The sequence below is a fragment of the Clarias gariepinus genome, chromosome 14 (assembly GCF_024256425.1).
Source record: "Clarias gariepinus isolate MV-2021 ecotype Netherlands chromosome 14, CGAR_prim_01v2, whole genome shotgun sequence".
NCBI classification, from domain to species: domain Eukaryota; kingdom Metazoa; phylum Chordata; class Actinopteri; order Siluriformes; family Clariidae; genus Clarias; species Clarias gariepinus.
This window is the reverse complement of record NC_071113.1, coordinates 25013623-25157801: the sequence shown is the minus strand read 5'-3', so window position 1 is coordinate 25157801 and position 144179 is coordinate 25013623. Positions and strand designations below refer to the sequence as shown.

The window sequence follows — 144179 nt, the reverse complement described above, 5'->3', positions numbered from 1 at the left end:
TATAGATTAGTTACAGTAAAACCTGTAAATCACGGTATTATTTTAAACATTAGTGGCACCAAAATCTAAGGGTTATATTAGGATACTATTTTGGGTAGTTAGAAAAGCTTGGACTTGTTCTATGTTCAATTACATTGATTTACAGATCGGCTATATATTCACTGGCATTTGTGTCAGTGCAAATTAATACAAAGTGCTTTTGATTGGTTTCTAATGATGAAACATTTCTTTCTTGATGGGTGTGTTTTCTTTCAGAATGACTCCACTCCCATCAACATGGCACAAGTGCTCACTGAATGGCTTAATGAAGGAAAAAAATGATGTAAATCAAATGATTTGGCCTTCATACTCTTTAGATCTTAACCCATCTGGACACTTATGGGAGATTTGGGATTGACGTGTTAGACAGTGTTCTCCACCACCGTCATCAAAACATGAATGACTTTGATAAATTGCTTTCAGATGTATAAACAGAACACAGTTATGAAAGTAAAACTCTAATTACTTCTCCATATAATCCCCTCCTACACTAATGTATTTATCTCAGCATTTCACTAGTGCTTGGATACCATCGAGGTAGAAAGCTTTTTCAGTAAGCTCACCGGAGTCATGGTCAGATCACCTGCTTCATGCCCCCAGGAGCCCCTTTAATGCCCAAACATTAAAATGGCTTAAAACAAGGTCAGGTTTGTGCTTGGAATATGAAAATACTGCTGTAATGTGCAAGTGTTGTTTATCAATGATTGTTTTTACAGTTCTCATAGACAGATGCATATCTTGAATAAGTTGGGGACAAGTTATCTGTCGATATTCATGGATCAGGCACTACAATCACTGAAGTGTCATTTATAGATATATGTTTGCACCATTTAAATGTTCTACTGCATCTATGAATGACAATTGTAGACAAAAATACTACAAAAAGTGATTGTAGTGCATTGATTTGGCTTCATTCGTGAGAAACGTCCAACCTGAAAATCCACTGTATGCATTATCATTGAATTAATTTACAAAAAAATATTAAAAGACAGTTAAGTAATCCATTTATCCCATTGTTTGATTATTTGAACTTGACCAGTATTTAGTAAAATGCTGATTGTTAAACACCAACAGTGAAGATAACAAATATGCTGCAGATAAGGTTTTATGGTTTCTACAGCTCATATATTTATTGTGTTAAATATAATTTAAATGAGGCTTCATGCCCTAAGCCCCCTGGGATAGGCTCCAGGACCCTAAGACCCTGAATACAGGATAAAGCGGTATAAAAAATGAGTGAGTAAGAATTTAAATGAGTTGCTGTTGTGCAATGTTTAATTATTTTATTATCAACTTATTTGCATCTCTTTATATTTTATGAGGAAATAAAACATATATAATAATACAAAAAATACTATTACTACTACTGCTATTACTACTACTACTATCACTACTACTATTACTACTACTACTGATAATAATAATGACAACAACAACAACAACAACAATAATAATAATAATAATAATAATAATAATAATAATACACTTGGACATTTGGTAAAGTTGGTAACTGATGGACATTTGGTAATGTTGCATGTAACTTTACCAAATGGCCCACACTTGCATCATTTAAACTCATACTTGCATCATTTGACACTTATGTAGTGTACATTATTAATGTCATTTCAAAGTGGTGGTGCTTAATGAAGCATGATGTGAAAGCGTCTGTAAAATCTTTTTTTTATGTATAAGACACAGTACTGCTTTCTGTGTATTCTAACAATATTAAGAGTGTTCATTGTATCCAAACAACAAATAAACACTAAATAAACTAAATAAAAAATAAACCTTTATAAATCTGATTAATTTTGAATATCTGTGTGCTTGTTCACTCTAGTTTCTTCTTTCCTGATTTGTAAATTGCTAGTTTTTTTTTTCTTTTTTTTGGTATTTTAACATTTTCAGTGTTTTCATGCCAAGGCCTTAATGATTTGAGATTGCTACAGGAACTGAAAATACAGTTGCTATAGGAACTGAAAATACTCTACCTAATTTTCCTTCAATATATATTTTTGATCACTTTGCTTGTTTCACCAGCAGCTGATGTCTGGAAAGTCTTGTGTGCTTGGGAACACAAACCATTTGCATTTTTGACAAAAAAAATGTTGTTTATTTTTCTTTTAAGCATGATTTTTACATGCTGAATTGTTTTCTTTTCCTGATGATGTCAGGATCAGTTTCATCCATTTTCACTTCTTATCTCTGTCTGTTTGTGTCATTGCTCCCCTGTGAAACTTCACGGCCGGATGTTCTTTCAGCTCCGAACTGTCGTCTGTGTTTGTCATTCAGGCCTTGTTAGTGAGAGGGGGAGAAAACCCACCTGATTTCTTGCATCCCTCTGCTGAGAATTCCCTGTGGTAAAATTATTCCATTTAGAGGCAAAGTTTTTTTTGTCACTCCACTGTCTAAATTGGCATATCTGGCTCTTTCACAGAAACCAGTAAACTGTGAACCTGGATGCAGCTGCCAATCAAGCGCAGTGTCTCTTCAGCATGCCAGATGACATCCGGAGCAGAGAGAGGGGAAAAAAAAAAGAAAAGACAAAACAGACGCAGATTGAGATTGGTTAAGCGGATTGGTTTTCATCAGAGGCGCATTACAAAAAGGCACCTGCCACTGTCAGGGCTCTTCAATATTATGTATATAGATTTGCATTAAAAAAAATACATGTGTACATACAAAACATGTTAGCTTAATAACAAATGAAAACGTATTCATACATGCAACATTACTAACACACTTTAATTTTCAGTTTCTAAAACTTTAATTTCAATAATAGTTTAAAACCCCAACCATGCATAATTGTTGTTTAACATTAATCTGTGAGGATGAGATCCAAATTCTTTTTTCTGAGAGTAATTGTTGCCACATCTTTATCTCCCGTGCAATGTGCACTTAAGGACTGCCACAAAATAATTCCTGATTGTAACATTACTTACAGATTGCGCTCTAGGAAAAGTCAGATTGTGGTACTTGTACACCTGGGCAAATATAAACTTCATAAAGAGTATAGAACTGAATTTATTATTAATTTTGATGTTTGTGCTAGATAATGTCTATGAAGGCGATATCAGAAGGCCAAAATTTACATTATGAAACACATTTTCCCATAAGAATAATGTAAATGAAAATGCTTTGAATGCCGAGGCAAATTTCTTGCAAAATTTTAGTTCTTGAGGTGAAAATTTGCAAGGTCACCGTGCATGGATAATTCCATGTAAAGGTCAACCTTAATACTGGATAAAAACGCACAGGCGATGTAATTCACAGGTTGTTACAAAACAAAATGATAGATACCGATAATAAATCATCCTAAATACTAAATCATACTACATCCTAACTTACGTGCAAATTTAACAGTAAAGTTTAAAGAAACAGGGCTGGGAGGGGTCGGATGACTGCAACTGCAAGATCCTGCCACTCTGTCGCTGCCAAGACTCACCAGCCGAGTGGCCGTCTGACAGCTGGGCACTGCCTCTGGTCCCACATATGCACACCCTCACGTCTTTCCTCTCTCCCTCTTTAAAAGCCCCCCAAAGATTTTACAATAGCTGTGTTTCAAATGTTTAATGTTACAATTCACCATTCAATCATGTTTTATATATTTGTAGAGAATTGATTCAGACATATCACATCCATAATTTGAAAATATAATATTCATAATGGCAGTTTATGCTCATTTATTCCATATATTTCAATCTAATCTCTTTTATGTGTACTGTTTTTTGCAGTTGACTTTAAAATTTCGAGGTTGTAGAAATCCTGTACTCTCTCATAAAACATCACATCCATAACCCTGCTAAAAATTCTAGATATTTTCAAAATGTAAATAATTATATAAGGATTTATTTGGTTTTAGCTAAAGGGTTTATGGAAACTACTTCACTGATACTAAGCTTGTCCATGTGCTGAGGCTTTTTGTTTACCAATATCCAAAATAATATCCACCAAGTCTAAATGTCACATCCATAATGCTGTAACCACCCGCAAACATTTATTGCACTGTTTTACTATTGTAAGAGCATAGCTTAAGTTTATTATGTGACTTGCAACCCAGGTGAACATAACTGATATTAAACATTTTGTCACAGTTTTAATTGGGAAACAAGTGTTGCAAATCTTTATACACTTTAAACTTTATACACATTTAAAAAAAGGGGTTCTTTATTTTTTTTTAAGTTCTTAAGATGCTTATTGGAAACAAATGATGGGAAATAATATACAGTTTGACAGCAAAATTAGATATTTATTGCAGTAAAAAAAAGCTGTAACATTATTTCTCAGTTTTGTTAAAATGTATAAATCAGCCTGTGAATTTCATGTTTCTTGTACACAAATTGTTTGGTTAAGCATATCATGGTGTTTAAACAACATCGAAATCCCAAAATGTCCTATTTTACAGAATTAATTGTAGGCGTTAAGTGATGCTGTAACTTAACCTGTTATTTATTCTTGTTGGGGTTTATTGCAACAGATGTAGAAATGTGTAAACATCCTTTTCTTGGCTTAAACATTCTCCAAAACCCTTTAAACTCATTCAAACAGCTTACACACTTTACTTAAAACTTGAACAGTCCAAAATAAATTTATATATCAGTTTTTAAATTAAACATTTTTTAATAGACAATCTTGTGTGACAGAGAATAATAATTTGTCCCAAAATGGTGTTTATTGCATTGTGCTGTCAAACTATTCATATGTAATATGATGTCTGTATACCATTTGTTGCATGAATGAAAAAGATTTTGCTGCTTGTTTCTAAACCTTAAATGAAAGTGGCAGAGCGGCAGAGCAACAGGCCTGGTGTAAAACAACTGTCGTTCTTTCAACATTAAAACCCTATCATACTACAAACCCATCTGATTTTCACAGCCCACTGCACAAATGAATAAGCGTTTAACTGCCTCCTATCTGTGACTAGTTTAAAACAAGGCCATGTTATGCCACATCTTCAGTTTGTCTTATCAGTTCATCTTCACCACTAATCCTCGGGATGATCTCATTTACCATGGCACCATGATGGGAATGGAGGAATCAGATGTGCATTTCACGTCTTCATATCAGAAAGAGCCCTGTGACATTACCCAACAGCAAATCTCTTTACTGCTTTATGTTCTGCATTTAATTGGATTTGGCAATAAATTATGGCAGTCTTGGGGATCCATCATGTCCTACCTCAGTCCTGTGAGGCAGCCGAGCAGCCCAGCTTGTTATGTTTCCTGAGCAGCAATTATGGGTGATTTTTGACCAGAGCCAACAGAGTTGCACAGGAGACACTGTTTGCACAATCATGATATCCTAAAATTGATGGATTAAACATTAAACAATAAAATAAATACACTCTTATTGTGGAGAAGAGTGTGCCTATTAAAAAAAAAAAAACGAATAAAAAAAAATAAATAAATGGTGCTTGATTTACCTTTCTGTTTTCTGTATGCTAAGTCAAGACACCAAAAACATGACAAAGTTAATGTTTTATATTGTCCTTTATGATATTCTAATTGTACTAGATGTGCATGTAAATGTCTTTTTTAATTTGCTCAGAGTGATTTATGCACATCAAAGAGGCTAAATAAATAAATAAATAAATAAATAAAATGACTGAGAGCGAAAATTGTGCCAATGTTATGGCCAGTCCTATTAGAGCCAAATATCATTTTCCATCACTGTTAGCTAATCACTTCTAATGGCTATTGTGTGATACATGATGCAATTAAAAGCTAATGCTTAGTGCAAATGTGATTATATTGGGCAATCTGATTGGCATTTGGGGATTCGTGTTTCAACTCCACGTTGCTTTAAGCCTGTCCACACTATCAGAGGAGCTTGGGTTGCTTCCAAAATGTGTCAGGACACAATCCTGTGTGCATTACACTGATCATCGTAAAATACATGATATTATTGGAGAGAGAGAGAGAGAGAGAGAGAGAGAGCAAGAACGAAAGAGAGAGAGAGAGAGTAGCCTTCTATAACCCTCTTTACTCGGCCCCTCTCTCCTCTCGACCCTCCCCCACTCCTGCCCTGTCACTGTCAGGCTAAACTCATGATGAATTGCCCTGTCAACAGAATTCATTCAGGGACCAATTAATCCTGTAGAAATGAACTACAGCCATCAGATGCTGGAAAACTCATGAAAGAGTTGAAACAGTGGTTTATATGCAACAGAGGAAGCTCAAGATGGAAGCAAGAATGTAATCAAGAAAAATTGAGGGAGTTGAGAAGTCAAAATATACGATATAAAATATACAAAAGTAGGAGTGTTTCATGCAGAGTAAAAATGACTTGAATAAAGAAAAGTTATGCTCAGCTATTTCTGCTTGCCAGCTAAATGTTTAGTTCAGGAGCCATTATTGTGGAGTTCAATTCAGGAAATCTAATTTCTTTCAAATTTGCATTTGAGGTTATTTATTTAAGTACAAGATACAAGGTTTTTATAGCTTCGTCATAAAAATTTAATGGAGAAAAGCCAACATCGTTATTTTATCTCTATTTCTGAACTTTATTATTTTTTCAGTTATTTATTTTATTTATTACTGCATTTGAAAGGTTAAGAATAAGAATGGGTTTGACTACTTTTTGTGCAGGATTTTACATTTTAGCCACTCAAAACACATTACATAGGTCATACAAAAATTACATTGCAGAATCTAAATACTACAATAAGCATGAACAAATTCATTAATTAATTACAATAATAATAATAATAATAACTGTTTTTTTTTAACAATTTGACAGGGGGAAAATGTTCCCATTATTAATCTTATATATAATTTCACTCTCTCTCTCTCTCTCTTTATATATAAAGAGAGAAATCTTCAAATAAAGCATGGGCAAAAGAGAAAACAGCAAGAAAACTGAAATAAGAAATGAGCGAAGAATAAGATTTTTATAGGAAGTGGATGGGATATAGTAAGTATTGTGTGTGCATTAAAGAAGTGAGAGCTAGAAATTGTGCAAACAAAAGTGCTCCAGAGAAGTGCCTGTGTCTAGGGACTGCACTGAAAGTTAGCCTGACAGGACTTGGTCATTTAATGCTTTAGTGCTCTGAAGACAGGTCCTGTCATAGCGGCCAGTGCTACAGAAATCCCCTGGTAGTCCGTTTATTAATTATACTGAAGAGTGAGGGGGCATCCCACTGTCTCGCTCCAGTCCCTGTCAACCCCATCAGCTGTCATTCAGCCCTCTATAAACACTTCCTATAGCATCACTCAGCAGTTAACACAATAGAACCCAGACCTCCAATGCAAATAAATGCACAGCTTTTCTTCTAAAAGCTGCCATGGCTTTTCATTTAAAGAGCTTCATGAGCCTCAAGAGACTATAGTGTTATGTCTGACCTCATACATACTGTAGAGTGACAGGTGGATGATACAGCAAGATTTGAATGGAATGAAAGACTGCATTTCTCTTAGAGCTGCAGTGAAAACAGATATTCGCTTTTCATATGGCTTTGTGAAAAAGAGTTCTGGGACCAGAAGACCAACAAAAATTAACTTTGATGCAGTAAAAAGTATTTAAAAAAACAAGTATTAGGTATACAGTACACATTAAAAGGTTCTTGACAATATAGCCTTGTCAGTATGTTTGAGTTTGCAACTACTAAAGCAAAAAGAAAAAAGAAAAAAATTACTCAGTGTTATACAATTCAATCAAGTGTACTATGCAAATAGTATCTAAAATTTTATGCATTCACAAATATAAAATTAGTTTTTATATTTCAAATATAATGTAAAATAGCCCTTATTTGACAAAGTTGCTTCACAGTTATATGTGACTAAAGTCATCTGTCTCTATACAAATTCACACATATATTTATTTTTTTCTCAAGTGACAAGAAAATGACTAGAAAACACAAATGCAGTTTTGCTTAAAATTATGCAGAGTTTAGTTTTTAAGGTCTTAAGTCAGGCTTACAGTACATCGTGCATGAAGAGAAATCTTGTCATGTAACTGCTGCTGGAACATTTTAGACCATCACCAAAAATTGTCTACATATCTACAGCAGTCAAGCAGTTTTTTTTTTGTTGAAAAAAAGTCTTGTAGACCATTATATTGGGCAGACCTGACACACCCTTTTAAAATTGCTCAACACCAGGAAGTATAATTAAGTAGAGGATCTTGAGAATACACAAACCATTATGCTCTCATAGTGAATGAGTGAGTGTGTGAAAGAGTGGAGTCACATGGCTTATATGCTCTTAAACTAATTAGGAACAGGTGAATCAGCTGTCAAGGCTGGTGGTTTAACAAGCCAGAGATCTAAGGAAACTGGCCAGCTTGAGATGTGACATGTAAACACAAGCATCCCTGACAATGGTACCAATATAAAATAGGAATCTTCAATCTTGCCTACCAGTAGCAGGTGTGGCAGCAGAGGGTATTTTCAGAGGGTCTTGGTATGTCAAAGCCACTCCCTTGAATTTCTCATGTGACTAAACTAAATGTGTTTTCAGAAAGAGCATCGGTCTTACCCGCAGTATGGAGATTATAGAGCAGTTGAATATCTAATTACACTTTGCATAAGTATGGGTAATGCAAAACAAATCTATATATTACAAAATATTAACCCTATGGGAGCCTTGGGTGGTTTTATTATATTATATTCCTCATGTATTTTGAATCATATTTGGCCTTTGAACTGGATTATGGCCTCAAAGCACTAACCAGGTCACAGTGGTGTGTGTATACACGTTCCATATGGCCAGTGTCAACATGTAGGACACACAATACAGCTGCACACCACAATGCTGCCAAAAGTTACTCTAGATCAAGCCCATTGTGCCAGAGTTGATCAGAAGGTGAATATTTCATAGGTTCTTTTCTCTGCATGTGAATTGACACTGCAGTCAGAGCAGAGGCCCGGCAGCTGCGAGGCAAAGGCTACAGGCAGGTATTCCCTTACCTAGACTGGAGGATGTGGCCAAACACATCTACCTTCACACCTACACACACACATGTATAAACTTTATCCAGTTTAGGAAACAAGGAGAGCATGATAATATGAGCATACAGTATTTTACAAATTGCTCAACAGAGCATTATCAGACTAACAGATTCCAGTTCCAATTTCAATCTCTCTAACCTTCAGCAACATTCACTTCAACCATGAACATTATCATAAAATATGTTTATTTTATTTTCTGAGCAAAATAAAAATAATTGTGAAAGAAAAAAAATATCATGTCACTTGCTAATTACACCTTGCTGCAAATTGTACTTGGTGTATAACTACAGCACAACGCTGTGTATTTTTCTCCCCCCACATTTTGTGACATGAAGAATTATGTGGCACAAAGTGAGACAGATCCTCTCAGGATAAGAAGCAAGAAGAATCCAAATACTCTAAGGATGTTGTGCTGGTGAATATAATTAATTAAACAAGTCTAATTAGGAATGAGAGAGCAGGTGCAGCCTGTGGTGTGATGATGCTGACAGGGAGACAGTGATGAGAGAGAGAGCGAAAGAAAGAGACAGAGAGAGAGAGAAACCATCCGACTAAAGACTTACAGCCTGACATGAGGAGGAACAAAAAGACATACCAACTTTCTGCATTTTGTGATGTGATCCCTCAGAGGAATACAGAGGTACACTAAGGAGACCAAAACACAGTAGGGGTCACTCCTCTCCAACAAACACATACATACATACACACACACACACACACACACATACACACAAAGAAACACACACACACACACACACACACACACTTACACACACACACACACACACACACACACACACACACACACTCCTGTTAAATCAAATGCTAAGTTTACAGCAGTGAAGCGAGAAGCCCCTGTCCTCCTCAATCCTCATCTTGTTCTCATTTATGATCCATTCTATATTAACAAGCACCAACAGAAACATATACTCATTTGACTTTTTGTGCTATCTAAATATTTGTGATAAAACAATCACAATCTCAGAGAATTTTTTTTCAGTTCAATATTCCATGTAAAAATTCTGTTTTTTAAAAGTTTTTAAAAGTGTTTGGAAGTTTTGAATGCTAACTACACTATTAATCAATAAAAAAAAGTATATATATATATATATATATATATATATATATATATATATATATATATAATACATTGTTAATATTAATGGCCGAGGTGTATTTGGTTGAGTTTGAGGTAAGATATAGATTTTTTTTTCATTGCAATCAGCCCATGGAAAGAGGAGATATGCAAATTTGAAATTTAAATGGAAAATGTCCTTAAATCATGTAAAAAATCGACCTTGGAAAAATCATTAATTTTGAAAATTCAACAGATGGCGCTGTAGAATTTTGAAATCCATGCTTATAAGCGTGAAATTTAAATCGACTTATAAAAACGCGAAGTTCATTTCGGGAACTTTTACAGGAACACGTAAAAATGTTTGTTTATTCCAAAATTTAACAGATGGCCTTGTACATTTTTAAAAACACGAACAAAGTTGTAGGCACATCTAGTTTACAAGGAAGCCATTGAAATATCTAAAAATCAGCTATAAATGTAAACTTAAAGCCATTCCTTATAAACAATAAAGATTTTTACCTGGGAAACACATTAGTAAAAGTTTAAATAAAGCTGTGCTTATTAATTCATGTAAATCAGGTTTTCTCTTTCTTGTATTCTTTATTCTATTTTTGTAATATTCAGGCATCTCTTTCTTTAATTTGAGCTAGGCTGCATGTGCTGGTAATGTATCCCACATAATTTCTAAATAACTTACATTGACAAATTCATTAAAGCAATCTACAAAAATCCATGGCCTCAAAGCAGTAGAAGTTTAGATTTAATAAAAATCTTCCTACGAGCAAAAACACTTTGATCAATTGCTTGTTGAACATGTACAAAATACCTTATATTGTGTCTCTTTAGCTTAAGGCATATAATTGTGCTTATGCCACATGATTCAAAAGGCAAACCCGATGGTGTCAACTATTGCCTAAGAATCATATTAGAGCCAAGGAATGTGGCACCAAACAATTTTACCTTATGTGTAAAACACTGAACACATGCTATCCTTGACTTTTCAGGATGATGAAATGGGTTATGCATTATGAGTGAAAAATCTCTGGGGCCAAAAACACAATAAAAAAAAGAGGTGATCATGTTAAATAAGGCCACTTGGCACATGCGAGTGTGTGTAGCAGAGAGTCCACATTGTTTAAGTGCACTCTGAAGAGGGGCGATTGGCCCATTTTATCACAATTTGCTCCCTAACAGGTTACAAATGTGGCATGTGATGACAATAACGAGGCTTGATGTCACTTAGTCTGCTAGAGGTGTGCGTGTGGAATAGTAAATCAGTGTGTGGGGAGAGTTGGGAGGGTGATTCTGTTGCTGTCCTCAAGCTTTCTACTTGCAAGGTGACAGGCTCCTTGGTCACAGAAAGCTTTAAGCACCCAAAATCATAATAAATTACAGTACATCCAATTTGTGTCAAAAAAATGTCAAGCAAGAGCGAGAAAAATCCAGCAGGGACTTTATTATCCCTTTAGTTCATTCACTTAAATAGGATTCATGGAGAAGTGTTGAGGTGTGGAGAAATACAGTGGCATGTACAATACTAAAAATCCAACAAGTTTTTATTGACTTAGGCCCTTAATTTTTAAGAATAGAAGATAAAAAGATAAAAGCAGCAATACATTTAAATTTTGATCTCTTTCGTAATATACTGTAAATCCATATTTATTTTGACCAAACTTAAGATGCTTGTGAAAAAAGTGCCACATTTGACTGAAGGAGAAGGTGTGGACATACCTTCTGTGGAAGCTGATAGTCAGAAATCAGAAGGTGGAGCCATGACACGTACTTATAGAATCGCTCAGTTCAGAGGTGTATGTAGGTAACATTGAGCAGATGTAGGTCCCAATTATCCCTGGGGAACTTGGACCAAGATGATGATGTTCAAGGCAAAAAGTCAAGAGGCAGGGTGATTAGATGGGGAATTGTAAACAGCAAGCTGCAGATGCAGAGAGAAGCCATTCCATCTGTAGAGAAGAATTCAGTTAAATGCTTTGCAAAATGCTGTTGGAACTCTTTAAAATCCCACTAAGTTAGTGGAGCGATAGAAGAAAATCAACAAGAACCTCCAAAAGTGGCTGGGAATCCAACGCTGTTTCTATTCAGTTTAATTGTACTGTACATAAGATCTAGTTCTTATTTTTTTTTATCAGTGGTTTAAGATAGCAACATGCAAATTCATAATGATTACAGAAGACCTATTGATGATCAAGTCAGAGAAGCATGCATGATAACAAGCTGGTTAATTGTCCAAGAATTACAATGCCCCTATAAACAAAGCAAGGTCCATAAAGACATGATTATCCAGGATTGCTGTGGAGGAACTTGAGTGACCTGCACAGAGCCCTGACCTCAACCCCAATGAACTTCTGAGATGAATTGAAACACCAACTGTGTGCCCTCCTTGTCTGGCCTCACAAATGCTCATGTGGTTGAATGGGCACAAATCCCCAGAGCCAAAATCCATTGGAAAGCCAGAATCTATTCCCAGAAGCGTGGAGGCTGTAAAGGTGGACCAACTCCAAATGAATTACAATCATTCTCTTTATAATGGGATGTTCAATAGACATATAGGGGTATAATCATCAGGTATCAACCAGTGTGGGCCATATACAGTAGTGTACACTGACATTGACTTCATTAGTACTGTTGATGTACTCTATTGCAAGACCACAAAGATTTAACACATATCAAAATAGCACATATCAAAGTGCCCTACAGAATATAAAGAAACCATCAATTGTTCTATTATGTAACTTTGTTTTAGAAGTATTTGGGCTCATTAGAATTAATTATTAAATAAATAAATTGCAGGCATACATGTATTTAATGATGTCTACACTATGGCATTAGCTCTATCTGATGGATAATAAAAGATGGTTAAAAACACAATAAGGATGTGAAATGTTAATTTCAAATTGTTAATTTGAAAAAAACATATAATATAGATGGGGAAAATAAGAAGGATAGTAGAGCTTTTCTTGTCAGTTTTATTGACATTCTGGTCCATGTTCAGTTGTGTGCTATCACCTACTGCACATATATCCTAAATAACTAAGTAAGATGTATTTTTTTCAGGAGGGATAGATCCATCAGGAATTACAGAAAAATGTATTAAGAAACCTTCGCCACGTTACTAAAACCTAGAAAGATAGGAATAAACTGTCAACTTTGTTAAAGAAATGTGGTACAGAAAAAAAATCATGAATGGAAATCACTTAAACACTTGGTGAAGTTGCATGGTAAAAAAAAAAAAAAAACCTAAGAGCCCAAAAAGTCACCACCTGGATTTAATTAAGCAAATAGGTATGAGCATTCCTTTGAATAATTACTCCAGTGATTAATATGTTTGAGCTGGGAACATGTTATTTCAGCCTAACTGATGCAGTGAGTAGTTTTTCCTTTCTTAAACAACAATTTCAGAAAACATATTCTGTGAAACCAAGAAAAGAAATCAACTAAGGAGACTGTTAAAAGAACTAATAGTGGGTTAAGAACTGAAAAGTGCATTATTAAAACCTAGAAGGATTGTGGTGAGCCATCATCTCAGAGAAAGAAATTAAGTCAGAAAAACATTCTGAATGAGTGTAATAGGAGATCATTTAAACGCTTAGAGAAATCAACTCGTAAACAAAAAGGCCAAAAAAAAAGTGAAACCCACAGCTGTTTAATAGGGAAATAAAGAACATTTCCACACACACAATGCAAAAAAAACTCAAGGGATTGGGACTAAAGAGTTGTGCAGTCTTAAGGAAACCACTTATTAGTGAGGCTTATCAGAAAAAAAGGCTTCTATTTGCTAGGGAGCATAAAGATTAGACTGTGAAGCATTGTAAAAAGGTTGTGTGATGATTCCAGATTTACCCTGTACCAGAGGGCATATGATGGGCATATCAGGATAAGAAAGGAAGCGAATGAAGTGATTTACCCATCATGGCTACAGTACTGTATATAAGCCAGTGGGAGCAGTGTTATGATCTGGGGTTGCTTCTGTTAGTCAGGTCTAGGTCCTCAACATTATGTGCCCCAAAAAATTAGGTCAGCTGACTATTCAAATATACTGAATGCCCAGGTTGTTTTATCAACAGATTTTTAATTTCCTGATGACACAGGAATATACTAAGATGATGATGATGCCAGGATTCATTCGGGATAACAAGAGTGGTTCAGAGAGCATGAGACATTTTCACACATTGATTTGCCACTGCTGAGTCCAGACCTTAACCCCATTAAGAATCTTTTGGATGTGCTAGAGAAGACATTACGTGGTCCGGCTCTCACATTAGGAATACAAGGCCTTGGAGAGAGATGAATGTGACACTGGACAGAAATATATATATAATATCTACAGAAATATATATATAGCATCTCACGCCACTACAGATTTCTTAATGAATGACTGTCGGAACACAGTTTTACCACTTGCATAACCACACCAGACTGAACAGATGTAAAAATGCTAAATTTACATCCTAAGAGAGTTAAAAAGACATATTTAAAAATTTAAATCCCCAACAGGGGTACAGTCTCAAAAAGTTTTTAAAAAAGACTGCAAATTTCATATGTATGCTCCTCCACTATAGTCTTGATGACAGACAGCTCTATATTTTCTCAGCATGGGAATCTATTAATTGCAGCATGGATGTGGACAAAAATGAGTGAAAGTTTTTTTTATTATCGAGGAGACAGTTAAGCTTCTGCATCATCACTTGCCAGAAAATAAATTATTAGTGGTGAGTGGCCATGTCTGAACTAAATACCACAACAGCAGGAGAAAGGGGTAACCAAAAGATCCACTTCTTTCTTAAATCATTTATTTTCATCATAAGAAAAGCTGAGCTGTGGAAGAAATGAATCAGCCTCACCGTTTTCAATTTATTTCAATTTTAGAAAATCATCAACAATACAGTGTGCACAGTCCAATACAGTTCTGAGACAAAATGACATCCGTTTAAGCGCGTAGTACAGTAAGCACCATGTAGCTTTGTTCTCCCCCAATGTCTTTTTGGGTTTCATTTAAATGAGGTGAACTGATCCAGCTATGTATTTGGAGTCACAGTCTTGCAAGAGTATACACGAGGAACCAAAACACCAAACCAGTGTTAGTTTTTTTAGGTATATTAGACTCACTTTGTCAGACCGAGGAACAAACCCGACTTACGAATGTGCTCCAGAATGTAACCCGGTCATAAGTCTGGGACTTACTCTATTTAAAAATGTGATAATTGTCCTGATATGACATGTACAAGATCTGATCTTAAATTACCCATTATGGAGTCTATTTTTCATTACATTTCTTTTAATAAAGCATTTAAATAGACTTATCATATTATAAAGAGTCCATTAACTAATGATCTGTTTTCATTTTTAGAGAGTAAGGAATAGGGCAGAGAACAAGTGAAAGCTACTATAAAAGAGCAGTCGGATTAGGATGAGAATTTTTTAAAAAGGTAACAAAAGGGAGTTCATTAAAATACGGGTAATTGTCTCTTGGGCTTCAACTGCCCCTTTTTGTGGGTAAACCATCACAGTGCTATAATTGTCTTATCACTTGCCTTCAAGGTTTTCAAGAAGTGGGATTACTTTACTTAATTTAAATGCCACAAGATGGGGAGGAACTTGATGTCGTCCCCACGTTCCCCCTCCCCCACAGATGCCAACGTTTGCATGTGCATGCAGGCACACACACACACACACACACACACACACACACACACACACACACACACACACACACACACAGTCTCATTGTAGCATGGAAAAAAACATATTTAAAGAAACACATTTAATACTACATTTTAAATTAAAAAGTCAACAGCACTTCAGTCCAATTCTAAGATGTTTTATTCTTCATCTTTTTATACCTGTACCTTTTTTATGTCACATTGTTCTCATTCTGACCTCAATACTTAAAAGAGCCCAGGGATTTACAGGCAATCGCTGTGTTTGTGATCAATCAACAATTTCTATAATGAGAGGGCAAAGGGCACAGGCATTTTTAAATGCATAATCAGGTTTATAAGATATTTATTAATTAGAGGCGTGTTACTTCATTACAGGAAAAGAAACAGCTTTTGTGGCACTGAGGTTTGTTTAACACAATGTATTCTGTAGGGAAATGCTGCAGTGTTGATTATAATTAATTTTACTTCATGCAGAAGCTTGTGTTAATACAATACACTTTGGATGTGGGTCCTTAAAAGAATAAAATCCTGAAGGTAAACCAACTGTCTGACATTCAACTTGATGAACTGTAAAAATGTGAGAGCTATTAAATAATATACACATATACGCATTTGCACACAATATCAATTAATATAAAAAAGAACAAACTTAAAATAATGATATGATATGATTTCATCATGAGCAATGTGTATTAAAGATGTGTTTTTCTTTCCATGATGCTTATGAAGCAGTTTAGACAATAAGAAAAACTACTTGAGAAATTATTTTACTCAATAATATTGAATATTTCCACAATGATGAAAATAATCTGCAAATGTTCTATATATGAGAAATGCTCATATATAGAAAAGTGCATCACTTCCTCAGTTATCAGTATGTACAGTAATAACTAATAAAGATCACAAAACTCACAGAACTGGTAGTTCCTAGAATATAAAAATCTACAAAAAAAAAAAAGGTAGAGCATTTTCATATTTAGCTCCTAATCTTTGGAATAGCCTTCCAGACAGTGTTCAGGCTGAGACACAGTCTACAAGTTTAAAAGAGGACTCAAGACGCATCTCTTTAACTTGGCATACACATAATTCATCCCATAACCTCGTACATCTAAATGCACACTCTCATTTAGTGCTGCTAATACCCTGAACAGAAAGTTAGCTAATTCTTTCCACCTGTTCTTTATTTTTCTACCCATCCCAAGGTATCTGGAGATTGTGCCAGCTCCAGTAGACAAAGTCCAGCCCTGCGAGGATCCTAAGGCATCCAGAGAAGGACCAGCTTCAGCTTGATTCTGCTTAATGATGGTTTGAAGCTGCTTCTCCTGAGCTCCCAGTGATCCAGACCCCCCTCTGCCCTCAGCACCTGCTGACTCATTCCTGTGCTAACCTGGACTTCAAGTTAACTTAGACAACTTTTGTTATATTAAACTTCCAGCAGCCTTACACACATAATGTCATTATATAATTCCTGTTATCCATTATCACCCAAATGAGAATGGGTTCCCTTTTGAGTCTGTTTCCTTTTAAAGTTTCTTCCTATTGCCATCTCAGGGAGTTTTTACCTTGCTACCATCGCCAACACCCTTGGTTTGCTCATCAGGGACCAGGGATCTTAGTATTATCTAAACACATTTTTTCTTACTCATACACACTTTCATAAAATTTCTAAATATAAAAAGTAAATATTAGTTGGTTAGCTAACTGACAATTGTTACTGGAATTTTAGTAGTTTGTCCCCAAGTAGCTTAGGGGCATGACTCTACAAGACTTCTGGAGTGAGCTGGTGGTGTTTGGGATGAGGATGTTAGTGGTGCATGGGTTGTGGGGTGTGGTCTCCATGGATCAGATTTGTTTGCCCAGTGTATTCCATGGGCACTTGGTCAGACTGAGATCTTGGGAATTTGGAGGCTGGATTAACAACCTTGAACTCTTATGCCTGATAAGGTAGTTAAGCTCCATACCTGGCAGGCTGTGATGCATCTGGCCTTCTGATACCTTTCTATCATGGCCAGCACTGACTTTGTTCAGCAATTTGTGCTGCATTAGCTTTTCTGTGGGATGAGACTGGAGGAGGTGGCCATGAACCTTGAGTGGTTATATTCCTGTCTTTAGTTTACTAGTACAGTGAATCCTTAAATTATGAACATAATTTGTTCTGGAAGCGGGGTTCGTATTTCAAAACACTCGTAAATCAAATTTTCCCATAAGAAATAATGAAAACTCAAATTATTCGTTCCACAGCCCCCAAAAATAAATACATAAAAATAATTAATACAAAATATAAAGTACAAATAAAACATATTAACCTACACTTTACCTTAAAAAAAAGTGCAAAAAAAAATCCCAACAGATAAGCGTTTCTGTTTATGCGCGCAGGCGCTGTGTGTGTGTGTTTGTTAGAGCAGAGAAGGAATCAGCCCCACCCCCACTCATCTTACACAGTAAATCTTTCTCCTCTCTTATTTGAGTTTCACACACACACACACACACACACACACACACACACACGCACACAGACACACACATTAACAAAAAGACTGTTTTATCTAAAACTCACATGAGCGCATACTAATGGAATCACTGGTTTGAATTAACCTGCACTTTACTTTTAAAAAGAATAGAGACAGAGCCGTGTTTCTGTGTAGAGCAAAGAGTGTGTGTGTGTGTGTGAGTGTGTGTGTGTGTGTGTGTGTGTGTGTACCATTGAGAGATAAGCATTAAGAGCAGGCGAGACGATTACCCTCAATTCTGCAGCGCAAGAGAGAGAAAATACATTTACATTTAATTGTGATCACGTGACGCTTGGCATCAAAACAAGAAGTGCATGTGTGCTACATAATACTTGGTACTGGTAAACTAAGACTTGCTCGTTTTTCAAGTCAAAATTTTTTTCAAGACTGACAGTGTGGATGATGATGATGATGATGAGCGTATAGCCTCCAGCACTACTTGATATTGTCCAGATATTGTAGCAAACAATTCATAGTGGCATCTTAAATCTAATTTAATTCAACACATTCATACTTTAAAATATCAAAGAATTTGGCAAGATAAGCTAGCTCACTCAACTAGCTCCTTTATGTTATCACAATTTGGACATTAAGCTTCTGATATTTACAGGCTTTGGCTCCCATAATGTGCAGGTTATCATCAATCACACTTTTAAAGTGGTAAAAACAGTTATACCTATTAAATTGGCACAGGGATGTCTCAGATGTTGCTGGTGCTACTAAGCATTTGATGCCTGAAGCTGCTTTATCTTTTACTTACTCTCACTTATCATCATACCGCTTTATCTTGTATATAAGGTCACAGGGGGCCTGAAGCCTTTCCCAGGAGACTTAGGGCATGGGTATCCATTGCAGGGCACACACACACTCATTTGAACATGGCAATTTGGGAATGCCAATTAACCTAATATGCATGTCTTTGGACTGTGGGAGAAACATGCAAACTCCATGTACACAGACTATGAGGCGGAAATCAAACCAGACCCTTGAGATGCAAGGCAACAATGTCAACCACTTATCCACTGTGCCACCCTGAAGCTGCTTTATTTTTTATAAAACTTTAAAAGCTTTAAATTTGCACATTAAGTATATAAATAAATAGATTTATTCATCTTTTAAAATCTTGCTGTTACAGTAAACATATACTCAAAAAATGTTTACTGTAATTTTTTACTTTTTATCTATGATTACCAAAGTAATCTTTGCATGAATCTGCAACTGTGAGAGAGTAAGTCGCTCTATGTGGAATAGAAAATTGATCTCCCACTTAAATATTTTATTTTGATTAAGGTATCTTAATTAAGGCGCTTTGTCTTGACATTAAATAGAAAGATCACAGCCTGACTACCTACCATGTACACACTTTAAGTGAATATTTAAGAAGTCTTCCTCTCTGCGTTAATTTAAATCCAGAGAGGAATACTAATTTAAATCCAGAACTTTTGACAGTGCATTTTTTGAGGTGTTGGTAAGGCTTTTGTTCAGTGTTTGGATCAAATACTGATTTATGTCCTGTGTTGAGCAGTTATCATTTTTGTCCTGCCTCATTACTCAAAGTGGAAAATGAAAAATGAATCTGTTGCTAAATAAGAGTCAGCTCTTAGGATAAGGAAATGCAAAAAAATATCCAGAAATGACTAGAGAATAGGAAAACTGTGAACATAGTTACATACACTTCAATGTGATATGTTCGTTAGCTTTTTATGTTGAAGCTTCATCATGTTACATTTATTTTGTGTTTAACAAGGATACACCAAACTCTTGCTTACACTTACAAATCGCGAATTAAATGGTTAATTGTTCTGTGGATAGTGTAAAGGGTGAAAGGGTTAATTTGCACTTTCAGTGCAGAGGTTAAAGGCAAATGAAAGGCAGAGCAAATGCCCTGTGTAGAGGGCAAATTAGCTTGAAGACAAGCCAGCTGTGTTTATCACTTATTCCTAAACACAATAGGATCACGATAATGCAATTTATTTAGCACTAAAAGGGACTACACTGTGTATGGCAGTATAGATTCTGCTATAATGGTTTAATTATGTATTGTTAAACACTTAAAGTAGTACATTTAATTGATATACTGTAGGTTGTACAATTTTGAAACAAAAGTGAAAGTGAAAGTTTTAGCTTAATGATAATGAACATTATCCATTGGATTGATACAGCGAAAAAGTCATACTGCAGTTTATTTATAATTTTAGCCCCATTGCAATGAAATAGGACTTGCATGTTATTACCTCTAGGCATAAGGTGGAATGCTAAATTTATTTTATACAACGTATGGTTTATATTCAAATAGTTGCATTTTCTGAATATGAAAATGACATAGTACACCCTATATTCTTGATCACCCACACAATATGTGACAGGCATTTATGTTCAACTTCAGCTAGGGTTGCTTTCTGCTCATCACTGACCCTGACCCTCACCATTATTTGGGTGTTCTTAACACTGTGCATCCGAAACACACCAAATTCAGTTCCTTAATGTTCTCTATACGAATTATTATTCAGTAGCATCCTACTATCAGTATCAGTAGTAGGCATCAGTAGAGTCCTGATTCGTGTTCTAATCTCATTATGGGTTTAACTTTGTGGCGTGTACTTACAGTAGTTTTATGCTGGCAACTTACTTTTGACGATACACGTCAAAATTTGTAAGCTTTATATTGGGCAGGATTTGCTGTAATCAGCTCTATAATCAAATCTATGTTCGATGACTCTGATAATGTCTTAAATTATTTTTAAGCTTCATGTTTAAGTTATTATTTGACTAGGAGTCAATTAGTTTTTTTAAATAGGGCTAATTGGTGTTAAATAACTTTATTCATTTAATAAGCAATGAAGTATTATTCTATTTAATAATATACATTTTTTTAAGAAATCTACAGAACAGACAAAAACAGAGACTGTTTATCCTTTACTAGAACAAAGCCACCGAACAAAGCAATTAATGAAGTTTATTAATGAAGTGTAAACTTAAACAATAAACAATAATCATGTTGGCATATAACTAATTAGTGACTCAAATAAATATTTCAGTTTAAAGCAGTGTACAACAGTATTATTTTTATATATCTTGGTGGAGTTAAATTACCTGGCTACTTTTAACTACTAAATTACAAAATTTTACCAGTGAGTCATTTATGAAACTCATGTAAGATTTTAATCAGTCTGGTATTACTAGAATGCATGATTTAATCACTAAGTTTAAATTGCATTCACTTATGGGGTTAACATTAATAAAACTTTAGCATACTCTGGTTTATTTAACATAATATTCTGTTAAACAAATGTTATGTTGCAAAACGTCTCCTTGTTGAAATCATGCTATATGCAGTATAGCACAGTAACACATTCAAATCTAAATGTTTGTGTATCCTTAGTACAAAATAACATTAATAACTTTTTAAATTACAGAAACGATACATTTTGTGTATTTTTCAAATATCTTCTTTCATTATCAGAAACAACAAAATGGTCAAGTTATGTATGCTAATGAAAAGTGCAATAAAATATTCTGTTAGTCAAATAAATCAGACATTATTTCAAGTAGTGGATAATTGTGAATATATTTTACTCCCATTTATACTTCCAATTTTTGAATTTTACAAGTTGAACAACATCATGATATGAATTATAAATATATGCTGCTAAACAAGATAAAAGTAAAAAGAAACTGCTTATATTTATAACATTTTACAAACATTCATTAACCTTTCATTTAAAATTTCCACTTTAAATTTTAAAGAAACAATTAGCATACTCTAAGGAGGCTTACTGCTAAGCATGCAAGCATCAAATCAGTGTTTAGGTGATATGAAAACATTGACATACTGCATGTGGTTAATTTTAGTCAATCATTTTTTTTTTTTTTTTAAAGAAATTAGGATGTAAAGCTGCTGCTTTGTAAAAGAAATTGCCATACATATTTACATGGCATACATGTAAATATGCATACATTAAATAAATGATTGCAGCTTTCCATGTTGAAATATTTTAACATTACAGTATGTATTCTTGTGTGTCACTGCGACACTCGCTGAGGCAGCTATTACTAGTGATAGACATCCTCCCTGTGCTGGAAATGAGCAATTGACCCTGCCTGATTCTCCAAAACTGGCGTCGCATCATAACCTGAGGGAACGTGTTGTCATGCGAATGAGATAAGTTTATTTTCTACAATCCAGCATTTGTTCTGACAGGCAGGGAGTCTGCACGGCAGCAAAGAGGACCAGCGGGGATTCTGTCCTCGACGCACGGCGAGGAACGAGTGACGGGTGCACAGCGTTTGGCCATCACCCAAATCTCTGCCTCCACCTTCTGTGCAGGCCTCCAGCATGGGAGAGAAGCAGGAGGCGGCAATATTGTGGAACAAATTTCCCCTAATGTGAACCTGCTGGGCTGGGACTCGAAAAGGTAAGGTAGGCTCTGTATTCTACACACACACACACACACACACAAATACGACTGCACTTCTTTGTAGCATGGTCACTTGACAGAGAGGATATGGAAGCCTTTAAGCAGATCAGGGTCAAGGCTTCTGTGTTCCATCGTTTCAGAAAGGTTGCCAAACCCTCACTCATGACAGATCTCGAATTAAATCACTACACTACCTACAGCTGCAGTCAAACCCCTACTGTGTAAGCAACATGTTGGGCCTTAACTGTCCAAAAGAATGTCATGACGACCTTCTCTACCCTTGAGTTCAGTAACTATTTAAACTCTGAATAACAAGCAAACTAACATAATTCCCCATGCAATTTGTTATTTGCTGAGACTGAACACTAGCTAGTGTTTTGGAGCTCAAATCGCTTAAAATACCTTGACAATCTTAGGATGTGTGTGCACAAATCAAAGTCATGATAATTTGACATAAAATACTACATATAAAAAGTTATATACATATATATATATATATAAATACCTGTGTTGATAATGATGTAGGTAGAACCTTTTGTTAAATCTGTTATTGCTTTTATAAGATACATTAAATGTTACATTTTACTGTGACAAGCTTTTGCTTCCTTTCCTGTTAATTTATAATGTATTAAGTTCACACACACCAGAAAATAAAAAATAAAAGGCACTGTCATTAAAGTTTTGAAATTCTGAATATTTTTTTTTTTTCATAAACTTTTTTGACTACAAAACAAGCAAAATTATCCTATGCACAGGGCTTAAAAAGTAAGGGACTATGAGTTTAGTGTTTCACATCCACAAATGAGCCGTCTGTGTTATTTTCACAGTGTAGGCTCAAAGGCTGGATGGGGTGGCAGTGGTGGTGGTGGTGGTGGAGGAGATGATTTCTATTGCAGCAGCAGGGTCCCCAGCTGTCCCATTTGAGCATAGATAGGTGGCATGAGCTCAGGGACCACTTAACCTCAGCAGCATTTCAACTCAGGAAGTTCAGCAGCTGTTGAAATTCTGTGCCTCAACCCCACTTAAAATGCAAACTGTACACCCAGGGGGGACAACCAGCCATGCTCCCGAATTAACTGAGGAGTACAGGCTCTGCATAGCGGCTCCTTAGACGTAAATAAGCATCAATATCCGACGGGTCAGAAAATGAATTTTGGGTAAAATAAAGAATTTGTTTAATCAACATCATCTGATTAACATTATTCCACTTTTAATTTGAGTTCATTTCTTTTTGTCAAGAAAGAGAAAATTTGCTTGAAATGTAACTGATGAACTTTTTATTCTGGCATATTAAATTCATTTGGAAAAAGATGACCAGCACACTTAGTTTTTTGTTTTTTTTGTGACGACTAATAGACAATGTAATAACGTACTTTAGGAATATCAGACACTTTAAATTCCCCAATAATTATTATTATTTTTTTAAAACAGAGCAGTTTTGCATGAGCTAGAAGACAGCAACCTCACTTGAAAAACACATGCTTCAGTTTGAGATACATTATTTCTGACAGCTCGGACAAAAAGCCGCTGTTTTTGAAAGGGAGAACAACGCATTGTCCTCTCTGGAACCCTTCTGGACGGGAAGGGTCGTCTAATCAAGCGGCCGTCTTTCACTGTGAACAGAGGGAGGGAACTCAACCCAACCTCTACCCCAGGGACCCTTCAGTCGGCTTTAGGGGCCAAATGAGGTGTAAGTCTATTAAAAGGGAGTTTGTGTCCCAATCACAGACCCACTGGGAGCCTCTGTCTTGTCATTCAGGTTCGGCTAATTTTCCTTATGGTTCATGCAGCCTGATGCGAGGCCTCAACGGAGAAGGCTGAAAAGAGATCAGACATTAACAAATGATTATAGAGATTTTAAAAATGGCAGAAAATTAACCCTTTCAGTTGGTGCAAACATACTACAGCTATTTATTTATTTTTTAACCATTTAAAAAACATTATGTATGTTACTAGAAATTTAAATCTAAATAGTCTTACTTTCTTTAAACAATTTTGGCTTGGTTAACATAATTTTATAAAATGATTATGGGTTATAAGTGAATAAATAAATTAATTATTTAATCAATCTTGGATTATATATTTAGTGTGAGTAAACATAAATATGGAGATTCCTATAGGTCTATTCAAGCTTCAAATTATATGGAAAAAACTACATGCTTAGTATGTAGTAATTTTCAATTAACTTCCTAAACTTCATCTAACGTAAGTTTGCTAATAAAGCTTTACGGAATTTATCCTAAATCTTTCTATGGACAGTTTTACTCATCATTACTCATAATACTCATTGTTTTATGTGCACACTCAACAATCTGGTGTTGTTTTTTGAGCAAAGCTAACCAGAAAAACTAAGAAAAAAATGTTTAGGGCATCATTCTCTAGCAAACTGTCGGAGGTCAAGCTTTAAATAATGATAATAAACAACTATCATAAAAAAAGATAAAATGTACTATAAAATAAAACAAACAAGGGCAATGTAGTTTTAATTTTCTTTAACCCTCAACGTTATGTATACAGCACATTTAAAACATAGGATTGAACCAAGGATTAAAAACTGAACAAACAAATGAAAGCTTTAATATGATGAACAACTAATCATAAAACATAAACCTTGATCTAACTTTTAAAACTTTCTATCTGAACTTTGTGGTTTTGCATGGGTAAGGCCACCCCAGGAAGCATGGCCCATTTTTGATTTATTGAGGAATATAATGTGTAATGTGATTGACTACTTTAAAGTTCTTTCACTCCTCAGTGCATAAGGAAGGTGCTACCATATATAAGAAATTTTTATAATAGGATCTCATACACAAAGTGTAAAAAAGAGATTATGAATGAAGGCAAAAGAGGGAGGCAGAATCAGAATCATTCCATCATTATGAAAGGAGAGAAAAATTATTAGGCCCAAAAAAAAGTCCTCCCCAGACATCATTCAATCATCACACCGAAATGGGATCTGTACTTTATCAAAAATGAAAAAGAAAAAAAAATGGGAAAGTAACAATTGCATTCAGAAACTACCATACTAAAAGAGCTAATTAAAAGGAAAGCAATTTCACTATTGCACATTCAAACTCTCTAATTGAAAAGAAAATAAATACCAGCAGGAGAAAAGGGCCTGAAAGATTGAGGGAGGGAGCCGACATTCGGTCACTGAGGCAGATGGCAACAAATAGCTGAAAATTGTAAAGTCAATGGCAGCTCCCAGAACGACACTCACATTGTGTTCATTGATGACTTAAGGACCAATTCCATATGGTATCAAAAAGCTAATTGAAGCTGTTTTTTAACTGAAGTTCCAATCTGGTACGAGTTCAATTTAAAAGTTTTCAATTTTTAGAGTAATTCTGAATTTAATTTGCATATATAGACTCTCACAGAAAGATTCAGGGAAAGTTGTAATGTGCTGTGCATTTAGAAAATCCATGCTGTTGCGACTTCTTTTATCCGGCCTCATTCTTGACTTTGTAATTGTTTGATCGTTCAACTCGGAGGTCTAATTTACCCCCTGCTAGGCGGACTGTGTGTTACACCATTTTGTGAAACATTTAGCTGAATTTGAAATGAGCCACTGGCAGAAAAAAGGTCTGTGTTCCATGTGCGCTCACCTATTTATAGTCAAGTCTATGTGCATTTCATCAACATTAACCCTTTGGGCGGTGGCCACCCATATGCTTCTACCCCTGAGGTCAAATTGGGAGAATTATAGTCCTGCTGTACTTTTATCACCTTTGTATTATGTTTTTCTTATGACTGATTTATGTTTCCTGTATATAGATTATGCCAAATATGTAGTGCTAATATGACCTTAAATTTTATTGATGCTTCAATGCAACTTATGCAAAGCCTTTTTTAGTTGAAATGGTGTCTGATTTTAAGAATTCTAAATTTAACCGTGACATTTCACACCATAAACTATCCATTTTAGAGACTTGTGTCTCATATGTGTTGGACTGGAGTCTTCTGCTGTTGCAATTTTGCTGTTCTGTCAAATAAAATCATAGAATTATTAGCCATAGGCTTCTTCTATATTTGATCCACAAGACCTGCGAAAGGTTCTATACAGGATACTTAGCCGGTCACATTGCTCCCATTTTCTGTTCTGGTGTGAGATCAGAACCACATGCAGTGGCTGGGTTGTATCGGGCGTAAGGAAAAGGGTCTTGCCCATGGACCCAACAGGGGTGAATCGATTGTGGCAGGGCCCGAACCCCTGACCCTCCAGTCAGCAACCTAGATCCTCAACCACCTGAGCCACCACTGTCCTCACCTTCTTTGCAAGCTATAAAAAGGGATATATATTAAACAGAGTTGGATAGAAAAAGTCTATAATAATGAATATATACTGGTACAGTATAACAGAGTTGGAAGACTCTCTGCATAGTCCATATTGGTGATTCATGACAGACATGTATAGTGCTTACACCTGATCAGGTGGTCCCTGGTTCAAGCCCCAACACTGCTGGGCTGCCACTTGGTGTTGAACTGGCAACCTGACTCTGTAAGTTACTGCCACAGAAATGACAGATATATCCCAGTGTGGGGAGTATTCATCATTGTGTGTGTATTTGTCACTGTACCCTAAGCACTGAAAAAATATTTTACAGAAAACACAAGTTCTCAGAAGTTTGGGTGTTTTTTTTTTTTTTTTTTGCATGCACAATGCAATTGTTGCTGTGTACAGGACTGTCAAAGAAGTGTGTGTGTGTGTGTGTGTGTGTGTGTGTGTGTGTTATTAGTGACAATATTATCAGCAAAAAGTGGGCAGATAAATGCCTTTAGTTGTGTAGCTGTAGCCAGATGGGTAAGTGTACTCAACCACAGTAGCAGCTGTCACATTTTGGGTACTGCTAAGTGCTTCAGTAGTCAAGATTTCAGCTCTCCAAGTCTGTGAGCAGCTCGCAAACCAAAACATACACACACACACACACACACACACACACACACACACACACACACACACACACACACACACACACATTTACATAGGCACACATACAGTAACTGCAGTACACACCCAACCCATCCAAATACATGCGCTAAGGACACATAAAAAAGTGCTTTTTTGTGAGGTTTGCTGACATTTAATCCTGGAACTCAAAGGGTGATGTGTTTTCGAAAAACAGCAGTACTCTGGAGCCAATAGAAGACCTGAAATAAAACACATTCCCAAGTGCCTCCTCCAAAACTGCTCTTTCTTTCTCATCCAATTTGAACCGGAATGAATTCCCAATAAGACTGAGAGAGCCAGGAAGCTGCAATTTGTAGGATGAGCACACAGGGAATAGGTATACGCACAACTCTCATACACCCGTTTAGCGTAAAAGAAATTGAATATATGTGTTACCCTGTTCTTTATCAAGTTCATCATGGGTGCTTAAATGCTAATTTTGTGTGCAAATTTACCCAGGAGGGAATACTCTGCAAGCAAGAGTGAAAGCAGAGGCCGAACAGAAACTAACACAAACAAAAGCCATTGTAATTCCCCGTCTTTCATTATCTTTAAATACTGTAGCGTGCTCCCCTGTAGATTAACTGAGGTCTGAATAAAAGAATATGGCTTCTGCAGAGGTGTCCCACTGTTTGTTATTCAGGCAGATCTCAGAACGGAGATGCTAAATCGTGTGTGTGGCTGTTAGGTTGCCTCTATTACCATATGTGTGTCATTTCTAGAGACATGGAAAGGGTTGGGGCTCAACTGGGGACTATTGATCCTACAGTACTCCATTTCAAGTTAATTGTGCTTGAAATGAGGTGTATACAACTGTGCATTCACACACACACACACACACACACACACACGCTCGCACGCAAACACACACACACACACACACACACACATACAGGGCTATCAACATGGGCTGTAAAAAATATTTATTTATTTTCTTTTTTTTTCCCCATTCATTCATCCATTTATATTTGTAAGTCAAAATTTCACTTTTTTTTTTGCTAAGACGCGCAATAAAATGTGCAATCTCTAATTTAAATGTACTCCTAAATAACTTTTAATATACAACAGAAGAAACAGAAGAATCTGATTGGACAAGAGGCATTCAATGAGTGTTGATATCAGTGTGGTCCACAGAACTGAAAAGAGGGGAGAGCAGCTGCCTGCCAAAACCATTTTCAAACCAGTCATGGAAGCACTTTCAGCAAGAAAACCTTTTTCTCATTAGTAATGGCGTCATTCCTAATTGCCCTTCAACTGTCCGTGTTGTTTTGTTTATGACTAACAACTACAAAGCTACTGTAACTAGCAAGGCTCAATTTCTCACTTCTGATCAAGGGCACTACAAAGGGTGAGTGGAAGAACGGATTGTGTGCAAACTAGCTTTTCATTCAACGCTCTTTGGCATTCAACTATGGATTCCCAGAAATTAGCTGATTTCTAAAGATGAATAAGTGGAAATACAAAAAAAATCTCGTAAGTTTTTCATGACTGTCCAAAACCTCCACCTCATTCTCCTGATCTTTTGACTACATAGTGCCAGTAAGAATTTTAAACTATTTCACCCCCGTTAATGCAATAATTATTATTTCCCTGACCCATTTGACCCAAGTATATGACCAAAAATTTCATGTGAGGTCCTTTGATGAAAGGAAAAACACTCAAAAAAATGCATTAAATATCTGTAATAAATATTTACTTTAAGCGGATGTCGTGAGAATTGATTATTACATATGAGTATGGTAGGGCAGGAGTTTACAGAAAAGCAGTTTTGTTTCAACAGATGGTAATGTTAATTATGCACTTACACAGTGACACATTTCAAATCTTTCATCCGGAGTACTCAGCTAATGAAAAAGCTGTCGCGATTTTTCCTGAAGTGTATTTTAAAAATAATGGTTTTTGGAGTGTTTGAACAATTTCTTTTGTTGCATAAGAAAACATGTCAGTGGTTCACTGGTTAGAACTAGGGTGATCTGTGTCCTCTTTAAATTTCTAGTTTGTCATTCTACAGGTCATAACTTTTTTTTTATTAATTCCAAATAATGCTAGACTTGTATGAAACCATTTTAGAAGGTGAGAACTCTTCATCATTAAAATTCAGTGTCATTCAACACTTTTTGTCTAGTTATATAAAACATTAGCTTCTTGAGATTATATATTTTGACAGAAGAAGGACAGCATTAATAAACCTACCGTACTCTGCACTTATATTTTTCCCTTTTTCTGAGAACATATTTCATGCTTAAATCCAATTACTGTGTACAACATCATGTATATGTCTAAAGCTTTAACATGCATATACTATATCTGATACACACAACAGAATCATAAACAAGCACACACACCCCACACGCACGCACAGTCCACATGCGCGCACGTACAAACACAAACACACACACATACACACACACACGCGCGCACACATACACACACACACACACACACACCTAGAAACAAAAGAACACCAGCTTGTGTGGTCATGATGCAGTGTCACAGAGCATGGCCTCTCATTGACCCTCATTCCATCCAGCACCATCAGAGTCTGAGCCACACTAACCAGCTACAGCTGCACTGACAGCAGTGTGACTAGGAAGGACCTCACACACACACAAACACCCACACACATACACATACTTACATGCACACATAGACTCACTGGGATAAACTGGACAATCTGTGCTTCTTTTGCACACATGCTTTATATAAGAGATAAAACAGCTCCATTCACTTTCTTTCACTTCTTAAGTCCTTAAATCTTGTCACTGTATTATGTACTGAACTCTCGTTTTATATACACACTAATAACACCTATGTTAATAACACCTGCCTACAATCACATGCTCTTTTTTACAACACTTTTGTGAATGCAAAATCTTACATAAAGGTTTAAGGTACCATGAACATGCTTTTTTTATATTTAAAACCTTATTTTAAATCCTCTTTATGTCTCTCTTGATGCTCATTAACAATGCTAGTGATCTTTGTACAGTATAAGCATAAATATGCAATTTGTGACATGAGGTGCTGCTCAACCAGATACCATACTTATTTGTTGGGTGACTTAGTTAAACACAACTCCTCTCTAAGAGCATGACTTGATTATCACGCGTTAGATGGTTAACTTCTTGATGTAGATTTTAGGCAAGCAATGAAGGTTTGTACAAGCAATAAAAAATTAAGTATTTTAGCTAACCTGCAAGCTAAGTCTCACAAATGCTTAATTAACATTTCATCTTCATAAATATGATATTTAGCTACTTAATGGAAATTTAATAAGCACTGCTAAGACTAAGCCCCTTAATAATTTGTAACCACATGCGTGATCTGTTTGCTTGGAAAGATGTCAAAAATAATGTCATGCAGTAAAATAAAATGTGTCCCTAACACCCAAAACACAATGCATTATACCAGAAAACAAATTGTCGATTGCTCTTAAAATTAAGTCCGCTATATACGAACATTCGAGTGGTGAACTTTCTAAGATTGTTTACATGTTTACACATATTCAATCCCAGAAGTTAGATCACATGTTTAGCATACATTGTCACGTGAGTGCACCGTGCATTCTCTTTTCATTTTTTCAACATGAATTTTTTAACCACTGGCATGATTTTAAAGAAAAATCTACTCTAATATAATGTGTTAGTATCCTAGTACCTAGGCAATGTTCGTTCGACTTATGAACAAATTGGACTTACGAACAAGCTCTCAGAATGAAACTCATTCATATTATGGGGACATACTGAAGTGCTGGCTGACCCATGAGTTTAGAGTGTGTCACCCAAGAGTCTATGATCTATAAAATCATATAGAGTCTATAAATAAGGCTGAAGCTAGATGAAAATAATAACACATAATGTTTTCCCTTCATGTTTCCCCAGAGAGACAGTTCTATGGCATGATCCATCCATTTTTTTTTTCATCCAGTGTAAGGTCACGGGTGGGCCTGAAGCCTGTCTGAAGGACTATCAGGCTATCAGGCTATACTGCATGTCTTTAACATGCAGGAGGAATCTGGAGAGGGTCGAAGGCGACGAGCGGCAAGGAAAAACTCTCTGAGATGGTAATAGGAAGAAACCTTAAGAGGAACCAGACTCAACAGGGAACCCATCCACATTTGAGGGAAATGGATAGCAGGGATTTATTTGCATAATATGGTGTAAGACTGAAAGTTTAATATAACAGGAGAGGTGTTTAAGTTAAAATTAAGTCCAGTTCGTTATTGGAGGCTTAAGTAGACTGTAGGATTTTCAGTCCTGAACTATCGAGCTACTAAAGTCACAAGTCCTCAGAGAACAACTGTACCATCCCCAGTCACCACATGCATCCCAGGCAGACCACACGGGGCATCCATGCAACGAGATCTCCAACCAGAAGCAGGACGAGTCAGACAGCTCCAGGGGGCAGAGGGGGGCTGGATCACTGGGAGCTCAGGAGCGACATGTATAGCTCAACAGAGAGACAGGTAGAGGGAAAGAGAGAGAGGGAGAGAGAGAGGAGAAGGGAGAGAAGAGGAGAAAGCAGAAGAGAAGGAGAAATGGCAGATAGGTATGGTCACAGTCAAACAATGTATAATGTGAATGTATATTTATTGCTAAGTGCAAGCAGGGACTAACTATGACAGCATAACTAAAAGGGCGAGCCAGAAGGAAACACAGACATGAGGTCTCCCTGAGATGTAAAGCGACCAATCACTTGACCGTCAACAAACCTGAATGATCAGTGAGAGTGGGGAAGACAGCATTTAAACATACCAGTTCACCGTAATACGCTACATTCATGAGTCCCCCAGATCTAAAACAAATCCAATTACAAAAATGCTTGGCTAAATAAATAGGTTTTTAGCCTAGACTTAAACACAGAGACTGTGTCTGAGTCCCAAGCATTAATTGGAAAACTATTCCATACCTTTGGGGCTTTGTAAGAAAAAGCTCTGCCCACTGCTGTAGTTTTCATAATATGTGGTACTGACAAGCAGCCTGCATCCTTTGATCGAGGTAGGCATGGCGAATCGTCAGACACAAGCAGGTTACTCAAATACTGCAGCCCGAGACCATTTAATGCTTTCGTCAATACATCAATAGTATTATTTTAAAATCTATGCAAAATTATACTACACAGTAATCCCCAAATCAAGTGCCTTGCTATAATAGAAATTAAAATATATAATAAAATATAAGTTCACTATATATACTCATCGAGTAATCAAATATGGCGAGGTATATAAACTGCAGGTCTGAGTTTTATAGCAGAGGCTCACTTGCACAGCAGTGAGTGACATAACTCAGAGCAATGTAATACACGGTTTTTAGTGTTGGACACATACTAAGACCAACCCCCCCCCCACCCCAACCTCCAAACACTCACTATTGAAGCAAACACACACACACATGCACGCACACGCTTATGTGCACACACACACACACACACACACACACACACACACACACATAGAGGGGTAAGATTTAATTTGCATGGGAGATTAGTGGTCTATAGGTGGACCCAGTGCCTTGGGGTGTCCTCTTTATTAATAGGATCTGCTCCCTTAAAATCCATTAGGACAATTGAGCAAACCCACACATAACCTCATTTCAAATCCAGCATGAAAATGTTTAACTGGTAACCCACTGTGTCCCAAGAGATCCCCCCCAGCCAAAAAAACACACCACACACTTAAACCAATCTCTCTCTCTCTCTCTCTCTCTCCCTCACACACACACACACACACACACACACACAAACACTCTGACACGCACAAACACACACACACACACACAAACACTCTGACACGCACACACACACACACACACACACACACACATATTTAATGTTAATGTTACACAGGACCACGCTATATCTACATCAACATATATACACCATGTGTATGAGAGAGAGAGAGAGAGAGAGAGAGAGAGAGAAGGAGAAAGAGAGAGAAAAAGAGCTTGCGTGCAGGTGTGTATTCGTACAATATCCAGAATTTAATCATATTAAATCAAAATTATTAGATATTCATATAAAATTTATTTTACTACAGTAGTTGTATAACATTTAATTCAAAGGCCACATGACTATATTATCTCCTCTATTCTTACTATAAAATAAATAAATAAATAAATACAATTACTCTTTGTCACAATGAAATCAGAAAATGGTACACCATGTATCTTGTTTGTTTATGTTTTTTTGTTATCCGTTAATCATGATAATTTAATACACTATAATTGGTAGTCCAAAAGCGCTACAGTACCATGTCAGGTCAGTTTAACGCTCTGTCAATTCTAAACCTTTTAATGAGGCAGACAGCAAAATATCAGTCTGTTTCATTACGACTGTGAACTTGTAATATTTCCATTCTGCAAATCACCATGACATCATTTCCATAACACTCCAGAGCATGAAAAGGCCAGCATGTCTCCCAGCATGCCGAATGCGCATGAAACCTGTAGTGTGAAAATCAAACATTCATGAAAATGCTCTCACCTCTCATACACACTAATTAGATGATCACAGGTGTGTGTGTGTGTGTGTGTGTGCGCGCATGCGTGTGTGTGTGTGTGTGTGTGTGTGTGTGTGCCATACTTTACAAAGAGGCAGTTCAGAGTGCAACACAAGTTAACCCTCTTAGATATTCCTATTCTTTTGAGGAGGATTTGGGCCCCACTAAATTATAAACACACACACATGGGATAAAAGGAACACTGGTATGCAAGCACAATGCACAAAGCAACACAGAAAAATAAATTGACATCGGTAAATTGTTGAGAAAATACAATTTTCTGCTTAAAGTAAAAAATGTGGTGGAATGATAATGACTCTGATCTGTGGACTATCACTTTTTCTGACCAGTATGATTTAGAAATTATTTTAAGTTTTTGGTTGTTGTTGTTGTTGTTGCTGTTTTGTATACACACTCTATGAAATCTTATTTCAATCATATTCTATCCTATTTCATTAATGTTTGGTTAGAAATTAGCTAAAGTTAAATTACATGAAATTGGCAGGAATATCTTGTTAAAGTATGTAATATAAAACACAACTTACACTCAAGAAAATCATTCAGGTTATACTATACTTTAGCTGTGATAAAATTATCAAAAGAGAAAAAAAGAGAGAGTAGACTTTCATTAATAACCAGCTAAATGGAACATTGGGCACAAATACTGTATTTGAGTAAAAGTAAAAATTCCCAAAGGTAAAAGGCTTCCTTGGGTACCTGAGTAAAAGTACAGAAGCACTTGCCTTTGAAGTTTCCTTCAGTATTTCAAAGTATTGGGCTTGCAGTAACCTATTTCTAATAGTAAAAAAATCTCTCTCTCTCTCTCGCTCTCTCTCTATCTCTCTCTGCATTAAAATTACAAACAGCTGTTTTGTCACTGTCCGCAACCTGTTACGTTTTTGGGAGTAAAGAAAAGGTCACACAATTATACATAATAGTATCAAGTACCACACCACTGTCGTTACGCAACACAGTGGAAATGCAAGGATGCAGTTAAGTAAAAGTGCAGATATTTGGTGTAATTTTAAGCAGAGCAAAGTAAAATGTATCCTCTAGTATATACAGACATCTATTTACATGTATGTAACCGGACTATAACAAAAACATATGATTATGAGTTTTGTTGCACAAATTTTTTAAAAATCTGTTTCTCTATTTATTTCAATTATTTTTACTGATGTATATCTAGACACAAAGAGACAAAAGGCAAGAGAAAGAGAGAGAGAGAGAGAGAGAGAGAGAAAGAGAGAGAGAATGTGTGGTCAGTGATTTCGAATCAGAAATTATGCCCAAATGCCACACACACACCCGCATACACACATATAAACCCACACACACACAGACACAAACAATGACACACTGGTCTCTCACAGCGGCTGGCGGCAATTGAATTTGTAAAAACCTCTTTCTACAGAAGCTTCACAGCAGGAGGTAATTAACAAAATTTTCTTTGGCAAAATGCGCCAGGCTTTCTCTCTCTCTCTCTCTCTCTCTCACTCAAGATTTTTTACCACCAAATTAAGAGGCCCTCCTGCCTTTCAAAACACACACCAGAGCAGAAAAGAGAAAAATTAAACCCTCCTTAGAGGATTAAGCCACTTATATAACTATCCAATTAGCACAAGGTTTCTGAGAGGCCTCAAAAAGTAGCCCATGTTTACATGACTCAGATAGCTGGCACTGAGCAAAGGATAACGCCAGTGCGCTTACATGACTGCCACACACACACACACACACACACACACAGAAAGAGAGAGAGAGAGAGCTCAACAGCTTTGTGGCTCAATGAGTCAGTCATTACAGGCAGTTCAATAAAGTGACAACTTTTAAGAGGAGTATCTATAATAATGCCAGAGAGACAGGCAGAGCAGAGATAATGAGAGAATCTAAGAGAGTAAAACACTAAGAGAAGGTAAAAGAGGCAAGGAAGGCAAGAATGTTACATTTATTTCATGTGATCATTTTATTATTGACCTACTGAAGAAATTAAAGGGAGTTGTTCAGGCAGTAAGGAAATTGAAACTTTGGTTGAAAGTTCTTATAATTGTGTAGCTGTAGACTTTTAACAGATTTTAACTCCAGATTGCAGACTACTACTTTATTTAACTTTATAATGTATTTTGAAGTTTTTGAAATGATTTTGCTAGACATGAAAGAAGTTAATAGAAACTCATAGTTACATTTTTGAACAAGTAAGGTTTAGCCTTTAATACAGTATTAATGCATCATTTACTTTATTTATCAGCTTTAAGAGCAACAACTCAAATAGGAATAGAATGAGAGCATTGTTCTTTACAGATTTTTATAAAGCACAAGTATGTCTTTTAGATGGCCCTGGTTAACCAGGTCATTACTTTCTTGATGATTTACCCTCTTCTTTGAAAATAACTTTTTTTAATTTTATTTTAATTCAATTAAGGGCAGAAAAAGATATTCCTAGCTATTTGTCTCTGGGACAGACCAATCTCAGAATGACCAACAATTTGGCTTCTTTAAAAAAGAGAATTATTTGTTTTGTTTTGATATTTTCACTCACTCACTCATTGTCTGTACTGCTTCATCTTGTATTTGGGAGGTCTGGAGCCTATCCCAGGAGACTTAGGGCACTAGGCAAGGTACACTCTGGATGGGGTGCCAATCCAGAGGGCACACACATAGAACAGGCAATTTAAGAATGCCTATTAGCCTTATCTGCATGTCTTTGATCTGTGGGTGGAAACCTACCAAACACGGGGAGAACATGCTAACTACATGCACACAGACCCGAGGCACACAACTCCAACCCTGGAAGTGCAAGACCACATAGCTAACCACTAAGCCACCTTGGTATCTTCACTTCATGTTTAAAGTTGGGTAAATTCTAAAATGTGGAATTTTTTACTTTTTTTTTTTTTTTTTTTAATTATCTTGTAGTCCCAATAATGCATATAACTAATAATCCTACTTGCATATCTATTTTGTACAAGGAGCAATCAAATCAAACCGGGAATTGTGATAAAAAAAAATTTCCATCGTCATTTGTGTGAAAATTGTGGAAAGTGGAATGCCTAATCCTTTAAAATTAACAGATAACTTGTCACCAACTTGTGAAAGGGATGTATCTGTCTGTGCGGACCAAAGACACATTCATTTACACCACATGCACATTACAAGAGGGCGGCTGTTATTGCCACATCCCCTGTACAGTCCTGACCTTGTTTCAAGCTATTTCTACATGTTTGGGCCATTAAAGGAGTTCCTGAGAGACCAGCATTTCAGACATGAACCAGGTAGTCCGATCATGGCCCCAGAAACTGAGAAACTTTCCACCTTGATGGTGTCTAAATGCTAGTAAAACACTGGGATAAATGTACAGTACCTACAGATAGTTTAGCAGGGGATTATAAGGAGAAATAAAGGGAGTTCTTACTCTTTTATTCTGCACATTTAAAAGTCCTGACTTGAACCCCCCTTGTCTGTTTTGTTTATTTATTCTGCATCAGTGTGTAAATAGAAAAAAGCAAATTTACATTCCAAATAATTATTTTTAAAAACCTAAACGTGAAAGCCTACCTGGTCTAGATAAGTATTTTCTATGCAACTTAAGACAAAAACTTAAATATACACTTTTCAGGATATATTACTATACAGTATATGAATACCCGTGTCGTATATGTATATTATGAAAGCCAGGCAGAGGTTTGATGAGCTCCGATACTGTATACTGTCTATAATCACTGTAGTTTCACTGAAAAGTGCTTCATCTCTCTTTCTTTCTCAAAGGGAATTTGTCCTGCCTTTAAGGATGAAGTGTTATAGGGTCAAACACAGTACTGTGCAAACGCATGCAATAACTGCTGTAGAGTAAGATGTTTAAAAAAAATTCAACAATATAATATAGCGGTAAACAGTAATTGATGAAAAAAAATCAATAATTAATGTAATGATCCTTTGTTTAAAATATTGTTTTAGGTACAATTTGGGCAGTTTTATAAGGAAATTAACTGCTTATCTTCACTGAACATTCTGCAGAACCACACGTAGTCCTTCTGCTTCTTTTTTCATGCCTTCAAAACCCAGAAGCTTTGTGTGTGTTTGTGCGTATGTGAGTGAGTGAGAGAGAGAGAGAGAGAGAGAGAGAAGACAGAGAAAAAGTGTTCTTTTACATGATATGCTGCTTTCTTTTCAGGATGTCTTTGGCGCAGTACTGTAGATTTTTTAACAATCTACTATTTACTAATTCCACCCATTACCACCCACTAATTACCACCCATATTTGCATTTTATTCATTGATCCTTCGTGTGTGTTAGGGTTTGTCTGTCTAACTACTTGTCTACCCTTCTGCTGTAACTACAGACAGATACATCTCATGTTCACAGTCAACATTCAAGTTAGCTTGTTATACCTAAAGGTTACCTATGTCTTTCTTCATGTTAGTGCATGTGTGTATGTCACCATGCCATTCCTTTCTACATTTGAGTAGTCTCAAAAGGGCGAATTCACACACTCCCTAGTTCTCTGCATAACTTTACTAACCCCATCCCAGCCAAAGCTTGGGTATTTTCATTACCTTTTAAACCTCTAGTAATGGCTATAGACCCCCTAACACACACGCATACACACACAGATACACACACACTCTTCCTTATTCTCTCTATAGTGACCATATAACATTGAGGAGAGACTCTAAAGCACTAGAGGAAGGCTTTTGAAGAGTATTTGCCTCCAGTAGTTCTCTGCAAAATGTCTGAACACAAAATAAATAAAGTTAATCACTGATGCTGTGGTAGAATTATGAACATTAGTACATTATCTATAATAAACAGACAGTGTTACAGACACAAATAGAAGGAGCATTAATAGAAAGAAAGCTTGCCAGAAAGGTTCATGGGGCATCTGGTCGAGGGTAGAGGTGTGCATCAGGACTGAGATCCCACAAGGTGTTTTGGGAAAGGTAAAACATCTGGTTTATTTCTTCCCTGCTTCAGGTGTACATCTGAATACAGATGAGGATATTTGAAGCGCTAAATATACAGATAGTATGTGTACATATGGTATATGCTGTACACAAAAATATCAATAAAAAACGTAAGAACACAGTGATTATACTGCGTGACAGACATGACAGACTACAGAGTGTCAGTCATGGTTTTACTGCTATTATTGTCACATCACAATCCGGGGAACTAACAAAACCTGAAATGTGAGTACATCACACAGTACAATGAGATACTGAATAAATTTAAAATGGAGTAAAAAACAATAAACTACAGTTTTGTTTTATGTATCTAACCTAAAACAATGATCAAGCCACACCTTTCATTTAACAGTTACATGAAGGCTTTTTAAATATCATGTCAACTATGACATCAGATTTAGGTTGTTACAGGATTATAGTTACATATTTAATAAACATAGCTGATGTAGTATCTCGGTTCATTAAATGTATACAGTGGGTATGGAAAGCATTCAGACCCCCTTAAATTTTTGACTCTTTGTTATATTGTAGCCATTTAATAAAATGAGTTAAATTTACAATAAAAAAATAAAATTATCATTTTATTTACAATAAAAAATATCACATGGTCCTAAGTAGAGAGGTAAAGAAGAACCCAAAGATCACTGTGGCTGAGCTCCGACCCTTTGCTCAATATTTAGTAGAAGCACCCTTTTGATCTACAGTATTACAACCATGAGTCTTTTTGGAAAAGATGCAACAAGTTTTTCACACCTCGATTTGGGGATCTTCTGCCATCCCTCCTTGCAGATCTTTTTTAGTTTTGTCAAGTTGAATGGTAAACGTTGGTAGACAGCCATTTTTAGGTCTCTTCGGAGATGCTTAATTGGGTTTAAGTCTGGAGTTGTTGTAAAGCCACTCCTTCGTTATTTTAGCTGTGTGCTTAAGGTCATTGTCTTGTTGAAAGGTAAACCTCTGGCCCAGTCTGAGGTCCTGAGCACTCTGGAGAAGGTTTTCGTCCAGGATATCCCTGTACTTGGCCGCATTCATCTTTCCCTCGATTGCATCCAGTCGTCCTGTCCCTGCAGCTGAAAAACACCCCAACAGCATGATGCTGGCACCACCATGCTTCACTGTTGGGACTGTATTGGATAGGTGATGAGTAGTACCTGGTTTTCTCCACACATACCGCTTAGAATTAAGTCTAAATAATCATCTGGCCAGCGAATCTTATTTCTCACCATCTTGGAGTCCTTCAGGTGTTTTTTATAGCAAACTTCATGCAGGCTTTGCATCTTGCACTGAGGAGAGGCTTCCGTCGGGCCACTCTTCCATAAAGCCCTGACTGGTGGAGGGCTGCAGTGATGGTAACTTTCTAACACTTTCTCCCAACCACCGACAGCATGTCTGGAGCTCAGCCACAGTGATTTTTGTGTTCTTCTTTACCTCTCTCACCAAGACTCTTCTCCCCGATAGCTCAGTTTGGTCGGACGGCAGATCTAGGAAGGGTTCTGGTCATCCCAAACATCTTTTATTTAAGGATTGTGGAGGCCACTGTGCTCTTAGGGATCTTAAGTGCAGCAGAATTTTTTTTTGTAACCTTGGCCAGATCTCTGCCTTGCCATAATTCTGTATCCAAGCTCTTCAGGCAGTTCCTTTGACCTCATGATTCTCATTTGCTCTGACATGCATTGTGAGCTGTAAGGTCTTATATAGACAGGTGTGTGGCTTTTCTAATCAAGTCCAATCAGTATAATCAAACACAGCTGGATTCAAATGAAGGTGTAGAACCATCTCAAGGATAATCAAAAGAAATGGACAGCACCTGAGTTAAAGACAGTATATGAGTTTCACAGCAAAAGGGTGCTGTGTGTACATTAATGAGGAAAAAAATAACCTTAAATGATTTTAGGAAATGGCTGCAATATAACAAAGAGTAAAAACATTTAAGGGAGTCTGAATACTTTCTGTACACACTGTATATTAACCTTAAAAACAACAATGCAGAGCAGTAGTTCTTCCAGTGGTACAAAAGTTTTAAATGTCTGTAAGAAATGCATCAGCTCCATGTCAATCTTAAAAGAAATATTTTAACAGTCATAATTAATTACCATATTTGTTCTTGTTTGTTTTTTTATGTGTTTAGATGCATCTTAAGTGACACTTTTCTTTTTGGCTATGTAGTTCAATAAGCAATGCTTTTTAACCTGCGTGCAAAGCCTGAAGTATTCTGTAGGAAGATTTCCTCTCAAAATAAGGACAACCTGCCTCCTACTGGTCACAAACAATAATGCACGCCTGATCCTTTCTACCTTATCTCAGCATTACTCATCCAAGCACCCCAGAAGACCTCAAAGAAAGTTTTTAGTAAAATATACTTAATAATTAGGAACAATTCATTTAATACTAAATGCATTGCATTGCTTTACGACAATATTTTTGGTGTAATAAAAAGAGAATCACTTTCTTATTGCTAGCGCAAAAAATTACATTTACAATAGCATAGTAGAAAACAATGTTAAAGGTTATAGGAGCTAGCCAAAATAAAATAAAAATTGTAATTAAAAATGTTTTTAATATTGTAACTGAATTATTTCATGTAAGATTTCATGCCGTAAATCTTTTCAGATCAAAGATAAATATTAAAGGTCTAAACAATTAAATACTATGAAGTTATAGTGGTATCACAAATAAATATGGAGTGTCATTAAAAGATTTCAGTGATTAACCAACAGCTTTTCAATTTACAGAAATTATATTTTGAATAAACATTTGAAACAGAAATCTTCTAATTCATATTTTTCTAACAAATAACTAAATAAGTTTAGTATTTAAACAAATGACTGATGATTTATACAGAACAGGGAAGCCAAAGGCCTGCACTCAGCTGGGACCCTCTACAGCCATATGGCACACTCACACCAGCTTTCTGTGTGTGTGTGTGTGTGTGTGTGTGTGTGTGCAAGAGGAGGCCTAAATCTCTCTCTCTCTCTCTCTCTCTCTCTCTCTCTCTATCTCTCTCTCTCTTTCTCTCTCTCTCTCTCTCTCTCTCTCTGTCCCATCAAAGGGCTTTCTGTGTGTGATAAGACAGTTTAAAAGCCTCTTTAGATGAGGGTCCTTAGTGTGCAAGGCTGAGGGAATACACCACTCACCCAGCTCAGACCAGCCACATGTTTAAGACCTACGTAACAAGTGCCTGTTAATGGCACTAATTGAGTAATAAAACATACAAAGCGTTTGTGTATTGGATTATATAACTCCAAGATCCAAGCCAAAAAAGATCCAAAATAGGAGATAATAAAAACAATAAACTACGCTTATCGCAGTTGGGGTTAAAGACTACAGTAGAACACTGTACTGTATTAAATGTATTCTAATCCTATGACTATTTTTTGTCAAAAATAAGCATGCCATTAAAACTCAATCATTTGGAATATTAATATATAATATGATAATATTATATATTTACCTTTGCTGTTTTATTTTCCTTATATTGCCAGAATTAAGTGTTTTCAGCTCAAATATTTGAAACAGTTTACAGGAGGTTTTGTTGACTCTCAATGTTTAGTGACACGATGTTCACAGGACATTTTAGTGCCAATCTGGGGCTCTAGGTCAATTACAAACACTGCTAAAGTCTTCTAATTTTTAAAGTCAACCTGTTAAGTAAACTATTTAGGTTTTAGGCAGCGAAAACCATCAGGGGAAAAAATAATGTAAAAGAATTTACTGTATCTAAACCTTATTTATGACCATAAATCATGCAGGCTCTACACTAAAAACAGAATACATTTTTGTTGTTGTTGAGATGTTGTAGTTGTTGTTGTTGTTGTTGTTGTTATTGTTGTTGGTTTTAAGCATTCTAAGATATTCTAATTTATACACATCATTTGTATATGACAGCAGAAAAGTTGTTGCTGCTAACTAACTTAGTATATATTAATATGCTCTTTTTACAGTTTATTATTATTATTATTATTATTATTATTATTATATGTTGTTGTTATTGTTGTAGTAAAACCTCATTCATGGGGGGTTTTGTACAGCACATACTTCACATAATCGAAGACTATTAAAAAAAGATTGTTGTTATATAAAAAAAATCAATTATATAATCCTTGCATAATTTGCATATTTATTTTTTGTATATTAAATTATGCTAAGGCTTCTTTCCTTTCATTCCTATGCCATAAAAAGGGATGCCTTAATAAGTAAATAATAATAATAAATATTATTTTAATTTATATTAATAGTTAATAAAATATTAAAAATTATTTGTTAAAGTGTTCATTATGAGCTCCCAAGTGGCATAAGTATGCCATCACAAGTTAACAAATCCACTCAGTGTCAAGAATAGGGTTGAAGATTTTCTTAATTGACTGTTGAACATGTTAACAATGTTAATAATTGATTAATCAATAATTATAAATAATAATGCACTGTTCTTCTCAGTTCATGTTTTATTTAAACAATTCTAGCCACATAATTCCTTCAATAATAATAATAATAATAATTTTATGTTAGTCAAATGTTAAACAAATAGTTGAAAATTAAAACAAACAACAACAACAACAACAAAAAAGACTGTTGAAAGAAAAAGGTTAATCTTTCTGTCCTTAATCAAAAATATGAAGCTGCTTTAAATAAATTGTCAGATTTTTAGCATTGCACAAACTGCGTGCAACTTAATGGACATACAAGCTATGGAGAAAAACAAACATTATCATTATCATTAATATATTTTATTTTGGTTAAATTCTTAAAGGCAATTAAGGTAAAAATTAATAATGATCAACATCACAGTAACATAATAATAATTCTGAGCCTTTGTAAATTCATGGATGCAGAAAAATGGAAATAGCACAAGGATGTTATGCTGACCCAGAATGCAGCATGGGCAGCAGTTTAAAAGGTGTGAAAACTTTTGGGAAAATATTCATTCCAAGCTTTCTTTAACTTTCAGTTACTTCCGGATGTATTTTTCTCATTTGCTCATTTTTGTACTGATTAATAATAGCTATGTCATCACACAGGGGACATAATCACATTCATATACTATATGCTTATAATGTAAATAATGTTCAGACATTACATTATTATAAAATTACTTAAACTTTAAGTCTCCTGCACCTATTTTTTTCCTTTGTAAAAATGCATATATTTTCCATACACTCATAGCAAATGAACAGTTAAAGTATGGTCCAAAGGCATTTAATCATTCACACTCAGTAACACACAGCAACATGCACACACACACACACACACACACACACACACACACACACACGCACACACACACTTTATGCACACTGTACAAGAGAGGACAGATGCTGTATCATTTGCTGACAGAATTCATTTCTGTCTTCATGATTACTGAAGTATCACACTCATCACGCACCGCTGTGTAACAGTAAACCTCAGCGCCACGCAGCAGAACAGGTCGCTGTCACTCGTCTGCATAACTGTGTGTGTGTGTGTGTGTGTGTGTGTGTTTGCAGTAACTTACATACCTTACACCCTGTACCCTGTGTATGAGGACAGGACTAATGGCTGTCCTTTTATATACTATACAATGACACACTGTGATTGCCTAAAATAAAATACCAACAATCACAAACTGGATTATTACATTACAGACTGGTTCCTCATTACAGATTGTCTTTATCAATGACCAGCGGATTGCAATTCTGCTTATGCAAATAGGGGGAAAATAATTACAAATAAATTTTTGATTAGGTTTCACCGGACTGCTGGACGGCTGGACCTAATTAAACTAGCATTAGTATGTCATTAACCTGAAGACCATAAGCAAGCATGTGGCAGCTATTTACAGTTCACACACACATACATACACCCACACAAACACACACCCACACACACACACAAACACACACACACACACACACACAATGTTAAAATAGTCACAGCTTGTAATAATAATAGTCAATGAAATACTGTCCAAATTGGAATGAAAATAAAATTATCATCATTACCCTGGTTGTACACAATCTTTTGTGAAATTGCAGATGTCCAGAAAAGAGAAAAATGGTAAAAAGTGGTTTTAATAAGCATATTTTATGAACTTAATGGCTTCTGTTCTCCAAAGTTAAGCTTAAAACACCTGATACTGGAGATTTATACACAGTGTCTTCTTTCACATTAAGCCTTCACGAAATAAATCTTCAGTTTCAAATTTTAAATAAAAGCTGCATGTGTTGCCCGGGCTAATTTTTAGACAGGGCAAGGCTCCATTGCTACATTTACCAGCTATAGCAAATGTGGCCAAATCTAATAAACTGATTTATTTTATTTGCATGTCTTTTAATGGTTACTATTAAACAACACTAAATCTTACAAAACAGATTTTTTTGCAATTTAATCTTGAAACTTTGAAATTCATTCATGAAGTACATTCATTATGGCCACTAATGAACCAAGAGTTAATAATTTAAAACAGCAATAAGCAATTACGTTTTTATTTTCAGAATCATTGAATTTTCCAAACCTGTAGTTTTTTGTTGTGCTGTTTCTATACTTTAAGAATGATTTTTTTTTTAATTGCTATGTGGAGTGCTGATCACACCACCAAGCTGCCCATGTTTTGCCCATGACCCAGCTACTAAAATAATGGATACCTCTCCAGGGATAGGGAGTATTCATTGCCCAATGTGCCGAATAGTATGTGGATAGACCCTTACCTTTGCCTTCTTAACCGCTCTGTAGTAAAAAATTTCAAAGCATGGGTTCCTAGCTCTAACACTTGCCAACCATGTTACTATGTTTTATGATCTGAATGATCCAGCTGGATCATTACTAACATTCTACTAACAAAGAGAAAGAAATGACAGAGCAATGTTGTTTTTAATACTGTAACAGTACTTAATAGTTGTAAATGATCCTGTTAGCCAAAAAAAAAAAAAAAAAAGAATTTAGGATTCGGTATGATACAGTATGACCTGTTTTTGTGTGTCAGCAGTGTGAACTTCTAAAAGCTTGTGAGTGTGAGCTCACTGATCCATGAGTATACTCCAACTACATGAGTTTACAATCCAGATGCTTAACACTAAACCACCAAGAGCAAGTAAAGATAAGCCAGACAAGTGGCGTTTACCTCTCGTTCCCGAAGAAACAGGCAGAGAGAGAGAGAGAGAGAGAGAGAGAGAGAGAGAAAGAGATTTTTAGGACAACAATAATCTTTTCACAGCAACAGCGGTGACTTTAAAATTAGAAAAGAAAAAAGTGTACACAACAAAAGTGTACACAAAATGTTTATTAATTTCATACCACTGCAATTTGGCAATTACAATTTTAATTAATCAAAGAACTACTATTTAAAAGCCATTTACTATTTTGTTTAAGTATGTGGAACTTCCTCAAAATAAGTTTGCACTTGTTGTGATGTAAACTTTCATTCTTTAATGTTGTTTTTTTGTTACAAGGCAACTACAAAACACAAGCTCTTCTCTCCCAAAATCTGTTCTGTAAAGTATGGACAAGATGAACAGAATTGAATATAATAATTATTTTCTGCTAAAATAAAGAGATTTTACAAGGAACAGCTTAACCTTTTACTTCGTGTCGCGTGGACCTGGAGCCTATCCCAGGAGACTTACAGTAGGGCACGAGGCAGGGTACACCCTGGACAGGGTGCCAATTCATCAGAGGGCACACACATACAGTACACACACTCACACACCCATTCACACACTTCGGGCAATTTGGGAACGCCAATTAGTCTTACCTGCATATCTTTTGACTGTGGAAGGAAACCAGAGTACTCGAAGGAAACCCACCAAGAACAGGGAGGACATGCAAACTCCATGCACACAGAGACGGGAATCGAGCTTGGCCGGGAATTACACCCGGACCCTGAAGGTGCAAGGTGACAGTGCTACAGTACAGACTCTAAAAATTTAATAAATATTACATGAAATCCCTTTACCAAAATCTTTACAATAGAAGTCAGTTATACAGACTTAAACCGTGTTACATGTTACTGTAAAAGTTGTTACTGTGTAAAATTGCAATGAATTAGAAGAAGCAACTTAATTTTAACCTGGCTTAACTTATAAAACATATTTTGATTATGTGTCATTGCATAAGAAGAACTATTTAAAATATATGCTAAAGAAAATGCTAGAAAACATTAAGCACACCTTAAAAAGGATGAATATAATGTAGGGTCCACATTACAAAAAAAATACCCATTTGGTCTTTTTTGTTTTAGCAAAAAAGGTTTTTAAACTTCTTTCTTATTCTTTCTAAACAGAAAAAAGAGAAAAAATACATCACATGTTCATTCATGCATATGATGAAATTCGAGATTATTTCTTGCTTGGTTAATCCATATCTGTTGGCCCCACACACAAAGCTGGACTAATGTCATCATTAGTTCTGCCTCTGTGGTGACCAGAAGTTTGGTCCAATCCCGTCAATCCCTGACTGAATGGTGCTCAGAGATAAAACACATCGAATCAGTGCAGAAGAGGAGCCAGTCTATCCTCCCAACACGCTAGAGGAAGCCGCTTAATTAGAAATATGAAAATGAAACAAGAATCTGGAGCATCAGTTGTAGCTCTTTTTTCCCAGTACATTTGTGAAGTCCTAACATTTATTTTTTCCTTCTTGCACACATCACCGATTAGCACAATTACTGTAGATTGATTGAAGAGCATGGACAGGATAAACAATAAAACAATGTTAAATTGCATTTAAATTCTTGATTTTATCATTAAAATTTAAGCAGGTTGCTTTTTGTTGTTTTTAATGAGGTGATTTATATATATAAGTATATACAAGTATTTGATCACCCTGTGATTTTGCAAGTTCTCTTACTTAGAAATCATGCAGAGGTCTACAATTTTCAGCATAGGTGCATTTTCACTGTGAGAGACAGAATCTAAATACAGTATATATATATATATATATATATATATATATATATATTCACAAATTTACAAATGCATGAAACTGACTTACGTTAGATGGCACCGTGCTGTACTGGTTAGCAGTGGGGCCTCACACCTATTTGGGGGTGTGTGCCTGGAGTTTGTATGTTATGGTGGGTTTCCTCCACGGTACAGTACTCTGGTTACTCCAAAGACATGCAGAGTAGGTTAATTTCCAAATTGCCCAATTGCCAATTGTGAGTGTGTACGTGCTTGTGCCCTGCTCTGGATTGGCACACAGGGAAATTGGATTGGTACACTGGGAAAGGCTGCAGGCCATCCCATGACCCTCTACAGAATAAGCAGAGTATTGAGAATGAGTAAGAGCTTGCCTGGGATCTATAGTGAGTACATATTGTAAAGAAGACATTACTACCAGCCCAGCATTTAAACTAATTAATTTATTTATTTATTCATTCATTTATTTGGTCTGTTTTATATGATCACCCACATGGGTGCCTTTGGGTTTTCCATTTTTCTTCCATCTAGCAAAGCATGTTAGTAGGTTGGCTTTATGCTTAATACATAAATGAATGAGCTGAAATGAATGAATAAATTTCCAGTTTTGTAGCAATTGGTCAGTTTTCTGCAATATAAATAATTTAATTAATATTTAGGATAAGAAGGTTTGTACTGTAAAAGCTTTAGTGGCAAGATAATCTTTAACTTGTGCTGGACTTTCACTGCTGTTGCTGTACCTGTCGAGGGGTTGCCACAGCAGACCATCCGATCCACACACACTCCTTGGCATAGGGGTTACACCGGATGCCTCCTCTGACGCAGCCCTTCTATTATATCCGAGCTTGGGACTAGCACTGCATCCATTGGCTGGTGTTAAGGCATTAAGTATGATTTAAACCCGGCTCTTCCACAAGGCAGCTGAGAAACCTACCACTGATCCACCGATGCCCACTGCTGGATGCAGTCTGGATGCAAACTGTACTAAAATGAGGACTAGATCTTAACCCATAACAGGAATGACTTAAGTTTGATTGCACTTGCAAAAAAAATAATAGTAGTAGTTTAAAATGATCATTAATGATCTCATATGAATAAAATAATAAGAAGTTTAAACAATTAAAAAAATTCTACAAAAAAAGAGAAAAGCCGCAAAAGTTTTGCTTTTTAAAAGTTATATATTACAATTAGATTAATAGATCTATTAATAACATGATACTATAAAATCTTAAACATGGGCTATTTTTCCATTTTTTGCTATTACAAAAACATAGCTTCAAACTACTGAGTAAACAAAGCTATTAAAAGAATTTGTGCAATACTGATCACACCCTTAAAGTCAAAACTGCAATGTAGTTATTTACAATAATGAAGTTTCCAAGTTACAACTACAGGTCAAACAATGACACTGTAGTTATCACAATGTTTACTACAACAATAATTCATCACAAAATGACTCCAGTCCATTTCATAGTGACTAAACTGGGAGGCCAGTGCTGTAATAGAGCCATCCAAGAGCGATCAGACTGAACTGCAGCACTTGTTTTGGGCGTTTATTTACAGGCAGAGACGTAACATTATTTATAGCTAGCCTGAAGTGAAGCTGACGCATGGCCTCTCTGGTTGAGACGGGAGACTAATGTTTTGTGTAGATGAAAAATTGCGGGCCAATTCAAGCAGACAGAAGATAAATAGTGCATGGGCTGGACTCAGCAGAGACAGAAAGGCCCTCCAGGTTTAAGAAGCACCACCCCGAGCCGATACTCATCTCACGCAGTAGACTGCAGACCCTGTGTATTTGGTTTAAAAATCATTGTTTCTATAAGTCATATAATTTAAATTGTCATAAAAAACATTGTTACATTTGTGCAGTTCCTCTCATGTCATATATTTTTACTCCACACATGGACTTGTTAAATTTGTAATACTGAATAATGTTTAATGTTCAAGTTACTAACTTTGCTAATAGAATGGCAAATTTGTGGATTAGATTCTGCTGATTATCTGAAACTGTATATTTCATCACACATGAGCATTATAGAAGCTACTATGCATCTATTATTTCAAAAAATTGTTATATTACTAAAAAAAAAAAGCAAGGTGACCCCATTAAGAGTCTTTATAGAAAGGCCCTTAAATGGGCAAAAGTCTTGACTAGGTATTTTTTAATATACCTGTATTCGCATTGATATTTTTCACTAATTTGTGCTAAATTAGCTTTTTTGATTGGACTGACAGGCTTGCCTTTGGTTCCCACAGGCATAGATGAGCCTTGGGTGCTCATGATCCTGTCACCAGTTTATAATGTCCTTCAGATACCCTGTTATGTTGTGGCTGATCATCATGTATATAATTTTATCTCAAGCAATAATTGAGCTTAGAATTGTTTTAGTAATCAGAAATGTTGTTGAATTGTTTTTGTGTGCCTGACAACTATTTTACAAGAAAAAGAAATCTCAAATCAAATTTAACCTGTCAGACAGCAGGTGTGGTGTTTTTTTTGTTTTTTTTTTTCCGGGGTGGCAATTACTGATAATGAAATCTACACTGTAAATCCGAATAAAAACTCAAAAAAATTGGGGTAATCAGTTACATTAAATGTTTAAGTAATGATGTTTCCAGTTTTAAGTAAACAGAACTATGAGTTTTTGTACTCATTTATATTAATCGTTCTTTATTTGTATTATTGAGTAGCCTAACTCATACTATTTAATAGCAATTATCTTTTTTTTTAGTTGTTGCAAATCAAATAAATTGTTGTTGGTATTTCGGCTCCTGGCAATGGGTCGCTACAGCAGACAACCCGGTCCGCACACAAGCTTGGCACAGGTTTAACGCCAGATGCCCTTCCTGACACAACCCTCTCATTTTATCTGGGCTTGGGACAGGCACTTTATCCAGTTGTTGGTAATCGAACCCGGGCCTTTTGCATGGCAGGCGAAACACCTACCACTGAGCCTACCACTAAACACCTACCACTATTGCCCTTATGACATCACACACTAACTTGCTAGTCTGAAAGATTTTAAGTTGGTGGAACTTTAAGGTAACAGTTACTGTTACTTAAGTCCTTACAGATACTTAAAATATCAAATTTGTTCAGTTAACTTGAAAAGTGTAATTTCTACAAACTCATAAATACCAAAAAGTTCTAAATACGCATTAAGGTCTAGTATTTTTAACTAATTGTAATTATTTAAGTTAACAGTACTCAATATGTTTAATTACTTTAAGCATTAGGGTTTACAGGGTAAGTAATGTGTCCTTTAAAAGGACAACCAATAAATCAGGTTCCTCTCATGGTTTCTTCCCATATCATCTCAGTATATCTTTTCACTAGCTCTGTTTTGGTCATTGTGACAATGTCTATTGTTATACTGTATAAGTAAAACTGCTAATTAAATTGAGAGTTGCCTTTTCTCCAGTGATGTTGCAGGGGGTTGGGGAAAAAATGGCAATGGCATTATTTTCTTTCATTTGTTTTGTTCTGATTAAACCATTTAATAACCATGTATGTAAAATTAATAAGAACATCATGTGCAGGTTGGAATAAACATTCATACATGTAGGAACATCAACAACTCAATCATGTTGATACAAAATTAAGCAATTGACTAAAAAAGTGAAACACGATTAATCAAATCTGCTTTCTTTGCATTTTCTCATGAGGGTTACTTTATTATCTCCTCCTAACAGGTAAAGTGGAAATAACGACAGCTATAGACAGATCTCTGTACAAGGAGCTCTAAACAATCCCTCTCGGCCGAGAGCTGATGGAGCCAGAAGAGCAGCAGATGTTGCGTTTTCCCCTGACGGGACTTGCTTTGCTGCTCTTCTCTGCCGCAGTTGCACACATGAGCGACACAGGAAAGCCCAAAGAAAATTAAACATCAGGAAATTAAACCATTAAATATGATCTAGCCTGTAGTTTTCGGAGGTCTAATTCTGTGGGTTCTGTGAAAAGAGTACAATTATAAATATATATAAAATGAGGAAAAAGCCACTAGCATGGAAAACAAGTTTAGTGATAATGCTTGTGGCAGAGAACCAACTTCATAATGGCACAGTGTAAAAGGATCAGCAGGTATTGATCCATAACCTGGACAAGTGCCATGTTATCGACAGGAAGACAGAATAGGCCACAGTGAGTGTGTCTAAGGAGATCTGGCTGTGTACTCAATCACTGGAGCAAAACCGACTTGTGGGGATAAAACAAAAAAGGCATGTTATTCTTATTGTCCATGTAGATCAATGGTAATGCGAAAGGTTGCTGGAGATGATTGATGAGTCTGGCTGCATACATTTAACCCCCATAAGTGCCAAACCAACACAGATCACCTTCAACTGCTAAATACAGGTGTGGATTATGTTATAAATATGAATATAATCTACATTATAGCTTTATAAATTCATTACATGATAAGCATATAATAACTGTATAAAATTATCTAGTTTTAATGTTATGTAAACTTTTATTGTGTGAAATGTAACAGATTTTTTTGTCATGTTCTGTTCTATTTTTTTAGAATTATTATTATTATTATTATTATTATTATTATTTTGACATACAGTTATGTTATTCTATTGTAGATTAATTAGTTAATTTATGTTGTTAATTATCATTTTTGTTAACCAAGTTTTCTGAATCCAGAACACTATTCATATACATACATTAATAATTTAGTTATGAATATGAGCAGTTTTTTAAGACCTTTTTTTAAGAACCTTACTAAATCTGGGTATGTCAGTTCACAAAATGAATTTCTCATATTGTATTAAATATTAAAGCATCTAAGAACACATGTGCAGACAAATAAATTGAATCCAACATATGGATTTTACACAATGGTTTATTTTGGAGTAATCAAAAATTACTCAGAAAAAGCTTCCTCGTTTGACAGTACAGAACTGCGAGCTAATGACCTATGAAAATGAGTACAGTTTTTAATTAGACTATACACACAAAAACGATGCAAGCGAACTGGCAGGATGCCTGTGTCATAAATAATAAATGATTCATTTTTTCATTCTTCTCTCTCGTTAGCTGTGTTCACAAATGGATCTATAGTGGCCACTTTAATATGGTGCTGCTCTGTAGTACTGAATCGGTATAAAATGCAGGAATTAATCAACAATAGTAATAAGGTCAAAATCATTTATTATTTTATGCATTTGTCTTGATCTGTTATATATTAAATTATACTAAAAGATTTACTGTTTGGAGAAGCAAGCTATTTACATGAATGAGTAAGTTAAACATACTGTATAGAATGTACAATGATCTAGCAAGGAGGAAAACAAACAAACAAACAAACAAAAAAAACAGTATATAGCCTATGAAAGATTTGAACTGCAACTGCTAAGGAATTTTAGCATGCAATCTATGAAAAACTATTGAAGCCTTCTGGCAAACACATAAATCACTTCACTCCACTGGATGATTAATTATTTATCTTCATTTCTCTTAGCTATAGCTGTAATGTTTTCTCTTTTGCCACCACTCAAATAATCCTTAATATTTAATATAATAGTAAATATATTTAATATCATATTTAACACATAGTGCTGCTCTTAATAATTTTGTAGTATTACAATCCCATAGTAAAAAAAATATTTATCATAATTGTAAAATACATGAATTTCAGTTATCCTGTGAATAAAGTGGCACAGTGGAACAGAGGGTTTTTAATGCTTAAAACCAAGACAGTTTATTTTGTATAAACATTTGTACAGCACAGCTTCAGTTTATACTGTATATATTTTTGCTATAATGCATAATTTGGAATGTCTTTTCCTAAATATTTTCAAATAACAATCAAATTGACTTTAAGTAACAGAGCTACTGCATTAAGTGCTACCATCAGCCTTGAGGTCCAAAGAAAAATGTATAATATTACATTTTCAGTAATCTAAAGTTCCTTAGCTAAAAGTGAGATAATTTAGCCATCATATAGCCTGTTTGGAAGCTTTCGACTTATGCAATTGCATATAATATGGTATAAAGTTATAGCTCGTACTTACTTTGTCCTGAGTTGCATGTCAAACAGTGATTCATTTAAGATAATCGAATAAAGAGATGTATAACATGCCAGCAGTAAATTAAACCATGTTAGGTTGGGGGGGGGGGGGGGGGGGGGGGGGGGGGTATGATGAAACTACATGTGTGATTTGAAATTAACAGATTCTATTTTAGTTCATTATGAAACACTGACACCTAGTGACATCTTTGTGTTCACAAGGATTGATAAACATTCACTCTCTTTTGTTCCTCTCTACAAAGATCCTCAACCCATAATTTTATCCTGTCCCAGACAGTGGAGGTATATGTGTATGGTTTAAGCAAACTTTACACTTATACAATTACTTTAAAAGATCAAATATTATTTATGCTGAAAAAATGTAGTTTTTGGGAAGTAATTCTTTATATGTTTATAGATTTGATATCCCGAATACTTTTAATTAATTTTTGTAAATACATACAAACACTAAAGTAAATTTATGACACCATATGTGGTAAATAAATATCTTATCTTAAATATAATATATTTATTAATATCTTAAATTTTTTATTTATTTATTTAAATTATTTTACTATTTTTACTAAACCTCTGATCAGTAAGCCTGCATGCTTGTGTGTGTCCAGCCACAGTGACGGTGCTGGTTGGAGATTTTTCTCTGAGTGAACACACTGAAGCTCAGAGTCTCTCCCCTGCCCTATCAAACCCAGCTCAGCTGCACAATTGCTTTTACTGAGGGGTCATCACACTGCCCCACCACTACTCTGCACACACACACACACACACACACACACACACACACACACACACACACAACTGAGATTTGTGATAAAATTCTTTTGAATTAAGTCTTTAAACTGTTTTTAAATGTACAGTCATGTTTGGGCAATTAAAGGAGTTCCTGGGAGGCCAGCATTTCAGACGTGAAAGAGGCAGTCCAATCATTTTTCCGGCATACTAAGAAAACTTGAAAAAAATCTTGATGGTATACTTTACACTAGTTAAGTGAGATAAGTGCATTAGTGTAGCATGAGATTTAATAGAGAAATAAAGGGAGTTTTTACTCTCAGAACTGTTTTCTGTTACTCTGCATCAAAAGTCCAGGTCTAACTTGAACATCCCTCATAATTGTAATATGCATTAGTGTAGAAAAAAAGCTAATGATGTGTTCTGAGCTTTGGCAAGTGTCTTTTTACATTTAAGAAAACCCTTCACTGTTTATCTTTATAAGGTCAGTTGTGACATAAAAGAACAAGATTTACAGGAGTGCAGCTATGTCTCTCTCCACATCTTCAAAAGGGTGATTAGGATCATAGCTGTCCAAGAAACAAATAAGCAGGATATTCAGAAAAGAAAAAAAAAATATCATTAGTATAACATTTCTTATAAATCTGGTAAAATAATATTGATCAAGAAATAATAATTGTAGATTAGCTCCCTAAAAATCAATAGAAAATTAAAATGGCATTTAATCACTCAAACTATTAAAGCTCATAAGTGTAAGAATAAATAAAACCTGCAAATGGATTTGCATATTGTTACTTAAATTAACTAAAAACTTATACAAAATGACTAAAAATAGTGCAAATATCTTGAAAATAGGCAGACGTATCAAAATTTTGTTCTTTTATAGATTGGGATCCGGCAAATCTAAGCTTAATGACATTTCTAATTCCATATTTGAAAAGCAATATTTTCTTGGCATATCATAGATCATATTTGTTTTATTATTATTATTATTATTATTATTATTATTATTATATAAATACATTATAATTTTGATTAATTGATTTTTTGCAGTAATGCTTCTCTTACCCTTAAATCACCAAATGGTCATCACATGAAAAACTCTACTTACTTAATATTAAATCACAAGCTTATTAAAGTAGGTTGTTAGCCAACTGCTTTTACCGTTTGCTTGGCAACCCTTCTACTGTGATAAGAAACTTCTCAAAGTTCCACCGGATGTCACTTATTTTAATTGGAGACCAACAGAGTTTCTTGATATCTCCAATAACAGGATTCACAGAAGGCAGTGTCTCCTGCAACCAATTCAGAGGTGAAGATGGCTTTTAATAACTAGTCAAAAACTTCTCTGCTTAGTTTACTGTTGTTTATGTATTTAGCCACCACAAATTATGCTTGTAAGTAGATGGGCTGTGAAAAAGAAGGTGTAAAAGAGTGTGTGAATGTGTGTGTGCATGGTGTTCTACAAGAGACTTGCATCCCATCCAGGTGTTTATTCTACCTTTGTGTTCATTATTCACAAACTACATAAATATTCACATATCTAAGTTGACCCAGGCTAGGATATAGTAAGAAGATGGATGGATGGATGGATGGATGGATAGATAGATGGATAGATGGATAGATAGATAGATAGATAGATAAATAGATCACCAATTTAAGTCTTTAGCCTGAGTTGTACTCTAGAGCATGCTAATCATCTAGGAGTCATCTTTAGTATCCTTTAATTAAACTCTAGGTTCCATGCACTATTTGTTTCAAGGTAAAACACACAGACGCCTGTTGTCTTCAGAATATTAATAACTTGCCTTTAGGAAGGTGTACAGAGGTGCCTCACTCAGCCCATTAACCTCGATTTTACTGAACAAGGGGAACTTTGGAATGAAACCGCCTCCAGGTCTGACACACCGCAGGACGTCCAGAGTCTCGTGATTGTCCTCTGAGAAAGAGAAAGAATGACTGTAACTCAACTACAGGGCTTTTAACTGCTGTGTTATTCATCAAACAATAGTTACACTGCCTGTCAAAGGCACCTTATGTTTTATTATCATTTATTCACCACTGACAGATAAGACATTACAGGATATGTAAGAATGAAGTTTGTAAAAAACGCCATCTCAACATGGCTCTAGGTCAGTTATCCCTTAGGAGCATGCATATCAGAGTATTGGCACCTGCAGCTTGTTTCCTGTTCACTGTGCAGCATTACTGTACATCATACACCAATCACCCACAACACTAAGCCCACTGACAAACTGGTAAACTGGTTAAAGGATTATAGGCACCAAATGCTCATCTATGTCTATGGGGACTAAAGAAAAGCCAATGTAGAACAAATTGCTGAAAAAAGTCAAATACATAAGGATCAGAACACCCAATGCATGACATACAGGGCTTAGAATACAAAGCGCTAATGTTTGTTGATCTCCAGATCTCAATCTGACTTAACATCCATGGAATGTGCTGGACAAATAAGTCAGACCCATGGAGGGGCAATCCCACAACCCATAGCACCCAAAGGATCCACTGGTAATATCCCAGTGTTAGACACTACAAAACACCCCAAGAGGTCTTGTGGCGTCATGGCCCAAAGGGTCAGAGATGCCCCAGCAGCACAAGGGGAATCTACACAAATTTGTATAATAATTTTAATGCTGTGGATAATAATGTGTTTTTCTTGTTACCCAGGTGACCCCAGCTAGATTGATTGTTTAAACAAATAATATCTTTAAAAGTCTACTCTTGCTTTGAGCTCTGGGTTTATTCAGAAAAGTCGGCATTTGTTGTTAAAAGGATAAACCAATGTAAAGACCAAAGAGATGTCTATGGAAGAAAAACAGCAGAAATATACAGGCCATGCCACAATATGCAAACCACTCATCAGCAGTAAGAACTGAAAGGCCTTTGCAAAGATATGCAAAGAAACATATAAGTTCTGAAATCAATATTACCTACATGCATCAATTACAACTAGCATGGTGGAAGGAGTGTCACAGCTTAGGCCTGTGTGGCTGCTTCTGAAGTGTGTTTACTATCATTAGCATTATCTTTAGTAATAATGGAGCTTGATGCTAAAGATCTACAGAAACATTGGCCAGTGTTTGACAACTTACAGAGAAACGCAATCAAATTTAGAGGAACTTGGGGTGCAACAAAACATCATACAACAAAACAATGACCCAAAACACACTGCCAGCAATGGATTTCGTAAGGAGAAATAATGTGTAAGGTTTTAAAATGGCCAAGTCAAGCACCAGATCCCTTCTAAAGGAAGAAAGAAACAGATAAAAACCAACAGCATTTAAATAAAACCGCACTAAAAGAAAAAAGCTTTAACACAGAAAAATTAGAGCCTTTAACGCCTTATTAGAGGACATTGTCAATGGTCGAATCCGAAGGGAACGCGTTTTTAGGGATCACTGTGATTTTCTGGCCCACGGTGATGACTGGATTATTAGCCGTTTCAGATTTCCAAGAGCTATCCTCTTGGAGCTCAAATTTGGAAAGAGAGACAGCGAGGAGCCACGCATTACCCGTTCCCTTACAGGTGCTGACAACGCTTGGTTTCCTGGCAACTGGTTCTGTCCAAAGAGAACTGGCAGACCGCTCGGGCTTAAGCCAGTCGTCTTTGAGCCGTGCAATGCCAGCTGTATGGGACGGGATCATCCGCATGTCTAGCAGGTATATAAGGTTTCCATACCATGCAGTTGACCAGCCAAACATTAAAGCGCAATTTGCAGCGATCGCCGGTTTTCCTAATGTAATCAGCTTTGTCAGTTTTGTCCGTACGCAATGTTTTTGTATGAATTCAATGCAAGTCTTTGTACATGAGGCCGTTGGTGATTTAAGGGTTTGGTTTAAAATCACGCAGCTACAGATTCAATAAAATTTTATTTCTATAGAACATTTACCAATGGTCATTGTGGCAAAGCAGCTTTATAGAAAAAAAGGAAATACATTTTTGAAACATTTTAATGAATAATTTTAACATGTTAAATTACAATTACCAGTTTTGAGGTTAAGAGCATCAGTTAATGTTTATATCAGTTTGACCATGGCATGATTGTTTATGGCAGGCAGTTTGGAATGAGAATTTCAGGAACTGAAGCATTTTTGGCATTAATCTAACTGTCGTTAGATTTTGCACAGAATGGAAAGTGTAAGTTAAAGAGAAGCAACATGATGAGATGACTAAAAGAACAACCAAAAACCAACCAAATACAAAAGGGATCTGGTTCATCCTAAAACCAGATGTTTCAACAATGTTTTCTGATATTACAAAATTAATTATAAAAAGTAAAGCATACAAAAAGACACCATATTATGCAGCTTGCATTATTTAATCTCTGGTTTGTTTACAGTAAAGGTTGTTTTCTCTTACCTGGTGCCTGCAGTCCAAACTGATTGCATGAGAATCCCAGAATGGTGAAGTTCTCACCATGAAATCTGTCCATGAGTGCATTCAGCCTGAGGTACTAAAATCCCAGGAACACACATTGCTATTATTGAAGTTTAATGTAAAGAATACCTTACCATCAAACTTTTTTTTTATAATTGCTGATCTACAGTTACACAGTTTAAGTATCTTCTCTCTGTAAACCACTTTAATGAGTTTGAACAAAGCAATCATGGACATGGACATAGAGTTTCCTTCTCTGAGCTAATTAGCCAGGTATTTACTGGACCTTTAGTCAGTTGCAGTTGCATCCACTTGTTAGTGGGTTTTCCTGCCATCAGCTGTGCCTTCAATAAGTGAAAATCAGTTGGTTTGAGGTCAGGTGCATAACTCATTTCTTTGCCTTGGGTTGCTTTCGCAGAACATTTTGGGTTGTTATCGAACTGTAATGTGAGACACTGTCCTATCTGTTTAAGAATGTTTGGATGAATTAGCAGAAAGTGTTCCTCTATATTTCAGATTTCTTCTGATTACTTCTGTTATCACCACATCACCACTGCTTTCCCCTCTCCTTACGGACATTCTGGGCTCTGATTGAGCACTGTACTACTGTACACTATTGCACTGTACAGTAAGCACACAGCAGCACAACTGTAACAATCCCAAGCAGACATGTCAGCTATTTCCGCGATTTGTTAACGTCTAAAAATGTTTGTAATGCGAGGTCCATTCGTATAGTATGTGAAAGTTCAGAACTCGAATGTTTGTAAGTCGGGGATTTACTGTACTCGTAGCAGAAGAGGGCAGCTATTTATAAAGTTGAGAATGATGCACCTGCCTTCTTCTTTGGTTAGATGTTGTCACAGTTTTTTCTTTATCAACGAATGTATGCTTAGATCATCCACTTTAGATGTCTTCTATGGCCATCAAGTTATTTTGATGTTCCTAAACTTGTCATTATTTTAGGAATGTACTACATTGTTGATTTGGCCATTACCAAATATCTGTAGTCTCTATACTTTTTTTTTTTTTTCAGTGAAATTAATGCCGGACTATTTATATCATTAGTTTGTCAAAAAATAAGTTAAGAACAGGCCACAACTAGGCTTTAATCAGATTATAGGTATGCTGTTAAATTAGTTTTTAGCCAGTGACAATGGAACACCTTTGTAAAAAATGGCTGTAATTCCTAAACTGGAAATGTATCATTTTTCTTAAGCGACTTGAATTAAAACTAAAAGTTCATACTTCAATCGCCTCTTACATTAAGGCACTTGGCAGACACCCTAAAAAGAGCAACTTTTTATTTTATTTTTATCTAATTATACATCTGAACAGTTAAGGGGTTAAGGGCCTTGATCAAGGGCCCAACAGTGGCAACTTAGTGGTCATGGGGTTTGAACCAGGAACCTTCCAAACCATAGTCCAATATCTTAACCACTGAGCAAACCCCTCAACAATAAAAAAGAAACAAAGACATGTACAGATCAACTAGCATTTTGACAAATGATTGACATCGTCCTTCATTCATTTAACGACACAATACCTGCACAGCCCTTCCATAAACCTACCTATAATTTGCATTAAATATATTTCCCACCAGATTGAGTTTTCATTTATAATCTAGGATTCTGTAGTATATTCGTGAGATTCAGATACCTCCTTGACAGTGGAGTCTCAGAAAGTGGCCACATTGATGATAAGAAGAACTTTCCCCTCGTAAACCCTGAGCGAAATAGGTTTCCCTTCCAACGTGACCATGGTGAAGTTGTGAACCGAATTGACTGCCATGTCTTCTGTATGTGGATCCAGTCTCCTGGTTAGCTTTAAAGTTACCTTCTGTAAAGCCAGCAGTCCAGCTTCATTCACAATCCTACAAACTTATGGCTCAGCAGTTGTTCCACTCGGGTGCCTCCATTGTAATTTAACCCTGTCTGTGGATTGACATGCTGATATTGTTTGCTTTGTTGGTTTTGTGTTGGGTTCTGTGTGTGTTTGTGTGTGTGTGGGTGGTCTGTGTTTGCAGAGGTATGCAGAAACTGCCCATGATGCAAGTATTTATCATGTGTATTGTTACTTAACAACTTCCCAGGTTCTAGAACCTAGCGTACATACGGTTAACATTCTTCCAGTCTTTTGTGTGACGTGTTGACATTTGGTTACGATACGTTTCGACCTGACACAGCAGGACAGGCTGCTCTAGACTAATCTAAAAATGACGCTCATTGTTGCGAAACTGATTTACCCTCGATAATTATAAATTGATACAAAGCACATGGTGTTCAAATAAAAAAATTGCATTCATTGACAAATCTCCGTAGTATAAGAGGAATAAAACCCTTAAGTGCAGGCAGTTTTAGGTTAAGAATAACCTATAAGACAGAAACATTAACTCTGCACTGGGACAGATTACAACAGCATGCCTTAATTGTATTTTTTATGCAGATATACTGTAAAAGCATGCTTAGTCAAAACTTAAAAAAATACATTGCTAATTTTTTTTGGTCATCTCTCTTGTGTACAGGGTCTCTGGGGCCTGATGCTTATCCCAGAAGACTTAGGGCAAGGTGGGGTACACCCTGAACGGGGTGCCAATCCACCGTAGGTCACACACACACACCAACAACAGACAATATGGGAACAACAATTAACCCAGCCTACATGTCTTTGCAATGAGGGACAAACCCCACCAAGCATGGGGTGAACATGCAAACTCCACACACACACAAGGAGGAATCGAACCCTTTACCCTGGAGGTACGAGGCCACAGTACTAACCACTATGCTACCATGCTGCCTTAACAATATTTTTAATAATTATTTTAACATAATTCATTTTCTAATTGTAATAGTTATTTTTTATTATTATTATTTTATTAAATGAATAAATGTTAAAATTATTATTTATTTTATTATTACTTTTTATAATACTTTTTTAATTATATATAGATATATTGTTTAAAATAATAATTATTTTATTTTTTATTTCAAATTTGTGTAATAAGATTACATTTAAAACACATAAGTACTTTTTGTTAGGTGAAATATTATTGTTTTTTTAACATACCTTTTCAAAATACTTAAAACTTATACTGTTTAGAGTTAGATTGTTATTAATTTAATAAATTAACTGTTTTAATGTTCCACAAAATACGAAATTGGCATGAATTTTACTGGTGTAAATTGTCTGAAGGCGATTTCTTGTCCCGCACACTAGATGGCAGTATAAAACCGAACGAGCTGTACACCAAGTACGTGACCGGAGAAGAGGAAAGTGGTGTGCTGTCTTATTTTGTTGTTTGGACATTTGTGTACTACGGTGGCCCTAAAGTGCAAAACAAAGTAACAAAACTGAAAACAATAATAAAAAAAAAATCCAAAAATAAATTATCAAATCCGATATTGATATTTTGGGGGGATTTTGTTGTTTTGTTTTTTTATATCGTTTTTTTTGTTTGTTTTGTCAGTTTTGTTAATTTGTTTTGCACTTCATGGCCACCGTAGTGTACCCCTTGATTTCGTGTCGTAAAGTGTGGATAAATCCAAATCGAGTCGCCTGTGAATAAACGAGTAACCAGAAGGTGGCAGTAATGCATCATAGTGGGTATCAGCCTCCGTTAAACGCCAAAGAACAAATTATTTAGCAGGATAATAAAGTGCCTGATGCTGACTTGCCTCTAAGTGTGATTTTGTTTAAATAAAATTTAAAATTGAGAAAGAAAAAACAAACAAACATATATTTGCCAGCTAAAATAGATAAATAATTTCAGGTTATTCTTACTGAATTCAAACGATGAATTATATATCGCTTGAATTGTAATACTTATTCATGTTTGTGTTTCTGGGAAAACATTTTAATTAAAATATGTTTTAAAAATGAACTGCGTCTGAGTTTGTATGTTTTTAAATCAGGCGGACACGAGAGCTACCAAGAGGTCCTGAGGGTGCAGGTTGTGTTGAGGGACGTATGTTGACGTATCACTTCAGTCAACGGCACTAAACATGACCGACAGCAGTCGCAGCTCAGCTGGGGATTACACTGCAGTGCAGGCAAAGCCGAAGGAACAACCCAGGTGCTCCAAGTACAGAGATGTTTTTAATATTAAAAACATGCCTCAGAATTATGATAATGCGAACATTGCTTTAATTATTGCATGCAGGCCTTTTGAGTGTGTAGATGTCATGTTGCTCTGCTGAGATTTAATCTTCTTTCTGCCATTTCATGCATGTTTTACGAGGTTGTATCAAAAAGTTTCGAGACTAGTTTTGTAACACGCCAGCAGATGGCAGCACAAGGCAGCACGCACAGTCAGGAGGAGCACTGACCTTCATAAGTCAGTGTATCAAAATACATCATCCTGTGTACTGTACATCGGAAGCTGTGCAACTGGTCTGACCACGCAGGTTACCACGTGTGCTATTTTATCATGGACAGCAAGTTAGAACAAAGAGCGAACATAAAATTTGAAACTGGGCAAATCTGCCACAGACAGGTTTGACATGATTCAGCAGGTTTACGGCGATGCTGCCAAGTTCGTCTCCAGGCTGCTGTCCCAGGAGCAGAAGGAACATTGCGTCAAAGTTTGCTAAGCACTCTGTCAGCGTGCCGTGGATGACCCATCCTTCAGGTTAATGATCATTACTGGTGACGAAGTTGAGTGGATGTGCACGAACCTGAGACTAAGCAACAGTCTTCACAGTGAAAGATCCCATCATGTCCACATCAATAATTCGTCCCCAGGGGCCAGACCGTCTATAGCGAATTCTACTGCCAGGATTTAAGGCGTCTGAGGGAGGACGTAAAGTAATCAGACCTGTGGTGCACAAATCTCAAAACTTTTTGATACCAGCTTGTATTTTATTATTTTCCCTGTTGTTTTAGAAGTTAACAGTTATAAGGGAAATTGCTGTAAGATGCTAGAATAGAGATGAAAGTAATACAAAAGGTTTTTATACTCCTGACTATCACATCCATATTGTAGTTGTTACTTATCCTATTTGAGATTTTGCTCCTCGTTTACTGTTATAATAATATGCACTCTTTGGGGAAGGCTTCCCACTAGACTTTGGATTGTGACTGATTGACATTGTGCTCATTCAGAAAGAGTGGCATGAGTGAGGAGATCTGGGGTGCATTTAGTGCTTAAAGGTACTCGAAACAGTTGTGTGCTGAAAACTTTGCATTCAAACGCAACAGTTTGGGAAAGAACCGTGTGTGTGTGTTCACTTACTATTGGCACTGTGTACTGCAAATCACCATAATTGAAGAAAATTTCATGATACAAGATCTGCATCACCAAAAAGCAGTGACATAAAAAGGTCCCGTGTTTTACTATTTATTTTTAACAAGTTAACGAGCCCTCAGAGCTCCATCACGTTGGGTATGTTAATGCTCCATCTGAAATACTGCTCAATGAAATATGTTTTATTTTGTAGTATTCCCATTGGTAGGCAGCACAGCGTCCTGTGGTACATGTGAATTTTTTTAATAAGTTTGTTTCGAATTGTAAAGAAATCTGAAAAAAAATATGTTTTTCTTGGAACCTTGGCATTGCAAGGGATTGCCCTCCCTTATGACTTTTTGCAAGAAATTAGCGTTGGCATAAGAATAATTTTCAAAATACGAATGAACAAACTGAACCGAGTGCTGGCTAAGATGCAGATGCGTCCAGGGGCTGTTCAGAATTTTTTTTGCATCAGTGGAAAACCAAGCAAAGTGAGTTTACGAATTTTATGATTTTGTTTTCAGTTAACGAAAGCTGTTTCAAAAGAGCATCAAAATTTATGTGATTTTTCACACTTTTTTTGTAATATTGTTTTGGGTGGCTGGAATTATCTGCATTTACATAATTTCTAATGAGAAAATCTTTATTGAAATATAAATTTTAAGAACTCGACTCTAGAACAAATTAAATACATATACTGAGGTTTCACTGAACCTACAAAATAACAATATAAATCGAATCTTATTTGGGGGTGACCCTGGTGACTCCCATCTCTAGGGTAGAGTATCTTCTTATATGAGATCACAAAAGGTCAAAAATTTTAATTAGCTTGTTTAATTTATTCCTGGCCAATACAAAAATAGTGTTTTGTTGTTTTGTTTGTAGACACATTGGAGACATGTCTGAATGTCAAAATATGACTGAAAAGTGAATTTTGCATAACGGGTCCCCTTTAAGCTGTTATACAAAACAACGATACAATTAATTTTAATGTCCACCAGCTACAGGGTACTTTATTTTACGAAACAGCAGAGCCACCCAGTGTTATATAAATAATGACAATAACCACAGGACTATTAAAAAATATTCAGACACAATATATTTTGTATCCATATTATATCATTAGTTTACATCTGGCAACTTCTTGATGGCTAACACTTGCATATCCATGCATACACCCTTTTTCCATACTGTCTACAAAAGTCTTTGATAAATAATGGCACCGGGCACACCCTCAGACCACAAAAGACGAATCGCTGCTAGCTGATCTTCACAAGCAGAGCATTCATTTTTTGCTCTTGTCACAGTAACAAATGAATGGACATAACACATTCACACCTGTACAGCAGTCACTGGACATATCATTAACAAGAAAACGATACTAATAAATAGGTTAAAAATAACACATGTAATTAAATAGCATAATTAAAAGACTCAGTGCTCCATAATCTAATTTAGAAGTAGCAGAGATTGTCCCTAGTTGTCTAAAATCAAAAGTGTATTTATTTTTAGTTCTGCATAGAACCTGCATAATCATTCGTGTTTGTAAGTTTCGAGCATGTTGTTGCAGGTATCAGCTGTTAGACCTGCCCTGGGAGGACGTCCTTGTGACACACGTGCTGTGCTACTTGCCTTTAAGACTCCTTGTCAGTCTGCAGCGAGTGAGCAAGGGCTTCCGCTCTCTAATTCAGCTTTATCTGGCCAACTGCCGCTCGTTCGACCCTGCACAGGTGAGCTGCATTTATTCTCTCTTCTGAACATGCTTGATGTCCTGCTTGATCGATTCACGTGGTTGTTGGGAAGGTGTCTTTAATTGCTTTAAATTGGACCATTTCGTTGCTTCTGTTCTACATTTTTTTTTGCTGTATAGATTTTTTCTTCTCAGCATAAAGAGTCAAGCTCAAAATGATTAGCACTGTTCAAGAATATGGCTGATAACTTTTATAAAAAAAATCACAAATAACTTGTTAATTTACAATTCTGGTATCATTTAAAGAAATTGGATGTTGGATGTGAATATTTTGGTAAATATGCAATATTAAAGTAAAGCAATGCAGTGTCTCACTGCTTCTATTTCTGCTCTAAATGCACTTATTTCGTAAGATGAATTATTTTTTGGATTCATTTTATCCCACTTTCATTAAGAGTGCCAATAATTCTGCTTGTGATGTTAAACACAGGCACATATTCTAAGATACTTCAAGCACTATCTACTCTCTTTCTCTGCTCTTAGACAGGTCCTCGAATTCCTAAGGAAGCTTTTTGTTTCATGCTGTGTGATAATAAAGTCCTCCAGAGCCTCTCTGTACACTGCTGCTGTGACTGGATCACTGATAAGGAGCTGCTTCCTGTGATTGGTCAGAACCAGCAGCTGCAGCGCGTGGACCTGCACGGCTGCGTTCATCTCACTCGCCACGCTCTGGTGGCTGTGGCACTTGGCTGCCCCCGCTTGCAGCACCTGGGCCTGGCTCACTGCGAGTGGGTGGATAACCTGGCATTGCACAGCTTGGCGGATCACTGCTCTGAGCTGCGTACACTGGACCTCACCGCCTGCAGGCAGCTGAGAGACGAGGCTGTGTGTTACGGGGCGGCGCACTGGCCCACACTGCGTTCGCTCTCTGTGGCCATCAACGCCAATATCACCGACACGACTGTGGAGGAGGTGGCCAAGCGCTGCAGGGAGCTCGAGCATCTTGACTTGACCGGCTGTCTGAGGGTTTGCAACGAGGCCATCAGGTGAGCCAGGGGGAATGTTTGAGTAAGCGTGTGTATGACTGAATGGATGACAACGTGCAAAAAAGTTTGATTCCTGTTCTGTATTGCCCATAGTAATATAAAAACCATAATTTTCTTCTTCTTTTTTTTTTTTTGTAATTATTGTGTGAACTACTTCCACTATAACAATTACAGCCAGGGCCAAAAGTCTTCTGCTTCAGTGTTTTTAGATCTTTTTGTCGGATTACTATGGTATACTGAAGGATAATTGCAAGCATTTTATAAGTTCCAAAGGCTTTTATTAACAATTACATTAAGTTTATGCAAAGAGTTAATATGTTCAGTGTTAAACCCTCTTTTTTTTAAGACCTTTGCAATTCACCCTGGCGTGCTGTCAATCAACTTCTGGCCCACATCCTGACTGATGGCAGCCCATTCTTGTGGAATTAGTGCTTTGAGTTTGTCAGAATTTGTGTGTTTTTGTTTACCCACCCGCGTCTTGAGGATTGACCACAAGTTCTCAATGGGATTAAGGTCTAATGAGTTTCCCGGCCAGGGACCTGAAATTACAAGTTTTGTCCCCCGTGACACTTAATCATCACTTTTGACTTATGGCCCACTCCCTTTACTGAGAAGCAACCCCACACATGAACAGTCTCAGGATTCTTTACTGTTGGAATGACAAAGGACTGATGGTGGCGCTTACCCATATATATTTTTAAGAAGACCTGCAAAGAAGCTACTTCTCCTCAGGAAAAACATTAGTTTCTGATGAATCCTTTCTGATTGTTTTGGGCATCTGGAAAAAAAGCTTGTCCGGAGAAGAGAAGGTGATCGCCGCCATCAGTCCTCTGTTAAAACAAACAAAATTTGAACCGATACTCTAATAAAATCATTACTGGTGACGAGTCATGGATTCAGCACTATGATGGAATGCAAACATCCTCAATCGCCAACCAAGAAAAAGTCACCCATCTGTTAGAAAATTGATGCTTACGGTTTTTTAGGATTATAGGAAGTGCCAGTACTAAAACATTATCCGAGAACAAAGGTTCAACAATCAACAGTGCTCGTTACAGTGAAAAGCTTATTAAAGAGCTAAAGCCTAAACCTGGACAGCTATCCGAGGAAATTGTGATCTTGCATGACGATGCATATCCGCACATTTCTGCCCTCACTGTCGACACTGTGCAAAAACGAGGACAAAGAAGTGAAGACAGTGGTGCATTCCTGGCTTGCAGCTCAGTCTAAAATATTTGTATTAGATTATGAAAGCTTGCTGTCAGATTCTACAACCATCCTCGTACTAAACAAAAAAAAATGTATTACTTATTTTACTGTCAATTTAATTTGTAAGGATTTTTTTCCTTGCTGCTTTCATGCACGACTGGTATCTCTCTCTCTCTCTCTCTCTCTCTCCTGCTCTGTGCACTTGTTTATGCATGCGTGTGTGCCTGTGTGTAGGACGGTGGCTGAATACTGCCCTAAACTGCAGTCTCTGAAGGTGAATCACTGTCATAACGTTAGCGAGTCCAGTCTGGGTGTGCTAAGAAGGCGCAACGTAGAGATAGATGTGGAACCTCCCCTCCAGAGGGCGCTGGTGCTGCTCCAGAACGTGGTGGGCTTCGCTCCTTTCATCAACCTACAGATATAAAAGTACATGAACACCTGGGTCCATGTGTATCACACATCTCAGAACTAATGTGCTGACCTGCAGTCAGCTGTCTGTCATAAATTAGGTGTGGTTTTCTGAGAGGTGTGCTACATACGACCCTAATACCAGCCTAGCTGAAATCAGGTGAGTCGCCCAGGTCAAACCAGAGAGTAGTGCATATACCTGTTTTTTTTTCTTTCTTTCTTTCTTTTTTTTTTTTTAAACAATTCCAATCAAACTGTACTTAGCTTCCTAAGGGGTTCTTTGTGAAACACTCATGGATAAGAAAACAGTCCTGTACAGTAAAAGTCTTCATATTAAATTAAAGTAAATGTTAATGTAACAACCTCAGCAGCAACCTTATTTCGCCTCTCAACTGTTCCTGTTTTTATGCTTGAATTATTCATAGTTCATGATTCAAAATTTTCCTCTAAAACTGCTCAGGTACAGAGACTGAACTGAGAATAAGTCTTGCCAAAAATGAGAACCCAAAAAGTCCTTCAGGAATCCTGGAGTACATTAAAAATACAAGAAAGTCTGGCTCTTTTGTAGGTAAAAACTGAAGAAATGATGGCTGGCTCAATAGTTTTGCACAATACTTTATGTATAATATTATTCACTGAAAAGTTGTAAAACCATACACAAATCCAGGATTTCATGCTAGAATGCTGCTTGTTGTGAAAATATGCAACAATAAAGGAGTAGAATGATTTTTAGTTCGCTCTATTACTTGAAGAAAAGTGTTGCAACTGAAAAACGCTTTATATCCTCCAGCGATATCAATGCTACAGCCATATGCTCTGGGTGGGCGTGATGGGGCATTGGTGGGGGCGTTAGTTACAGCACCACTAGCCAGTCTTGGAAAAGAGCAGATTTGGCTTTCACTCCGAGTGTGTTACACCACCTGTGATGCAGCATGAGAAGCAGTTGGAAAAGATGCTATAGGCTGGCTTCATGCATCTCCGAGGAAGCACGTGTTAACCTTTGTCCTTCCCAACTGGAAGATGTCGTGTGACAAAATTGGATTGAGCGTGTTTACTTATCAGAGAGGGTTCTTAATGGAGTAAAGATTGCTTTCTAAAACAATAAAGAATAATTAATACTGTATTGCAGGGACTGGGTTATAAACATTTTGTGCCTAGGTCCTTTTTTTTTTATTCAATTAATTCAGAAATACATGCAACATGAATACATGACCAGAAAATACATGTAACTTGTATTAATAAGGTTAGCCTGCTTTTACGTGTAACTGATGGCAAGAAAGGCATTTTGATATACTGTTTATCTTTCAGGACTTTCTTCATCCATGAATTATTTGGACTGTGCTGGCATAGTGCAATACCTTGGAACATGGACTTGTATGAAATATCTATTTCAGCTCCACTATCCCGGTTTCAAGTCATGATGATTATCTATAAATTGAGTCAGATGCACACAACACAACAAACTCTCAACAAGCTGCTGTTGCCATGCAGGACTGACCAGGGTCACGGTTATTTTAAGAGAAGTTTACCTCTTAAAAAGAAAAAAGTGTGTCCTACTTATTGACTCTGTCATACTTGAAATTTGCATGTGTAAATGCAATGTCTTTAGAAATACTGTGTTATATTCATGGTTCTGCATTGAGCATTCCTTTTAATTTCAAATAAATTAAATGAGCGTAAACATACTTACATAGGTAATTGTTAAAAACGTACTGTTTCATTTTGTTTTTATTCAGAATTATTTTATACAGTAAACAAAAGCTTTGTATGATTTCGCATGTAAGAAAAGAATGAAGGAAACAAGTTGCACCTTTCTAAGTATCTGTTTAGAGATCTGCTGATTGATGATAAAATGTACTGGAATGTTAGACGGATTTTTTTCACCTTAGTGTTCTATGGTTTCTGCAGGTATCACTTGAAACATAAATCTTACAACATCTACATACCAGATTAGCTTTAACCAGAATAAATGTGTTTGTTGTGACTTAACCCATTCTAGAGATAATGATATTTTATTATAATACCTTAGATTTATGGTGTACAATGCAATTTTTAAAAATGCATCACGATTGGATTGCTCATTAATGCTGAAGTCATTTTGCAGTCGACAATAATTTTAGTTATTCCAGTAATATGTTTTTGATTTATTATTTTTTTATTTAAAAAAATGTCAGCACTACAATTATTGTAATACAATACAAAATATCTGGGATTTAAAAAAATATATATATATTTTTATGCTTGTGTATGGAAAGTGTGGCACTGGAAACGTGTAATCTGTCACAGCAAATCTGATTTAACTCAGTCTATAGGATTGTGTTTTACAAGCTCTACAATTGACATTACTTTAATGTTTTGTTCTGTTTATTGCTTATTTGATACAATTTTGTTTGAATGTTATAAATGAATGGTTCTAGCCAATAATATGCAATGTCGACAAGGTTTTGGAAACATTTACAGTATATCATTTTTAACATATTTTAAAATGTTTACAGACTTTCTAAAGCCCGGATAATCAGCTTTTTGTCTGCACTGAAATCATTCAGTTGGAATTAACGTTGCACAAAAATGTTTGCAAGAATTTATTTTCTTCCTTTAATAATAAACAAATAAATAGCATTTTAAAACCTTTTAATATTTGTGAATATTGCATGTACACATTCTTTCGCTACTCCTGGTAAATCAGTGTACAATTCTAGAGCTAGAGGTAGTGTACAGTCATGTGAAAAAATTAGGACACCCTTTGAAAGCATGTGGTTTTTTGTAACATTTTTAATAAATGGTTATTTCATCTCCGTTTCAACAATACAGAGAGATTAAAGTAATCCAACTAAACAAAGAAAACTGAAGAAAAGTCTTTTCAAGATCTTCTGTAAATGTCATTCTACAAAAATGCCTATTCTAACTGAGGAAAAAGATAGGACACCCTCACATGTATTCCCTCTTAAATTGGCTCAGATCTCACACAGGTATATCACACCAGGTGCACATAATTAGTAGATCGTTACTCTGCATGTTGAATGAGGCTTGCCCTATTTAAACCTCAGACATTTAGTTTGGTGTGCTCCTGACTGTTGAAGTGAGAGTGAGCACCATGGTGAGAACAAAAGAGCTGTCAGAGGACTTCAGAAAAAAGATTGTAGCAGCCTATGAGTCTGGGAAGGGATTTAAAAAGATCTCAAAAGATTTTGAAATCAGCCATTCCACTGTCCGGAAGATAGTCTACAAGTGGAGGGCTTTCAAAACAACTGCCAACATGCCCAGGACTGGTCGCCCCAGCAAGTTCACCCCAAGAGCAGACCGCAAGATGCTAAAAGAGGTCTCCAAAAACCCTAAAGTGTCATCTCGAGAACTACAGCAGGCTCTGACTACTGTTGATGTAGAAGTACATGCCTCTACAATCAGAAAGAGACTGTACAAGTTTAACTTGCATGGGAGGTGTGCAAGGAGGAAACCTTTGCTTTCCAAGAGAAACATCGAGGCCAGACTGACATTTGCCAGAGATAAAGTTGACAAAGACCAGGACTTCTGGAATAATGTTCTTTGGACAGATGAGTCCAAAATTGAATTATTTGGACACAACAGCAGAGGACATGTTTGGCGTAAACCAAACACAGCATTCCAAGAAAAGAACCTCATACCAACTGTGAAGCATGGAGGTGGAAGTGTCATGGTTTGGGGCTGCTTTGCTGCAGCAGGACCTGGTCAGCTCACCATCATAGAATCCACGATGAATTCTACTGTGTATCAGAAGGTGCTTGAAGAACATGTGAGACCATCAGTTAGAAAATTAAAGCTGAAGCGGAACTGGACCATGCAACATGACAATGACCCAAAACATACTAGTAAATCAACCAAAGATTGGCTGAAAAAGAAGAAATGGAGAGTCCTGGAATGGCCAAGTCAAAGTCCAGATTTGAATCCCATTGAGATGCTGTGGGGTGACTTGAAAAGGGCTGTACGCGCAAGAAACCCCTCAAACATCTCACAGCTGAAAAAGTTCTGCATTGAGGAGTGGGGTAAAATTTCCTCAGACCGATGTCGAAGACTGGTAGATGGCTACAAGAACCGTCTCACTGCAGTTATTTCAGCCAAAGGAGGTAACACTCGCTATTAGGGGCAAGGGTGTCCTATCTTTTTCCTCAGTTAGAATAGGCATTTTTGTAGAATGACATTTACAGAAGATCTTGAAAAGACTTTTCTTCAGTTTTCTTTGTTTAGTTGGATTACTTTAATCTATCTGTATTGTTGAAACGGAGATGAAATAACCATTTATTAAAAATGTTACAAAAAACCACATGCTTTCAAAGGGTGTCCTAATTTTTTCACATGACTGTATGTATGTGTTTCACATGGCCCCCAACCCAAACTCCCAGTTGCAGATGAACTTCATACTAAAAACTAGTCTAAATGATTAACGTTCTTGAAGGAATGTAAAACTCAGTATAACATGCGACCACTAGAGGTCAGTAGAGCTGTTGTTACTGTAGTTACTCCTGCATTAGTTCTATTTTTGTCCCTTTTTCTGCTGATCAGCAGTTCAGCATTACATTAGGTTCAATGGGGTGCCATTTGGAACTCAGCCCAGCTCTCTCTCTCTCTCTCAAGATATGTTTGTCTGTTTAAGCTGCTTGGGGCTGCTTTGACTGCTTCATTGCAGTTGTACCAAAATACCACTGTCATGTGAAAATTATCACAGCAGATCAATTCCCTGGACAGGATATTTTGCACCATTCAGAACTGAAAATAAGCTGATCTCAAAACTATTTCTGACCATAACATTTCATATTTTTTAATGATAGTGTTACTTAACCATTGTGTTAGTGCTGTGATTTTCCTTCATAAACAATCATGTATTTGCAAAAAATATTTGGCTCAATCTGGAGTAACCCATGAGCAGCATTATAATTTAACCGGCCTTATCTATAATCTCTTTAAATGATTGAAATTTGTGTCGGTTAGGAGTACATCTGAACTGTACTCATTTTAGTTTGCATTAAACACCAATGGCAAACTGCCAAAGGCAGGGTTAGGCAAGAAAGTGATATAGCAACTGTTATAGCACACCCGATCCAAATAATCAAGCTTTTTATAGGATCTTCATGGACTGGATCAGATGTTGGCTTGGGTCTGATACTTATTATTACTCTTTAGTAATAGATTAGAGTCCATTCCGTCTGTGATGAGGGTATAAGAATTATGTTTTTTTTTTTACATAATGTGCATTTTATTTATGCTTCTACTGACTAAAATAATTTTTAAAATTACAGAAACTTTGTTGTTAATAGGATGCTGTTTTTCTTTTACCCATTTTTTTTAAATAAATGATAAATTTCTGGATTGCAGTTGAACCGACTAATCAGGCTTTATTAAACTTGTCCTTTAAATAAAAATATATATAATTAGGGCAATAAAAATGTCAACTGAGATTGCTAGAGAATCACTGACATGCTGTAAACTTAATGTGGTAATATGATCTATCTGTAATATTGCTTGATGAGTCATTCCTGCCTCATACCCCCAGGGTCCCTAACTCAATTATGAGACTGGGTTACTGTCTGTGTGCAGTTTCACATGTTCTTTTCATGTGCTCATGGGTTTTTCTCCAAATTTTACCCCTCAAGAATATACCAGGAGGTGAATTAGCTGCTACAGTAATTGCCATTAGGTGTGAATAAGTGAATGAATGGGAGTGAATGTGTGCATAGTGCCCTGTGATGGACCGGTGTCTTATTAAGGGTCTGCCTTTACCTTGTGCTTGGATGCATCATGACCCTGACTCTGACCAGGATCAAGCAGTTCCTGAAGATAAATGAGTCAACTTTGCCCATCCCTAACAGGACTCTGTTTAATACTAATTAAAGGATCAATGCTTTATGTGTTACAGCTCAGTAGTCCATTAGAGGCGACTATGTTGGAAGTAAAGCCTACAGGGTGGTGGAGCTTAAGCAATAGGGTTGGGCAGGATGCCCTACAGGAACTTTCTGACACATCACCTGAAAAACTTGTCCCACCTGCAGACGTTTCCAGTTAATCCCGGAGAGTGCACTGCGCATGCTCCGGGATCCACAGGCCGGGTAGGGCGAGTGTGTGTGTGTTTGCGGCGTGGTGTATCTAGTTGTCTGGAGTGGCTGAGTTATCCAGGAAGCTTCATTTCCTCCGGTTTTTCCCGGTAGAATTAAAATAAATAAATAAAAAAAATCAAGCATGCAGCTGCGCCGAATCAGCACTGCAGGTCCCGGCGACACTGTGCATGGAATTCAGATATAACGGAGGAGAGAGAGAGAGAGAGAGAGAGAGAGCGAGTCAGCTACCTGCCTGCCTGCGAGGATACACTCATACACACAGAGAAACCGAGAGAGATAGAAGCAGGAACCTGGCCGACCGATGCGGACTGCAGTGGCGTTTCCCGGCTTTACGCATTCCCGCATTCCACACACGCACTCCTGACAAGGACGCGCGCTTCACACGCGCCCTATAACTCCATCCGCCGGTAAGAAACTCAATCTCGTGCACGCGCCGTGCTGATCTGCGCTGTGTGTTCTTAGCATGAGCGTCTCAAAAGCTGCGTGCATTTGAAATGAATGCTGTTTGTTAACGAAAATCAATCATATTAACTGCAACGATTTACACCAATGCATAAATGCGGGGTTACTTCTCATCCAGTTTGGTTCTAGAGATGAGGCATTCATGTGCTGTTTGTAAAGGTCATAAAATACAACATCTGTTTAGACCTGCTTGAAGGGTCCTTATGGTCATCAGTCAAAATATGATGGTAAAATTATTGCCTGACAAGTTTTATGGCATGCATTTATGTGTCCCACCAGTTGAATGAGACATTGAGGTCGTGTCTGCTGCATTCCCTCAGTGGCATCTTTCATCTGCACATCAGCACCCTTGACAGGAAATTTGACATCTTGACTTGTGCAGCCTACAAGTTGATAATGACATCTTTAGTAACACAGAACTGATACAGGTACTGTATGTGTGCTTCTCAACTTGTTGAGAAACTAATGTTAAGACTAGCTGGGGAAAAAGAAAATGTCTCATCAGTGCTACATAGCCATGGAAGGTCAGTTCAGCATAATGTAGACTGCAATCCTTGAGGCAGATTTTGGCCTAAAAAAGTGACACCGCAAAGTGACTTTGCTAAAGCAGTTACAGAATCTGTGACACCTGTGCAACGATCAGGCAAATACACCAATCAGAGACAGCATTGAAATTACCAGTTTAGGTTTCTGGTGCTGTGGTACAGTACCTGGCACCATGATGCGTCTTTAGTTCCTGTAGGATGGATAAGCATTGATCAGGCTTGTTTTTCTAGCACAGATGTTATACACCTTGACCTCTTTGTCCTGTTTTTTAAACCGTAAATTAACAATTTTTGCAATGCATCAGACTACATTATCCTGCTGAAAGAGGACACCTCAATCGGGGAATACAACTGCCACAAAAGGGGTGTACTTTGTAACCGTGTCTAGTTAGGTTATCCGTGTCACCGTAACGTCCACATGAATGACAAAATGCCAGTAATAGGCATTTTTGGTCATGGATGGGTGTCTGACTGGTCTGTGAATGTGCAGCCCCATACTGTGTGTTTTGATATCTTTATATCAGTAGAATTTCTGTGCAATTGAACCAGACAGGTTCACCTTTGCTCCCAGTAAATATCAATGAAGCCCGGTTTCTGGTTGAAGTTGTTATTCCTTGGAACACTTTTGGTTGGTTCTAACTGCTACATATAGGTAACACCTGCTATTTTTAAGATGCTTAGCTTGCTCATCTAGAAATCACAATTTGGCTCTTGCCAAAGATGATTAGATCCTTAAACTTGACTTTTTTTTTTTTAAGTAAACTGACTGTTCACTTGCTTCCTAACAAATTTAATCAGTTGACAGGTGCTGAGAGTAACAAGATAATCAATTTTATTTACTTAATAGTGATTATTATATATTACTGTGATATTAAATGTTAATGGCTGTTTACAAATTTGCACACAGTAATACTGACAAACATGTGACTTGGATTCTTTGAATTAATGGTATAAATAAATAAGTGACTTCAAATGTTGGTAAACAAAAGGTTGCATTTGTCTTTTGTAGACATTAGGAATTGTCCATAAACATAAATCTTTTTTTTTTTTTTTTTTGGAAGTGCCCCACACAAATGATAATTTATGTAGTTTGATCCCGACATGATCCCCAAGAGGTCGAGGCCATACTGACGTTATTGTATATAAATTCCTAGGTCTCTAGGTCACAGATCCTCAGAGACACACTGACATCCTTTTGGTAGGAAGTGATTTTAATTTTTAATTATATGGATTTTAAATTACTGCTTCTTTTATTTTTTTTACTTTTTAAAGTTTTTTTTGTTTTTAATTAGCATGCTTGTCACTTATTATCATGCTTGTCACTACTTTTAGTTTTTAAAACGTCTTTAATCATATTTTTGTCAATTTGCTCACTCCAACTAGCAGTTGTTTAAACTCATTGCCTTATTCACAAGAATGTGGGAGACCCACATCTCTACTTTTGTGCTATAGTGAACCTTGTTTCTGTGTTGAGACTGCTTGTTTATTTTCTTGCAGTCTCTGTTCCCTGGATGTTATTCCCTAGGCAGGTGATAAATTGCATCTACTGGTAGCCTGGACAGGATACAAGGTACGATGTCATCGGAAACGCACACTGCAGGGTGATATTTGTTTCAGAATGAACAGAAGCAGACAGAAGAAGGAAGGAAGAAGCTGATAGAAAGACATAGGGTTAGTTGAGGGGTAAAAGTGAGGGGAGGGGATAAGTGTCTGTGGTTCATGGCTGCAGAATAGGAAGAGACTTTTGTCTCCATTACTTAAATGGCCCTAAGGATTCAGCCAGCTCCTTGCTGATAGGCACTAAGGCTACAGACGTTTGTTCTTTCTCTCTTTCTCTCTCACTCACTTCCTGCCCTTCATTCTCTGTGCTCTTCTGCTTGCCTTTGCACTTTCTGCCCTATACCGTTGGATCACTGCAGTAATCAGCAGGAGCTCTTGGTCTTGTATGCATCTGTCTAATTGAAAACCAAACAACTGATTGAAGTATTAACCCAGCTGAACCTGTTGGCTTAGAGGGTTAATTTATTCCATTGCTGTGTGAGCCTGATGTATAGTATCTGCTGCTTTCTTGGACATTAAGCTATATCTGAATGTTTAGTGACTGCCGTCCAGCAGTGTGTTGTGGTTTGCTTTGTAGCTCGTCACTATGAACAGCATTTGTAATGAAATTAGATTCAGCAGTGTTGAGTGGTTGGCCATTACTACTTACTTCATTTAGCTCTGCTAAGCAAAACTCTCTTTCAGAGCATTGTAGTGTACAAGGTAGTTATTACTATGAAAATGCCGACTTTTGGTATACTTGATAATGATTGGTTCCTATTCTTTTTTTGTTTTATATACACACATTAAAATTTCACAAAGGTAAGAGCAGAGGTTAGAGTTACCATACTGACTGAATCCATGAAGTGGATAAACAGAAAATTTTGAGGAGAATAAGCAATCAGCCACAAAAAAGTGTATTGTATTGTGGTTTGATTGGAATAAAGTTGTAGGCATGTCAATAACACCTGATATCAGATGGGGACCTATTAGGCAAAATGTACGTTTTAGTCATGATAGATATTTAGATGCATCTCCAGTGTGCGTGCAAACAAGAAACATGAGAAAAGAATATTCCCTGCTTTTTGCCTTTTTATCCATTTTTCTTATTGGGCTTAAACAAGCTGATTAGATTTTTCACCTCATATAAGAAGATACTTTTTTCAGCTTGTTGCTTAGCTCTGCTGTCATTTATTATTATATAAAAGCTTATATGACAATCTCTTGAGCCCAGAATCAATATAAAAAATTCAAAAAGTCTGGGCACCTAAAAAGTCCTATTGTTTGTTAGCTAGAAGCTTTGTGTTTATGACCCCTAGCTAGATAAATCCATGTCATTTGCAGAACATGGTCATCATCTCGTGTGTAACCGTGTGACTAAATTTCTGTACTGTTTTTAGAATTGTACATTATGTCCAGTAGACCAGAACTGGTTCAGGTTTGTTATTTGCTTTTTAAAAAATGTTTTCCCTTATATGGTTTTCCGAAAATTCTTACTAAACAGCAGTATGGAGATAAATATGCATGACAGGCGCAGCCCATCTGGAGTCCAGCTGAACAAGGGGAAGAGGAAGAGGAGGAGAAAAGGGGGGACAGAGGGATGGATAGAGGACAAGGATGAGACAGATTAATGAGCTGTGGGAGCAGTGTGTTATTTTGCTGTGGTGTGGCGTCTGAGCGTGTGTAAGAGGAATAGTAATGGAGTGAAAAAAACGCAACTTTTCCACTTTGGTGTCAATTTGGAATAACCTTTAAGAAAAAAAAAAGTGTGAGAGAGATTGCATAACACAAAGGTGTGTGTTTTCTTCTTTTTTTTTCTCCTAAAGTTCAAGGTAGAATCTGTACAGTCAAAGGAAGGTCCTTATGTATTGTATAAAGAATGATGAAAAGGTCAAGAAAAACATGTGTGTGTTGTATTTCTGTATTGTATTCTTTTCATAAAGTCTGGTAATCTATCATTTTCATGTTGATCTTTATTTCTTTTTTTTGGGTCATCGAGAATGAGAGGCAAGTCATTACATGTACACTCCCAACTGATATACTGTAGGAACCAGTTTGCTACACCCCCTCTGTGTAAATGTGTTTGGGTTTTTTTTGTTGTTGTTTTTTATGTTAAGATTCTGTACAGTTCAGTGTTTGCTCTCTGTGTAGTGAGAGAGTTCATGTAATTTAGCTAAATTTTGCTATTTTTTTATTCAATTTAAATTAAATTCAGTATTTGGTTATTGGTAAGTTTTTGGTGGTTCACAGTTTTGTTTTTCTCACATCTACAGTGCCTGGGTGCAACAGATATCAGATATTTACTGACAGCTGCTGTAATGTTGGGATAACCTGTGGTACATGAATATATCCTGACATATACAATACCAACAAAATGAACTGTCTCTGTATAGCTGTACAAACTGCATGACTCCACTCAAAGCTCTGAACACAAACTTGAGAATATACACCCCCCTCCCCCTAATCAAGCAACACCATGAAAGGGTGTGATATTTAAGGGATATATTTAAGGTGTCGTGACTGATATATTTTGCCAACATTTTGGTTTATTAAGGAACGATTTATTTTTTCAAGTGCAATGTTTTTCATTTCTAGTTACATATAATAACAAGGAACATAACATCAACAAGTTCCTGTAATTGGTTATATTATTGCAGCATGCAAAGGGAGGGATTTGTAAAACTAGCATAACTGTCAATCACTGTACAATGACTGTCTATAGAATTACTTCAATACAGTTACAGTTAGATATTAATTGTATAATGTTGTCAGTTACTGTAATCGATTAAATAGGTTAAATAGCTTTCCACCCAGCACCAATGTTCACGTCTTGGGTATTTTTATAGCATTTCATTTAATCTGTATGCAAATGCTTTTTATTAGAAATAACCAGACCTCACATGAGCTTATGTACATCTATTACTCTAGATCAGTGTATAAATAACTTTGTTGCATTCAGTATATCATTTAAGACCTAGCATATTGCTAAACAAAATGTACATTTGGAAAGGCCTACGTTGCATTTATGGTGGCATAATTTCTCATGTCTTAGGTGTCAGTGGGAACATTGAAAGAATGATGAGACCCGTATCAAATTCCATATCCTGTGCTCTTGTTGAGTGAACTACAGTAGTGACATTAGTAGACGGGATGCCATTGCAAAACTTCTGGTTTAGCATGTTAAATGGGTAAAAGAATGTGTAACTGCATAAAGCAGTAGTGTACAAGTTAGAGCCTGAACTCACACAGGTGCTTGTCTGGTAACTGCACACACTTAAATTCTTTAAAGTAAGGTGCTCACTGTTTGATAGATACTTGCTGCAAACACAAAGTGTGTGCTGTTTTGGTTTATCAGTCAGCCAGAGAGCTATTAGGAGGTGTGTGTATGTGTGAGAAGCATGCAGGCTTTAGTCCATGACTGTTGCATTCAGAGAACAGCTTTGCCACGTAATGCTTGTCTCTATGACAACAATTCTAAGCTCCTGTCATCAGCCTCCAAGGAACTGAAGTCTCATAAAATGCAGTACCTTTCAGATACGACGTCCAACTCTTGCCTGTGGGTCATGTTGCTCTGTTAAACGAACACATCAATCTTTTGAGACTATAGCCCTGTGGGATGTGTAAAAATAAAATCACTTTCTCTTTGTATGATGGCATTAACCTGAAGTGAAATGATGAAGTAATCCCACAATTAATAAGTTTCAACCATGTTCGTTTTCTGTGAATATAATTTAAACGGAAAATTATAGACCAATATTTTACTACATGCATAAAAAAATGATCCTGAAAACAAGAAAAGACCTTGAAGGCAACACAAAACAGCTAAACTGAACAATCACAGTATTCGTTCCATGGTGCTATACTTTCTGTGCAGATTCAGTCAAATGCTGCAAAACTGATTGGACAGCACTTTACAGTACAGAAGGATAATAACCCAAAACCTCCCATGGAAGCAGCCAAAAAGCAAGGAAATTAAATGTTATTAGTAGGCTGATTTAGTCACCTGCCTGACCTTAACCTAGGTAAGCATGTTTTTCACTTACTCAGCAATGATTATGTTCCAGACTTTAGGCAGTCATTGACTGCAATTTGTTTGCATCCAAGAATTAAAAATATTCCTAATATTTTTAGTTTAGTTTGTCCAGTTAGGTTTCCCCCTTTGAAAATGAAGGGGGGAATCTACAGTATGAAATTTCTAAATCCAAATCCATTTTTTTTATAATGGTGATTGGCCCTCTGTGCCTGTCTTTGAGATTTCAGATTTGCTGTCTTTGTTATAGTAAAACATAGCTGATTGGACGTTACGTCTTTGTATATATCAGAAGAACGCCATAATTTATGACTAGTGTGTGTGATGCCCACGTGTGTGTTTCAAAAACTTAAAACGCGCATAAAACTTGCTTAAAACTTTTCTGGCCTCCTGTCCACTCCTGTTTTAATAGAAATACTCCTTGTGATAAACCTACAATATGACCGTAGCCAAAAATCTACCTCTTAATGATTATGCAGCTCAGTAATCGATTTTTATGAACATTGTGAAATTATTTATTGATGGGATTAAATTTTGCCACCTCTTTAGGAAGGAATATATTTCATGAATTGCTGTGGGCTCTACTCCTTAATGTGAATTATCTTATGGTAAATGCACACGTGATTGATCTTTTTCACTTCAGGGGCTGTATTTATTTATTTTTTTTCACTGTTCTCCCTTTTGCCATTGATTAAAAGAGAGGCTTCAGCGCAAGCTGTCCTAATGGCATATCTTAAAGGGTCATATGTATCTATCATGAGTCTCCTTGGTATATTCCCTTTAAGAGTTAAAAATTTGACTACTTTTTCTGCTGAAAGTCTCTCTCTCTCAGTAGTCAGGACTTGCAAATTTGGAATACTAGGCGGCTCTTCTGGCTTCATTTGATGGCCATGGGGCTAATTTTAGAAATAAGCGTGATGCTAGCTTCATTAGCCACTGCTCCTCAAGAACCTCAGACAGCTGCAGGCTGATATGTGATATTACAGAATATTAACTGGACATACTCTATAATTATTTCCTCTGTGACCTTTAATTTTAAAATGCATGCGCGTAGACCTTGTTTAAGCACATTTTCTTTGTTATTGCAAACTTAAAACTTGAAGCAGTTTGTAAAATGTACTTTATAATGGTACATCCTGAGTGCTTTTCTGATCCAGATAGTTAGCAATTGTCAGATTGCTATTTGTAATTGCAGCATTGTAATCCCTGATTAGTGTAGAAATACACCCTATTAATTGTACTACTACTCATTTATCATTTTTCATACTTTTATCACTTTATTTGCTGTCAATTTTCCAGACCAAAATCAATTTCTGTACACCACTGTCCACTAAATTATTTAAGAGCAGTCACTATTGTGTGTGTACCTTAAATGCCACGCTTGATGAGAATGTTCTTTTACCTAAATACCTTATTATACTGTCATTTAATACAGAGTGAGGAGATACTCTTTTCCATGTTTTTATTTAATTATTATGTAATATGCATTTATTGTTTGTTTAATTTAATTATTTTAACAATGGGGTTGGTCTTTTTATTATTTCATTACTAGTTTATTTGGATTTATTTTCTTATTTTTGTCTGTTTTATAGTCTGTTTCTATGTCCGCTGCTATTTTAGGATTGCACAGCATTTTGGTCAGTTGTGTTGTGTTAAATGTGCTTTAAAAATAAATTTGACTTTGACTTGACATATGTTGGATGCTACAAGGGAGGAATGGGGGATATTTTCCTTTTCTCTATACAGTGAAATCTCAGATTGCGGAACGCTCGCAAACTGCGTTACTCGCAAACAGAGCGAATATTTTTTACAATTTTGACTTGGTTTACGAGTACCGAGTATGATGTATCACGCATGCGTTTCTTGTTTTTTGCATAAAGCAAAAGCAAGTCTCATGATGGAGGTTAAAAATCCATTTTCTCTCCTTGCTCAAGGCTCAGCCTGCTCTTTGTGTCTGTGTGCGCGTGCATCATTGGACATCGTGCCACAAAGACACACAGACCCCTTCTACTTTCCCCTTCACAGACACACATACACTTTGTCTGTGCTCTACACAGAAACACTGCTCTGTCGCAATTCTTTTCAATTAAGGTAAAGTGCAGGTTAATTTGTTTTATTTTTACTTTACAGTAGTGATTCCATAAGTGCGTAGCTTAATCTAAAAGTGTGATTAGAGAGAATTCTTGTTTATTTTTCCTATGCGCGCATGGTGTGTGAAAAGAGTGGAGAAAGGGTAACTGTTAAAGGGTTAGCTAGTTAGTCTTTGTTTAATTATGTTGTTTTATCTCTGCTAGCCAGCTAACTAGGCCTCTTAGTTAGCTAGTTTTAGCTCCTGTTAATTTATGTTGTAAATTTATGTTGCATGTAGCACCTTGGTCCTGGAGGAACGTTGTTTCGTTTCACTGTGTACTAACTGTATATGGTTGAAGTGACAATAAAGCCTACGTGAACTTGTGTAAGATGAGGAGGGGGAGGGGCTCCCTACTTTAGCTACACACACGCATACACAGCGCCTGCGCGCACAAACCGAAACACTTATCAGTCAGGATTTATTTTTACTTATTTTTAAATATAAAGTGCAGGTTAATTTGTTTTATTTTTACATTTTTATGTTTATATTTTGTATTTATTTTTATATATTTATTTTTTGGGGATGTGAAATGCATAATTTGAGTTTCCATTATTTCTCATGGTAAGATTTGCTTTGATTTATGAGTGTTTGGAATACGAGCCCGCTTCTGGAACGAATTATGCTCATAATTCAAGGTTCCACTGTATATATATGTGTGTGTGTGTATATGTATATGTATGTATATAATTAGGGATGCACCGAAATTTCGGCCGCCGAAAATTTTCGGCCGAAATAGCATTATCGGTTTCGGCCGAAACGTAAGAAAGCGCCGAAAATAAAAGCCGAAATTGTCGCCACGCCTCTCCCATCCCCCGTCTCGTTCGCGCTGTCATTACGCATCAAACACGGAGTATGTCAACGGTTTGGAAGCACTTGGAAGCAAGTTTTGTTATTGTTAAACAGCCTTATTACTGTTATTTATTAGCAATAAAAGTTTGATTGCTTAATTAATTTGTAGTTTTTTTTAATACAAACAAAAAGAAAATATTTTAAACATGTTTTTTAATGAAGCCATTTTCGGTTTCGTTATCGGTTTTCGGCCAAGTGCATCCAAAAATTTCGGTTTCGTTTTCGGCCCAGAATTTTCATTTCGGTGCATCCCTATATATAATATATTATAATTGTGTGCGTATGTTTAAAAAGAAATCCTACACAACTTGCATTAAGAAACTATAAATCTAAGTAATGTAGGTGAAGTTAGGGAAATGTCAGGAAACGTCAATTCACAGGCCATTCTAATAGTGTTGACATTTTTACCTAAGAGACCCCCCCCCCCCTTCTTGTTTTTTTCCTGCACCCAGTCAAGATCTCAAAGAACCACCAAGTTTTTATTTTAGAAAATGAGAACTTAAGGCTACTGCAGGCCATCTTTCCCAAATAAGGCAGAGTAAGTTAAAATTATTCCAAACAAAGTGGGGTCAGGCAGACCAACACGCATCAGATCAGCTTAATGGGATGTAGCCTCTTAATACACTGATTACATTTTATAATTGGCAGCAAAATGTAAAACTTGGTCACATACTCGGCATATTCAGTGGTATGGCGTGTTCTAAGATGCCTAATCATGTTAGTGGTGTTAAAATGCCATTGCTTGATTCTACCTCGAGGGATTTTGTCACGACATACATTTGCAAACGGCTAACTTTACGTCTTCATTGGACACTTTAAAAAACTGCCAGATGGGAGAACGCATGTTGCCACTGGTAAGCTCCGCTCTGCTGTTGTTTACCTGTGCGCCGTGCATGCACGTGTGAAAAAGTCGCGCGAGTAATTTCCGTCAAGTGATCGGCTTTTGGAGTTCGCCGATCAAGCTATTTTTGGCCAACATCGGCCGATCAATCGACACATCACTACATTACAAAATTACTGTCTTTAAAAATAATCTGTTACATTACAGCATTACTTTATGATAAAAGTACTTTTGCATTGCAGAAAATGAAAACTCCTTTGTGATTCCTCATGCATGTTGTTTTAGTCAAGACCTTTATAATTATTCTACCATCACTTAGCGAAGTTTGGCACACACACACACACACTAAGGGATTGGGAATGACTGCTGTCTGGCTCACGGATTACATAAATTGTCTAAATAAGGGATTACATTTTTGAAAAAAAAACTGAGTACTTAAATAGTGTCATTCATTACATTTAAAATGATTATGTAAAATCCAATAGATAGCATGTAAAGAAACAACATTCTTACCCAGTTTGTGAATCGTATTTATGTGGTTGTTTTCTGAATTATGGAAGCTTCTTACAGCTTCCTGTAACGTTGAATTAAACACGCATTAAAACATAATTTTTTTTAACAACATTGTATAAACACCTACAACAGTGCAAGTAACAAAAAGTAGTTGTGTAGCCAAGTACTTAGGCTACCTTGGAAAGGTATAATTTGCTACTATATTGTCCGCTAACAAGGTCAACTTAACGCAGTGCCCACGTTATGCGCCCTCTTAGCTCTTTTATGCACATAGCTTGACTCTTTCTGCTCATCAAACTTGCAATTAAGTGCATTAAGACGCTGGATAACCTCTTTGTGAAAAGCAGTGTGTGAAGCTTGCCTCTCCTTCAAACCCCTCAAGCTGAAGAGACAAAGGCACACCAAGGCCACCTGGCTGGTGTGCCTTGGCATAATCCCCGCCACCTGGCTATGATAATAAGGACAGCACTACTTTCTGCTGGTCATTAACATACAAAAGGCCCTTTACCGCCATTACCTCTTATTGCTAGCTGTGAGGATTCCTAGAAACATTCATCGATTCCCATACTGTATATATCCACATACATGAGGTATCTGGTTGTTTCACAGAATTTCCTTTCGCATGCTACCTTTCCAAGCACTCTGCCTCATACTGTACATCTGGCAAACGTAAAGTTTAGCGGGGATTTCCCATACTCATATTTGTCTGGATACAGCTCTTTTCTTGCAGGGTAGGAGTCATATTTAATCAAAACTAGCTAAATGAAAAGCTCTCCTGATTTATGCCACACCTAATCCATGCTTGAATTCAAATATAGATATAGATATTGATATTTGTAGCACTAAACAATGATTAATAGTCATTAGTTTGTGCATACATGGTGTATTTCACACGTGTAACAAAAAATAATTTAATAATCTTGTGCACTGCTTCTCTTTCAGAAACTGGATGAATTCAGTATGTTTATAATATGGAGTTGATTCAAAATTGTACACAAATGGCCTAAAAGAAGTGGGAAGAAAACAATAGATGCCCTGTATGTCCAACACCATGCCGTGAAGTCAATGTAAATCTGCCTCACTGCATGATGGCTCCTAAAATGACCAAGACTTACCTGTCGAGACTTTGACCAGGAGGTAGCATTGGATCTCAGTTCTGAGACCTGAACCATGCAGAAGTGCTTCACATCCACTCCTTCACCCAGAGCCTTCCAACCACAGCCCGCACATAATCATCAACTATCCCCACGATCCACACCTACCCACAATCTCCCTCCAGAGCAGCTAAAACAGTGTGTGAGCACTGCTCTGAGTCATAGCATGGATAGTAAAAATGTTAAACACCGCTGCTCATCCTTTTCCTCAGTACCAGTCTCTGGCCCAGGAACTCCTTCTCGAGGCTCCCGGCAACCTCGTACTTCCACTCGGCCAGTAGAACTTGGTCAAACATCTGTAGTTACCTTTAGCTATATTGAGAAGGGGAATGTCAAGCAACTGGAGAGTCCACGCAACTTCAAGAGGGTGCAACAAGAGGCCACTCGGGCACATAAGATTGATAGGGCCTTGTCTGTTCCCTCAGGCTCCAGCAGCAATAATAGTTCTTTTCACCAGCAGGTGGATTCACCCGCCCACAACCAAGTGACTGTGGATTGTGGAGTCTCCGTGGGTCGGGCAGCCACTCAAAGAGCCCTGCAGGACTTTGGGTCACCCCAGTTAAGGTCTAAATTTTCCCAGGGGTCAGACTTGAGTACAGAAGGGGCACACAACCAGCAAATGCAATGTCGGTCATGGGCAGGCTCTCCTGCTCATGACACTAATTCACACAACTATGATGCAGACAGGCCAAGGGCTCCATATCACCCATTAAGTATCCCTGCTTCACACTGTTTGTCATCCCACACAGGAGAACCCAACCTCCCCTTAGAACTAAACTCCAGCCCCAGGGTCCAGCAAGACCCAAACGTTCACCAGCTAAACCATGAAGTCGCATCGACGGGAGTGAATGGCAGTCCTCTCTCAGGTCAGAAGGGCAATTTGTTTATCACTAATGCACATTCTGAAGGTTTAAACCAGCTCAGTGGCAGCAATACATCTTCAGCAATGAACAGTCCAGAAGTAGCACGTAGGCTTGCAGAGGAAGCCACCAAAATCTCAGTTATTTTTGATGATCTCCGAAAGTCCCCTGCCCACAATGCTTTTGTTCAGAGTGATCTAGGCAGCCCCAAACAATCTCAAAACTGCCCCTCCCAACACCGAAGTCCACCTATGAAAATGAACATTCCTTTACATGGAGTGCATTCTGATCTCACTGTAACAAATGCGCCTGCTCCTTGTTCACATGCAACAGAGTCTTTAACTGATTATATTCCTGAAAGGATTGAGCAAACCAATTACTTCTTTAGCCCATTACTTTTGGGACAGCCCCCTGACTCTCCAGCTCTCCCCTCTCCCGCAGTGAGTCCGTGGTTGTCTAAAGGGGGCACAGACTCACCTTTACGGGATCCTCGTGTACTTTGGGGTGACATGTCAAGCACAGACAGTCCCACCCTGCACAGGAGAAGACTTCCACAGTATACAGGTGAGGCCTGGTACCATCATGATGCCTGGGATCTGTCCCCACAAGGGCATGATGATATCATGGATGAGCCTTTGACTGACAGTGTGGAAATCTCCAGAAGGCTTCTTATTGGGCAGCATATTGAAGAAGCACCAGTCAGCTGGACTTTTATGCAAGGGTGGCAGGAGCACAGTGGGGATGAAATGGGGACGCTTAACCCAGTTCATCTATCAGGAGAAAATGAGACCAGAGCAGTGGATCACCAAGGTGTAGCTGTGGGCGCAGACCTGCCAAAGGGGCAGGATACCGTCACCTTGACGCAGGAACAGAAGCAGGCAGAATGGAAACGCAGACAGGCTTTGCTTCTGGGCCCTGTTATACTTGATGAAGAGAATGACGAAAGGGTCGAGGGGGAGCAAAACCTTCAGCCAACTTCATCTCCAAGCTCCAGTGGGGTCACAGGCAGTCTTGGAGATCGTGAGTGTCTCTCACCTGAGTCCAGCAGTAACAGTAACCAGACTGATCATCCCACCTCAGATATACAGGTGAGACAAGTCCATGATGTTTACACATTATAACAGCCTAAGGAACACCTTTGGAATTGGAAAAAATGGGTCAGTGGGGTTCAGCTGCTTCATTAGAATACATGTTTGTGTGATGTTTTTGAATAGTTGTAATTTCATATTAAAATGGTTACCATTTCTGCCGGACTGCTTTATAAAAGTTTGTCCAGCTTTAGTTCTAAGTTTATTTAGTATGTGCAGTGGAAAAGCTCTGTACCATGCTACTACTAATGTGTGCGTAAATGTTGACTGGAGGTCCTACCATAGTTATAAAAATAGGATTAAGTACAATGTCACCACTGGACTCCTTTGTCCCTAGTTGGACTATGGAGGTTCCTAGATGGAGGAATGTACTGATGTTTTTTCTACTAGTAGGAAATATCTGAAAATGACACTATTTGTTTTAAGTAAAAGTGTGAATCATTTAGTTCATGCTTAGAAAAAAAAACAGGGTACATAAACATAAACATGTGTGTCACAGTGTGATAGTGGCTCAACTGTACTGGGACCATCTTTGCACTCCCAGAAGATTGCTCGTGCCAAGTGGGAGTTCTTGTTTGGCACCACAACAGACACGGTCTCCAGGGAACAAGACAAGAGTGAGTGAGCTGTCCATCTTATTTTACCTACTGGTTACTTCATCCACCTTCATTCAAGTCATTACATATAAAATACAATGGAGGGTTGCTACCAAGATGAAGAATGAGAAAGTGTGCGTTGTAAATGTTATGGACTATTTATTGCCATCCATATAATTAACTAGGTATGTCTCTGTAATTTCAGTGTTACGGTAAACATTATAGTACACTTATGCATGAATACTTTGTCCAGAATCTAATATTGTTTAAATTCAGCTTGATAGATGACCTAAGTTAAAATTTACCACTTCTTATGCCAGCTGATTTGGTTTAACAGAAATAATAAGAAGAAACTAGCTTGTTTGTCTTGGTGTACTAAAAGTGCTTGTGAAATATGTCACACCCAAACAATCCTACCAAAGAGAAATGTATAGACTATACAATAGCATTTTCCCTTATTATGCTAAAGAAACAACAGTTGTTGTTTTACCAAAAATGCATTATACAATGCTACCACTAATGTGTAAATGTTGACTGGAGGTCCTACCACAGTCATAAAAATGGGAATAAATACAATGGTCACCATTGGACTCCACGGTCCCTTGTTGGACAACAGAGGTTGTGGCAATATACATTTGCATCAGTCATCTGCTGAAATAATCTGTGAGGTCTTCACTATCACCATTGGTGGGATAATCTATCCACAGCATAATAAATTAATTTACCTGGTGTATTTAAGTACGTTAAAATAAACAAAATACTCTGGATGTACTCATCATTAGGGTGCTGGGTTTCTTTACATGTATTGACGCCATTTATTTTTATTTTTTTTACCTGCATATCCCAGATGTGTGCACTGCACCGATTGGCTGCCACTCCACCCCAACTCCACCCAATTATCTACCCCTAGAAGAAGTGGTTCTCCGAGCCAACCATGACGTGCAGCGTGTCGAAGTGGAGCTTGTGACCCCTCCGCCTGCTGCTCCAGGCACTTCCCCAAAAACAGGCATAATTCGTTGTACTCTGAAATACTCTGAGACTGATCTCGACGCAGTTCCATTGCGGTGCTACTGGGAGACTGACATTGACGAGGTGCTGCTGGCTGACAAGGACGACTCTGACTCAGCTTTTGGGAGCAACCGTAGCGTGATGGGCACCTCCGGTACAGGGAGCAGCCCACTGGGAGAAACGGCATACAAGAGAACAGATGGAGAGGAGGATGAGGAAGAGGATGTGGCCAGCTGGGCAAGTGTTCGCACCCAGTGCGATATGAGAAGGCAGCAGGCCAGTCAAGAGCAAAAAGAAGAGGAGATATTTACCATGTTGTTCAAGAGGTGTCATGAAATTTTTATCTATTATTTGAGCTTGTGTGAACATATAAAAACAGTCCTGACAGCAAAATGTACCATAATCAAAATAATACAATATGATTGCTTTCTTTTCTTTTCAGGCCTTTTTTAAATAACAGCCATCCAGCCCTGAAATCACCGGTTCTAGTGCGGGGTCCACCCCAAACTTCCCGAGACATTATGGATACATTTAGTCACCATTTTGAGAGTATCCTGGAGTCCCAGCGAGCTAAAGGCACCTCTTACAACAGCCTGGACAGCCTGGAGCTTCTGACATCCAGCTCTCAGACCATGCTAACATTTGACCTCCCAACGCTGACCCCCCAGGTAAAGCCTCAGATGTATCACAGTGCACGGCAGATTGTGGAACTTAGCTTTGCTCCACTTGCACATGCTGAGATGCCCAGTGTATCTGAGTCAGCTTTGACCATTACGGGGGACACAGATGCCACGAGGGCACCATCCAGCGAACGCCTCAGCAGTGGCTCAGATGATAGATCAGCTGTACATAGCTGGATCAGTGACAATGTCTTCACAGTGCCCAGGTAAGAGAAATGCACACAAAGCCATGCTGACAATGTGTTCGTAATGCCTATGTCGGTGAGATGCGCACACAAATCTATTAATCTTAGGTTAACATAGATTTTATATACACCTTTAGATGCTTGTATAAGTTCCCAATACAGTGGTACCTCAGCATATGAATTTGATCAGTTCCGACGGCGAGTTCCTAACTAAAGTGTTACATCACAGTGGTGCAGGTTGAGTGCTTGCCAACTGGTACAAAATGAAAATGAGGTCAGGTCAGTAAGGCAGGCTTCTTTTTTTTTTTTTTGGTGTGTGTGTGTGTTTCGTGCCCAGGTTTGTATGAAGGTTAATGTGCTTTGCTGATACTCTGATAAATGTCTAGTCTACAGGTCATATATAGCAACTACATATAATTGTGTACTAAATGCTTAATCAGAAACACTATTCTCTGTTCATTCTGTGATTTATTATTATTAAAAAAAAATATATTGGATAAATATTTAAATATTCTTTAAAAGACTGTAAGATGAATGCTTGCTGTCAAAGACTTATTTAATAAACTACTACAAGGCCCAGGTTCCTTTAGAGCTGAGACATGAGAGAAATTTCCTAGTCACATACAGTAAATAGTGTTACATGCTATAGTTTAGAGGAGTCACAAGGGGGCAGCAAAGTGCATCTATTGCATCTTTTTTCTTTTTTTAGACTTGATGCAGTACTTGGAGCATTTAGTGAGTAAGGAAATTATGTAGTTATGTTAAAAAAAGTAAGAAGGCATTCTAACTACTATAGTTATCCTGATATGACATACATAGTAAAACTAGTGTTTAGACTTAATGAGTAAAAATAAATTAAAGGTCATTTTCTTGGTCTGTTAGCAAATTGATGTATGTGACTGATTTCTAAAGTACTGAGACATGACTAGACATGTCTTAAACATGTTTATCAGTGAAAATGGGTTACTGTGACAGATTTAGAGTGGAATTCACTGTGTGAGGGTGTCAGGTTAACAAGAGTGATTGGTGGGCAGTTATTGAGGTTCTAACCAGTCTGGCTCATTTTTTTCTTGTGACATTAAGCCCTTATGATTTGTATTTTAATCACCTCTGTTTGGAGTAAATATCACAGAGCCTTTAAGCACCATATTTAATAAGGTTAGCAAACCAAACCCCATGTAGCATCACTGGGGTCACAAGGGGATGTAAAAGGCTCAACAGTCCCCCCCCTCCCCTTTATTTTTTTATTTTATTATTTTATTAATTAATATTATGCATGTTTTATTATGAAGATTATAAAACATTTATTATGTTATTATGTATTTGTTATGAATATTATAAAATAGTACTGGGAGTCATATTTGTTACAGCCACATTTAAATTAATAGTGTATGTGCTATTCTAGTTTTTTTTTTTTTTTTTTTTTTTTTTTTGCACAACCCTGACATGCTGCACAAGCGTAGGAGTTTAGCAATAACAATTTATCAGTCCATCTGCCTCCGCTAATTCTGACATCAAGTGACTCTGACTGAGTGCAATAACAGAACATAAGAAAACAAACAAAAATATGCCGCAAAACATTCATTGAATTTAAATTTGCTAATGAATAATAAATCTGAAATAAAACATCCTGGCTTGTGGTTGCAAAAAATTTCATAATGTCCATTTGTGGCAACCAATATGGTACAGTAGACTTTTGCCCAGTCCTGCATGCAAAGCACTTTATGCTTCGGTATGTACACTTTTCTCTAGATCAACTGTGAAAAAAATTAGGTACTATATGTTAATTTTACAATGAAAGAAGATAAAAATTATAAAGAATATTTTTTTTAAAATACCTTTTTTTATGAATAATATTTAAAAGTACCAGTGTTGGACATAGTATTATGAGATCATGAGTGTTGGGTGCAGTGTATCAGTGCACTCAGGTTAGCAATTCAAGAGCAGGATTTATAATGAAACATTAAAAATATTGCTTCAATGCATAAACAGCATCATACTGCCAAAATTTGAAACAATAGCACCAATAGCACTCTGTTAGTCTCTCACAAAACCTGATTTTATGTAAGGGGTTATACACTCCTACAGTGTGCCATTGTTTAGGTTATTAATTAATCTATTTTATTGAGCAAGAATTAGGTTCTGTAGTATTATATATGTTTACCTCTATTTACTGTAGGTCAGATAATCAACAAACAAACAAAAAAAACATGTTTAATATTGAGAGATTTCTGGCAAAGAGAGGGAGACTAGGTTTTGATGCCACTATTTCTATCGCCCTTGTTTGTTCCTGATTTTAAGAGTGCTGCAAAAGTTTACTAAGGGAGGGCAAAGGAGTGAAGGGGAGAGAGTCAGTGTAACTGCTGAAAGAAATAGCTGCCAAATACCCGAGCAAACAGTCAGTAACAGAAGAGAGATGGAAACATGGCAAGCATGTAGAGGAGGTCGACAAAAGAGGTAGAGATAGAAAAGAGCACACAGTAAGTACTCGGACAGTGCAGGAGAAATGTGTGGCTCTGTTACACCACACATGACATGCTTTACAGGTGCTAGTTAGTGTTTCTGCGACAGTTCCCAGACCACAAATGGTTGTGATGGGTGTAAGTCGGGGTAAAAGTGTTGCTGGGTCTCGAAGAAGAGAAGTTATTCGAGCGGTGTCTGTTAACCAAAACAGCAAAAAGTACCAGAGGAAAAACTCCCACCCAGTTTTATGCTGGCATTTTGACGTTTCAGAGGATCAATACATCCCAGCACGCCGGCATTCTTCATGGAGGTAAGATTTCGAGGTGTAGGTAGTTGAACAAAAGCAGACATTTAGACAGACTGTTTGAAAAAGGCACTTTACAGTGAACAGAGAGAGTATTTCTGTCGATTAATAACAGCAAGCATTTAGTAAATAATCAGGATAATAATATGTATATAACAACAGAATGACTAATAACTGAACACATGAAATTTTACTGAAAGACCAAAAATGCTTTGACTTGTTTCTTTAATGTGGATACTGAGAGATGTATTAAAAAATGTATATATCTTGAGTCTATGAGCCCAAGTTTGGGCCATAAATTGCAGCTTTTTATTAGGATCTATTTATGATTGTTTTTACTGTACTAATGACCTTTTATATTCTTCGTTGCTGTTCAAACTCATGAACTTGCTATTCTTTTTCTGATACGTTTCGAGGTGTAGTTTGCTTTCTGTTGCTTTCTGTTTCTGGCTTACTGTTTTTGAGTCGGTCCATATCTTTAGCTGTGATGTTTGTTTTGCTCTGTGGATTTAAGGTGTGACTCATTGATAAAAGCAGCTACATTTAAAAAGCACTGCTGCGTGACAAAGCACTCGAGTGTGTTTGTCTAGAGCACTGGAGCATACCTGCCCATGTCCAATGGTCAGAATCCTACAGTGCTTTGGAGAAGTTAGTGCTGACCTTTTAATGAAATATATAGTAGGTTGTCTGATGTAACATGTACACTTACTTTTCACTGCGTTTTAATAAATTAAATTATTATTATTATTATTATTATGAAGATAATTTATTTCATTCATTAAAGGTTGTGGTTACGGTAGGTGCCTTATCTTGCACAGGCCATGTTTGTTAAGGATGTATACAGCTTTTTTCCTTGATCTGTGAGCAGTGACTCTACAACTGTATGAACATCATCTGATTGTTTTAACCTTATGAAAAGTTTGGCCAATTTTTTACATGATTAAACCAGAAAAATCAAAAGGTCAGTCTTTAATTTAGTTTTAGACATAAGACTAATTACCTGCACTAATAATTGTATATGTGTATAGGGAGAAACCTTCACGGCTGGCTACAGATGCAGTTGTGGATCAGGCGCTGAATGAACGTTTGGGATTGGGAAGCAATGACACACTAACCGGGAGTAACCGTGCTGATCTAGAGGCTGCTAAGCGATTGGCTAAACGGCTGTACAACCTCGATGGGTTCAGGAAGTGTGATGTCGCTCGCCACTTAAGCAAGAAGTGAGTAAATTTCAGACATGACGAACAATGCTGCTCATGTGTGAGCTGCATTTGAGATTAAAATATCTAAAGACACACAAACGCGTAACACTATATATGCTGTGAATTGAACTGTATCTGTTGCTTCACAGTGGGTATAGAAACGAATGACAACTGAATTCAAGATAGACACAGATGCAGTTTTTCTTTAATCAAGCTGTATTTACTTAGTCCAACTTTTACCATCAAAGTGAAAGCTGTAACACCAACTTGTTAGTGTCTCTACTAACATCTAGACTTTGCAATATTTGCCCACTTTGCAGAACTGCTCAAGTTGAGTTAAATTTGATGGTGACCATTTGTGAACTGCAGTCTTTAAGTTATTTCACAGATTTTTAATGGGGTTTAAGTCTTGGCTCTGACTACACCATGCAAGGACATTGACCTTTTTCTCCTTCAACCACTGTGAGGTCAGTTTTGCTGTTTGCTTTTGACCATTGTCGTGTTGGAAGGTAAACCTTCATCTGATTGAGATCTTTCTGACAGGGGGCAGAAGTTTTCCCTCAAAAATGTTATGGTATTTTGCCCCAAATGGGGTATTTTGCCCCATTTTTCCTTCTATCCTGACCAGTACACCAGTCCCTGCTGCAGAGAAACACCCAATGACAGGATATTACACAGGATATTATGCTTTACTGTAAGAATAATGTTATTTGGATGGTGAGGTGTCTTGGATTTCTACCAGACACATTGTTTGGTATTGTGGAAATAATTACATTTGTCTTATCCCAAAACACCTTTTCCTATGTGGCCTCAGAACCTTCACGGTACATTTTTCCAAAGCTTAGTAACTCAGGCTTTTTTTTTTCTGGCAACCTTCCCATACAAACCACCTTCATGGTAAATTTGTAATATTGTTGTCGCAGGCACACAATGACAATTCATTGTCAAAAATTCCTTTAACTGCTTCAGAGTTGCTGTAGACTACTTGGTAGCCTCTCTGGCCAGATTGGAGCGACGTTCTGTTCCAAGGAGGCTCTGTGTTGTACCAGATACCCTTGATATATACAAATTGTTGTACAAATAAATTATATTTCAGAGATGTTTTGATAGTGTCTTGTGACTTGTAAACGATTGTTTGCCTCAGTTGCACTACTAGGGACTGACATGCTCCAGCTTCTATGCTCAACTAATCAAAATTATCACAGCTAATCAGTTTTATCACAGCTAATCAGAAAGTCAGATGGCGTTGTGTGCCATTGAGAAGGTGATTACTTCACCTGCTGGAGTTTACCAGTCTTTTTAGGAGTGGGTGAGCTTTTTCCAAATCAGTGATTCTGTTTTTAATCTTTTTAATTATTAATATTTTTATTGGCATGTTGGTGTTATAACTCACTTGGATATTAAAAGGTTTACTGAGTAAATACAGGTGCATAAAACAAAAACTGTCTGTCTTGCAACAAAATGTGATTATATTAAAGGGGGGGGGGGGGTAAATGGCACAATCTTTAAGTAGGTTGCAAGATTATGCCAGATATGTAATGTTTTACAGGAATTTTATTTTTCTTATCTTTAGTAACTCTGTTGTTTAATGTCATACATGGTGTTTCAGAACTACTATATATTTTAAAACAATGTAATTTCTTTTGTGGGTGAAGTTTTGAGCAATAAAGATTTTATATCGATATTATAAATACTTTTGACACTACTTACTTTGCTACTGGGTTCTGTTGAATTTTAGTCATAAAATGAATGATTAAGTTCATAAATAAAAGTAGTGGCAAAAAAGAGAGAAACCATGAGTTAACGGACTGCACTGTGTGACTCGGATGATGCACTCCTGCAATAAAATAACATTAATGTATTTAGTAAAAGTTACCAAAAAATATGTTGCATTAATGACTGTAGAAGTCATGTGCCTCCCATGAGCACATATACAGTTTTATTTGCCTCAGTTAAGTGAGGATTGTGCATATATCCAATAGGACTTATATACTCTAAGAAAAACTTCCAAAGCAATGGACTTTTACTGGACAGTTTGATATGACAGCAGGCTTCTGTTAGTCTCCAGACTTTTTCTGCTATATCTGTCACTCTCTGTATCTATGAATCCCTGATGGGAGGCTTGTGTGTTCTCACGGATCAGCTTTTTGGAAAGCCAATGTTATTCAGTCTTTGTGTGTTCAGGGATGCTTTCATATGTGACAGATGCACCACGGGAACAGCAAAGCTCCTCACCATGCTTGTCTGACAAACTTTTATGGAAGAGCTTAATCTGGCATTGGACAGTTATTTGATTATGTTCTCAGTCTTTCTTTTTGGTTTCTATTTTTCTGTAGTAATGACTTCAGCAGGATGGTTGCAGAGGAGTACCTGAATTACTTTAATTTTACAGGACAGACACTGGATCAGGCACTGAGGTTAGTGTGCTCAATAGGTTTTTATTTGTAAATATATAAATAATAGAAATGGCTTATGTGTGTCTGAAATTATACTCTATAGCGCAATATATTCAAAAGAATGTACAGCATGTATCCCATAAGGCATTGGATTTAAAATATCTGGATGAACTTCTTTTACACTTTAAGTTGATCATGTCTTCTATTATTATGCAGGCACATTTAACTTGATATGCAGGTCACATTTCAAAATGGTTAGATTTTAGATTATTATAATTAGTTAGACTGTTCATTGCTAAAATGAATTTAAAGATGTTTTTAAATAATGTTTGCATTGAGCATGTGTGCTTACCTGCTTTTTTTTGTTTCATTTATTATTTTTGGGTAACCCCAGGACGTTTCTACATGAATTTGTGCTAAAGGGAGAAACGCAGGAGCGAGAACGAGTCTTGGCTCACTTCTCACACCGATACCTGCAGTGTAACCCTATCCTCGTATTCTCTGAAGGTGAAAAAATGGTCAAACTATAAATGCCTTGTTCAGAATTCCAGCTGAAGACTGTTGAGTGTTGTAACTCAAAGAATGTTAAACTGTTGGATATGTTTTATTACACTTTAATAAACTTATTTTAAAACTTAATTTCACAATCTTAATTACTCTTAATGAGTGTTTTATTGTAGGAAGGAACACTTGAAGGGTAATCCTGATGAAGCTATAGATAAGACTAATAGACACCAATCTGTTTAAATATTATACAATATTTAAACAGATGATATTAATGTTATGACTGATGTTGTGTGCGCGTGTTGTGTGCGCTATGGATTTCTAACATACGTTTTTTCTAGGAATTCATTGGTGTTTCTCATAGTAATGGGTGACAGTAATTTTGTAACCTGTTATCCTTAAGAGAAGAAAGGATTTATTATTAGGGCCAGTTTCCATTGATGTAATGCAGTTTATTAAAGCTATAAATTCATATTGCATTTGTACTGATCTGTCTGTATAACTGTGTGTTTGTGCTTACAGACAGCGTGCACACACTGACCTGCTCACTGATGCTACTCAACACAGACCTGTATGGCCAGGTATATTGGGGTTGAGGAGCCATTGATTTTAATTGTTTATTTTCTGAAGGATACATGTACAACTTTATTTGTGAATTTCTCTATCGGGCCAAAACATTTTTGGACACCTGATGATCACACCCATATGTGTGCTCTTAGAGAGAAACATTAATTCAAATGAATATTCTGATTGATCATCTTTTATTCTATGTTGAAAATCTTGCTGTGCATGGTCTTTTTTAGGGTGACCCTGCCCCCAAACACAGGGCATGGGGCTCAATGAATAGTTCAGGGAGAATTAATATGACCAGGGGCCTCATGTACAAAGACTTGCGTTGAATTCATACTAAAACATTGCGTACGGATAAAGCTGTAAATGTGCGTACGCAGTAAAAAAAATCTGATGTATGAAAAACTGCGTACGCGGAATCCCACGCATATTCTCTTTGTACATCCGAATTAACGTAAAATTGAGCGCGCGAGCGCAAAACCCCTCCCTGCCTTCTCCCCCGTATAAATATGGTAATAGCTCAAAAAAAAATAAATGGCAAAAGCATGCAGGAAGAGAAACTTCACAGAATGTAAATTGGAGGTGCTCCTATTGGAGGTAAACCGGAGAGAAAAAAAAAAGTCTTATTTGCAAATTTGTCCTCCGGAATTAATAACAAAAGAAAAAAAATAGAGTGGAAGAGTTTAGCTGACGCGGTTAACGCAGTGGGGTCTGAACAAAGGTGCAGGGTAAAGAGAGAACAGCGGCGCACCGTCAAAGTGTGGACCGAACAGGCGGAGGAACAGGGGATGCTGAATTAACACCCTTTGAGGAGAGAGTTGCCTCAATTGTGGGTGACACTTTACTGTCTGGAGTAGTATCTCCGGCATTTCAGCTGCCCAATCGCCCGCTCTACAACTGATGGAGTGCGAGAACGGGCATCATTGTATTTGCGCTCTTTTTGCGCTCAGTTTGTGGGTTGTTGAGGGGGGTTAACAGCCACGTCTTTAATGGATAACCGCGATCTCCTGAAATGCAGTTACATAATTACGCTCAATAAAATAAAATAAAATAAAAACTTAGCTGGAATAATATCTTTAAATACATCACTTACCAAAAAGACACCCATCGCGCACCCTGCCACCCTGGAGCCTCATCCCAACCATGCTGTTTGTGAGGATGAATGAATCAGGGGTTGACCCAGACCACCTTGCCACAATATGTGATAGGCGCATTTGAGCATCACATATTATTTGCACGTTTATTGATTGGAAATGTTTCTGATTCACGTATGCAAATTCGTCTTCAGATGGCGCCTTTATAGCAATGTGTGTGCAGTCAATCGCTCCGATTACATTAGGAAAACCGGCGATCGCTGCAAATTCCGCTTTAATGTTTGTCTGGTCAACTGGATGGTATGGAAACCTTATATACCGGATGCGGATGATCCCGTCCCATAAAGCTGGCATTGCACGGCTCAAAGACGACTGGCTTAACCCCGAGCGGTCTGCCAGTTCCCTTTGGAAAGAACCAGTTGCCAGGAAACCAAGCATTGTCAGCACCTGTAAGGGAACGGGTAATGCGTGGCTCCTCGCTGTCTTTCCTTCCAAATTTGGACCCAACTCAGCACAGAGCTTCAAGAGGATAGCTCTGAAACGGCTAATAAGCCAGTCATCATCCTGGGCCAGAAAATCACAGTGATCCCTAAAACTCGTTCCCTTCGGATTCGGCCACTGACAATGTCCTCTAATAAGGCCAACACTGCCATTGCCATAGACCAAGGGTTGTATACATTTGCAAATGCTTGTATATGTTTTAAATCACATAATTGGTAAAAAAAATATTGTCAATTAACCCACTTTATCAATTATAAATTAATAGCAATGTTTTTCACCTGTGTTGGTGCGATACTTTGTAGTGCGCAATTTAACATAATTGCCTCTAGGAGTCGCCAACGCAAATAAAACAAACACACACAAGAAATACACGTACGCCAGACATGAAGTTGGCGTGGAAGAACGCACATTCTCCCGTTAATTTCACTATTAGTAAATCCAACCATCCAACATTATCCTAAGCACCAGCTTTAAAAATATGTTTTAACTTAACAGTGTTCATTACTGCAGTATCGTTCCTGAGACTTGTTTAGTCTGTTTCAAGGCACAATAAACCTGTTCTGAGTGGTTGTGATGGGCCATCACCTTGATAGAACACCACATGTGATTTTTCTTGAATCCGTGACCCATCTAAATACAGTCAGCTATATTATTATTAGTGAAATAAACTGATATGCATCTCTTAATCTCGTTTATGTTAACAGAATATTGGCAAGCGGATGTCCTGCACTCAGTTTGTTGGAAATCTGGAGGGACTGAACAATGGCCAAGATTTCCCTAAAGAACTCCTTAAGGTAAATTACCAAAGCTAATAAAATGGAGCTCACTGACGTGCTAAACAACTGACCTGACAACTTTATACCAGTGTTCTATGAAATGCATTGGCCTGGTGAAGGAGTCACATGTCTATACTTTAGGAATATTGTTGAACTGCACTGCCATTCTCTGTGTGATATACAAGAAATAGATTGTCTTGTTGGATTTATCTGATCATTAGGCTGTTTTTCATTAGATTTCTTTATTAAATTATTGCCGTGGTGTCATAGATAGAATTCCCAGTCGTTCCTTTCATTAAGCCTACAGACACATTGCAAAGTCAATCAGAGAGTCTCTGGACTTACTAATGAATGATAACAAGGTTTGCGTCATTATGGCTGTTGATGACTGGGGTCATAGATTTATTTTTCAGTGAAGTAGATGTTTTAATCTGAATCAGTCACTGAGTTCGATTCCTGTAAATATGTAACTTACCTTTGTTATTATTATATTAGTATGATAATACACTTGAGCAGTTAATTATAATTTGTAGTAAGGCAGAATTACAAATTACAAAATGCAATAATAGAAATTTTACAAGCCCTGAGAATTGAGCCAATATTAAAAACATTATAATAAATACATAAAAAAAAATCGAGTGACGAGTTAAAAATATGTTTCTCGGATGTTGAATTTATATAATAATATACTGTTGGATTTACTAGGTATTTGACTGCATTTTATTTAATTCAAACTGAAATTTCAGTGGCGTTGTGCTTGTGTGGAGACACCATATACAGAGAACCCCCTATACTGTATTTAACTTTTTTTCACCATGCAGTTATTAATTTAACAAAAATAAAGCCAAGAAGAAAAAATACATGTGGGCAATACTAATTACCCTGCAAGAAAGACGTAAGCAATGGTCTTAGAGAACCAATTGTTTTCTGCACATCAATCTAAAAAGGGTAATAAAACCATTTTTAAACCATTTGAAATTTCGATTATTTACAAGTGGAAAGCATTTACCTGAAAGTCAGACTGTGCAGTTCTCAGTGAAATACAAAGACCAAAGAGCTAAATCTCAGACCCTACAGGCCTTACTGTGAAAGTCCATGACCACACAATTAGAAGAAGACTGAAGACCAATGGTGCGTGAGCGTGCAGTTAAAAAGGTGCGGTCGGCTGGCATCACGTGGTTTGAAGGAAACTATAGTGACAGTCTTCAGCCCTCCCAAAGTGACCATAGTTGAATGAATAATTATTGCTTGTTTGGAAGGGTTGCCAGGAAAAACCTCTTCTGTCTAAAAAAAAAAAAAAAAGTACATGGTACATCGCAAGACTTCTGGAACAAAGTCCTATGCTCAAATGAGATGTCCAGCACAATGTTTGGCAAAATCCAAATTTAAGCATTTTAGCAGAAACACCTTATACCCAATGTCAAGTATGGTTGTGAATGGGTGATGATTTGGGCTTGTTTTGCACCCACAGAACATAGACATCTTGCAGTCATTGAGTTGACCATGAAACTAAAACTTAAACTTAACACAAAAAAATTGGGTCATGCGACAGGAGAGAGATCTGAAGCACACAAGTAAATCTGCATAAGAAAAATGAATCAAGGTTTTGGAATGGCCTAGACCAATTGAAATGCTTAATTGAGCTGTGCATAAGTGAATGCCCAAAAACCCAACACAACTGATACAGTATTATGAAGAGGATTGGGGCAAATTTTTTTTTCGAAAAAGGTTATTGCTGCTAAAACGTAGATCCACTAGCTATTGAATCATGAGGGTACTTATGAATGCCCCAATTTTTTTCTTTTGGCTTAATTTTTGCTAAATGTGTAGTTGCACAGTGCATTAAAAGAATGGGTATTAACTTTTGAACATGACGGTACATGCTAAATATTATGCAGTATTATAGATTCTAAAGATTTCACACTGCTTTAATGTAGTTTTTTTATTCAATTTGTATACAGTATGTAAACTGTTGGTTAGTTCATCACAGAGTTTGGAAAGGAATGTTCAACAAGCAGTGTGTGAGATGGTTGTGTATCCATATCCTTGGATAACAAAATAGTGCAATAGCTGTTTTTAAAAGTGCCTCTGCAAACCTGTCAATTTTAATGGGGTTCTGTAATTTTGTATTGGTATATCACCAAGTCTTTCTATGCCACCTCTGAATCCAGGCTCACTCATTTGTTATTACTATACAAATTAAAAGTATGTTAAGCTGGAGTGAAAAAGCCCCCCATAAATCCCTAAAAGCCTACAGTATATTCACATTTATTTGGGATCTCGATAATGTTTTCAGAATTTTACCTGACCTATTTTCTTTTATTTATTTTTTAAATGCTTGAGTGCTGGCCATGGTACTGAAGTCACATACATTGGTGCTGCAAGAGTGGGTGAAAAATTATGTGTGGAATATTCAGAGGATTGACTTCACTGTTATGGAAATTACTGTTAAATGGAAACAGACTACACCATTTTAAACAACATGGACATGGTGAAAATAATGAAATTCTCACAAACAGACCTAAGCCATCTCTCTCTCTCTGTCTCTCTCTCACACACACTCATGTCTCTCTCTCATGTCTTTTTCCCCCCTCTAGCTATCACTTTCTAACCCACAACAGCAGTTCTCACTTTATTTCCTCCTACTCTGCCCATCTCTATCTCCTTTCTCTCTACTCCCTTTTACAGCAACAGTTCTTGATTTTCCTCCTACTCCTGCTGTCTCACTCACTTGCACTTACTCACACACATTTTTGCTTCTGAAACAAGTCATCTTTAAATCGCAAAACACCAGTGCATCAGTGCACTTAGAGAATTTGTTTCCCTGTTTGATGTGAGAATCTTTACTGAGGTCATGCCGTCTTCTGGGAGAGTGTGTTCTGTTGCCAGAATAATTGTGAAAATGGTAATCGTGTCCTAAAGGACAGCAACATGTTGGGAAGCTTACGTACCAAAACAAAATTTTTAAAGCTGATTCAGATTGCTTCATATATTTCCTAATAACAACATGGAATTCTTTAGCAGTGGTATTCCTGTACCTTGTATGGAATGAGTTAATAAGTAATAAAATACTGTTTAAGAAAAAATAACAACAGCTGTAGGGTGTTATTTAGTTTGGCTTGGATGCGCCAATGTTAATTATGTTCCTGTATATGCTTGGTTTAAAAGTTCAACATGAGAAAAAAAACGAGAATTATTCTCTAGTTTTTGAATTGTCGAGTTCCAGTGTTCCGTTTACGGTTAAAGCCTATCTGCTTCAGGGTTTGGTGTGTTGTGTATTTGAGATTGGTTTCTGATTACCATGGTAAGTAAAGTGGTTATTTACATCATTTACATTAATCTTGAATCAATGTGCCCATTCTACTTTAACTTCTCTTTTAAACAAGGCATTTTCGCCCAACAGACTACCCCTCAGGGGACTATTTTGGCCCCTTTTTGGTCACACCATTCTGTGTAAACTCAAAGACTGTGTATGAAAATCTCAGATCATCAGTTACCGAAATATTCAAGCCGATCAACTTTGTTTAATGTGAACAATAACTGAAGAGCTCCTGTATCTGCATTGACCTCCTACATGATTAACTGATTGGATAATTACATAAGCAGATGTACAGATGTGCCCAATAAAATGTCAGGTAGATGTTATATTTTGGTAAGGTGAATATTTCTTGATGGAGTAATTTGAAGCACGTGTTCTTCAACCATTCTGAATTTATCAGCAATGTTACACTGAAAGGGAAACATAAAGCTGTTAAGTACTTCTGTTTTTAGATGACTGACAGGTGTGTATGTAAAATATGATAAACTGTCTGGCTGTAGGCGTTTCATTAATGAGTGCAGTAAATCGTTCGTGTCATTCTGATAACAAACAGGCCTAACATACAGTGCATAAATAGCAGTGAAAGCTTTTGTTAGGCTACTCTGAGTGAGTAAACATAAGTGATATTGGCTAAAAAATAAAAGCTGTTATGACAGTCTGGGTTTTAGGTATTTTCCTTTATATTGATGCAAATTGTCAATTTAAACATGCATGTGTTTGTTAGATCTTCCTGATGCAAAGCTGTCGTTAAGACTGCAAGAATCTGAATATTCATAAATATTTTGCATCTTGTTACTGCATAAAACCATATGCATTTTTTTTTTAAGATTGTATTAATTCTATTTGCTGTTGTAGCTAATGAGTTGTGTTGGTTCTGAGTAGAAATATATTCAAAAAAACATTGTATTTCATAATGATGCAAGTGCATTTTGGAGTTGGCCTATTTTTTTTTTTTTTTTTTTTTTTTTTTACTGCATTTGAATTAACAGCTTTATACTGTAAACTGCGTCCAATTTTACACATTCCCACGTGTGCTGATTTTGCTGTGCCTGATCAGTGTTAATCATTTTTCTCCCTTTCTCTGTCTCTTTCACACATGGCTTTGAGAGCAAACTAGTGCAGAATGTTAATCAGTATTCAGAGCGTAGGGCTGTGTGTTTGTGTGTGTGTGTGTGTGTGTGTATGCGTCTGGGTGTAGAGACAAGTCAGATGGCTATGATTGGCTGCGCAGTAGCTGAGTGCCGAGGGAGGGAGATATGCATTCAGAGAGAGGTAGAGAGAAAAAAAGAGAGAGAGAGAGTGAGAGAGAGAAGTAAAGGGAGGGTGCAGAGGAACTCACAGTCTCAATCAGGTCTCCCTGAAATCCATCCACTTTCCTTCAGCCTCATTGAATGGAATGGAATAGAGAATCTCATTTTCAAGCTCGAGATCGGACACCTTATAATGATTAAAACGGAGTAGAGAAAGGGATTATGAAGAATCGGTTTTCTGCTCCTGGAGGGCATCAGGATACCAAAACGGATAAACGAAAGAGAGAAAAGGGCTTTAAGCTATAAATGCGTATGGAGAAAGCAAGAGAACATGAGACGCATCCTTTAAACCCTGAGGTCTGTTCAGTTCTTCTTACAGGCAGGACGAGGAATGATGGAGATAAGGATTCTGAGACCCTGATATTTCCTTATTTTATTTATTTATTTATATATCTTTTTGTGACATCCTGATTATGTGGCAGGTTTTTTTTTCAATTTTTCGTTATTTACTTTGATCAACTTAAGTTTTTGTTGTTGATTTCTGCATGTTTAATGGAAGACACTTAAGTCGGAGCCACCTCTGTACAGTGTGTTTTTATGTACGCGTGGGCGTGTGCTCACTTGTGTTTCCACCCGTTGCATCCATCTGTTGGATTCTGGCTGTGCTTGCACACTTCTGCAAGTATCCATTGCCATCTGTGTGTATATGCATGGCGTTTTGTCTCCTGTTATATTAAGTGTTCACTTGTTTTTGATGCAGATTGTTCGGCTCTACACTTGTTTTAAGTTCAGGCTATATCCTATACATTATGCTTTTTGATGTTTATTCAGGCCGTTTAAGTGAGCTTTACCACAAAGATCAGATCTTCTGACATCTTCATCCAATTTTCTGTCTTGCCATCTTATTTTTCAAGAGCATTGAAAAATCTCATCATAATTATTGGTTGTATTTGTTTGTAGAAGGTATGGCTCCGTTGCGCTGTTCATCTTTTAATTTCCAATGTTTTTGGTATTCACTTTATCGGGTTTTTGACAAACAGTCAAGATAACATCCATAATGAAACTGGATTATAACCTGACCACAGCAAGGTCTCTTTTTGAAAAGGAAAACTGAAGTGAAACTGGATGGTCACTTATTACTACATTTTAAGGGATTTATGTGCGTGGGGTTGTGTAAGTGTGTGGGTGTTCATTTTATTTTTTTCCCCTCCAAAACAAAATGTCATTTCCTGAAGGTCGACTTACTTGGAGTTTTCTATTTTGTCTAAGCTTCAGCTTGGAGTAAACATTTTATTGATATTTTTTTCAAGACGTTCTTTACTCAACTTTTATTTCCAGTTCGAAAAAGTCATCATCAGATTATTCCAACACTGCCAGACGAGACCTTGGCCTCACTGTGTGAATCCTCAGGATTGGCCTGTTTTAGCTCCCTTTAACCCATTTTCGTCACCATGATCGGGGTAAACAGTCTTCACTCGGCGGGACGCCTGCGCTCACGTTCTCTCTGTTCTGTACGGTACGGGCGAGATTTCCGTATGATGGACCCATTCCGTTATCCCCGCACACCACGATCACGTTCCCTCAAGCCGCTAGTGTTTCCCGATTTGCTGGGAAAAGCTCAGGATGGCCAGAAACATCCACAGTTCCGCAAAAGGAAGAGGGTATGCCATCTCGCCGATTTGATTTTCTGTTCATGCCTGTCTTACCTGTGTAGCCTAAATATAGTGCTCCATCTCTTATTTAATCATCTTCCCCTTCACTTACTCATTCATCTCTCTCACCCAGGAGTGTTCCAGGCTTATGACGCATCTGTTTAACAATAGTAATAATAGACATATTTGTTTAGAACCCAAAGATAAGATCGAATATGATGGGATATTTCCAGCAACTAGTTTGTGCTATTTTGTACTAGATATGCCTTTATTTTTTAATTGCTTTAAGAATTGGCTTATCTTTTTGTTACAGACATTGGGTAGATAATAGTATCTGAATAGATATTTATGGTTTTAAAATGGTTATTTGCATTGTTTCTGAGCTAAACAACTGTAAGAAGACATCAGTGGGACATGCAGTATATACAGGAATATAAATGCTTTATTTCATTCCTTTGTTGTTGTTGTTTTTTTGGAAGATTCTTTTCCAGTAATGTTTATCTAATGTTTTACCTTACCTTATTATACATATAGTATACAATTATATAATTTTTTTTAAAAGAGACACTTCTTAAACATTTAAATTTAATTCACTTATATTTGTGTATTTGTATTCACTTATTTGTAATTGGCATTATCACAAAACAGGTTTACAGGAATAGAAATTCTAGCTATAACTTTAAAAAAATGTATACATTTTATAGCTTGTCCAGTTTGTACCTTGTCAGCTAAACAGAGTCGATAGTGACGAGGAAGACTCCCAGAGACAACATGAGGAGAAAATCTTGAGAAGAACTAGACTCGTATGGAAACCCATTCTTATTTGTGTGCTACCAGACGTTATTGAACATTTGCAACATAATTCCTCCCCAAGGTTTTAACTTGCATTATAGCTATAAACAACTGTTCCTTTACTTTACAATTATTTCGACCTCTTACTTGAATTAAGTAAGACAGTAAGCATACTGTAGCTTTTCATGCTCAGAGAAACCAGAAAACATAAGCTTCCCTAACCTGACGATTCTCACATGGTGGAAAACTTACTGACTTTTATAAAGCAAAATACATTTCCAAGTCGAGCAAAAGGACACTTAAAATTCCTACAGTCTAAATGATAAATAAACTTCTCCTTAAAGAAAGCTTTAGTGATTATACCTTTTCTTTGTTAAATAACTGCACATTTATTTTAATTCGTTTAGTATTAGACTTGGATTATCTTGAGCATCCACCATGCAAGTCCCTGTATGAGGTGTTACTATAGAAACAATGACGTACTTGAATAAGCACGTTAATAGAAACCTATCATTTATGGCACAGCTGCAATTATTGTCAGAGCTTTGCCGTGATGGAAAATTAATGTACATCTTCAGATTCAAACACTCAGCAGCACTCTTGTATAATCACTATTAAGTCACAGACTTAATATTATTTTTGCAGCTCTGAAGGCAGGCAAAGTCATCGTTTAATAGCTGTCAATCAAATTCCATTACTTTCTGACTGCTAACTTTTATCTGCAATGATGTTAAACAGGGCTTCACTTATTGAAGTAATGGATATCTAAATGTATTGCTTTTTCACAGGTGGTGTCAACATTAAATAGCAATCAATGAGGACCTGTTAGTATTGAAAAGCATATTACTGGGCAGTTGAATACAAGATGATTTAACCTAGATGTTTTGTTTTGATTATCCTATATTATTTGGTATGTTTACCCCTTAAGAGTAGGTATCATAATGACTACCTTTAAAGCTCTGACTTATAAAATGCTGCCTGGCTGCTCTAAAAGATGTTGTAAGCAATAACTAACACCACCACCAGGTGAAATGAATAATTTTATTAATTATATACTGTACCACTAAACTGGTGACAGGATCATGGGCACCAAAGGTCCATCTGTGCCCGCAGGGACCATCTTACAAATTCCCCAAATCCCACCTGACTGAACATCCGGGGGTTGTGCCGTAAAGAGAACCCACCCCACAGCAGTCAACACGTCCATTGCCAACATCCTGGTGAAAGACACCACAGGGGCCAGAGCCACCCCGGAAGCACAAGGGGAACCTAAAACCTAAGTGGTTTTACTGTTAGTGGTTTTATTGCTATGGCTGATTAGTGTGTGTGGGCCTTTTAATAAAAGTTCGCTTTATTATGGGTATTTACAGTACCCAGTACTTGCAAGCAAATTTCAGTCTTCTTTGGGTAACATGATCGTATTTTTATATTGTTTCCATTTCCTACTGAATGTTTATAATGACAATATGTCAATTATAATTATAATTGTGTTTGTGTTATAATGACAATAACACAGCTATTATCACTTTTACTGATGTGCACTTGCATTGTAAATTGCTGAATGCTCAGTGTTCTGCTGTACTTCTTGGTGCATTATCTGTTTGTGTTCTAGCCAGCATGAGATTGTAACTCATATTGCATCTTTAAAATGTCAGCAATCATGATGGATCACTCAGCTGTAACGCTAACCTATTTGACGTAATCAGTTTTGCAATGCGCACCCTATTATGAAATGGATACAACCCCACAATCCATTTTAGCCTTACCATTAATGTTATTTCTTGAATTAATATGCTTTGCTTGAATTTATGGCTTTTTTTTTTCTTTTTATCTGGTAGAGCAGATGTAGAATAATCAATTCCATGTGCATAATTATCCAAATGATGGAACTCGTATTCGTCAGGTCCATAACAAATCATTCAGAATTTCTAATTAAAGCTGTGGAAGACTGATATCAATCACAAAATAGGACATTGATCCACATTAAATCATTGTTTTAAACAGTGATTACTGTTTCCTTTGATAATCTGAATTGTTATTTACAGGTGCATTTGGTTTGAAGAGATATTAGTGTAATATTAATATCTGTAATAATTTGTCTTTGTCTTTCTGCAGGCTCTCTACAGTTCCATTAAGAATGAAAAGCTTCAATGGACAATGTGAGTCTGTGGTTCTTTCCTATCTTACCTATCCATGTTTTTTTTTCTTTTTTACCTTGGTTATAAATAGCTGTTTCTTTACTCAATAAAAAGTTGCGGTGACCACTTTTACAGTCAGTTGAAGTTTATGTCAAATATTGACTTTTTCTGCAACATTTGCAGGATAGAGCATATTTATGGTGTTATCATTAGTTAAATTTTAACGTTATTATGGTTGTGTGTATAAATGACGTCTTTTGTGATGATGCTGTAAGGGGCGTTGGGTAGGAGCATTACTGTGTCACAGATTTCTATTCTTGCTTTTGCCATCGCAGTCACCAATTAACGTCCCTGGCTTTCCTAGTCCTGTTGCCATGGTTACGCCTCCATGGCTACCGCACCATAGCAGCCGCTCTTCTCCGTTTGCTGATCTGAATTCATCCTCACTATTACGTGGACACACACACAAAACAAGCAATAGCACATACTGTAGCATTAGCTCATTGAAACCTATGGCTGACTTCTTATATTCAAAGTAAAGGTGTGCTTACAGTCCTCCTACTACCTGGCTTAAAATAGTGTACATTTTGCTTTCTCTCTCTCTCTCTCTCTCTCTCTCTCTCTCTCTCTCTCTCACTCACACACACACACTCACACAGACACACACACACACACACACACACACACACACACTGTGCTGCAGCAGTATCCCAAAAAATTCCAGTCCACGTTCTGCTGCAGATGACAGTGAAATGATGCTTTTCATTGTATCTGTGTTATACAAACATGCTCACAGTTCCACATGGGTATGTGTTACACTTACCATGTTATACATTATATATGAAGAGTTGTGGGCTGTTTCGAGGCAATGCAAAGTGTGCTGGCATCACAATATTTTATTGGAGAAAACTGGATTTTGAACTGGGATTCTAAGAAAGTGAACATAGGAGTGAATTTTTACGAACAGCCTATATATACCAATCAGACATAACATTAACCATCACATAAAATTAACTAATGAGCATTAATTAGTTATATACCAGTAAGCTGTTGAAAGGATCATAGACACCATGGAGATTAAAGGACAGTCTATCCAGTCCAATCCCATGGAAAAGCCAATGCAGCACAAATCTGTGAAAAAGTCAACGCTGGCGACTAAAGAAAGCAACCAAAACAGCCAATGCACCACGGCCCAGATCACACGAGGCCTACCAGGCAAAGACCACCAAGGCCACCGACTGCCTCCAAACTCCCCAGATCTTAATCTGATAGATCGCCCTTGAGAGGTGCCAGATGAACAGGTCTGATTCACGGAGGACCTACCTCACAACCTCGAGCACCCAAAGTATCTGCTGCCAACCTTCCACTGCCAGAGGGAATAAGAGGCATCCAGTTGGCACACGGAATTCCAAAAACTAGATGTTTTTAGTGTTATAGCTGATCGGTGTACATTGAAATGGAAAAAAGTTAAAATGTAGGTAGTTTGTAAAAAACAGGGATATTGTATGTCTTAATGTCAGCGATCTAACAGAATTTTGTAACTTTAAATTACAAAATATTATCTTTTATAAGACCAATATGTTTATCTCCTTTAGATCAATTTATAGTAAATAGCATTATATTGTATGACATTAAAATGATTACAAATGACCATAAATACTTTTTAACTCTGTAATCTGGCTCTTTTTTATACTTTGTGAGGATTTGACTTCTAAAACAGTCACACAAATGGTATATTCTAACAAGCTGTATGGTACTTGCCTGCAAGTGAGCAAACTAAATGAAGTACACCTGATTATAAACAATTAATTTAAGTTTGTTGGAAGGAATTAGTTCTGGGATCTTCAAACTATAAAGCAATTCTATTTTCAAACACAGGACTGCAAGGGTTTGATTTAAAAGCTACAACCAAAGAATGGGATTAAAGCAAAATGGAAGGGGAATCTTCTAAACAAGCAAGCTCTTTTAAGTTCTCCCAAATGGCCTAGAAAGACCATGTCTGGTGTCATCTCAGGGCATAAGTATATAATAAGAAAGTGTCTCTCAAGAGCATGCAGAAGTCTTAATGAGCGGTGAAAAGTTACCTGAATCCAGGTACCTTTTGCATCATGCTGATTGAATGATGTAAACATTAGGAGTCCATGGAGTCATCCTGTTTAATGTAATATTGTAGCCCAGTGGTGGCAGGGTGATGTTGGGATTCTTCTGTTATTTTTGTTGTTGTTGTTCTAGTCCAAATTAGGGCTTAATGTGAAAGGCTTAATTACACAGCCGAGGATCACTGCAGATCAGATGCTTAGTCATGCTTTAGTTGGTAAAATTTGTCTATATTTAGATGTAAAATTGACATGGATTATTACTAACAGTGGTACCTCGTCAGACAAATGTAATTTATTCCAGAGGCCAGTTTTTTAAAAGCAAAAATTTGCATTGTGAAACACATTTTTCCATACAGTAAGTGGTAATGTAAATGCAGATCATCTGTTCCAGCCACAAACATAACATTCTTGGGACCCATGGTGCTATGTCTTGACTAAATCATGAACGAAATGGCAAAAAAAAAATCCCATCAAAAAATATGTAAACAAACAAGTTCTGAGCAGCTCCTGGATGCATTCGCAACCATATGTGCGCACAAACGAAAATATGTGCAACTGGACATACTGTTTGCGTGCTCTTTTGACGAAAATTCTTCTTTAGGCAAAATTTTGGAAGGTGGTGCGTTCATATGCCAAGGTACCACTGTATGTTAGCATTACAACAATGAATAAAATCATAAGTAAGTAGGTTATTAACATGAGTAACAAGTATCACAGCGCTACAGTAAGTTCAACTTGCACTTGTGTGTCAGTTATGTGTTGAGATGATGAGTGTCATTTATAGACCTACAGTATGCAACACCTAAAGTAATTCAGATACATGACTACATATGGATGATTTGGTGACAGAGCAAGTAATGTTCCTACCTCACAGCTGCAGGATCCCAGGTTTGATCCAGTGCTGTGTGTGTAGCCATTTGCATGTTGCCCTTGCTTTTGCCTGGGATTTCCTCCTACCTATCAAATGCATTGGTGTCGATTCTAGGATGTATTTAAACCTAACACCAAGTCCTTGGAGTAGGCTCTGGATTCACTACAATCCTGACCAGGATAAAGTGTTCACGAATAGGTGCATTTACATTAGACTCTAATATTCCAGTGCTAATTGGAATACTGACCACATCTGAATTAAAATGCATCATGTAAACACCTTATAACATACTCGGGATAGTCTGGCTTTGTCTATTCTGATTAAAATGAATTTTTAATTAAAATGAGAGAAGTGGTGTAAATCTTTAATAATTTGTTCAGGAGGGAAATATTAGCCATGTAAACATTTTTTGTTTATGCTACATGGTGTAACATTAGTTCTTGTGACAAGTTTAATGGAAAGAAACTTTGCTTCTAATATTTTCTTGTACTGTAAGCCCCTCCTTCTGTGTTTGATGAAATATAAGCATATGTAATCCTTGCCAGTAAGTATCCCTTTGCTTAGGCAGGGACACTGTGGATGAGAGTCCAAAGTAAGGATTTACTGATCAGCACTATTTTATTCCCCAGTAATAACTAACGTTACCCACACGTGGTATAAAAAAAAATGTTTACATGGTTAATATTACATGGCTAATTCGGATAAGCATCTTTGTGAACACTTTAGCTGAAATCTCTCATCCCTTTTTCTTACATCTCTAAATTTCCAGCAGATTAAACCCATCACAGCAGGCAAAATCACTTATACTGTATGCAAATATATATAAAAAAAGAAAATTTTATATTCTGATTAAATGCTTTGTACACATATCTTATCAGATCAGCCCAAACAGTTTAGTTGGAATCACTAATTTAAATGATTTCTATCAGACTAAAGAAATATTTTCCACGAAACATTGCTAATGTCGGATGATTTTTCTTTTTTTTTTTTAACATCAGTGTTAGTATTTGCACTTTTTCCTCCATTTCAATCAGTCATCATTGACAACATTAACAAAAGACCCAGAATTAAGGCCCAGATTTGGCCTGTATCAATAGACCCTATATCCATGGCCAGATATACTGTAAAATAATTAAACTTATATTTTCTATATTTTATATAGTCTTTTTTTATTTTAGCTTTAGTGCCTGTTAGATAAATAATTTTTTGGAGAGATGTTCTGTTCTGATTTCCTGCCAGTTATGCACAGATCTTTGGAAGAGCTTTGTGTTGTGCTGAATTTCTATAATTTCATTAATTTCTTTAACTCATCCCAAGTGCATGTGTAACAGATTAAGTTCTGCTCAGTGCCTGCTGCCAGTGGTATTTCTGTGACTCCTCTCGTTTTTCATTTGTGTATTATCCTGTTGAGATTTAATGTCATCTTTTAATTGTTGGCCTCTATTTTTCACAGCTTGGCTAAATGTCACGGTTCTATAGCTTGTCTTAGAAGATTAATAGCTTTTGAAATGATGCTTGATGGCTGTGAAAATGACAAAGCTACTGTGTGTTTTCAAATGGTTCTTGCTGCGATCTAGATGATGAATGTATAGAGAGGTGTATTAGGTTTAAGGACTTGTAATATTTAAACCTAACGTATACTTGTTAGCAATAATTTGGTGGAAAAGTTCTCACATTAATTCAAAGGTGTGTACTGTGAATAACATAGGTGTTACCTTTAATGCATTTCTGCAAAATATAAAATATAGAGGGTCATAATTCCAAAGTGGGGTCATGTCTAAAGATAGGAGTTTATGTAGGGTAACAAGAATGTAAGAGTGAAGAGGAAGGTGCATGTGTGGGCAGAGTATTGTGTATGCATCAAAATGAAGTGAATTTAGGATAGCTTATTTAAGACCTCTTCTTTTTCATGCAAGTGCATATGTTACTGTGAGGTTCTTTTCGCGGATGTGTGGGTGTGTGTTCGCGTCTGTATGTGTATTTTGTGTGTCCTCATTTTCTATCACACACCGTCTTGCATGACATTGTTTGTTCCAACTCCTTGCTCTTTTGATAATCCACACATCAGCCTCTGCCAAGCCTTTGTTCTTCCATATACATTAATTTCTTATGATCCTCAACAATGACTGACTGGAAAACAGTGTTTCGTAGTCTAGTTTATATGGGAAGTTACTAACTTGGCTTTCAGATAAAGTCTGTTTCTGGGAATTATTTAAAACAAAATGTGCAGGATAGTCTGGGAATGTCACCTTGTATAGCTTCTGAAGCGCTTTGCTTGCACAGGAATTTTAATGAACCTAATGAAAAAATCCTGTATACTACACTAAACCATTTTGCACAGCCACGTACTGGTGTAATCTGTATAACTACAAAATTGCATGCATGAAAAACAGACTTGAATATCATATTATGCATTACTGTATGATTAACAGTGGTATGTTTCTCTTTCTTTTGTCTTAACGTTCCTCGTGTACATGTCAGTCTTCCTCTCATTTCTCTCTATTATTTTTTTGGTTCCTTTGTGTGAGATTATGCTGGCAGTTACCAGGCAACAGGCTTGAAGTTTTCCGCACATGCCTCCCTCAGTCACTCGTGTTTGTGTGCGAGGTTGACCGCTGCACTTTCGCTCAGCCTGTCGGTGATGAAATCACTCAGGGTTCAGCCTCTGGTTAAGATCCATTTTAGCTTTTTTGGCTTACGCTTTGAGCTGTAAAATGGCACAGTATTTCAGCAGAATTTATCTTATTGATTTTGACATGTTCACTGTAGCTTATATAACAGCGAAATGGTTTTATAGAATCACAAAACCACAGTGTTCTCAAGGCAAGTGATTACAACCTTCTAACCGATTTGTGGCACTGTGGTGTTGTTTCAAAAGAATAAAGTCGCTGGTTTTACCTCTTTGCTTCTGGATAGCTCATCTAGTTGCTAATGAATAAAATCCCATATGAAACTGTGTATGAACTGATGAAGTATTTCCGGAAACCATATGTTGCCTCAGCATGATGCTGAGAAATTAAAGCATGCTTTCTAACCTCTAACTTGGACTATCTAATGTGTTGCTGGCTGACTGCCTGGCTGCTTCTTTTTAAAGTAAAGCTTCGCTGATTTCAGAAGTTCGTATTAATACCAAGAAGTAAATAATAAACCCAGTGCTGGGGTGGAGTTTTACATTGAGTATCAAATCCCTATTTTGATGGCTTGAAAAAAAATTCTACTCTTAACCCAAAGTATCAGTTCGAGCTCAACATAGTTTCAATGCTCTGTAAAGTGTGTTTCAGAAACATTGCTATTGCTCTATAAGTGTTTTAAAATACAGGTTTAAAAATGTACTTCTGTAGCATTACCATTTGTTTTTTTTTCCTTGTACAAGTTGTTTTTATATTTTATCTATAGAAATAACTAGTTTGTATTCCGAATCAATTTATCAATGGTTTTACATGGTTTGATGTGTTTATTAGCAGAAAAAAAAATTTAAGCAAGCAATATGGTCACAATGAAAGCATCTCTGTACCGTAAGCATGTTGAGAAAACATAAAAACTTTGGCCGTGTCTTAAATCAACCTGCACCATAATTAAAGTTTAACCTGCACCATAATTAAAATTGTGGTATAATTCTACTCAAAATGTGGAGTTATGAACAGTTATGTCCCTGATTTAATCATCTACTTTAAAATAAGCTACTAATAAGCTACTCGCTCAATGTAAACAAACACCTGCACCAATAGATGTTAATTAGAAAAGCTAAACTGAATATTTTTACTGGAATTAGTACATATTTTTGCCGCTGAAATAGCGCTGAAGTGGTATCAGTGAATTGTAACGCACTGAAGTCGTTTTAAGATAAAACTCGATCTTTATCTGATCTACTTTTTCAATTTCTCATCTGTGATTTTCTCTCTGATTACCGAACAGGGAGAGCATTTGACTGATGGCAGAGATGCAAGATACTCAACCTTACAATTTCTTTTCTTTTCTTTTTTTTTTTTTTATATTAATAATTTATGCCGTACAGAAAGACAGGCAGGCATGTACGTGGGCTTCAGCCTGAAATAAAAATACATTACATTGATTACATTAAAGCTGATCAGCTTATTTTTATCTTTAACCTTATAACTATTTCTTCAATCTATTTTTCCATCAGTGACGGGTACTTATGCTAGTGCTACAATGGGGCAGTGAAGTCAGTCACCAATTGTGCAAGTTCTCCCACTTATAAAGATGAGAGAGGCCTGTAATTTTTATCATAGGTATACCTCAACTATGAGAGACAAAATAAGAAGAAGGAAAAAAAAAAACTGAAAATCACATTGTAGGATTTTTAAAGAATTTCTTTGCAAATTATAATGGAAAATAAGTATTTGATCAATAACAAAATTTCATCTCAATACTTTGTTATATACTCTTTGTTGACAACGTTTTCTCCAAGTCTTCACAAGGTTTTCACTCACTGTTGCTGGTATTTTGGCCCATTCCTCCATGCAGTTCTCCTCTAGAGCAGTGATGTTTTGGGGCTGTCGCTGGGCAACACGGTTATTGGACTTTCAACTCTTGTGCCGGTTGCCCGGGAGGTGTGTTTGGGATCATAGTCATGCTGAAAGACCCAGCCACATTTCGTCTTTAATGCCCTTGCTGATGGAAGGAGGTTTTCACTTAAAATCTCACGTTACATGGCCCCTTTCATTCTTTTCTTTACACGGATCAGTCCTCCTGGTCACTAACTGACAAAAAAACAGCCCCAAAGCATGATGTTTCCACTCCCATGCTTCACAGTAGGTATGGTGTTCTTTGGATGCAACTCAGCATTCTTTCTTTCTTTTTTTTTTTTTTTTTTTTAACCAAAAAGTTCTATTTTGATTTCCTCTGACCATATAACAATTTCCTAATTCTCTTCTGAATCATCCAAATTCTCTCTAGCAAACTTTAGACGGGCCTGGACATGTACTTACTTAAGCAGGGGGACACGTCTGACACTTTGAGTCCCTGGCAGCGCAGTGTGTTACTGATGGTAGCCTTTGTTACTTTAGTCCCAGCTCTAGGGGTGAGATCTTGCGTGGAGCTCCAGATCGAGGAAGATGATCAGTGGTCTTGAATGTCTTCCATTTTCTAATAATTGCTCCCACAGTTGATTTCTTCACACCAAGCTGCTTAGAATAGGCCAGTAGAGCTTTGTATTTAACTCAGTAGTAATTAAATGTTCTACTGTAACCCTAATTGATCATCCTGAGGGCTTCATTTTTAGTAAGAATTGGGTTTGTGTGTCTGAGCTAATGAGATTTTTTTTATTTATGTTCTTTAGCGATGAAGAGGAGTTGCGCAAGTCATTTTCAGAGTTGGGAGAGCATCGTGAAGAGACAGATTCAAGAGGTGTGAAGTGCACAGGGAGTGGGATAGTGCCAGCGTCTGGTGCACTTCTCTACAAGACGGGTTTCCTGGTGCGGAAAGTCCATGCTGACTGTGACGGCAAAAGAAGTATGTTCTGTTATTTACTACTTTATCAATTTAAGTGCAGACAGTTAATTTATAGAGCAAAGCATGTGGCTGGAGTGTGAGAGAAATAATGACTGTTTCCTACAGAATAGGGAATATCTTCTGGAAAGGACTGCATTCATTAATATGGTGCTACACACACTGCTAGCCACTAGAGGGTGCAAATGTCTCACTTTTTTAATATTGTTTTTTTGGAATGTGGCCCATCAAGGCAAAGGTTCATTTAACACAGGTAAAATATTTCAAACATCAGACATAACACATTACATTTTATAAGAATTTTAGCACACTTAAGAGCTGAAGGCCGTTATCAGAACGACCTGGGCTTGCAAAACACCTCTAATAATATAAAGTGTCCTTTGCTATACTTATTAAAACCCAAGGTTTTATTATAAATAATAAAATGTTTTAATCTTGTGTCAATAAGGTAACAAGAAAGAAATGGTAGAAGGACAAAAGGCAGAGACTGAGTGTAAGCCAGGACGAGTGCGCTCACAACTTTCCTGAAACTCTGTCATGTCATTGTTCACCATGTCATCTAAAAGTTTTAGGAAAAATAAGAAAAAGTTAAATATATATATATATGAACAGATGAGGACCAAATAGTTTTTGATCTTGATTTTAAAAGTTTGATCATCTCAATGTGCAACTCAATAAATTAGATTATCATTGAAAAGTTTTTATTTCAGTAGTTCAATTCAAAAAGTAAAAGTCGTATTTTATATAAATTCATTACACACATACATATATATATATATATATATATATATATATATATATATATATATATTTCAATTGTTTATAGATTTTTTTTTTTTTTTTAATTTGATGATTATTGCTTAAAGCTAACGAGAACTTAAAATTTAGTACCTTAGAAAATTATAACATTACTTAAGACCAATTAGTGACCAAACCCCAGCCACTGAATGCAGTGCCGGTCTTAAGCAGGAAGGGCATCCGGCGTAAAAACCTGTATGTGGATCAAGTGTCCACTGTGGCGACTTCTTGCTGGGAGCAGCCCAAAGACCAACAACTTAAGACCAATTTAAAAAACTACTACTGAGAAGTATGAATATGAACAGCACTCAATACTTGGTCAGGACTCCCTTTGCATAAATTACTGCAGCAATGTTACGTGGAGGTGATCAGTCTGTGGCCATTGCTGAGGTGTTATGCAAGCCAAGGTTGTTCTGATAACGGCCTTCAGCCCTTCTGCGTTGTTGGGTCTGGTGTCTCGCGTCCTTCTTTTTACAATACCACATAGATTGGATAATTATACTTTGTTAAGATGCACCTATATATACTGTATGTTGTTGGTTATTAATTTCTTAATTAAATCTATCACAGATGTGAGGGGAGACTTTTTCCATTCACTTAAATATATTTTTCAGAAAGGGACAAAAATTCTGAAAACAATTTTTGTACAATGAAAATGTATTTATTCTGCTTTGAATTTGTCCATGATAGTGTGGACATATTTTGTGATTTGCTTATACATGATCTTCTCACAGTTCATTTATAAAAAGTGCCAGAGCTTAACCAACATGCATTTCTTACAGCCTGAGGTCTATTTCATAAAATATAAGAATATTACTTTGTCTCTAGTGTGATAGTGATACTTTCCCCGATGTATACATTATCGCCAGAAGCAGCTGTTTCTTGGACCAAATAAAATCTAGTAATGGATACTGTATCCCTAACTAATTCCATTTGCTTCTGTGCCAAGACCTTCACTAGAATGAGCCAGTGGAAAAATAAACACTTGGACACAGTGGAAAAAATGAACACCTGGTTTTTGATTAGTTGCTAATCTAACAATCAAGATGTTCTTGTCATTGTTTGCCTTTGACTTAAAATTGCGTTATGACAGTGTGTTTAGAATGAAAATGAAATGTCCAGCTATTCATAGTTCTTTGTCAAGGATAACATTAACATGATTTTCTGAATTCCAGCCCCACGAGGAAAGAGAGGGTGGAAGACGTTTTATGCTGTCCTGAAGGGTCTTATTCTTTACCTCCAGAAGGTGAGAAGACTTTGTCTCTCTATTAGCTGTATTCCTTGCTTTCCTACTGTAGGATCACTGCACTGTTCATTTAAGGCTTCACAAGGGGGAAGTCATGTAGCAAGCTAAGCAGCTGCTGTTATTAACACGCTAGACTTTTGACGAGGGGAAGCGTCCTTAATCTCTGTGACACTCTCAGTGGTGGTCTTTTTTTTTTTTCCTTAAAGCTTCCAGATGTTTTTTGTAAACGGTGAATTAAGTCCATAAAAAGAACGTCCGCTGGCCTGTTGGGAAATAATCCACAACCAGTTGGAAGACAAATAAGTAGTTCAGTAAATTATTGATGATTTTTAATTTTATATTATTAATGTGATGTTTAATACTCTAAAAGCAAAGATTTTCCTTTAACCTGCCTGCTGTCAGAAAACTACATTCATGATAAAAGTTAAATTTTATGAAGTTCTGTTGTACCTACCTTAATCTGTTGTACCTTCCTGCTGCACAAGAGTTAGTTATAGTATTAAATGCATTGTACCACAGATGTATATAAGGGGTTTTTAAGGGTTGGGTTTTATATACTGTAAGTGTGTCTGAATCTTATGTTTGCTTTAGGTAGGTAATGAGTACAGACTCCAACACAAGTGGTCTCTGTTTTAAGATTTTTCAGAAAGATTTTTTTCTTTCTGGCCCGGAGTTTGATGCTGAATGGCTTTACTGTTCTGCCGAGGTTATGATTAAAGTTTCTATCCCTCCTCCAGAACAGTGCCAGTAATTCTGCTCACCCGGCTCCATTAGGAAAACACATAGCACAGGCTCTTGCTCACTAGAGCTCCTGTTTTTACAAAGCTGTTTTTCTCCTCCAAAGTTGCCAAAGCGAGCCCCACTGTGTAAAAGGGTAAAAATAAATAAAAACTTTTCTACACTAAACTCTAAATTAGATTCATGTAAGATTACACTTGTGCACGTAGCTGTTCTAAGTCTAGAGGTTACATCAGCACATGAGTCTCAAAAAAAATGTGAACATATCAAAGATCATTTTAGCTTGCACTTATGTTTGCTTGATAATCCATAAAACCCTGTCATGTTTCAATATGCTAACGCAGGCCAGACAACAAGGCATTATGAGATGGGAATGTTTTAGTGATGCTGTCACTTTGTATTTATTTCATGTTTATTGTTTAATACAAGATGTTCTTTGTTTCAGGGTGAGTACCGACCGGATAAACAGCTTTCTGATGAAGATCTGAAGAATGCCGTGTCCATCCATCACTCGCTGGCTATAAGAGCCACTGATTATCACAAGCGGCCTAACGTGTTCTACCTGCGCACGGCCGACTGGAGGGTCTACCTGTTCCAAGCTCCGTGAGTTTCATGTGCAGAAAATCCTCACTGTATCCCATTGCTCTCCAAACGTACATTCACTATACATGTTCACTTGCAACTTCTGCTCCTGCCAACCTAAGGGGGACATAATTCACTAAAGCAACTTAACCACGGTTTCAATGTTGTAATGTTATGAACCAGACCCAAATTCAACACAAGGAACTTGCGGGTGGATGCAAGAACAGTAAAGCCATTCAGCTTCGAACTCTGGGCCAGACGTGAGCACATTAAAAAAAATCTAAAAACAGAGACACCTTGTGTTGGAGTCTGTACTCATCACCTTAAGCAAACATAAGATTCAGACACACTTACAGTATATAAAGCGATTATAAGAAAACTGTTTGATTCATTTTTCAACATTTTTAAACATACTGCAGTTAAACCAAATACAAGGGCAAGTCAAAATGTATTTATTTTAATTAACCTTTAGAAAAGCCAAGTACATAATTTTTTAACATAATCTCCGGGCTTTTCAGTGCATTTTGTCCATCTGTCAACAAGCTTTTATATTTCAGCTGATCTGCGAGACATAAATGCACCACTGTCTTCACTTCTGCTGCTTTCAGGAAACCAAACAGTAAAAGTCCTATAAAGCAAGATCAGATTGCTTTAACACCTCAAAACAAAGTTTTTGCAGTGTGTCGACAGTGCATCGTCAGGCAAGATCACAATGCCCTTGGAAAGCGGTTTTCTGTGTTAAATCTGCGTTTAGGCTTCCTCTCTTCATTAAGCGTTTCCCTGTAACGAGCACTGTTGATTGTTAAACTTTGTTTTCTAATAATGTTCCAATGCTGGCCCTTAAGAATCTCAGAAAACTCCAAGCATACTGTAAAAGTTCTAGATGATGGTTGACTTGAACTTTTTCTTGGTCGGCGATTGAAGATTTTTCTGTTCCGTTTTCTGCCGCTCACTCTGTGAGCTCTCATCTGTAGTACATGGGGGGGGGCGGGGGGGGAGGGGGGGGGGGCGGGGGGGGGGGCGTATTACAACCCCCTCGTTCGCATGCCAATCTTCCACGTTTTAAGCGTCCGATGTGCGATTCTGCTCTGTAGACCTCCAGGACCTCTAGGACCATAAGCTAAACTCTCTGCCTGGTTAAGATCCATTAAAGATGATTGTTACCCGGCCGTGCCATTTTCCCATGGCCCAGCCCCTTCGCACAACTGCAGAAATGAAGGCCGTTACTTAGTGAGCCTACAGCCATACTGTGCATGAAGGCTTCATTAAATAACAGCACCAGGTACACCCTCAGACCACGAAAAAAAATTATAATAATCACTGCATGCTGCTCTTCTTCGAATCAAAAGTAGGACATCCATTTTTGCTTGCACCACAGTTACAAATGAACTGATGTAATAGATTCACACCTGCACAGCAGTGACTGGGGAGACAGTAGAGTTGAACGGCAATGCTGATTACATATGACAAATGGTGCAAAGTTGCAATTTAACTAAAATGCGGATAATTTTTGACTCACCCTCATACATTGCTGGTTATGTTTCTAATTCCATAGTTTTATTTTTAAGTTTTATGAAAACTGAAGCCAAAGTACTGTAGGACTTTCTCCATCTGAACTTTTTTCTGTGTGAATTTCGTCTCACAATCCATCCTTTCACTTTGATTTTATCTTGAGAATTTACTTGTGCGGAACCCTGGACATAATCACTCCAATTTGTTTAAAGTGATCTTTAACAGGAGAACGTTCTTGAAAATGAAACACAGATGTTTTTTTCCAGTAACATCAGCACTCTGAAGGCTAAATGTAGGATTTCGCCACATTAACTTTTGGTTTGTGCAAACTTGATTCAAACACAAAGATACACAGCCAATTAAACACAGGTTAAAGTCATAACACGGTTTAAAAAGAGCTCAGATATGCATCGGGTGTCTGGTTTTGTGTGATTGCATCATTTAAATGTATGTTTAAAAATAGAGAAACATGAGTCATGATAAAAGATAAAGACAGATATGCTCTCAGTAAAACATATTTAAGAGTTTAGTTTTTTTTTTTAACCCTTTATAATTGTTTGATATTTGGAAAACTTTTACTTTTAAAAGTTTTACTATGGGAATTTCTTTATTCTTACAGAGTTTGTTATAAATGTTAATCAATAAAATAATGTACATCAAATACCCTTCCATAATAGCCCAAAGACTCAAGGTGCTTAGGAGCCAAGGTGGACTTTAAATTTCATATTGCTGATCTTATATATGTTTTGAATTGGATAAGCTTTTTTTATATCCCGCTTATTCCAGTCCCTCGGGCAATTTTGTTCTGCTCCACTTGCTGTTTGCCCCAGTTACAACATTTATTAAGGGAATGGAAGAGTGTGTGTGTGTGTGTGTGTGTGATACAGCTCTTTAATGCACCCTATTGTAAAATGTATAGCAGTTAACCACATATCAATCAAAACAGAAATCATTTCAACATATTGTTTTCACTGTCTGTCTGACAGGTGCTAACAAAAAAAAAAAACAAAGTCTGATGCTATGTGTGTGTGTGTGTGTGTGTGTGTGCAGGAATGCAGAACAAATGCAATCTTGGATCACCCGCATCAATACTGTGGCAGCCATGTTTTCTGCCCCACCCCTCCCAGCTGCCATTGGCTCCCAGAAGAAATTCAGTCGCCCGCTTCTACCAGGCTCTGCTTCAAAACTCTCACAGGTCTCACGATTAAGCAAGAACATGTACAACTATACATATAATATCTAACCCCATTCAGGCCAATGTGAAGTCAATAACCTCTGTTTGTGTGTGTGTGTGTGTGTGTGTAGGAGGAGCAAGTAGAGGCTCATGAGGCTCGCTTTCATAGCACCTCCACAGAGTTGGCAGAGCTTCGCTCTTACCCACCTGATCGGAAGGTCAAAGGTCGTGAGCTTGAAGAATACCGGCTTAGAGAAGAGTATTTGGAGTTTGAAGTGAGACTGTTATAAATTAATAAGCATTTTATTATAAAGCATATTATTAAGCAATTTAGACTTACATTAGTTTATTTAGTTGGCCATCAAAGAATTATTTTAGCAGCATTCTTTAAAGTGCCTGGACTTATTGAACAGTATATGGTCAGCTGCAAGATAGATTTTTTTTTTTTTTTTGTGGGCAAAATTGATAAATCTACTCCATTTGGGTATTGCATGGCTAGGAAATGTTTGAGAGTTGTGTTAAAAATATTTTAATTAAAATGCATTAAGGTAGGAAACATAACTGCATGTGTTTGTCTTTTATCTAAGTTTTTTTTTTTTAGGATTTGTCTATTTAAGCAATATTAAACAAGAGTTGTGCTGTTGTACTGAATTCAACACGACTGTAGGGCGGTCGTAAGCAAAAGGGTGCAGCCCCTGTACCGCAGATATCATAGCCGGGGGATTTGCAATTCAGCCTTGCGTTAGACGCTAGTTAGCATTGTACATTGACGGGTCAGAGGTTATACAGAACGGCATAGAAGCAATTACTAATGACACAGTGTTATTCAAGAAGACAACAGATGTGTTTTTTTTTTTGCTGAAATTCCTTCCAGGGCTCATTTTGGAGGTAGCTACTCTCTCCTCTTTCCAATACTGTGAATAGTACAGGCCTACTTTCACACATGCTGGTGACCTACAGTACTGTATATTTAAATATTGTTAGAACACCTGTGATTGGAGTGATTCATATTGTTAAAAATCCCATTGCATGCCGCTGGTTAAATCAGATTCCTTGGTCGAAAACTACCTGTTGTATACCGCACAATATAAGAATGGGATGGGTGATGTAGCCAAAAAAGTTGATGTTTAAATTTTTTTGGGGCAGTAATTTGTTTTGTAATTGGCTGGGCTACACAAATAAAATCAAATAAACCTGTTATTTGTTTTATCTATTGTACATTCAGACTACCACACAGAATTAAATCAGTTAAATAATTTACTTTTAGACATAATGGAATGATGTATATGATGTTATCTCTGACTCTATTGAATTATGTAAATGATGTTATCTCTTCCCCATTAGAAAACACGATACGAGACGTATAGCATGCTGCTGAGAGCGAAACAACGCTGTGGCAGTGATGATCTTTCAGTGTTCGAGGCCATGTTGTTGGCGGAAGGTTCTCTGCAGAGGGCTCCATCCAGCCCCAGTCTCCAGGAGAGCAGTGCCATGTGCAGCACCAGAGACAAGGCTCCTCCCAGCACAGGCAATGGCACCGGCCAAGGCCAGAGACACAGTTATCGTCAGGCTGTCAGAAAGTGACTCAGGAACCTCACAAAAAGCTCTAAGTACTAAAAAGAAAGTGAGGTCATTCTCTTTTCCCGCTCTCTGTGCCTAGCAGGACTGAGTCTGACTCTGAGATTATGCTCTGGTCAAAGACGTCACAGTGCAGGTGCGGAGTAATGATGTGGAGGCACAGGAATGTGTGTGGAACACTTTATGGTGTTTGTCAAGGGCTGAATTGAGAGACAGAAGGAATTGATCTGCTCGTCCTTCTTTCACATCTTCAGTTTCCATGGGTTCTTTGGATTTGCACACACTCAAATCTCAGATCGAAACAATCTAAGGACCAAAAGAGCTCTTTACCTTTAAAAATGACTGTTAGCACTCCAGCATTCAGTCATTCAGTCAAAATAAAATCAGTGGTGTTGATAATCTGTCTTTTGCATACCGAAATACCAATCACTATTCATTTTGGTTAGGCTCATAGGAACAAAGGGCATCACATTCCACAAGGTTACATCATATTTAAACCCCCCAAATTTATATGCACTTAGAACTGCACAGAGCTGTTCCATTTTTTTACGGTGTTGGACTGAATCCCAAACAGCTCCCTGTATGATTTTAGTGCAGTACCAGGGGTATGAAAACCTGTGTCCTGTGTATAGCAATATCGTCAAGCTGGAAGCCATTTTGAATCAATTCTGTGCTTTATTTTAACTGGAAATCACTTCTCAGAACCAAGCATTGAGTAAAGATGAGAGTGAGTGAGTGATTGAGCACTAAAAATAACTCGCTGTGGCATTGCTACTTAACAACAAAGAAAAACTCATGGACTGAGCAGATTATATTGGTAGAGAGGGATCAAATGGCTTTACATTTTGAATGCAAAAATTTGTATGCCCCAGAATGTTTCTTGCACTCAAACTTAATTATTCTTACCTTTATTATATGTCTCTGGAGTTTATTTACCTTTGAATATTATAACCCGGTACTTGTCCTCGTTCTTTTTCCTGGTTTTCTTGGCTGAGTGTTTTTGTCCAATGTGGCCAGCATGGCTGAATAGTGATGGCTTTTTGTAATCTCCTCTCTTCTGCAGAAAAGCAGTGAATCTAGTGGTGATGAGAAATATACCATGTCGTTTGGCTGTCTTTTAGGCTTCTCATGTTTCCTACCCTGCTTTCAGAATGACCCTGTTACACCTGATCGTTTCATGTGTCACTGTTCCCTGGATTAATGCAGGATGTAAGGCATTTTAAGTTAAATCCAAGTAGACCCCCTATCTCAAGAATGCTGGCACCCTTAAAGAAAATGGGAGTTTTGTTTATATATGGCAACCATTGTTTGCATAGGACAACCAGTTTATGAGTGGTACAGCATTTCAATCTGGCTAATCACAGACAATTGGATATTTAAATCTTATCATAATGTAACTGAAATACAAGACACATGAAATGACCAGGCATAAATAGTGTCAGTGTGTCTGTGATTTATTTTCATACTAGCACTGAATAGTACAATTCAGTCTATTATTGTGTCATATTTCATAAGTGTATATGAATGAGTGCTTGGGGAAAAAAATATTATCCAATGTTTGTTGAATACATGGATGGCTTATGGATTATCAGTTTATGGATCATCAACTGCAGCTTGTCCAGCGTAGGCCTATATTTGTATGCTCAGTCAGAACGTTTCCATGTTAAACTATTTGGCACGCTTTGACTTGTACGAGAGATATTAATACACAGGCGAACCTGTAATGTCTGTATAATGTATGTATATTAATTACTGAGGCATTGTCTATTCGAATATTATTAACTCGGTGAGTCATGGTGATGAAATTCTGCAATCACATTTAGAGATTCACTTGTTCTCATCATATATTTATTATTCTGTTTGGTAAAATAGTTTCAAGCAAGTAAATGTGGCACAAAAACAAACATGTCTGGTTTTTCTACATTTTTTCCTAGACTAGAGAAATATGAGAAGAGGAACAGTAAGGAAAAGTAATGATAAAAAGGGTGATTGTAATTGAATATGCATTAGTTAAGGTACAGGGCCAACTCTTTCTTTTATATATACACAGAGTCAGCCAAAACTTTTATACACATTTTAGGTAAAGAAAAGCTTGTACAGATATTATAATACTAAATTTATTGCTAAATGCTAAACGTTTTATATATATATATATATATATATATATATATATATATATATATATATATATATATATGATATTAATATTAAATATAATGTACATCAAACTGTTTTTCTGTTCCAAAAGTGTGTATGTATACACACACACACACACACACCTTTTTTGCCTGATCACCAAAAAAATGTAACACTAATTGTTCCTCTTTCAGCTTTGATTACGGCGCATATTCCCAGTGGAATAGTTTCAACGTTTTTTTTTTTCCTGATTATACTCACTAATGATTGATTTTATTTTGCCCATACAGCTGTACAGCATTATGCATGTGAGAAAATGCTCTTACTTTCACTATTAAACACAGCCGTGATTTCTGCTGTCAGTTGTTTACCTTCACTGAGTATTTAAGTAATCTCTGATCACATTCATTCAAATTTTTTTTTCTTTCTTTCCTGAAGGTGATAGTTTAGCATCCTCCTCCTCAGTCTCTCCAATGTGTTGGACAGTTGTTAACTCATTCCAATTTATTTCAGCAAACTTCTAAGTTTTTTTTTTTTTTTTTTTACTTGATGAAGCTTGATGGATAACTCTCTTAAAACACAGAAACACCATCTGTTGACCACAGTATACTTCAGACGTGGTGGTTTTTCACTGTTAGTAAGGGTTAAAAGAATTGTTATTAGCTGAAACATATAAATCACTGCAGCACAATAAAAGACTCAATGTTGGCTCATTTAAATCCAACAGGCATTTTTTTCATTATAGAGTGTATAAGGTAGTGCCCACAGACTGCTTTAAAGAAACACTCTCCTTATGTCTAAAATCATAGACATGTTTTGGTTTTGTTGCACGATCTTGTGCTTTTCCAACATTTTCAGTTCAGAGAATGAGGAAATGGTAGGCCAGATTGGAACATTGTGTACAGGTGTTTTACTTTTAATTTCTTTTTCTTCTCTATGACTTTCAGCATTTAAAAACTTCAGTGCTAATAAGGTCAGACAATCTGTACCTATTCTATTTTCTTACCCCCATTTTGTCAATCATTGCTGATATTAAGTTTGATTCTGAGACAAATGGTTTAAATGAATATTTCCTTTATTTATCTACTGTAGGTTTTTTCATATTTGTATAAACATTCAGAAGAAAAAAAAAGAAACAACATATTTCTGTCCAAAACTGGCTCCCATCTCATTCCTTGTTCAGTAAACGCTATCAGCCTCAAGCTCCCAGTAATGACTTCCCACCCTGATATCACCCGCCCGCTTATCAAATTGTAATGGCACCCATTGGTAATTTATAAGTTTACATTCAGATTAATGGGTATTGAAGTTAATCAGCCCTGGACTTTGGCCTGTCATAACAATTGGCAGTGTTTTTAATGCATCTTTCATGCAGGCTGATCAGTAAGAGAACTAACCAGAAGACTACTTAGCCATACCCCGTTAGCTTGTTTTATTGTCTTGGATCGTTGCAGATTAAGCTACAGCACTGATCATAATACAGTATGTGTGATAGGTTGCATATGGCTTTGTTGCAACTAAAAATAACTGTTATTAAGGATCCATTTCTACTGTATGTATACTTACATCTGCAATTTATTTATTTATTTATTTTATTTTTATTTTTTGCTTGGCAACTGGTAGTTTTAAAATGAATTAAGGGCAAGAATTATTGTTTGATATCTCGATATGCTTACCGTCCAGTGGTGTGGAACCAGGAGAGTGAGAAACACGAATACATGATGTTTTTAAAGTTCAGCAAAGTGAGAATATTTAAGCTTTTTTCCAGGAGCTCTGTGTCACGTACGCCCTATAGAGCAAAAGTAATAACATCTAAGTCATGGAGAGACTGGGAGACCGTGTGGGGGACAGTTAGATAAAAGGAAACGGATTTTAAATTTAGACAAAACAGTTACAGCACGCACAAGCTATATGTATGCTTATTTGTTTGCACATGGAATAGAAAGTGTTTGCTTATCAGGAATCAAGCAGCACAATGAGGGGGTTGTTTTAGAAAACAAAAACTTTCCAGCATCATGCCTAGCCTTGTCTAACCTAAATTCGAATTGGAACAAGAACAAAATTAAAAAAAAAAAATTTGTGCAGCCAGTTTTTCTTAGTGTGTCTCTGCTTGAGAGAGAGATAGAGAAATAGAACACACGCAGGAAACATTTTGCAATTAACTACTGTATAAGAACTTTATGGACATGCATGTGTTAGAAGTTTGCTATATAGTGCATTGAAGTTGTTGTATCTTAAGCTGATTGGAATCACGATGACATGATGGCTGGATAAATATCTTTTTAACAGGCTTTTTATTTCATTTGGCCTATTTCTGTGCTTGTGTGTATGTTTTCATTTTTTTCTGAGTGTGAACTAATAATTGTAAATTAAGGGTAAAATGTGAACGGACCGACTGGCATGTCTTTTTCATTGTCTGCTGACTGAGGGCCTGCTTGTCCGAGGTAAGTAAAATGTAATACATAAGTTGCTGTACAATGTGTAGTAAAGTTTTACTGCAGGGCTGATGAGTAAATTTTCGCACCACATGTTCGAAGAAAAGACCCCACTTGAAGCGTGTGTGGTTTTTTCTTTTTTGTTTGTTTGTTTTTTTGTGGGTCGGTGTGGGTTACAGGGTTTTCCAAACTTTCTAGCTGAACACCTTCAAATTTGTAGTGGGTTAAGATTTCAGTGAAATGTTTGCAATGTGTAGCAGAATAATGTAACTTAATATATTTCTCACTCACTCACTCATCATCTATACCGCTATTTCCATCTATTTCCTGTATTCAGGGTCGCGGGAAGCCTGGAGCCTATCCCAGGAGGCTTAGGGCACAAGGCGGGGTACATTCTGGACAGGGTGCCAGTCCATCGCAGGGCACACACACACACACACACACTCACAGACTATACGGGCAATTTGGGAATGCCAATTAGACTAATCTGCAGGTCTTTGGACAGTGGGAGGATGCCGGAGTACCCAGAGGGAAGCCACCAAGCACTGGGAGTAAACATCATGCACACAGAGACTGGAATAAATCCTCTTCCCGGGAATCAGACCCTAGAGGTGCAAGGCGACAGTGACTGTTAATATATTTCTCTATTATATAAAAAGCATTTACATTGCTCGCTTGAAGTGCCTCAGTAAAAAAATTATTTTACTCTACTGTATGTGAAACATCTGATTTATTTATTTTTATTGCTCTCTAAATGCACAAAGTTTTTCCAATCTGAGTCACTTTTGTATCTGGTCCTACATTTTATTTACAGTATATCTGATACATGGCCCTGTGACTTGAACAGGAAGAGGTAGTTTGAAATTCATGGGAAAACTTTTGCTTCTGCCTGTGTGGGAGGCTAATGCAGCAGTGACAGCATGGGGGTTTCATATCAGCAGCTGCTAAGACAGCTAAAGCTACAGTAAGCATCCAGGGTTTTTTTTCCTTCCTTCCTGATTACTGTCAATAATACATAGTTAATCATGTGATCAACATTATTTGACTACTGACACACACACACTATATGCAGTTTGGGAATGCACGGGGAGAACACTCCACACACATAATCGGCAGGAATTGAACCTTCAACCCTGAAGTTTCAAGGCCACGGTGCTACCTTTCTATCATTGGACATATAAAAATATATACAGATTATACTGTATGCTAATGAACTAACTGAAAAAAAGTTCAATTTTATTTTATTTGTATAGCACTTTTAACAATTGTCATTTACGCAAAGCAGTTTTACACAATCAAAAGAATTATTTAAGTTTGTATGGAATGTGAATGTTTATGAATCAAAATGGTCAGATAGTCCCTGATCAGCAAGCCGAGGGCAACAGTGGCAAGGAAAAACTTCCATGGCAAAAACTGAGATGGCAATAGGAAGAAACCTTGAGAGGAACCGAACTCAACAGGGAACCCATCCTCATTTGGGTGAAAGCAGGAATTGCTCTGCATTTATACTGTGTGTTAGGTGGCAGGCAGTTTAGCATAACAGTTTATGTTAATTGATAATATGTTTAATTTTTATAGCGCCTTTCAAAAACCCAAGGTCACTTTTACAAAAGAATACAAGCAATGACAATTGATAAACCAGATACATCAGAAAAAACAGAGGGGACATTTAGACAAGCAAGTGTTATCAATAGTTCCTTGTTGTCAACATCAGAAGGTCTAGCAACTTTGTGAGAGAAGAGGAAGAGAGGAGAAAAAGTTATTTAGATGTAGTGAATAGATTAGTTTTAAGTTGAGATTTAAAGATCTGAAAAGAGGAGGGAGCCCGAATATTATGGGGCAGCTTATTCCACAGCTTGGGGCCTATAATACAAAAGGCCCTACCACCCACTGTAGAGAGCTTATACTTGGGCACAACAAGCAAATTGTCACTGCTAGATCTAAGAGTCTGTACCAGAGTGTATGGTTGCATCAACTCTGCAAGATATTGAGGTGCAAGTCTATGATAGGCCTTATAAACTAAAATTAAGAGTTTGAACTGGATACGTTTGGATACAGGAAGCCAGTGAAGTTGGTGGAGGATGGAAGTGATATGTGCAGATTTTTTGTTAAATGTAAAAGCACGAGCTGCCGCGTTTTGTACCATTTGGAGACGGTTGATAGCTTTGATAAGACAACATATAAGAAGTTACAATAATCCAGCCAGGGGGTTATAAAAGCATGGATAATTGTTTCAGCATCCCCAAAATTAAGTGAGGGACGTAAACGTGCAATGTTGCGTAACTGATAAAAGCATGTTTTAACAGTCTGACCAATATGTGAATCAAAGCATAACGCAGAGTCAATGCAATACTCCCATATTTCGCATCGTTTTTGATGGCCTAATCTGGACTCCATTGACATCTATGATCAATGGAGGGAGGGGCCCATGCTGGGAGGAACACTGTGATTTATGGCCAATAAGTAAGATTTCCGCTTTATCTGTATTTAGTTGTAAAAAGTTATCAGACATCCAAGTTTTAAGTTCTTGAAGACAGGAAACAATAGAAAGTGGTGGACAAAGTGAATTGGGTTGAACTGTAAAATAGATTTGAATATCATCAGCGTAACTATGAAAACTGAGACCCTGACGTCTGATGATTTGACCTAATGACAGTACGTAAATGACAAATAAAAGTGGACCAAGTACGGAACCTTGGGGGACACCATGGGAAATAGTGACGGTGCGAGATCTATTCTTACCTATACTAACGAATTGCTGTCTATCCGACAGATATGAGCCAGCCACTGAAGAGCAGTACCAGTAATACCTATAGCAAATAGTCGAGCAAGAAGTACAGAGTGGCAAATAGTATCAAATTCTGCACTTAGGTCAAGAAGAACCAGGATACTGTAAACACCTGAGTCAGAAACCAGAAGGAGATCATTAACCACTTTCAAAAGTGCTGTTTCTGTGCTGTGAGAAGGACGGAAACCAGATTGAAACTGCTCATAAAGATCATGTTTCTCTAAATGAGACTGCAGTTGTGCAGCAATTACCTTCTCAAGTATTTTAGCAACAAAAGGAAGGTTTGATATAGGTCTAAAATTGTTTAGAACTGTGTTATGAAGACCAGGTTTTTTTATGGACAGGGGTGATGGCAGCTACTTTTAGGTCTTGTGGAACATAACCAGTGGGAAGAGTTCTGTTTATAATATGAGTAATAGGTTGGATGAGTGAAGGCAAAAGGTTTTGATTTAAGGATGTCAATATAGACACTCAGGTAGACTTGTAGGAGGTTCCAGTCTAGTGACTGCAGCAATGCTGCAAAAAAGTCAATGCTGGCCTTGATAGAAAAGCACCAGAACAGGGTCCAGTAGGAAAAAAGTTTGGAGGCTGCCAGCCCAGCCCCCAAACTGCCTAGATCTCAATTTAATCCTGAATGGACCAGAAAAAACTACTGATGCACACATGGGCACCACTACCAACATTTTGATGCCAAACACCATAGCATACCCACAAGAATCTCGTGGAGTAAGGCGTAATGGAAAAGAGCTACAAAGGCAGCACGAAACTCACACAGAGACATAATAAAATTGCAGATGTTAGTTTCTTATTAAGAAACTAGTGACTGCGCATACAGACATGTGGAACGCATTTTATTTGTTGAAAGAACTTGGATGTCGGGTTTAGAAACTGCGATGACGTGTCTTTTTACAGGACAACACAGTGGATCTCAGCTTGCCGAAATTATGGTTCTGTTTTCTATTTTACTTTCCTAAAAGATATTAATGTTATGCTTTAAAAAGAGACCCAATTAGATCACATGTAAACAAATCCATCCATAATACTGTATGTAGCTGTGTTACTGTGATATTTGTGAAATATGGGCCTGCTTTCTTATGTTGTATTCTTGCTTTTCTTTCTTATGTCAAAAAAATAAAAAAAATGCTGATGTTAATTTACATTTATGTCTTCACAGTCCTATGTCTCAGTAATCAGCTTTTTAGTTCTTTTGTTTTTCTTATTATATTATAATTATATTATGTTATTATTATAACTGTCTCCTGCTATAATTGTGTTTTTTTAATATTTTTTAAAGCATTCCACTTAGCCACGTAATGTCTCTGTATTGCTATAACATTAATATCCACTGGTGACCCCAACATACTAAACTTTGTACATAAATGTCTATTGAACAAAAGTTACATTTAAGAAACAATATCTTCACATTGACATTTATGAAAACGAATTTGCTGGATGGAGACATCTCTCTCATGAAGAGCATTTAGAATACTGATGCTTGCCCCAGCACTAACATTTTCACCTGTGTCTCCTCTATAGAGGGGGAGTGTTCATGTACAATATTTGCCAACTATGACTCTAGTGAGGCTGATGAAATGTAAGCTGCTGAAACTAGGTGGAAGGAAGATGGATGAGTACTAAAATAACTTAAGCTGTGGGTGAGCAGGTGGGGTTTGTTTCTCTTTGCATTATGGTAACCCTCCTTGTGCATATGTCAGACTGCTACGTTTCTGTTCACTGATCAAAGCTGAATCTGACTTACAATAACAACATATACTGTTAACATCAACTGTTATGCTGAACTGCCTGCCAACTAACACACAGTATAAATGCAGATCAATCCCTGCTCTCTGTTTCACCCAAATAAGGATGGCTTCCCTGTTGAGTCTGGTTCCTCTCAAGATTTCTTTCTATTACCATCTCAGGCAGTTTTTCCTTGCCACTGCCGCCCTCGGCTTGCTCATCAAGAACTATCTGACCATTTTGATTCATACACATTCAAATGTCATACAAACTTAAATAATTCTTTTGACTGTGTAAAGCTGCTTTGGGACAATGCCAATTGTTAAAAGTGCTATACAAATAAAATTGAATTTAATTGAATTTACAGGAGTCAGCTGATCACAAATACTCAATTTAAAATTAGCAATGGTAAAGTTATTTTGATGTTATTGATATGCACAATGACAATAATGGTTGAAGGTATAAATTTCTTCAATTAGTGACATTGTAGTGTAGGAGTGACATCGTGCATTGTGCCACCCTTACACTACAATGTCACCATGTAATTTTTCTTGTTTATGTACACTGGGGTTACATACGTGCGGCTGTTGTTTTAGAATCAGTTGTCAGAATTAAAAATGTGTTTGTGTACTACTTATCCTGTGATATTGTATATTGATGTTGCTTTAAATTGTTTGTTTATAGTTATTTATTATTTTTGAAATAATACAAGGAAACATATATTCACTTGTGTGCTAGGATAAATATTAAACTATACTCATGTTTTTCTAAGTGCACAGGGATGGCTTAGGCAAACCTACACAAACCATTTCAAGCATCATGTCCTTAATCAGAGTTGCATTTAGTGAAGAGAAAGGCATCAGGTTGTCCAATGTGTTTCTCACTGGATTGTATTCTCATAGGTATTATATTATTCAATTTATTTTTAAGATGCATATTGAAATGCTGTGAACTTGCCCTCCTCTGGCTGACACCAGTGCAATTATTAATCATTTCTCTTCTATAGAGATGTTAAGTTGTGCTAAATGTATTGAAAAGAACATGGGGGTCAGCATCATAAGAGTATTAAACTGAAGTTCTCAACTTTTCAGTGATTCATACCTGAATATACTGTAAACTGGTTTTAGTAGTTGCAGTCTTTAGCATGTCCAAGAAAGAACATCCTAATACCACTGGGTGGTACCTTCAGCAATCATTACATTGTGATCGTTACCATGTTGTTCTAGGACTGAAGTCATGGCCAAAACACACAATTGCTGTGTACTGTTTCAAGTTCTCTCTCTGCAGTTTATGCTAGTAAGTAAAAAAATTATGCTCATTCAGGTTAAATTCAAGGTTCATGACTAAACCACATGCTTACACAACATGTGTGTGCATGTGTATGTAACTACTATTTACCCTTTTGTTGTTGTGTTTATTTTGTGTTTTTGTTTATGCAGAACTTGCAACAATTGCATTGTACTGTTCAAATCAAACTGGGATTGTGGGAAAACCATTACATCTAACCTGCAATATTACATGTGAGATTTGTATGCCTGTGAAATTTATATGGAAGGCATTAAAGGGTCTTCATATCAACTGCAGCAGTCAGCAAAAGCAAATGATTATTAGGGGTAAAAGTCATATAGTTCATTGTACGATTCCAAGTGCATCAGATGAACACAATGGACTTTTTACATTTTGGGTACAAACAACATGTGGAATTAATAACCCAACATTTAATGTGACCATTAATAACCCAACATTCAATGTGACCATTAATAACCCAACATTCAATGTGACCATTAATAACTTTTGTGTTTAACTTCAGTGCACCTTGTTACATTTGGAAATTATTTCAATTATTTTAAGGTGCCTTGTGCACCAGATAATGTGTGCATATCTAAAGTTTCTAAACACTTATAATATGTAGTTATGTATTCTGTAAATAAAATAAATGCCCATAAGTGTCAAGCAACCTTTTTTATCATAACAGGAATGCAGCAGAAACCAGTAAGGACTACTTACGGTGTAACTTTTTTTTTTTTCACACACAGTATAAATGCAGATCAGTTCCTGCTTTCTGTTTCACCCAAATGAGGATGGCTTCCCTGTTGAGTCTGGTTCCTCTCAAGGTTTCTTCCTATTACCATCTCAGAGAGTAAACTTACCCTTCATTTTAATTTTCATATTTATTTCCTATTCCTATTCAAATTCTTAGGTCACGGGCAGTTATCTAAGCATTTCACTGCATATCGTACTGTGTATGACTGTGTATGTGACAAATAAAATTTAAATTTGAATTTGATTTGAATGCAGATCAATTCCTGCTCTCTGTTTCACCCAGATAAGAATGGGTTCTTTATTTATTTCAAGTTGTTATATTTTGTTCTTGTAAAATAGTTTTACTCCTTTAAAAGTGTCTCGTGCTGCTGAATTCACTACACCAGAAAAATGTGTACATAGAAAATCTTTGACCCTCAATGTATATTTATATATTCTCTGAACAAAATGTTCCTATATTTTATTTATAATAGACTACTTGGAGAAATTCATATTTAAGGTAAGATCAAAGTACAAGATCAACAAGAGCTGTAGCTCATGAGAGGTCCTGAGGTGTTAAAACACATGGTTTTGAAGAGCAGAAAAAAAAGACTAATGAACTGCAGCTATGTGAAAACTTGACCTCAACTTGACAATAAACCAGTGAGGTGGTGGACGGTCCTGTAAATCTTATATGTTTAACATTGTTATCATTGGGGTTCTGGGGTAAGTACCAAATACTGTACCATTACGTGAAAGCTAGTACACTATGTAGGGTATACAATCACTTGTTTGACTTACCAAGCAGCACCCTGGATTAGGGATCACATAGGGATTTAAGATTCAGCCCTGTGTTAAAGGCTAGTTAGTGGTACTTTTCAATTCTATTCAATTAAATTTTATTTGTATAGCGCTTTTAGCAATTGTCATTGTCACGAAGCAGCTTTACACAATCAAAAGAATTATTTAAGTTTGTATGGAATGTGAATGTGTATGAATCAAACTGGTCAGTTTGTCCCTGGTGAGAAGGCCAAGGGCGACAGTGGCAAGGAAAAACTCCCTGAGCTGGTAATAGGAAGAAACCTTGAGAGGAACCAGACTCAACAGGGAACCCATCCTCATTTGGGTGAAACAGAGAGCAGGAATTGATCTGCATTTATACAGTGTGTAGGCAGTTCAGCTATAATAGCTGATGTTAATTGATGTTAATATGGAGTCCCAGTAGTTATTGAAGACTCAGGTAGACTTGTAGGAAGTTCCAGTCCTGAACTATCGAACTGTCAAGTCCCCAGAAAAACAGTTGCCAACACCAGTTGAGGCCAGAACCATCTTTTAGGTAGAGAGAATCATCCCCAGACACCAGTTGCATCCCAAAGAGACACACAGGGCATCCATGTGACGAGACCAAAAGCGGGGCACCAGGATGGGTCAGACAGGTCCGGAGGGCAGAGGGAGTCTGGATCACTGGCAGCTCAGGAACGACATGTGTAGCTCGACAGAGAGAGAGAAAGAGTGAAAGGGGGAGACAGGGGGAGAGAGGAAAGAGAAGAAGAGGAGAGATGGCAGTTAGGTATGGTCACAGTCACACAATGTAGTGGTGTGCAAATGTATAATATGTATAATGTATAATGTGAATGTATATTAACTGTAGAGTGCAAGCAGAGACTCCAGCAGAACTAACTATGACAGCATAACTAAAAGGGAGAGCCAGAAGGAAACACAGACATGAGGGCTCCCTGAGATGTAAAGCAAACAATCACCTCACCATCAGCAAACCTGAGTGATCAATGAGAGTGAGGAAGACAGCATCCAAACATACCAGTTCACCATAATACTCTACATCCATGAGTCCCCCAGATCTGCTCCTTTACCTATGGCAAATCTATTTATAAAAATGCTTGGCTAAATAAATAGTGTTTAAGTCTAGGCTAAAAACCTAAGACTGTGTCTGAGTCCCGAACACTATTTGGAAGACTATTCCATAATTTTGTGGCCATAATTCTGCCCCCAGCTGTACTTTTTATAATATGTGGTACTGACAAGCAGCCTGCATCCTTTAATCGAAGTAGGCATGGCAGATCGTAAGACACTAGCAGTTCGCTCAGATACTGCAGCGCGAGACCATTTAATGCTTTATATGTCAAGAGTAGTACTTTAAAATCAATGCGAAATTTCACAGGGAGTCGATACAGCAAAGATAAGATAGGGGTGATGTGCTCATATCTTCTGGTTCTGGTTCTGAAGCTTATTTATGCACCTAGTTGAACAACCAGAGAGTAAGGCATTACAATAGTCCAACCTAGAGGTGATAAAAGCATGAACTAGTTTTTCTGCATCGTTTAGCGACAATATATTTCTTATCTTGGCAATATTTCTGAAAGAGGTGGAAAATTGTGCGGCTCATTCGGGAATGTTGTTTTATGACTCTTGTAAAGAGGTGGGGGGTAAATTGCCCACACAGGGGGCAGTTGTATCACTCTAAAAATCCCATAGATTTAATATTGAGAAAAAAAATCATGGATTCTAGCACAGAGCGAGAATTTCTTAGAATGATGAAATTTACCACATTTGAAGAGGCTTGCACGCTGTGTCAGAACATACCCCGCACAAGGGTATTAGTTTTACCCCTAGGCCCGTGGTTCTCAAAGTGTGGGGCGCGCCCCACTAGTGGGGAATACAGACATGACAGGTGGGGCGCAATGAACGGGAGGGAATTAGTGGAAAATAATAGAAAAGTACCTATTCACGCACCTACATTACCTATTCATCATCTACACTTACATCTACACTTACATGTTTATGTTTACATTCTGAACCATTGCACAAAGACACTTTAATGAAGCACCTTAATAAGACACTTTTTATGCATATTTGCACACCACATTTCTTTCACCAAATTTCATTTTTTTAATGTTCTATTGTACAGTATATTTCTATTTCTATTTTTATTTATATTTTATGTACAGTATACTTTTATTTTATCCTTTGTACAGTATACTTCTATTTTTATCCTAGTTAATTTTTTTTACCGTATTTCTTTTATTTATATTTATTCCTTATTATAAGCTTTAATTCTCTTTTTAAGGTCACTGGCGGTCGTGTAAGCATTTCACTGCATAGCGTACTGTGTATGAGTGTGTATGTGACAAAAAAAATTTGAATTTGAATTTTGATATTCTAATTCATGCTTTTCTTTATTGACAATAACAATTGGACAGTCGAAACTAAACAATCACATGCAAAGAAATGGATCATTAATACAAGTAAATTAAAATAACGTCAGAGAAAAAGTGGAACCATCATGCAACAATAACGGTTTAACGTCAGCATGTTAATTGCAGAGGAACAATATATAAGGAAACATTTGGTATTATGTAATTTCATTTATTCCAATGTGTATGCTAATGTTTTTGTATTTTTTTTTAAAATAATATTTCATCAGGAAGTACTAGTCTTGCATTTCTAGTTTCCAGTGTGGCAACAAAGTTGCTTTTTGAACCTTCAGGCGCTGAACAAAAGGTAAGATCAATATCGTTCTACGCTGGTTGTTGGTATGCTGCATTTTGCGATGATCCTTAAATTATTTGTTGCGCCGTAGAGAATAATGGTGTTTATGCTTTTAAACATGTATAATTTAAGGCGGATGTAGCTTAAAGACAATGTAGAGAGGAAATATATGTGGGTATTTTATTTGCGGGTTTATTTACGCAGCTGTTAAATTCGGAGATGCGAATATCAAACTACCTTTACCGTGGACACAAACCGGGTCAGTAGCGAACTGTATGTAGTGAGCATAATAACGTCAATGGGCACATTTGTTACATGGACCACCAAAAAGCAGGTAATTCAGCACTATCAGCCTAATCAACCAAAAAGCCAGCCGAAAGGAAAACATGATGAAGCCTGTGTTGCGCCTGGAATCTTGGTGAGGGCAGAGGAGAGACCTGTGTGTGTTTTGTGTCTTAAACCGCTAGCAGCAGACAGCACGAGACCCAACAAAGTAGGAAGAAACTTAGAGACAACACACCCCAGTCACGTTAATAAGCCACTCGAGATAAGCGACGAAGTAAGTCTTTTATAACAATTGCACATGTATTTTATCTGTTTTGAACTTGGTGTTATTTGATCTTATTTGTTTAAAAACTGACATTTCAATAAATGGTTAACTTGGCCGATTTCGTTATCATTTTGTTGACAAGTGGGGCTTGAAAATTCGCCCACCCCTTAAGTGGGGAACGACAGAACCACTGCCCTAGGCAAAACAGGTGCCTAAATTTGCCCCATTGATTTATAATGGGGAATTTGGTGTATGACTCGTGCCGTTGCGTTTGTCGTAGACTCATGAAAGAGGTGTCGTATCGTTCAGCCTATTCGGGAATAGGGGGCTTGACATGACTTTTCTAGGGGGCCAGTGGTAAACTGCCACAGCAAGGGGCAATTAATATACAATGGTAACTTCCATAGGAACTTTAAAACTGAATTTAACTGTGGATCCCACTGTCGTAGAGACATGGGGGGGAGGGCTCATTTAACTTAGGCAACCAATCCGTCTTTCGCATTTATCATGTGGCTCATAAGCCACGCCCCCTAGCAACCTCATTAGCATACTGTTAGCATGATGCTAACAATATTAGCATGTCACTAGCATTATGCTACTTATATTAGCATGTCGCTAGCATTATGCTAACTTTAGCATTCCGCTAATAAAATGTGTAGCTTGTTCCTAGCATGATGCTAGTGTAATTAGACAACATAAGTGTAATAAAAACATGTTGCTTGCATGTTGTTAAGTTGATTAGCATGTTGCTAGCATTATGCTAACTATATTAGCATGTTGCTAGCAAGATCATTAGAATGTCTCTAACATGATGCTAGAGTGCTTAGCATGTTGCTAGCATTATGTTTAGCTTATTAGCATGTTGCTAGCATTATGCTTACTATATTAGCATGTTGCTGGCAGCATCTTTAGAATGTCGCTAACATGTTGCCAGAGTGCTTGTGTTGCTAGCATGATGTTTAGCTGATTAGCATGATGCTAGCATTATGCTAAAAATATTAGCATTTTGCTCTTAACATGATTAGCATGTTGCTAGCATGATTCTAAAAATATTAACATTTTGCTCTTAACACTGTAAATTCCATTGTCAGAGTGATATGGGGGGCCTGAGTTTTGCCATGTCAAGCACCACTCACATTTTCTTCAGGAAATGTACCTCTTTAGTTATCGTTATAATATGCCTTAGACATAAATAAAAGAACACAGACAATTTGGAATGATTTAGAAGCCATTATTATACAGACAATATTGTTTAAATTGATACATCATTATTAGATGTGTTTTCTTTAAAAGTGCTTCTGTGCTTGGTTTTGGATGTGGATTTTTTACAGGCAGCTGTCTCCTCGGTACTGCAAAGCATACCGTCCTACTTTCACCCATGCTGATATATATATAATAGTATAATTAACAGCTGTATGTAAAGTGATGCATACAGTATAGTTAAGCATCCCAGTGGTGTTACCTTCTATTACATTGTCCCCACTCATGGAAAGTCTCTTGCCCAATCAGAGCTACTTGATCAGAGCTTACTGTTTTATAATTCTGCTTTGAGTCGTAGTAAAGTTTTGACTGTTCTACTAATTTTTTATTCATACAAGATTTCCTTAAGTTATTTTGGTATGTCGGTGGACCTGCTTTATCTCTGTTGTTATTTGTTTGTGTATTGATTGGAAATGTTGATTTATTTTTGAAACTACAGAGTTGATAAGAAGTAAATAACTAACTAATGGGTGAATATTGAATCAACATTAAAATTAAATTAACAAATAATAATGTAATGCTATTAAATAGCCAGTATATGTGTTCTTGTTAAATGTGTTCTGCTGACTTTGCGCTTATTTTCTTCTTATTCCCAGTTTATTCCCATGTTTGTTTGTTTTTCTCTATAAGTCTATATCAAATATTTAAAAACTTTGAAAACACTGAAAATATTAATTAGTGAGTTTGTGCGTGCATGGGTGTGTGAAAGGGCGGTGCAGTTGTGTAGTGGTTATCACTGTCGCCTTGCACTTCCAGGGTCCGGGTTCTATTCCTGAATGTATGTATGTGTGTGCCCTGTGATGGGTTGGCACCCTGTCCAGGGTGTACCCTGCCTCGTGCCCTAAGTCTCCTGGGATAGGCTCCAGGCCCCCGCAACCCTGAATACAGGATAAAGCAGTATAGAAGATGAGTGAGTGAGTGAAAGAGAGTCAGCTTAGACCCTAAATAGACATTACATATAAATTTTGGAGGGAGTGTCTGGAGTAGTTATTGATTTTGTTTTGGAAATTTGGCATAGTACACAACAAATTTGCCACGACAGTCTGGAGTCCAGTATTGGTTGAAAATGACTGTTTATTGGCAGGATTAGAAAAGGTCATGGAAGATCAAGCTAATAAAACTATGTTTAGTAGGTTTTTAAGCTGGTAAAGAGGCTCTGTGACCCCATGATGTTTGCAGATGACATTGTGCTTTGTAGCGAGAGCAAGGAAAAGGGGGAGGAAAATTTGGAGAGGTGAGGGTATGCTCTTTAAAGCAGAGGATTGAAGGTTAGCCGCAGCAAGACGGAATACATGTGTGTGAATGAGAGGGACCCAAGAGAAACGGTAAAGCTACAGGGAGCAGAGGTAAAGAATGTGCAGGATTTTAAGTACTTAGGGTCAACAGACCAGAGCAACAAAGAGTGTTTAAATGTGGTGAAAGGCGGGAATGGGTGAAGAAAAGTGTCAGGTG

The 144179-nt window shown here is 36.9% G+C and overlaps 3 protein-coding genes across 9 annotated transcripts; 2 read left to right on the top strand and 1 right to left on the bottom strand.

The window, feature by feature from the left end:
* Positions 1–55232: 55232 nt before the first annotated feature.
* Positions 55233–60894, bottom strand: gpx9 (glutathione peroxidase 9). The gene is made up of 5 exons (XM_053510836.1): positions 60777–60894; positions 59103–59196; positions 56530–56660; positions 55886–56016; positions 55233–55290 (listed from the first exon to the last, which is right to left on the bottom strand). The coding sequence occupies exons 2-5, from the start codon at positions 59173–59175 to the stop codon at positions 55233–55235; spliced, it is 393 nt and encodes a 130-aa protein (XP_053366811.1). The 5' UTR covers positions 59176–59196; positions 60777–60894.
* Positions 60895–63066: 2172 nt separating this feature from the next.
* On the top strand, positions 63067–71299 carry fbxl15 (F-box and leucine-rich repeat protein 15). 2 transcript variants are annotated; one of them, XR_008365593.1, is made up of 5 exons: positions 63067–63198; positions 65912–66071; positions 66575–67077; positions 68521–68854; positions 70003–71299. XR_008365593.1 is itself a non-coding variant. In XM_053510748.1 (4 exons), the coding sequence occupies exons 1-4, from the start codon at positions 63119–63121 to the stop codon at positions 68708–68710; spliced, it is 933 nt and encodes a 310-aa protein (XP_053366723.1). In that variant the 5' UTR covers positions 63067–63118; the 3' UTR covers positions 68711–71299. The 2 variants fall into 2 exon arrangements, 1 of the variants encoding a protein (XP_053366723.1); XM_053510748.1 differs by having other exon boundaries at positions 68521–71299.
* Positions 71300–74817: 3518 nt separating this feature from the next.
* LOC128541319 (PH and SEC7 domain-containing protein 1-like) lies at positions 74818–128381 on the top strand. 6 transcript variants are annotated; one of them, XM_053511680.1, is made up of 20 exons: positions 74818–75187; positions 75522–75670; positions 76942–76985; positions 77285–77357; positions 86633–88792; positions 89292–89409; positions 90236–90722; positions 90839–91282; positions 95057–95248; positions 97567–97647; positions 98021–98133; positions 98653–98711; positions 101000–101089; positions 110200–110243; positions 118492–118664; positions 120635–120705; positions 121889–122046; positions 124588–124732; positions 124843–124986; positions 126056–128381. In XM_053511680.1, the coding sequence occupies exons 5-20, from the start codon at positions 86861–86863 to the stop codon at positions 126293–126295; spliced, it is 4491 nt and encodes a 1496-aa protein (XP_053367655.1). In that variant the 5' UTR covers positions 74818–75187; positions 75522–75670; positions 76942–76985; positions 77285–77357; positions 86633–86860; the 3' UTR covers positions 126296–128381. The 6 variants fall into 6 exon arrangements, with proteins under 6 accessions (XP_053367655.1, XP_053367654.1, XP_053367656.1 ...); XM_053511679.1 differs by lacking the exons at positions 75522–75670; positions 76942–76985; XM_053511681.1 differs by lacking the exons at positions 76942–76985; positions 77285–77357.
* Positions 128382–144179: the final 15798 nt, after the last annotated feature.

Bases quoted from the DNA above. Each gene is read 5' to 3' on its own strand.
- LOC128541319 (XM_053511677.1), top strand. From the start codon at position 86,861: ATGCAGAAGTGCTTCACATCCACTCCTTCACCCAGAGCCTTCCAACCA. The intron at 88,793-89,291 runs GTGAGACAAGTC...TGTGTGTCACAG, and splicing joins ATCCCACCTCAGATATACAG to TGTGATAGTGGCTCAACTGT. The intron at 98,134-98,652 runs GTGAAAAAATGG...TTGTGCTTACAG, and splicing joins TATCCTCGTATTCTCTGAAG to ACAGCGTGCACACACTGACC.
- gpx9 (XM_053510836.1), bottom strand. From the start codon at position 59,175: ATGGACAGATTTCATGGTGAGAACTTCACCATTCTGGGATTCTCATGC. The intron at 56,661-59,102 runs GTAAGAGAAAAC...TCTCTTTCTCAG, and splicing joins GTTTGGACTGCAGGCACCAG to AGGACAATCACGAGACTCTG. The intron at 55,291-55,885 runs GTAAAAGCAGTT...TTTCTTGGACAG, and splicing joins GAAGGGTTGCCAAGCAAACG to CTATGATCCTAATCACCCTT.
- fbxl15 (XM_053510748.1), top strand. From the start codon at position 63,119: ATGACCGACAGCAGTCGCAGCTCAGCTGGGGATTACACTGCAGTGCAG. The intron at 63,199-65,911 runs GTACAGAGATGT...ATGTTGTTGCAG, and splicing joins GAACAACCCAGGTGCTCCAA to GTATCAGCTGTTAGACCTGC. The intron at 66,072-66,574 runs GTGAGCTGCATT...CTCTGCTCTTAG, and splicing joins GCTCGTTCGACCCTGCACAG to ACAGGTCCTCGAATTCCTAA.